Source organism: Pelophylax lessonae (assembly GCF_965119305.1).
Source record: "Pelophylax lessonae genome assembly, chromosome: 3".
Taxonomy (NCBI): domain Eukaryota; kingdom Metazoa; phylum Chordata; class Amphibia; order Anura; family Ranidae; genus Pelophylax; species Pelophylax lessonae.
In genome coordinates, this window is record NC_138770.1 from 329,635,408 (window position 1) to 329,775,447 (window position 140,040).

Below are 140,040 nucleotides of genomic sequence, written 5' to 3' on the forward strand. Positions count from 1 at the left end.
TGGCACATGAACATTGCTGACTGGTCTTCAGCTTCCTGTTTCCTGTTTCCTGCTTCCTGTGTTTGTTGCTGCTTCTGATCACCTGTTGACAACCCGGCTTGTTCTTGGATTCCTCTTGTCTCGCTCCCAGCTCTGACCTCGGATTGTTCACGGATCTTCTCTTGTCATCTGCCCTGTGTATGACCCCGGCTTGCCTAACCACGACTCTGCTATCTGATCTGCTGACCTCTGGCTTACTGACCTCTGCTTCTGTCCCCGACTACGCCTTTGGCTGTGCCTTGTCTGCTGTGATCTGCCTTGGTGCCCACCTGCTGTACCCAGCCTGCAGAACCTGCTTCCAGTACTTACCTGTTGATCCTGCCAGCTGCACTCTCCATTACAAACTACTTCCAGCCGTGTGCAGTCTGCAACTACCACAGCACTCCTGGGTCCTAGTGCTCACCTCCTCTGGTGTTCACCTGCAGAGATATATTCCTACCATCAACCCTCATCTGGGGCACAGCTGGCAATCCCTGCTACTTTGGGCTTCGTGCTTCCTGTTACCACCTTCAGGGACACCAAGCACTCAGCCGCAAGGAGAGCCCTCTCGGCATTTCGGCTTCAGGACCAGGTACGTGACAGTGGAGGAGGTAACTAGATTTACCAGTTAACCCTTGAAGTTCCTACCTATGCGGATTTAATATCCATTGAGGAGATGTATCCATGCTTAACACCTTATTACATCTGGTAAGAGGCTTGTTTGTATACATGTTTCACCCGTGTGCAGTGGAACACCCATATCACTGTCACAACATAGGAGGTCACTGGAGAGGAGCTACTTGCACTTAACCATATCCGTCTGGTAAGAACATAACTTGGAAGCTGGTGGGAGTTATGCACCAGCCACGTGGTTTATGGACTTTATTTTTTGAATAACATTACGTTCAGCCACATATATTTTGAAGATTCGTATGCACCAGTCACGTGGACATATGGACTTATTTTGAATTTATATCACGTTTATCCCTTTTATTTCTGAAAGATGCATTGAATCATATGAACTTTGGGATCTGTCCCGTTGTATATTCACTTTGTACACACAATATCACTTTGTTTGAATTACCATTTGTTTTTGTACCTCAGGATAATTTATTTATTTGAATCATCATTTGTGTTTGCACACCAGCATAATTCACTTGTATTTAGCGCACCAGATCATTTTTCACATATTTATTGTCCAATCAGTTTATTGGATCTTTGGTAGCAGCTTTATGTATTGAATCGGCACACCTTTTTTCTATTTTTATATATTATTGGATAGGCAGAGGGAAGATGAGCCTAAAGGGAGCCTATCCCTCCTTAAAGGCAGAAGGGCGCACTGGACACCCAGCACATAGCGCTATGCAGGGCTGGTCCAAGAGACTGTGCTGCCTGGGTCCAAGAGTTAAATGCTGCCCTCCCACCCAAAAAAAAATCACACCCACCAAAAATTTGACCAGGTTCACATCAGTGCGGGTGTGAGAGTCAGTGCTTATGAATTGCACACATTCCCACAACCGCATAACAAACACGCTGCCTTAAGAAAACACGTGAGGGAACCAACTCCTAATGGCACCCCCATGCACTGAAAAAATACAGTGTGATTTCCTGCACACATAAATGCAAAAGGACCATGCAGTTTCTGTGCAGCCACATTTAAAGAAAAGGTTTGGGAAACATACAGTAGGTACAGCAGCCTATTTTAATGAATGGGCTGCTTTGTCCATGCAAATGCCACACACAGAACTGCTTAGATGTAAATCTAGCTTTAAGACCTTGTGTGTTTCCATGAGCAACAGCTGTCCCCTCACCAGTATTTCAACAGTACGAACAAATGGCCACTGCCTTCACCTATAACCCGCCCCGCAACACAGCCAACACAGGCAGCAGTTTAGTGATCCTTTACACTGCACTCTCCGGGACAGTCCACCCCTGTTGCTGCGGCCACCCCTCTCAAAGTGCCATCTGGGACCCAGCGAGACCCATGGTAGGATCTGCCCTGGCACTGTGGCAACAAAGGTGTCCAGTGTGTCCCCTCACCAGTATTTCAACAGTACAAACAAATGCCACTGGCCTTTGCAGCAAGGAGTATATGGAAGGGTAGCACGTGCAAAACAAAACCAAAGAAATTCCCAGCTTGCAACCAACCAAATTATCCTGTCTAACAGTATGCATTAAATGCAGGGGTTTAGTTTGCACACATTAGCAAATACTGTACATGCGTAAGCTACAGAGCACAGTCAAGGCACCCCAGTATTTTCTAGCATTCGGTTGGATGAAGGGCTGGTCAGTAGGGATGATCAAACTTTTCAAAAGTTCGGTTCGGCCAGAACATCCGAACTTCCCGAAAGTTCGGCCTGGATTTCAGAACCCCATTGAAATCAATGGGACCCGAACTTTGGTAATCAAAAAACACCATTTTGAAGCCCTAAAACCCAATAAATGCCCCTAAAAAGTGCCTAGGGTTCTGGGTCATGCCCCAGGGACTATTAATCACACAAAAAAAGTTCTTAAAAATTGTCATTTTTGATAGAGAGCCAATTATTGAAAAAATTAAAAAAAAAAAAAAAAATGATTTGGATTTAGTATCTGGGGGGTCTAAAAAGTGTACCTGTGAAGTTTCAGCTCTGTAGCATGTCCAGAACCAGAAAAAAAAAAGATTGTATTAGGTCACTTATAGAACAGGGATATGGCTCCGCTATTTTCACACCTTGCCGGTTTAGTAGCAAGCGGTTTTTTTGGGCATTTTTTGGGGTCTTTTGAGGCAGGCAAAACATCTGAACTTCTGTGTATAGGGGTATATATACACACATACTTATATGTATATATACACCTAGACATATATAGGTGTGATAGTAGCAGAAATATATGCTTGCGCTAATTAAATAATTAACACTAATATGGCTCTGCTCCCATCACACCTATATATGTGTAAGTGTAAAAATACATATAAGTATGTGTGTATATATTCCCCTATACACAAGTTCAGATGTTTTGTCTGCCTCCAAAGACCCCAAAAAAATGCCTGCAACAACACACCTGGGCGTTTTTTTTGGCGCTAGTGTTTTTTTGGGCATTTTTTGGGGTCTTTTGAGGCAGGCAAAACATCTGAACTTGTGTATAGGGGAATATATACACACATTCTTATATGTATATATATACCCATACACATATATAGGTGTGATAGGAGCGGAACCATATTAGTGTTAATTATTTAATTAGCGCAAGTATAGATTTCTGCTCCTTTCACACCTATATATGTGCATGTGTATATATACAGACATGTGTGTGTATATATACCCCTATACACATGTTCAGATGTCATGCCTGACTCCAAACATGTCCTCAAAAAATCTATATAAACGCCTGCAGCCAAAAAGCAGTGAGAAGCCATATTAGTGCTCTGAAAGTGACCTAAGAGAAACGATCTTTTCTCTATAGCGGTCACCCTGATATGGAAGGGTTTTGTCACCCTGCCATAGCAGTCAGAGTCAGTTAACCCTACACTACACTTTACTAATGGTTCTGGTCCAATCACGGGCTTTTAAAGCCCATTTCCTGAACCATTGCATTTTGGTCGGTTCTGGTTGCCGAAATCCGAACTTTTTCAGCAAAAAGTTGGGAATTCGGCCGAACCTCGAACAGCCAATGTTCGGGTCGAACCGATGGTCGACCCGAACCGTTCGATCATCCCTACTGGTCAGTAAGTTGAGCTGGGAATTTCTTCGGTTTTGTTTTGCAGGCATCGCCCTTCCATGTTCTCCTTGCTGCAAAGGCCAGTTATAGGAGGGGACAGCGGCCATTTGTTTGCACTGTTGCCGCATTAGACATGGGGTGAATCCTTTGAAAATGATAACCAAATGCTGTAAAATACAGGTGAATAAATGACCATTGACACAAAGAAATTCTTTTGGACACCTGCCTTTACACGCACATGAACTTTAATGCATCCCAGTCTTAGTCTGTAGGGTTCAAAACGGAGTTGGGCCACCGTTTACAACTATAACAGCTTCAACTCTTCTAGGATGTCCACAAGGTTTAGGAGTGTGTCTATGGGAATGTTTGACCATTCTTCCAGAAGTCAGGCACTGATGTGGATTAGAAGGCCTGGCTCGTAGTCTCCGCTCTAATTCATCCCAAAGGTGTTCTATCCTGTTGAGGTCAGGACTCTGTGCAGGCCAAGTTCCTCCACCCCAAACTCCCTCATACATGTCTTTATGGACCTTGCTTTATGCACTGGTCCAAATCATTTGGTGGAGGGGGGATTATGGTGTGGAGTTGTTTTTCAGGGATTGGGCTTGGCCCCTTAGTTCCAGTGAAGGGAACTCCTAAGGCATCAGCATACCAAGAAATTTTGGACAATTTCATGCTCCCAACTTTGTGCGAACATTTTGGGGATGACCCCTTCCTGTTCTAACATGACTTCACACCAGTTCATAAAGCAAGGTCCAAAAAGACATGGATGAGAAAGCTTGGGGTGGAGGAACTTGACTGGTCTGCAATATATGACACGGTTATTTTATGACCCTGGGTTGTACCATATGTGCTTGGATGGTCTAGTGGCTTTATTGTGAAGTTGGTTAGCACAGATATGTTCTCATTTGAGACAAATACTTACATTATGTTACCATTTTGGATGTATAATATGTATTTTCTTTTCCTCTAAGCTTTGTGACAACTTAGTTAACATTAAAGTTACCTGAAGAAGCAGAGAAAATAAGTGTTCTGTGAAACACATTGGACTTTTATCTTATATGTACTGTATATGCAATGAGCCGCTATGCTGTTGCTCTGAATACATGAGTTTATATTTAATCCTAGATTTTAAACCATGTTTGTACAATAAATTTCTCTTTTTTACATATGTTCAAACGCAGGAAACTAAGGTGGAATCCAGTCCGGGTTTTGCAGGCCACCTTGGCAGGGTTGGTTCCAGACCAGATTTTGAAGTTCACTTGTGACTACCAGCAGGTGGTATAAATAAGGAATGACTGGAGCAAGAGATTGCTCTTAGTCTGGGACTCAGGAAGCCAAACCTGAGAGAGCTATTGATGGGAAGTTTGCTTTGTAAAATAAAAAGGTTTGCATTATCTTTGCTTCGTGGGTGACTGGGAGAAGCCCTTTACCTGTGAGTTAGGAACCTGAAATGTTTAGTTGGTGCCTGGATAGCAAGGATTTATTTTCCTTCTTGTTTGTTTGTTTGATTTTCATGCAAACTTTTTAAATAAAACTTGCTACAAGTCAGATTTTAAGAAAGACCTACCCTCTGGACTATTAATAATATTATTATTATTATAAAGAATTCATATAGCACCAACAGTTTGTGCAGCTCTTTACAATATTAAGGAAGACAATACAGTTACAATACAATTCAATCCAGGAGGAATTAGAGGGCCCTGCTCTTTAGAGCTTACAATCTAGAAGGGAGGTCAAGTGAAACAGAAGACAATCACTGTGAGGGATGAGCTGGTGGAGAAAATGGAAGCACGGTTGTTAGGTGTGGGTTGGATAGGCTTCTCTGAAGAGGAGGGTTTTCAGGGATCATCTAAAAGCTAATAGAGTAGGAGATAATCACTCAGATTGGGGTAAGGAGTTCCATAGGATTGGAGAAAAGTCCTAAAGGAAAAGTCCTAAAGGCGAGCATGGGAGCTAGAGAGCAGGAGGTTTTGAGAGGAACAAAGAGAGCCATTAGGTTGGTATTTTGAGACTAGGCTAGTAATGTAGCTGGGGGATAAATTCTGTATTGCTTTGTAAGATGTTGTTAGTGTTTTAGATTTAATTAGTTGGGTGAGCGGACGTCAGTGGAGTGATTGACAGAGAGGAGTAGCAGACACTGATTGGTAAGGTGGATGTAACTGGCAACAGCATTCACGATGGATTGAAGGGGGGTCAGCCTATGTAGAGGTAAGCCAATGAGGAGGGAATTGCAGTAGTCGAGGCGTGAGATGACCAGGGAGTGAACTAGAAGCTTTGTTGCATCATTGGTTAGAAAGGGGCATATTTTGGAGTTGTTGCGGAGGTTGAGGCGGCAATATTTGGACAGTGATTGGATGTGGGGCTTGAAGGAGTGTTCGATTTTGGATAGATTGAGTTTGAAGAAGTGGTGTGACATCCAGACTGATATATCTGCTAGTAAATTAGTGATACGTGAGGAGACGGAGGGAGTGAGCTGAGGGGTGAATAAAGAGATTTGTGCATCGTCAGCGTAGAGATGGTATTGGAAGCCATGGGAGGCTATCAGCTGACCCAGAGAGGAGGTGTAGATTGAAAATAGGAGAAGTTCAAGAACAGAACCTTGGGGGACGCCAACAGAGAAAGGAAGAGGAGAGGAGGAATTAGAATTATAGGTAATGCTAAAGGTGCGGTTGGATAAGTAGGAAGAGAACCAGTGTAGAGTACAGTCACGAAGACCAAAGGCGTGACGTTTTTTATGGAGGAGGGGGTGGAGTAGGAGTATAGAATAGTGTCCATTGGTTTTGGCCATTAGTAGATTGTTTGTTTTAGGAGAGCAGTTTCTGTAGAGTGTTAAGGCCGAAATCCAGACTGAAGGGGATCCAGAAGGCTATTCTCTGCAAGGTGGCTCAGTCGGTTGTAGACCAGACGTTCAAGTAGAGACATACCCCAAGGCTGTAAGTCGCTTGGGGTATGTCTCTATCAGTTTTGCACATCGAGAGACTGACATTTTTGCCCATTCCTCCTTGCTAAACAGCTCGAGCTCAGTGAGGTTGGATGGAGAGCGTTTGTGAACAGCAGTTTTCAGTTCTTTCCACAGATTCTCGGTTGGATTCAGGTCTGGACTTTGACTTGGCCATTCTAACACCTGGATATGTTTATTTGTGAACCATTCCATTGTAGATTTTGCTTTATGTTTTGGATCATTGTCTTGTTGGAAGACAAATCTCAGTCCCAGTCTCAGGTCTTTTGAGGACTCCATCAGGTTTTCTTCCAGAATGGTCCTGTATTTGGCTCCATCCATCTTCCCATCAATTTAACCATCTTCCCTGTCCCTGCTGAAGAAAAGCAGGCCCAAACCATGATGCTGCCACCAGCATGTTTGACAGTGGGGATGGTGTGTTCAGGGTGATGAGCTGTGTTGCTTTTACGCCAAACATAACGTTTTGCATTGGTGCCAAAAAGTTTGATTTTGGTTTCATCTGACCAGAGCACCTTCTTCCACATGTTTGGTGTGTCTCCCAGGTGGCTTGTGGCAAACTTTAAACTACACTTTTTATGGATATCTTTAAGAAATGGCTTTCTTCTTGCCACTCTTCCATAAAGGCCAAATTTGTGCAGTATACGACTGATTGTTGTCCTATGGACAGAGTCTCCCACCTCAGCTGTAGATCTCTGCAGTTCATCCAGAGTGATCATGGGCCTCTTGGCTGCATCTCTGATCAGTCTTCTCCTTGTATGAGTTGAAAGTTTAGAGGGACGGCCAGGTCTTCGTAGATTTGTAGTGGTCTGATACTCCTTCCATTTCAATGTTCTCGCTTGCACAGTGCCCCTTGGGATGTTTAAAGCTTGGGAAATCTTTTTGTATCCAAATCCGGCTTTAAACTTCTCCACAACAATATCTCGGACCTGCCCGGTGTGTTCCTTGTTCTTCATGATGCTCTCTGCGCTTTAAACGGACCTCTGAGACTATCACAGTGCAGGTGCATTTATACGGAGACTTGATTACACACAGGTGGATTCTATTTATCATCATTAGTCATTTAGGTCAACATTGGATCATTCAGAGATCCTCACTGAACTTCTGGAGAGAGTTTTCTGCACTGAAAGTAATTAAAGTGAATAATTTTGCACGCCCAATTTTTCAGTTTTTTATTTGTTAACAAAGTTTGAAATATTCAATAAATTTCGTTCCACTTCATGATTGTGTCCCACTTGTTGTTGATTCTTCACAAAAAATTATAGTTTTATATCTTTATGTTTGAAGCCTGAAATGTGGCAAAAGGTCGCAAAGTTCAAGGGGGCCGAATACTTTCGCAAGGCACTGTAGATGTGTATTCCATGTATTTCAATGTAGGAGATGGACAGACTGTCATTGGCAGTCTTGTCCTATTGTCTGTTTTGAGGTGGGATGTGTATTGTGTTAAGGCTGCCTGTCCCATTGTTAAACATTAATAACCTCACATTGTTCTGTCCAGATGGCTAGATAATTAGTTCAGGTTAATTCTGTTTCTGTAAGAGCTTGTTCCTGTTCCACTCTCTGGGGAAAGAGAGGTTCACCCGCTGGAACCTGGAGCCTTGTCCTAGGTCCAGGGTGGGTAGGAGACGGCGAGACCCCAACCAAGCTGCGGCGGATCGTGGGGTCTGTGGTGATTATGGTGTCTGGTGGACTACTTACAGCCCTCGGGAAGCACTAGGAGCATCCGTCAACAGAGGTACCCAGTCGAGGTGCCAGTTGATCCGTTAAAATATTTACATACAGTATCTCACAAAAGTGAGTACACCCCTCACATTTTTTTAAATATTTTATTACATCTTTTCATGTGACAACAATGAAGAAGTAACACTTTGCTACAATGTAAAGTAGTGAGTGTACAGCTTGTATAACAGTGTACATTTACTGTCCCCTCAAAATAACTCAGCACACAGTCATTAATGTCTAAATTGCTGGCAACAAAAGTGAGTACAACCCTAAGTTAAAATGTACAAATTGGGCTCAAAGTGTCAATATTTTGTGTGGCCACCATTATTTTCCAGCACTGCCTTAACCCTCTTTGGCATAGAGTTCATCAGAGCTTCACAGGTTGCCACTGGAGTCACTCCTCCATGTCAACATCACAGAGCTGGTGGATGTTAGAGACCTTGCGCTACTCCACTTTCCATTTGAGGATGTCCCACAAATACTGTCACGCCGAGCACTCCGGGTCCTGCGGCTTCCCCGGAGCGCTCGTGGCATTCTGCGGGCAGCGGCGCTCCGGTCATCTTCCCCGACCGTGAGCGCCGCCCCCCCGCATGTGGCAGGGATGCGGTCCGCGCGGCGGGACGTTCCCGTCCACGGACTCAAGTCACTGACCTGCCGGGTCCCATCCTGTCCTCCTCCCGGCACGCGCAGCCCCGCTCCCTAGGGCGCGCGCGCCGCTGCACTAAGGTTTAAAGGGCCAGTGCACCACTAATTGGTGCCTGGTCCAATCAGTCCAAATTATATAAAAACCCACTTCCCCTTCCTGTCCTTGCCGGATCTTGTTGCCTTAGTGCCCTGAGAAAGCGTTTTGTGTATTCCCTGCCTGTGTATCTGACCTTCTGCCGTTGCCCCTGACTTGGAACCTTTGCCGCCTGCCCTGACCTTCTGCTACGTCTGACCTTGCCTTTGCCTTGTCCTACTGTACCACACCTGTATCAGCTGTCCGTGAGGTTGAGCCGCGACCTGGTTGCTACCGCCGCAGCAAGTCCATCCCGCCTTGCGGCGGGCTCTGGTGACAACCAGTAGCAACTTAGAAACGGTCCCCTGGTACGGTCCACGCCATTCCCTCATTGACACAGAGGATCCACCCTTAGTGTCTTCATCTGCCGCCAGTCCGGACCCTGACAGTAGATCTGGCCATGGATCCCGATGATGTGCCGCTGCCTAGTCTCGCGGACCTCACTACCGTGGTTGCCCAGCAGTCCCAGCAGATTGCCCAGCAAGGACAACAGCTGTCGCAGTTGACCGCCATGATTCAACAGCTTCTACCTCCACAGCCAGCTTCAGCATCTCCTCCTACCCAAGCTGCCGCTGCTACCGATAGGGTCCGCTTGTCTCTCCCGGACAAGTTTGATGGGGACTCTAAGATGTGCCGGGGATTCTTGTCCCAATGTTCCCTGCACCTGGAGATGTTGTCAGACCAGTTTCCCACAGAACGGTCTAAGGTGGCCTTCGTGGTCAGTTTACTATCGGGGAAGGCCTTGGCCTGGGCCACGCCGCTCTGGGACCGCAACGATCCTGCCACTGCCTCCGTCCAGTCCTTTGTTTCTGAAGTCCGCAGTGTCTTCGAGGAACCTGCCCGTGCCTCGTCCGCGGAAACAGCCTTGCTAAACCTCGTCCAAGGAGACTCTACAGTAGGCGAATATGCTATACAGTTTCGCACTCTGGCCTCCGAATTTACCTGGAACAACGAGGCCCTCTGCGCGACCTTTAAAAAAGGTTTATCCAGCCATATCAAGGTTTGTATGGCCTCACGAGAGATACCTGCCTCCCTGACTGAACTCATCCAGTTGGCTACTCGCATTGATATGCGCTACATTGAAAGACGTCAGGAACTCCGCCAGGAGAAAGATCTTGTTCGCATCAGGCGATACCCATGCCTGGCTCCTCTCTTCCAGCATCCTTTGCAACCTGTTACTGTGCCTTCCGCCGAGGAGGCCATGCAAGTGGATCGGTCTCGCCTGACCCAGCAAGAAAGGTCTCGCCGGAGGAACGAGAACTTATGCTTATACTGTGCGAGCTCTGAACACTTCTTAAAGGACTGTCCTCTTCGTCCTCAGCGTCAGGGAAACGCTCGCACCTAGTGAACGTGGGAGAGGCGTCACTGGGTGTAAATTCTTCCTCTCCACGCCTGATTGTTCCAGTACGGATTTCTCCAGCTGCTAAAGTCTCCTTCCCTGCGGAGGCCTTCTTGGACTCAGGTTCTGCAGGAAACTTCATTAAAGCCTCCTTCATCAACCGGTTTAGTATCCCTGTTATCCGTCTCGTCAAGCCCTTCTTTATTTCTACAGTTAACGGAGAGAATCTGAACTGCACCGTGCGTTATCGCACAGAACCCGTGCTCATGACCATAGGGGTTCTCCACCAAGAGACGATTAAATTTTTTGTTCTGCCTAACTGCACTTCTGACGTCCTTCTTGGCTTGCCCTGGCTCCAGCGCCACTCTCCTACCCTCGACTGGACCTCTGGGGACATTAAATCATGGGGCCCTACCTGCCACACTCGCTGCCTTAAATCGGTACCTACTAGACAAGTCTCCATCTCCTCTCCATTGCTCGGCCTTCCTAAGGCCTATCAAGAATTTACTGACGTCTTTTGCAAAAAACAGGCAGAGGTCTTACCACCACATAGACCCTACGACTGCCCCATTGACTTGCTTCCTGGTACCACACCACCCCGTGGCAGGATTTACCTTCTCTCCGCTCTTGAAACCAAGGCCATGTCGGAGTACGTTCAGGAGAATCTCAAGAAAGGATTCATCAGGAAGTCTTCTTCTCCTGCCGGAGCAGGATTCTTCTTTGTTGCCAAGAAGGACGGGTCACTACGTCCTTGTATTGATTACCGCGGTCTTAACAAAATCAGGGTAAAGCATCGCTACCCTCTGCCTCTCATCTCGGAGCTCTTTGACCGTCTGCGCTAAGCACTAAGCTTGACCTCAGGGGCGCTTATAACCTCATCAGAATCCGTGAAGGATATGAGTGGAAAACAGCTTTCAACACCAGAGATGGCCACTTTCGAATATCTTGTCATGCCTTTTGGTCTGTGCAATGCCCCTGCAGTCTTTCAAGACTTTGTCAATGAGATCTTCTGGGACTTGTTGTATACCTGCGTAGTGGTCTATCTTGACGACATACTAATCTTCTCCTCCACTCTGGAGGAACACCGTCTCCATGTTTGTCAAGTGCTCCAGCGTCTCCGTGTTAACCATCTTTACGCCAAGATTGAAAAGTGTCTCTTTGAACGTAGCTGTCTTCCGTTTCTGGGGTACCTAGTTTCTGGACAAGGTCTTCAAATGGACCCCGACAAGCTCTCCGCAGTCTTGGATTGGCCACGCCCCTCGGGACTTCGCTCTATCCAGCGCTTCCTTGGATTCGCCAATTACTACCGCCAGTTCATCCCCCACTTCTCCACTATCGTGGCGCCTATTGTGGCACTAACCAAGAAAGAAGCGAATCCGAGATCCTGGCCTCCCCAAGCTGAAGAAGCCTTTCCCCCCCTTTAAGACCGCCTTCGCCTCCGATCCAGTCTTGACTAGGCCCGATCCTCTGAAACCGTTCTTCCTGGAGGTAGATGCCTCCTCTGTTGGAGCCGGAGCGGTCCTTCTTCAAAAGTCCGCTAAAGGAAAAAAAGTCACCTGCGGCTTCTTCTCTAAAACTTTTTCTCCTCCAGAAAGGAACTATGCTATTGGAGACCGTGAACTACTACAGTTTGAACGACTTCAGTTTGAAACACTACAACAATTTAACACAAGACTTTCGTATGTTTATTCTGCAAGTTCTACATTTTCTTTTAACGCACAACTATTTTTCTTTTGATGGCAGCTTCTACCTCCAAACATGTGGGGCAGCGATGGGGGCCAAGTTTTCCCCCTCTCTCGCCAACCTCTACATGGGCTGGTGGGAGAGACCCCACATCTTTGGAGGTAGGAACCCATACAGAGACCAGATCTCTCTATATTACAGATATATTGATGATCTGATCTTTGTTTGCTATCGAGATATTAATTTAGAGGATTTTCTGCATTATCTTAATGACAATTCACTCAATTTAAAATTCAAGGGTCATAAGAACATTGATAGTATAGAATTTTTGGATGTTACACTGGGTCATTCCGGCCACAGGGTCACATCCAATCTATACAGGAAACCCCTATCGGGAAACAATCTTTTACATGCAAAGTCTTGTCATCCTCTACATACCATTAAAGGCATACCTGTGGGTCAATTTTTGAGGTTGCGCAGAATTTGCAGTAATTTCACTGACTTCAATATACAGGCATCCGCACTTTTTTCCCGGTTCCTCGAAAGAGGTTACCCACGCTGGATGCTTGACAGAGCATACCGGATAGCTGTGGAAAAGAATCGCGATGACCTCCTTCATTCAGGTCAATCGGAACAGCAACCCATGGCCGATCATGACACGGCTGCCGATGCGATACCACGCACTGACAGCCGTGCCTCAGCTGTAGACATATGTGGACATACAGACAGTCGTATTCACAGACAGAAAGACAAACATAAAAATAAGAATAGGAATCATCATAAGAACAGGAATAACAATAAGGACAATGTCAAAACCTTTCCTTCCGTGACTTTATCCCTGCCCTATAGCCTTGAGTTTAATGAGATTAAAAAGATTATCCATAGTCACCTTCCAATTTTAAAAACGGATGAAATCTGCGCCAACATTTTGAAAGATGGGGTCAACATAGTTGCTAAAAGGGCAGTTACACTAGGAAATTCCCTGTCACCTAGTCTTTACACCTCTAAAAAATATAACACATCTGCCACTTGATTACACTGTAAAGGCAATTTTAAATGTGGCATGTCAGATTGTGTCACCTGCCCTCATATATTGCGGAGCAATAACTTTGTATCTAGCCAGAGCAATAAAATCTATGATATTTGCAAGTTCTTTAACTGCAATACACAGTATGTAATTTATCTCATTACGTGCATGGCTTGCTCCGCACAATATGTCGGCAGAACCACACGTAGGTTGAAAGATCGTTTTAGGGAGCATCTCAGCGATATACGCACATTAAAATCCACGAATGTTGCGCGACATTTCAACCACAAACATGAAGGTGACACCACATTGGTGCAGGTACAGGTTATCGACCACATCACTAAACCCACCAGAGGTGGGGATGTGTTTCGACTCCTCTGCAAAAAAGAAGTTCTGTGGATCTTTAGGCTCCATACTCGGATACCACATGGATTGAATTGGGAATGGGACGTCACTCATTTTTATGAGTGACATTTTCTCTCATTCCATTTCTTCCTTCCTTTGTCCTCCCCCTCCCCTCCCCCTCCTTTTTGGCTACTCCTTTTTATTTACAGTTACAATTGTCCCGTATGCTGATACACACGTGTATTCATTTACACCTGTACATTACATACGGACCATTTTGGTCCCTTATATCTCCCTTTACCCCTTTCCTTATAGTTACATTGTCGATATGTATCGGTCCTTGTGGATACTTGAGATAATATTGTTTACTTACTTGGTGAGCTTTGTTAATGTGTCACAATGTCCCTCCTTTGAGAGATTTGTAATTAGAGTCTTGTCCCCCTCCAGTTTTGTATGGATATATTGCATAGGTCTTTTATATACATGTGTCCTCCATACAATTCTATTTGTATGCATTTTTTCGTGGATTTGTATTTACTACCAGCTGCGATATTTCTCTGGTGTGAGTAGTTTTTCCATCCATTTTTGTGGTTATTGCTTTTTCATTGACATTAAAAAATGGGCCTAATTTGATTTCTCTATATGTGTGTTAGACTCTGGATCTGGACCGATTTAGATGCATGTATTTCTCATACACGTGTGTTTTGTACAGACGCACGTGTTTTTGAATTTTGCCATATATGTTTACATGATTACTCGTGGACAAATTACCTTAATATCAATTTTTGATACAATTCGGACAAATTAATATATATAATTTTTTGATGTCTATATATATATCTTTTGATGTCTATTTTTTGGACATATTTATATATTAGTCTTGACAGCTTTCATTAATTTCATTAATTTCTTTTTTATACATGCACTTACGTGTGGCTTTACGTGCATCTGTTGGCCCAATCCAGATCTATTCCAAATTTGGTATTGCAACATATCATATTATTATATTTTTGTAATATACTATATATTTATCATTAATGAAATCGCTCTTTCCACATTTTGTGTACATTTCTGCACATGGCTCCTCTCTCACCCAGGCTTTATGATTTTTATGTTTGGCGCAAAGAAAAAGAGAAAAAAAGAAAAAACTTTTCAAAATAAACTTTCAAAAAAACTTTCTTTAAAATGCTTTGCTCCATATGTAATTATGTTTTGAGGATATTACTTCCAACATGTGATTCAGAGGATAATTTTGGATAACAACATTTTACTAAGATATACCATTCCTCACATTCCCATGACATACACACATATAATCTTTATTGCACCTATATTGATTATATATGGTTGTATTTTGCCACTTTGGCAATATGTGTACGTATATATCTTCACTATTATTGCATATTTACTTATATATATATATCAACATATTACTTTTTTCAAAAGTTTTTTATTTTATTCTTTAACATTTTTTATCATCATTGTTCACATTTTACATATTCACATATGTTCACACATATACACATATAATTCTCGTTCAATTTTTCACACATTTTTTATTCATTTTTTCACATTTTGTGTCCGATCACTTTCCCTCACATACATGTAACGATTCTTCACGAATTTTGGTTTATATTTTTCGTTTATATTTTATTTTTTGCTAAAGTCTGGGATTATGTTTATGTTCATGTTTATATGCATTTCAATACGCATATATCCATATAGCCTGTGTTTTGAGAGTAACCATGGATGCACTTATGTTTTTAAATAGGTTTTTGTCTATAACTATTAGATTGGTATCACTTTTTCCCATTTGGGATTTTATGTGCAATCAGAATGTCTTCACTGGTCATTGCAAACAGCTTGTTTGAACCATCTACTCATGTGTTTCACATGTGTTTTCTATATCCTTAATTGATGGCTCTCTTACAAATACTTTGCGGCTCTTTGCAATTTGTCAGTATGGTTATGAGTAAGCGACTGGTAATGTCGTGAAACGCGTCAACCTTGTCTGCTTGTACACTGTCTGTCATCTGATTTTATTGGAACAATAAAGGAAACATCTTTGATTTCAAGAAATATCTTCACCTGAGTACGGTCAATCTTTCTACATTTTGCAAGCTTCTGGATTACGGCTCCGACCTGCACCAGGTTATCAGACATACACCTGAGCGGCTACGCTTTCCTGCTTCCTGACCGTGAACTACTAGCCATTAAGTTGGCACTAGAGGAATGGAGACATCTCCTGGAAGGATCCCTTCATCCTATCACCATCTACACTGACCACAAAAATCTGTCATACCTTCAGTCTGCCCAGCGCCTTAATCCTGGCCAGGCCAGGTGGTCATTGTTCTTTGCCCGATTTAATTTCCAGATCCATTTTCGTCCTGCTGACAAGAACATTAGGGCGGATGCCCTATCACGCTCCACTGATGCCTCCGAAGCTGAAACCGTTCCTTAACACATCATACCTCCTGAGTGCCTGATTTCAGCTGCCCCTGCTTCACTGGTACCAGTTCCTCCAGGAAGAACCTATGTTCCTCCACGTCTTAGCCTTCGGACTCTCAAATGGGGTCACTCCTCCCACCTGGCGGGTCACGCTGGAATTAAAAAGACTATTCAGTTAATTGCCAGACACTATTGGTGGCCTTCCTTTGAGGAAGATGCGACTGAGTTCGTTCGGGCCTGTGCTGTCTGCGCACGTGACAAAACTCCTCGCCAGAGGACAGCAGGTCTTCTCCTCCCTCTGCCAGTGCCCCAACAGCCTTGGTCCCACATAGCGATGGACTTCATCACTGACCTTCCCGTATCCCATAGCAACACAGTCATATGGGTGGTCGTTGACAGATTTTCCAAGATGGCACATTTTGTCCCGCTTCCTGGTCTCCCCTCTGCGCCACAGTTGGCTAAGCAATTCTTTTTACACATATTCCGTCTCCATGGTCTTCCTACACATATCGTCTCTGATAGAGGCGTTCAGTTCATCTCAAAATTTTGGAGAGCACTCTGCACCCAATTAAAGATCAAATTGAATACCACCCTCAGTCCAATGGGCAAGTGGAGAGGGTTAACCAGATCCTTGGTGACTATCTGCGACACTTCGTCTCCTCCCGCCAGGGCGATTGGGTCGACCTGTTGCCCTGGGACGAATTCTCATACAACTTCAGAGACTCTGAGTCATCCACCAAATCTCCATTTTTTGTGGTGTACGGCCGTCACCCACTGCCCCCCTCCCCATTCCCACTTCTTCTGGACTTCCTGCCGTTGATAAGTTGACCCTGGACTTCTCCTCCATCTGGAAAGAAACTCAAAAGTCGCTCATCCTGGCCTCTTCTCGCATGAAGAGACATGCAGATAAAAAAAGAAGAACTCCTCCTGTCTTTGCTTCTGGTGACAGAGTGTGGCTCTCTGCCAAATACATCCGGTTTCGGGTCCCTAGCTACAAGCTGGGTCCGCGTTACCTCGGGCCTTTTAGAATCAAAAGCAAAATTAACGCTGTTTCTTACAAACTCCATCTTCCTCCCTCTCTCCGTATTCCTAACTCCTTTCATGTATCCCTTCTCAGACCCCTCATTCTTAACCGATTTTCCTCCAAGGTCATTGTTCCTGCTCCTGTCTCTGGGTCCTCTGACGTCTTCCCGGTGAAAGACATCCTCGCCTCCAAGGTCGTCAGAGGTAAACAAATTTTTCTTGTTGACTGGGAGAATTGTGGTCCCGAAGAGAGGTCATGGGAGCCCGAGTCCAATATCCTCGACAAGGAGCTCATCCACAGGTTCCTGGGCTCCAAAAAGAGGGGGAGACCAAAGGGGGGGGTACTATCACGCCGAGCGTTCCGGGTCCTGTGGCATCCCCGGAGCGCTCGTGGCGTTCTGCGGGCAGCGGCGCTCCGGTCATCTTCCCCGATCGTGAGCGCCGTCCCCCCGCATGTGGCAGGGATGCAGTCCATGCGGCGGGACGTTCCCGTCCATGGACTCAAGTCACTGACCTGCCGGGTCCCGTCCTGTCCTCCTCCCGGCGCACGCAGCCCCGCTCCCTAGGGCGCGCGCGCGCCGCTGCACTGTGGTTTAAAGGGCCAGTGCACCACTAATTGGTGCCTGGTCCAATCAGTCCAAATTATATAAAAATCCACTTCCCCTTCCTGTCCTTGCCGGATCTTGTTGCCTTAGTGCCCTGAGAAAGCGTTTTGTGTATTCCCTGCCTGTGTATCTGACCTTCTGCCGTTGCCCCTGACTTCGAACCTTTGCCGCCTGCCCTGACCTTGCCTTTGCCTTGTCCTACTGTACCACGCCTGTATCAGCTGTCAGTGAGGTTGAGCCGCTACCGGAGGACACGACCTGGTTGCTAACGTCACAGCAAGTCCATCCCGCCTTGCGGCGGGCTCTGGTGAAAACCAGTAGCAACTTAGAACCGGTCCCCTGGTACGGTCCACGCCATTCCCTCACTGACACAGAGGATCCACCCCTAGTGTCTTCATCTGCCGCCAGTCCGGACCCTGACAGATACTCAATAGGGTTTAGGTCTAGAGACATGCTTGGCCAGTCCATCACCTTTACCCTCAGCTTCTTTAGCAAGGCAGTGGTTGTCTTGGAGATGTGTTTGGGGTCGTTATCATGTTGGAATACTGCCCTGCGGCCCAGTCTTCAAAGGGAGGGGATCATGCTCTGCTTCAGTATGTCACAGTACATGTTGGCATTCATGGTTCCCTCAATGAACTGTAGCTCCTCAGTGCTGGCCGCACTCCTGCAGCCCCAGACCATGACACTCCCACTACCATGCTTGACTTTAGGCAAGACACACTTGTCTTTGTACTCTTCACCTGGTTGCCGCCATGTGTGCTTGACACCATCTGAACCAAATAAGTTTATCTTGGTCTCATCAGACCACAGGACATGTTTCCAGTAATCGATGTCCTTCGTCTGCTTGTCTTCAGCAAACTGTTTTTTTTTGTGCATCATTTTTAGAAGAGACTTCATTTTGGGACGACAGCCAATACAGACCAATTTGATTCAGTGTGCGGTCTATGGTCTGAGCACTGACAGGCTGACCCCCCACTCCTTCAACCTCTGCAGCAATGCTGGCAGCACTAATACGTCAATTTCCCAAAGACAACCTCTGCACATAATGCTGAGCATGTGCACTCAACTTGGTCAACCATGGCATGTCGTTATGTAGAGCAACCATTCTTTTTTTCAGATCCTCAGAGAGTTCTTTGCCATGAGGTGCCATTTTGAACTTCCAGTGGCCAGTATGAGAGAGTGAGAGCGATAACACCAAATTTAACACACCTGCTCCTCATTCACACCTGAGACCTTGTAACACTAACAAGTCACATGACACTGGGGAGAGAAAATGGCTAATTGGGCCACTGTTCAGATCGCCACGGAGAACCCCCCCCCCCAAAAAAAAAAAAACCTAAAGTGCCAACTGTCAAATGGTAAAGAGGAGGGGGGAGAAGGCAAATGAGTGGAACTTCCCCTTTTGGGTGAAGTTCTGCTTTAACTTTCTAGATTAACAAGCAGGTGGTTGGTTGTTAGGATGCGCCCGAGTAAGGTAGGAAGGGCCAGAGCTGTGATGGATGGGGAATAGCTGCAGTGGCCTGTGATAAGGGTGGAAAGGAGGGGTCAGAGCTGCAGGGGGCTGTAATTAAAAAAAGGGGGAGGGGGAGGTGCATGAGGCTGTACTGTGAATGGGGCCAGAGCTGCAGGGAGCTGTGATGTAATGGAGGGGGGCAGAGAACACCACTGGGGGTAGGGTGAAGGGAAGCAGAGGACATTGCTGTGAAGGGCAAACTGTGATATGAAAAGGTTACTTTGATTTAAAGGGGGACTTCGTACACTGATGTAAGAATGTAATTGTAAAATTAAGGAGGGGGGCTGTGATGTAAAGGACCTGAGTCATCGCATAAACATGCAATTTGGACCTCTGCTGGAAGAAAATGTTACTGATTGGACCTCTATGAATTTGACATTGACATTGAGGCCAGTGGCATGATGTTGTACACCTGTTGTTGATCCCTGGTGTGCTGTTTTGTCTGTGTTACCCTGTAACCTTTGTGAGCATAATTGCTTTTAATAAATCATGTGGTTTTACTTACTCTATGGCCCTTTGTCCTTTCCCCTACCCACTATTATCCTGAGGTGCTGTCTTTGGATAACCAGTGAAGGACAGTGGAGGTGGTGGACTCACCAGTAACCTGAGTGGAGGCCCCCACTTAGATGATTTCTGCATTGTTTATTAGGATTTAATATGAATTCTTTTTTGACACATATAACTTTGTATTGATCACTACAGAGATATTGGTTCTGCGCACCTTTTAGAATAATCACTTACTTCCGACCCCTGCACTCTGTGTGGTACTTATTTCTGATCCATAGGCTCTTTGCTTTACTTACTTCTGACCATTGAACTCTGTTTATTATTTACTCCCGGTCCATGCATTTTGTGTGTTACTTGTGTGTTACTTCTTCCTGACCCCTGCTGCACTTTATGTGTTACTTCCTCCTGACCCCTGCACTCTATGTGTTACTTCCTCCTGATCCCTAAGTGTTACTTAATTATGACCCCTGCACTCTGCGTATTGCTATTTTTAACCTTTGCACTGTGTGTTACTTATCCCTGACCCCTGCACTGTGTATTACTTACCCCTGACCCCTTCAATCTGTGTGTTACTTGCTCCTGACCCCTTCACAATGTGCAGTTTTTACTCCTGACCCCTGAAGTCTGTGTGCCACTTGCTCTTGACCCCTTCACAATGTTCATTACTTACTCCTGACCCCTGCAGTCTGTGTGGTACTTTCTCCTGACCCCTTCACAATGTGAATTACTTTATCCTGACCCCTGAAGTCCATGTGCTACTTACGTCTGATGCCTGCATCCTTTGAGTTACTTCATATGACTACTGCACTCTGTATAATTGATTACACCTGACCCCTACATTGTGTTTGTTACTTACTCTTCACCCCTGCATTTTGTTCATTACTTACTCCTGACCCTTGCAATCTGTGCATACTCAGTCTTGACCTCTGCAATCTGTGTGCTACTTCCTCCTGACCCTTGCGCTCTGTGCATTATTTACTCTTGATCCCATCACTTTGTGCATGATCTTTGCACGCTTTAAGTAACTTAAATGACAGCTGCGTTACTTACTCCTGACACCTGCAATCTGTGCATTACCTACTTCTGACCCCTGTAAATTATGCGTTACTGACTTATGGTCCCTACACTCTGTGTGCTACTTACTTGTGACCCCTGCAATCTGTTGTTACTTGTACCTAATCCCTGCACTCTGTGCATTACCTACTTTTTACCTCTGCAGTCTTTGAATTACTTACTCCTCACTCCTGCACTCTGTGCATAGCTTATTCTTCAACTATTCAAACTGTGCATTACTTACTCGTAACCCCTGCAATTATTTGCTCCAACACCCCTGCAATCTGCTAAATTCATTGAGTGGGTGAGTATGTTTTTTAAGGACAAGCAACGGTTGAGGTAAGAGGGGAAGAAAAAACCCTAAAGGGCATAATATTCCTCTTTTAGGACAACTAACATTTAAGGGATTCTTAAAAAGTATCTAACATTTCACCAACCTTTATCTCATAATGTGACATTCTGCCAGGAATGCAATATGAGCATTTTGTAAATACTAATCATCGGATTGTTCTGTAATCTGTCCAGTCAAAATGAAAGGTTATTAAAAAGCATTGTTTCATAAGAAACCAGAGAAGGGTAAAATAAATGTTAGATATGTGTCTTAATGCCAAGCCCACCCAAAACTGAAGACATTATCATAAGAGAAGAAGTATGTAGCATACAGGGTTCAAATGATTGCAAAACATACCAGCAGAGCACAAAAAAGTAGATTGTGAACATTGTTTGCTGTTTTGAGAGTTGAATGGTTGGTGCTATTTTTTCTAGCAAATTTCCAACATTAAAGAAATGCCTTTTGTAATGAGACACAGTATTTTTTTTTTACACCCTAAACAGGATATTATTGGATATGTCTATAAGATATCAGACAACTCTTTAGATGGATTTACAGAAACAGGAACTATCTTCCATATAATATAACCATAGAACACCTGCTGCTGTGTTCATGCATTTAAATTGTATAAGATGTTGTGAAAATCAACTTTTTTGAAGTGTAGGTTAAACCATTTCCAGTTTTGAATAGAGTGAGGAAAAAGTAGAACTCCTGTTTTTACTACTTTCCGAAGCTCTGGTAGGGAGATGTAATTTCCTGTCCTGCCAACAATGGTTTTACTAGACAGGAAGTTCGGGAAAATCTGCAACAGGGACACAAACAAAACAAAAAATTTTGATTGTGGTTCTACCCTATCCTTACGCTACTAAAAAAAAAAGCATTTTCTTGACATCACAAATGGGTTGACTCCTCCCCTTGCTTAACTGCCTAGGGTGTTTATCTAAAGATTTGATTCCGACCCTAGCAGGGGCATTACTTTTATGTTCTGCTCCAGTACAAAGTCCCCTGCCTATCTTAGTAAATATGGGGTGAATACAGACACTTTGATGAACATAGCAGATCTCTAAATGAGCTTCCAGGAGTGTCTTAGCTGGTCCCAGGGGTATGTGCACTAGCCAAATGCTGGTAAGACTGCACATGTGCTATGTACTGTCTCATTGCTGGTTTCCTTGTGTGGGTGCCTTCATTTTTCTCCAGGGCTTTGTGTTGTGCTTGGTCCCTTGCCTGGACTTGGTCATAACAGCCCTTTTAATTCCCCCTTCCTTTGTTCTGGGTCACCTGGGCACTCTAGTGCATGTTGTATTTTCCAGGCAGAAACTCTCCACTCTTTGGGTGTTTCAGGTATGGGTGAGTTGAACTACTCAGATATGTGATTCTCATACATGTGCGGTAGGCACCAGGTGCTTGAATGCATTCTTAATGACGTCTCCATCAGGCGTCACCAGATGCAGTCCTGTGACGCTCCAGTGGCATCTTTTTTAAAATAGATATAATAAAGGTCATGTGTAGAACTGCACAATGACCAGCATCATTCAACTCCCTTCCTTTGAACCCAGGTCATCCTCGACATGTCCCAGCCCCCAACAAATCGACAGTGAAAGGAGAAGGAGCACAAAGATGAGCTCATCTCTTTGTCACCCTAATTTCCTATTTAGTCAGCAAGCTCCTTGTCAGTACATGTACTGTCTGGCTCCTTGTTTTTCTCCTTCCTCTCACACTTGAGTCCTTCTGTGCAGGGAATTCAGTGGGTTGATACCAAGTCAAATTCGGGTATTTAACATGCTTGCATTTAAAATAATACATTTTTTAATGTATCAACAATTACACATTTCAGTCTTTAATATCTTCTTAGTGTAGTACCCTCCTAGGTAGGTGATAGGATAGTTAGTTAGGAATTAGTGTGTGTTTTGATAGGTAAATTTAGTTGCCACTCTGTAGTCAGAGTGACTGCAATTGTTTGCTAGGTAAAAGCATAGTTTGTACTCGATGTAGCATTGATCAGTTAGTTCGGTCTGCTCAGTGTGTTCACTGTCTTTCTGATAACTTGCTCTGTATCCAGGGAACTTTAGAAGTTTCTGTATGATAGGTGTGGAGTTATGCAGATGGCAGCATGAATATTGACATAGGCCTGGCCTATCCCAGAGAAGCAGGCACTACTGGCATGCTGGGATACTGTATATATTCTGTGAGCACACTAAGCTCTGTTTTTTCCTGGAGAAGATTAGTCCAGCTTGGAGGACATGCTGCCCTTCCAGGCACTGCTGCTATGTATGTTGTCATGAGGCCTCAGGTGGGCAACCTGAAGGCCTGAATGCTGAGACCCTGGAGCTAAAAAGAGTTGACTGAGGGGGGCTGTCTGCTGAAGATCTGGTCTGGTATCATTGGAGTAAGGTGTTGCTTGGAAACAGAAAGGAGGCAACCCGCTGTCATTGGGCCTTTTGTGAGTATGGACACTTCAGAAAGATCTTGAGGACCTTTGTTCTTTTTCTACTCCTCGGGTGCTAGAGAGGCAGCTGTGGGTCTAGTTAAAGGGGACACCAGTTGGTGTCCTGAAGCCCTTTGTCCATCTAATCTTTCACTTAAAGGGACTCTGCTCTTGTGGCACTAAGGAAGAGGTTTACAGTAACCAATACTACCACTATCTTAAAGCTGAAGTCTACAGTTTGCACAGGCATTTTAATATAGCTTGTTCTTAAGAATACTTAAGACCTCAAGTGTACATAGCTCTTGTTTTTGGAGTATCCCACCTTATTCCTTCAACCCTTTCCAAGTTCTCTGAAAAAAAAAAAAAGCAACAAAAACAGCACCCCTAGACTGGTCAATAAAGAAATGTGTATATGAGCCTGTGTGCCTGGCTGCAGGGCGAAGCCTGTGGGAAGACCTGAACAATATTCCTGGGGCTCCTGCATGAGTAGCGCTTCACTAGAATTCAGTTTTATTTCATTCATGTGTATGTGCTGATATAAGCCTGCTGCAGTTTGCTGAAGAATCTTATTGGGAACAATGGCTTACAATGGCTAGAAGAAGTACTGTTAAAGATGCCAAGTGTGTGTATGTGTGCGCCTAAAGTCAGGCATTATTAAGGAAGGTTTGTTATTATTTTGCTGGTGAACAGTGAGATGGATTGCTCTGAGATTCAGTGAAAAAGGGGAATCGGGGCCTGAGATGCTTTTAGTGGTACACTGTGCAGGGTGGGAGAAGCCATAGTTATGGAAACAAGGTCGGTGCTACATCTGCTCCTCTCAATGTTTTACTAATGCACAGGTGTATATAAAAATTATTAAAATTTTGCAAAGGTTTCATAAACATCTACCCTGCTGGTATTTTCATTAGGCATGAAAAAACAGAAAGGGTTTTGGCCTACCACACCCTGGGCTTGTTTCTCAATATTTAAAACACTTTACCTTAGCCAATGTTAGCAATCCACAGTTGAGAAACATACACCATTTTTAGAACCAACCAGATAACTGTGTATATTTTTATCTTTTTATCAGACAATGTGTTGTCTAATGGAATATATTCATTAATTGTGTTTATCTGTAGAAGAGTAGAGTTTCTGACTGCACATTATAGGTATTTTACTTTAAAACTATTACTAGTATAGTAGTTTCTGATAAGTTATTAGAAAATGTTATCCAAAAAAACAAAAACAAATTGCTAATAGATAAGCTACACAGCTGATATAGCAAAAGATTATTGGAATCAGATTGGATACAGTTTACAGTAGCATACTTTAAGTCAGTAATTAAGCAAATAAATCATTTTCCATAATTATTCTTTTCATTCAGTAAAGGGAACTTAAATAAACTTTAATGATAAACTTAAATGATACTGGACAGACCCATTATGTTTCCTCACTAGAGATTGGGATCATGCAAGAGCACACAACCCCTTTCTAGAATCTGTAATTGGCCCTCTGTTTAAAACCTGGTAAGCTATAGCTATAGTCTTAAAACTGTCTGAATAAAAATATGATGTGGGCTAGTGATGAGCAAATCAGATATGGTTGTAATGTGTATTGCACTTGCTGTATATAATTATGCAGATGTCCCAGGTTCAGGTTATTTGGCTCTTGCTAATGCAGCCAATTGGATCATGGCACTATGAGATAAATCAAGGCAAGCAGAAGGGCCAGATCAAAACTCCTGACCATAGTAGCTTGGTCATCAGATCTGTATCGGTGTTATAACTTCCTGAACACTGCTTCCCAATTACTTGTGCCTGTGTATATTTTCCTGAACACCGTGTGCCCTGACTATAGCATAAACTGCTGAACTTCACAAAGCAAATTTTTATTTTACTCTTCTGATTGATCCCTGTGTCCCTGTAGAGCCCTATTAATTGAATGTCAGGGCATAAGTCTCAGCGCATGGAGGGTTGAAGTTTAATCTCAGTTTCAATACAATTGAGCACTGTCGGTAAGACTTTTTTTTAATTGCACTAACATCCAATTTTTCAGGACAAGCTTAGAAGAATGTTAAGTAAGACAATATCTGAGAATAAAAAAACAAACATACACGGCAATGGTAAGTAAACTTGGAAAGCTGTGAGATAAGGAAAGGAAAGGGCTATAGAATGGGGTGGTGAGAATCAACTCAACTTGGGCAAATGTTGAGGCTCCATGTAAACACTGGGCTTGCCAACCAAGTGGACCTACAGTGACACAGGGACTGCAATGAAGACTTGTGGAGGTACTTACAATTGCCACAAACATATATGGGCCATTTCACACTGCCGCGCTGCATACCATAAAGATGTAGCATGCAGGACAATTCGTGCACTTTCAGAAAACATGTCAAAAACATGGGACATAATAGAAACAAGGAGAAGTGTGGGAAATAAAAAAAAAAAAAAACAAGCACACATTCTTACCTATATGGCTGCAGCATCAGCCCAGTGCCGCAGCCACCCCTTGTTAGCTCGAAAACTGAGCAATCACATGACCGCTGATTACTCAGTTCTCGGGTCTGTTCTAAACAGAGAGCAGTGACTGTCAGTCATGGCTCTCTGCTCTGCCTCTCCAGTGCTCACTGAAATGCCGGACAGGGGGCAGGAGCAGCTGGCTCAGGCTCTTAGCAGGGTGCATTTGGGCAGATCTCAACATTATTGTTGGGAAACATCCAGGAATTAGAGCGGTTCTGTGAAGTCAGCTGTCAGGTGATTCTGGGTCACAGGAGAGCAGAACTAAGTGCACTCCTGTGGCCCACAAAGGAAGTATAGCTAAACAAGCTTTGGCCATACGTCTCTTCTAAAGGCACTTACAGTATGTTGTTATATTAAATTACCATTAATATTTTAAAGGGTATCTCTAGGCAAAGTGTCCCCATTTGGGAGATTTGCCCCTCTGTTTGTGCTGGTGACCATAGTTACTAAGAAAGAAAATGAGGGGACAGCTAAAATTTTACAGTTACCCTTCCCTACTAAAAATGACTATACATTCACTTTAAATAGCAAAGTTCCGCCAGACTAAATGTCAACTCACATCAAGTGGAGGCTCATGTAAAATGATAGACTAATATAGACATACACATGAGACTGAAAACATATAGCCAGCGGTTGCAAAGCCAGGAAAGATGTGAGCGGGATGATTTTTGACTGGAAGTAATACTTTTCAAGTTGTTTACTTGTTCAGTAATCTATTTGCTTGATATTTTCTTTCCATGCTGTGGTATATACAGCGTACATTAACACATTTTGGTCTTTTTTTGGCAAACAGTGACATCTAGTGGTTATAAGTAAGTACGCATGGGAAGACTTTTTATCAAGGCGTATCTGTAAATGCTTAAGGAAAAAAATATATATATCATATACTTTTTAAAGTATTTTTACTGTATATGGTACAATAATGTGAAGTATGTTGGATGAAGAATACATAAAATATTAATACTAAAATAATAGCAAAAATGTTTAAAAAAAAAAATAGGACATGGCACTCAGAACCAGCATGCAAGAAGGGGGATCAGATTTTTCAGACAGAATTGCTCTGCTTTTTTTTTTTTTTTTTGACCAGCTACTTTTTTTTACCCCCTTCCCTGAGCTCTGCTGTACAAGGACTGCAAGGGGCTGATAACTAATCTAGTTAAGGTACTTAAAATGCTTTAATTTCTAAAAAAACAAATTTAAAAAAGTAATAATTATTACAGAGTTGCATTAATATGTATCATCTTTGTCTGGCTAGAGTTAATCTTTATAGGAAATCTGACATCAAAGAATTGTGTGTAGGTTGAATTCTTCTTTAAGAATGTTATTTCCTTGGTTGCAATTCTGATGCTCCGGCTGCAATACTGCCTGAGTTACTGACTTTATTTTATTATCTTACTCACAGTCCTGTGAGCTGTTGCTATCATTTTGTAATGCAACTGATGCACTCAGTTAAATGCTGAGGTGACAACTTTGGAAGAACATCCTGGGAAATACATGCTTTTGGCAACCTATTTTATAAGTACAATGTGCATGCACGGGCTTGAGCAAACAGCATTGCTGCAGTACGTGGGGAAACAAAGAGCCAGTAGGTGAGGACCTAAGAAATTACATTTAATTGTTGCTTTTGCCAATAATTAATGCCTTTATTAAAAATTACAAATCACCGGTTAAAGGTTTTGCTTCAGGTCAGACACAGCCAGGCAAATAATGTTTTCAGAGTAAGCGAGCAACAGCAGCTCCCATTACCTTCCATTTCTGGAATGGGAACAAGGGACACCTATGTGTCATGCTTTTTGCAACACAGTAAAAAAATGAATTGCAATAATCCTTAAAGTGGTTATAAAGAATTTTTTTACCTTCATGGAAAACCTTCTGTGTGCAGCAGCCTCCCACCCCAGCCCCCCAAATACTTACCTGAGCCCCATTGATCCAGTTATGTGCAGGAAAGTCTTGGAACTCTTCCTCCTCATTGGCTGAGACAGCAGGGGGAGCCATTGGCTCCTTCTGCTGTCAATCACAGCCAGCAAGCCAATGACAAGATAGAGGGGGTGGGGCAGAGCTGCGGCTCCATGTCTGAATGGACAGACAGAGCAGCAGCTCGGGACGAGCCTGCTCGGGAGCCCCCACAGCAAGCTGTGTGCTGTGGGGGCCCTTGGCAGGAGCGAGGAGCAAGGAGTGCTGGCTGGGGACCCAAGAAGAGGAGGATCAGGGCTGCTCTGTGCAAAACCATTGCACAGAGCAGGTAAGTATAACCCAGCTAGCAAGCAATTGTGCTGCAAGTTTAAAAATGGCTTTCAAAGCTATTGCTAGACTTGCCAGGCTTCACAAGTTTGTTGCACAATTACAGCAAGTCTGCATTGCATGACTCCAGATCAACTTTATTTGCAAACATTCTGCAAGTCTGCTGCAAGTTCTGGTTCAGTTATGTTGTGCAATAGTCATCCCACTACAGGGGTCAGTGTGGCTGAAATTTTCATGCTGTAGACTTGAAGAGCTCTTGCATTTAGACTCACCACTGCAACTTTGCTCTTGCTAGAGACTTGCCATGCAAATTTTCTACAAATTGAAAAAGTGTCAACTAGAACTTGTGCTTCAACTGCAGCAAGGTAACAGACTTACAATTCAACACTGCCAAAAAATTGTGGCAAGTTATCCTTGCTATCTGGGAACATGTTTGTTATTTAAAAAAAAAAAAAATTTGCCTTTAGGGTCCTTTCACACGAGCGCTCCAATCAGATCCGCCTGTCAGTTTTTTAGGCGGATCTGATCGGATGCTCCATGCATCCCTATGGGGAAGCGGATGTCAGCGGAGACATGTGCGCTGACACCCGCTGCCATCCGCATCCGATCCTGTCCGTGAAATCCGGACGGATGGAAACCCTATTTTCCATCCGTCCAGGGGATCAGATCGGATGGGATCGGATGGGAGCGGACAGGCGGAAAAACGCATTTCAAAAAAAGTTATAGATTGATTTGCATTTTTAAAAGTTTTTGAGCTCTTCAAAAAACATGACTTAGTACTTGGTGGCAAAACTCTTGTTGGCAATCAGCCAATCACAGGGGTCAGACATTTCTTGTAGTTGGCCACCAGGTTTGCACACATCTCAGGAGGGATTTTTTCCCACTCCTCTTTGCAGATCTCCAAGTCATTAAGGTTTCGAGGCTGATGTTTGGTAACTCGAACCTTCAGCTCCCTCCACATATTTTCTATAGCATTAAGGTCTGGTAAGGCCACTCTAGGACCTTAACGTGCTTCTTCTTGAGCCACTCCTTTGGTGCCTTGGCCATGTGTTTGAGGCATTGTCATGCTGGAATAACCATCCATGACCCATTTTCAATGACATGGCTGAGGGAAGGAGGTTCCTACCCAAGATTTGATGGTACATGACCCCGTACATCGTCCCTTCGATGCAATAAGGTTTTCTTGTCCCCCTAGTGGAAAAACACCCCTAAAGCATAACGTTTCCACCTCTATGTTTGACATTGGGGATGGTGTTCTTGGGGTCATAGGCAGCATTCTTCCTCCAAACACGGTGAGTTGAGTTGATGCCAAAGAGTTTGATTTTTGGTCTCATCTGACCACAACACTTTCACCCAGTTCTCCTCTAACTCATTCAGATGTTCATTAGCAAACTTTAGAAGTGCTTGTACATGTGCTTTCTTAAACTGAGGGACCTTGCGGGCGCTTCAGAATTTCAGTCCTTCAAGGCATAGTGTTTTACCAATCGTTTCCTTGGTGACTATGGTCCCAGCTGCCTTGAGATTATTGACAGGATTCTCCTGTGTAGTTCTGGGCTGATTCCTCACAGTTCTAATGATCATTGAAACTCAGAGAGGTGAGATCTTGCATGGAGCCCCAGACCGAGGGAGGTTAACAGTTATTTTGTGTTTCTTCCATTTGCAAATAATCGCACCACCTGTTGTCACCCTCTCTCCAAGCTGCTTGGCGATGGTCTTGAAACCCGTTCCAGCCTTGTGTAGGTCTACAATCTTGTCCCTGACATCCTTGGACAGGGACAAGATTGTTTGGTCTTGGCATGCTGGAGAGATTGGAATCTTGATTGATTGATTGATTGATTGCTTTTGTGGACAGGGTCTTTTATACAGATAAGCTGAGATGCAGCTTGTTACCTTTATAGAAGACACCTGGGAGACAGAAATCTTGCTGATTGATAGGGGATCAAATACTTATTTCATTCATTAAAATGCAAATCAATGTATAACTTTTTTGAAATGTGTTTTTCTGGATATTTTTGTTGTTATTCTGTCTCTCACTGTTAAAATAAATCTACTATTACAATTATAGACTGATCATTTCTTTGTCAGTGGGCAAAGATACAAAATCAGCAGGGGATCAAATATTTTTTTCCCTCACTGTAAGTGAACTGAAAGATTATTGGCAAAAATGACATCCAATCAGAAGCCAGTATTGGCAGTAGACTTCCTGCTGGCAGATGTTTGTTTGAGCTGAACTGCTTCAGGAAAAAAAATATGCAATTGCACAGACGTGCCTAAAGGTTTGTCCCAAGTGCAGCACTTTGTAGTGAAGGAAAGAGTAATTTAGCCAGCGCTACCTATAGGCAAGTTAGGCGCCAGCCTAGAGCGCACATCAGTCAGGGGAGCACAACACAGTCCGCCCACCTCCACCGCCCACTCACCCCCCCCCCCGCCGGCTCACCTGCTGCACATCCCCCTCCCCCGCGGCCACTGTATTCTGTATATCCCAATTCTCATAAGAGGAGGGAGAAGGAGGTAGGTTAGGTCTGTCCCACCTCCTCCCCATGGCCCCCCTGTGCCTGCCCACAACCTCCACGTGCAGCCAAGCTGTGCCTGGGAAGGGGTTGTAGGGGACTTTTTCCGAAGCATCCAGTCCTCTCCCCTTTTCACAAAGCTGCATGTTGGCTTCACAGCCATAGTGATCCTTCCTGTCTTCCAGGTGCCATAGTGATCCTTCCTTGCTTTCTACCATAATGATCCTTCCCTCTCTCTCTCCCTAATGGTTGGTTCATACTGCAGTACTTATTCTTTGGCTCCATCCCGGGTTCCCCAGGTCTTTCATAATGCTCTTTTTTAAGCTCTTTTAGTGTATACAAAACCAGATGTATTGGAAGTATTTTTCTGATTATGTTGAGGTTTATATGTATCCCTGAGACTCCAGCTTGTGGCACAGCAATCAAAAAATATTTTAAAGGTACAAGGAAGCCCAGGTATTGTTTAACCATGGCCCTTAAGCCCCTCCCACAACCACGTTTGTTGACTTTTTGTGGCAGGTCCCGGTCTCCCTGAAGTGTCCCTCATTCTCAAGTTCAAAACTTGGGAGGTATGAGTATACATGGGCACAGCAAAGGGGGTGGAGTCAGGGGCAGAGCCGGGGGGGGGGGAGCAGCAAAAGGGCGGCAAAATGCAGTTTCACCTAGGTAGTGTGCAGTGTCAAAAATCCCTGCACCAGCTCTGCAGTGGTCTCCAAACAAAGGGCCAGTTTACTGTACTGGGGGGACGACTAAGGGCAGTAGGAGAAATAGTGCCCCATAGTTGGTGTCAATGGGAGGAATAGTACCCCATCATTGGAAGAAATAGTGCCCCATCGTTGTGTCAGTGGGAGGAATAATGCCCCATTGCTGATTTCAGGGGAAGGAAAAGTGCCCCAAGGGTCAGATAAAGGTAAACAAAGCATCTGGCCCCGGGGCTGCAGTCTAGAGACCTCTGTTTTATAGGATACATGTACATGTTGTAAATCATGGCATGCCATTGATCAGTCTTGAAGGAGTAGGCATCCCAAAAGCAGATGGCCCGTTTCTGATTGGCTACTTGGTCATAGGACAAATGGGGGCCATATCCAGGTCTTGAGAACATAGTAAAAAAACAGGACAATTTCCTGAGATTTGTGAAAGTGGGGGCTGTGCTTACTTTATCTCAGCTCTCTCTAATCCACTACAGTCACAGCAGATACAAATATCTTCTCTTTTCTAATTTAAGGATACTGCCCCTTTAAAAATATGAAGGCAAATGCTGTGGGAGATTTTCAACCAATAGGAATTCAGAAAAAGTTCTGGAAAATATGAAGAGTATAAACGAATCTGTGGGAGAGCGCCTTTTTCACATTCCTGTCAGCTGTCCAAAGTGAACTCCCTGTTGCTGTCATAAATATGCTCCTGAGGCAGATTCTTGAGAGGGCTGTGGGGGGTGGTGGAAAGGCTTGGCTTAGGAGATGTCTAGCTCTATCTGAGGTACAAGAAGACGCACCTTTCAGCAGTGGGATCAGAGTTCTGGAAGCTTCCTTGAAGGTAAGAAAGATCTGCTGCTCCAGGTGAGATGAATGAGTCTGATGGAACCTCCACATGAGTGCCAGCCCCGGCTCACCTCCCTAAATGATATCAAGATAAGGCAAAACAGCCCCACATCACTGGAGTGTCTGTGTAATTATTAAGCACAGTTGCACTGTGTAAAAACGCATCTACCTGGACTGGTTGGTGTTTTGTTGTTCCACCTTGAATATCTTAATAAAGGCATTTGGAACTCCAATGATGTGCAGCCGTTTCTTCTTATCTGGATGCCTCCTTACCGACAAGTCAGCAGGTGCGCTCCTGTGAAGAGCCTGGGAACTGTCACTGATACCAGGAAAGCCATGCTCCAGAGAGGAGGAGGATTTAAGAGGCAGGCCGGGAATAGGGGCTGCACATTCCAGTTGTGGAGCCAACGAGGCAGAAGAAAGAGGCGGGCATTCTTGCCTTCACCAGCTAGAAAAGTCACAGGAGTCAGAAGAGGCCGGTCTGGTGGAGTTGACAGGGAGCAGTAAGTGATGCCTCTGACCACACCTCCTGCAGATGCCAGACTAGAGGATTGCAATGAGCCTTCAATTCCAGCTGCACATGAGAGTTTTGAGTGGGAGCTTCATAATAATAGGTTGAGACAGACTCAACCAGGACAGGGGCTTTTGGAGAGGACTAGGGGCAAGCCTCCCATCAACTGATTATGGAGAGAGCAGAGCATTCTCTAATGATGGACAACCACACGATGAACGCCGAGAGCGAGGCTTGGAAAAATTCTCTGAATAAGGACAATAAAGCTTCCCTTCTGGAGTGAATGGAAAGCGGTAATATTAATCTTATACAGGCTAATGGGCAGAGGGAATATGGCGGCCCTCCTGCAGACTAGGTTAGTGAGGCTCCTTAACTTGGGACAGAAATATTTATCAACAATATCCCTCAAGAGATCTATGAAGATAAATTAATTTCACCTTTTCAGACTACTGGAACATTGTATGAGTTTGTCCTATAGACTGTTGTAGACTTTTGCCTGACAGTCTGAGGTGGGGTGGGATCACTGTTTGTTATGTGTGTCTTTGTCCCATTGTGTGCCTCCTAGGTGTGCATTCCCATTGTTAATTGCATCACCTATTGTTTCTGCCTGTCTGATCATCTGTTGCAGAGGGGATTATTATTGGGACCGCTGTACCTTGTTATCGAGCCATTGTAGGATGTTATATGTTTATGTTGATTAGCTTACTTAGATTATGTTTATGTAGGCTGTTCCTTAGCTATGTTAATCATATTCCTGTTTACAGTTTGTATAGTGTAAGATTCTGGTACCTTCGGTACCCTTCCAGCCCATTTCTTCTGCATTGCGTCCCACCTTTTCAGCTAGGTGGAACGCATATACCTGCCTATTTCTTTAAGCCGGAATGACGTCATCACTAGGCGCCGCTCTGAGCGGCTATTTCAATCGCCGGCTTTCACTCACAAGGTGTTCGTGCAAACCGTTTGTTATACAGCCTTGTCTGACGCTGCCGAAGCCTCCAGCTATTTCCTGTATCTCGCTACTGATCCTGTATCTCGCTACCTGATCCTTATCTCATTACCGGACCCCTCATCTCTCTAAACCAACTAGTGATAAGTACCCCACAGGGGATTGCTTCCTATCAACTTACACTATCTACTCTTGCATACTAAAGACTGTTGCTATCTGTGCATTACTATTTCTATCATCTGCACTGTTACATAGATTGCTAGCTCTTGAGTCTACTACCATCTATATCCTTGCACTGAGTTAGCAATTCCTGTACACTTCATCTGCTGTCCCCTACCACCTGGTATTTGTACATGATTGCTAACCTATCTGCATACTATCTATCACCATCTGCTAACACTCCTGAACATTACTATTGAGTGCCTATCATTGTTATCACTACTCACGCCTGTCCTTTCAGCACATCACCTCTATACTATCGTATACAACCTATCACTACAGGAACATCTTATCTGAGTGTCTGTATATTTGCATGCTGAGGCAGGCTGGGCCACAATGATGAGTCTGGAGAGTTGGATATGGTGATTCAACACATCTCTACACGACTACTGAGTGGAAATTCTGCAGCTGCAAATCCAGTTCACTAAAGAAACGCCGGAGCGTTACATATAGTTAGTGTAATGTGATCAGGCCATACCTGGTCCTGTGTGCTATATAAATTCTGTGTAAGTTTTCAATAAAGTTTCAATCCAGTTTGCCTCTAAGCTATTGTCAACCTGTCTTGGATGCTCAGCTATAATACCAGGTTTCTGGGTCTAGACAGGAGAAAGCTATATCTTGACGGAAGCACCCAAGCTGGGTGCTGGATGGTTCCATTACACAGGTCTGCTGGGGAGTGCAGTAATATACATGTAGCGCATCCCCTAAGTAACGACTTTGTTTTTTTTTTGTTTAGTTTTATTGTGGGTAATAAACTTGGATAGGGATAGGACAATGATGGGATGCCCACTTGACTTCAGAACAATTCCAGCGACAACTTTTCCTATATACAGTCTATATACGGACCTCTGCTTCCTCCAGCTCTTGCTTGCTTGCAGTACACTGCTGGTACACTGATAGTGGATCTGACCCAGCACTCAGTCAGATTTTAGGCAAAAGCCTGTTATAGGCAGGAACCCGAGTCCCCTTTGGTGTGTAGAGAAAAGTCAATGTCCAGCATACATCCCTGTGGCTTATGATTCCAACACCACCTCTTCAGGCACCGCCAGCCAGCCTAGCTGCAGCTGCCTCTTTCACTAACCTTCCTGGCTAACTTCACAGCCCTCTAAGACTGATACTTTCTCCACAGCAGTGCCATCTTATAAGCAATAAAGGGCCCCAGGCAATGCAGTGCATACACAATCACCCATGAGAATAAAAATGAAAATTATCAATAAGGCGATATTTATTGGTACAGCAGTGCAGGCTAATGACAGCTTCCAAGTTTGGCAGTTGAGTCCGGTGAACACACACATGGACGGGAGTCAGACTCGACTGTCCTGTGTGTGCCTGTTCCCGTAGAGGTGGACAGGCATTCCTGCAGTTGTGGGCTCCCCCTCCACTGCCCAAGTGGCCTGACAGCAGCGCAGGGCTGACAGGCGCTTGCTACCTGCTAAGTTCGGCAGCAGGATGCACACGGGAATCGGGACTAATGCTTGGCTGGGGCTGGGTTGCTGGGCAGTCGGGGCCCCCCGGGCAAGTGGGGCCCCCGGGCAATTGCCTAGTGTTCCCATTTGGTAAGATGGCCCTGCTCCACAGTCTTCCCAGACTGAACACTCACCAGCCCACCCAGACTGACTTCTCAGGAAATCTCGCAGACTTGCTGACCTGCTCCCACTGTCCTTTCCTAGCTCCCATGCCTCCAGGAAGGATTCCTCTATGTGTTGTAGAGGGTCCCTCCAGCACCTGAGCCCCAGGCCTGAAGTTACCCCCTGCAGACTAGGGGGCGCTCTAAAATTCCACTTACAGCCTCCTCAGCACTCCATCTCCATCTTCCACCCGACTCCCCTTGCTGGCATGACTCATGGCTATTTATGAAGTAGCCTGTCAGCCCATTTGCTGGAGATTGACTGGGACCCCCAAAAATATTCCAAAAAGCCCCTCCTAGCCTCCACCCACTACATCTAGAAGCTTCTCCAAGGTTTCAGAAAACAGGGGGAGGCACCAGAAGAGCTGTCTGAATAAGTCATCCAGTCACTCAACCCTGACCCAGATTCAACCTAGGCCTGGCTTCCAGCCAAACCAATTTACCTACACTAACAGTTAACTATATACACTGGCACACTAGAGGGTGCTACATATAGGCTCCCGGATCACAGCATACTCAGGGTCTATTCAGCTGTCAGTTCTTTCTGACTTAGTAGGTTCCTTAATATTGCAGCAGTCTATTAATAACAGTATTAGCAGTACATTACCTAATGTCCAAAACAGTGTCTCTCATCATAACATAGACACACAAACTGACTTGCCACAAAGTAATTTAGTTACTTATAAAGTACCTGAGGTCCTTCCATGCAAGGTTTCCCCTCTTGGTTTTCATTCATCTGTTGCAGTTAGGGATGGGTGAACTGTTTCGTTAGCCTACGTCTGACATCATCAGGGGGTTACGTAGGCTGACGAAACAGCATTGGGTGGTGTTTGAGATATGTCATTTCCGGTCAGCTGGAACGTAGGTGGAGCACAAACTGGTGATACCTATACAATACATGCTGATCTCTGCCTTCTTTGATATAAGTGCAGTACAACCTTCTTTTATTAATAAATTATTTAAAAATACTGCACCATGAGAGTGTTATTTTCTCTCCCTCTCTATATGGCAACACTGGAGCTTTGAATACGCTATCTATATATATATTAAATGGATGACAGCAGCAGTTTGAATTTATTCCTGTAACCTCATGTATGACATCTTGGATTTTCCCATATGCAAAATTTGATCTGTAATGGGGGTCAATTAAGTCTGGTGAGTGCATAGTGTGTCTGCATGCTGTGGAGAGGAACCTTCTCTATACTCACTGAGAACGTCATTCACGTATGAGATTTACACATGGTCTTCGCAATTTTATGTATTTTTCATAATACAAATGAAGATGTAGTTATTTATTTGTTTACTCACTATGGTGATATGTTATTTATGATAGAAGAGCTCAGTTCCTTTGTTGCTTTTCACGTTTTATAGGTGTTTTTTACACTTTACAACATGCAGCTCTTTATCGTAGTTTATTAAATTATTAATTTGCGTGGGTTTGGAACCTATTGGTTCCTATATTTTTTCTTTTTTTTTTTCTTAAGGGAATATTATATTACTAATATTTGTTCAGAATTACTTCAGCTATTTTATGATATTTTAAAGTTTTGTTGGTGTCCCTTTAAAAGGTGGAAAAAGGTATTGTTAAAAGAAATACAATCCCTTTTGGACCTTTGAGCCTTTACTTACAGAGTCATGCCGATTTGCAGAATATTCTCCAGACATATGTACATTGCTACTTCCGGTCTAAAATCGCTGAACTCACATATTCGCCTTTCAGGTTCACTTAAGGAAGACTTGATGGTGTGGGCAAAATTCTTGGAAGTTTTTAAGGGTTGATCATTTTTTCAGGAACCATTTATTGATTCTGATGCATTTATCGACAGATGCGGCTGGCTTCAAAGGTTTTGCGGTCATATGGGATACCTATTGGTGCTGCAGGAGCTGGCCGTATTCTTAAGTACTTAGGAAAGCCAAAAAAAAAAAGAATCATTCTGCTTGAATTTTTCCTGGTTATAGTGGCTTTAGAACTATGGGGTCCACATTTTGCTAATAGACGTATTATTAAACACACAGATAACAAAGCTGTATTATTTGCAGTGATTTATTTATTTTTTTAAAGTCTTTATTTGTAATTCCCTTTTTAAGGCACTTGGTTTTCCTTTGTTTACAGTATAATGTCTGGCTGAAAGCGAAAGTTACTCCTGGTAAATCTACCTGGCCTTGCTGCAGCCATGGGTTGCAGGAAAGAAATTTTGTTTGATTTTCCCCACACAGACAATATTGATGCTGGAATCCCTCCTGCCTAGTGATTATTGCTAGTTGTTATAGCAGCTACCAGCCATAATCGTGATACTCGCAGGTAAAACCCAGTATGCTGGTTGTACCAAAGTTGATTGATCGATTAACTTGTTACATTCAGCCTGCCCATACACAGTTTGAATCTTGACCGTTACCTGCTAAACAGGCCGAGATTCGAATCACGTATGGCCTGCCTAAGCATATTTGAATTAATCCCACCTAATAAAATGTTTACCTGATTTAATGTTTGACAACATTTTATTCGACAATACAATGGTAAAACTGTTTATTGTTAAGTCTTCAACTGATCGAGTAGGGAAACGTAGGATTTTTATCCTGACAACTGAAGACAGCAATATTTGCCAGGTCCGGGACAATTTTTTAAACATATGGACAAATCTTCTGTTACTAAATACCAATTTGATTTGGTTTTAAAGCAATGTTTATCATATCTGGGTTTGCAGCAATATACATTTACATCTCATTCATTTCGGATTGGAGCCACCTCTGAAGCTGCCAGGTTGGGTATGTCGAAGAGTGAATAAAAAGTTTGGATAGGCGGGAGTCCAATAGTTTCAATGTGTATATCCGGCCTGCCTTGTTTTTTTTTTTATTTTTCTTTAGGTAATGCATGCAGCGTGTGACTCATTGTACATTTCTAAATATTTGGGGCATAAAAAAAGAGCGGCTTAAAGGAATTATTCAGAGAACCTATCTTTGCCTTCGGAATCTTTCACCGTTCTATGGAAGGGTATAAGAGGCTTTTAGTGGTGCTTTATGTTACTTTAGCTAGACTGTATCAAGATTGGCCTCCTCAATTGGTGCTGATCATTCACCTAGGGGGCCAAGATATAGGTAGAAGTAAAACATTAGACTTATATAAAACGTGATTTGACTTAAATTGACATCTCCCAATGCTACAGTTGTTTTTTCTGAGATTGTATCTTTATTATGCTGGTTGTGTTCCCCACAATGCAGGTCCATGGAAAAAAACTTAGAAAATCTATAAATAGAGCAGTAGAAAAATACTTACCCTCCTTAGATGATTTCTCCTACAGACATATCAATTTAGAAGACAGCCTTCCATGTTTATATCACCGGGATAGGGGTTCACCTTTCTGGCGTGGGCCTAGACATTTTTAATCTGGGCCTACAAAATTGCATCAAAATGGCCGCTGGTATGCGCTAGACCGGACATTTTCTTCAAAAAAGCCCAGCTTGTGGGGGACATTTTGTTGCAAGTCAGTGGAATATGCTTGAGTTCTAATAACTGAGCAATTGGGTTAATGTTATTTGATGTTTTGCTTTATCAATAAAATGAGAATTTCTTGATATTTTATATGTGATATTATTTATCGTAAACCAATAAAGTGACGCTGCCATTTTCATGCCATCTTTGTGGCGCTTTGGTCTTTATTGATTGCTGTAATTATTGGTAAAGTATTTGGGGGGGGTGTGGCCTGCATTCCCATTGAAAAGGGTGGCACAAAACTTGGGTCTGTGGCCATTCCCCTTCTGACACTTTTTAGCTTGCCTGAGGGAAGTTTGGTAATTTAAGGATACTGCCCCTTTAAAAATATTAAGGCCTACTTGTTAAAAAAAATATGAATGCAGTTGTTGTGGGAGATTTCCAACCAATAGGAATTCAGGAAAAGTTCTGGAAGCTATGGAGGGTATTAAAGGATCTGTGGGAGAGCGCATTTTTCACATTCCTGTCAGCTATCCCAAGATAAGATTTTCTGTTACTCCGGATTCCAGGGGGGATGTTTTGTTGCACATAAGTAGAAGTATGCTCAAGTTCTAATAAATAAGCAGTAAGGTTAATGTTATTTGATATTTTGCTTGTTCATTAAAATTAGAATTTCTTGATATTTATGAGGTGATATTATTTATGTTAAACCATTAAAGTGCCGTGGACATTTTCATGCATACTCTAAAAATGCAGCAGAAAGATTTACTATAGAAAGTGAAACATTTTGCAAGGTACACGCTTCTTTTCCAGTTTTTGGATAAGATGATTATTCATCAAATAGTTTTATAAAAATAGAGTGTCCTGTCTGTGAAATGTGTGTAGATCTGAGAATTGAATACCATAATAACATTATTATAAAAAAAACACACAGATTTTTTATCTGAAAGTTTTTATTTGCATAATATGTATCGTTTATGGTTGCTTAATATATACTGTACCTGTTGAGTAATAATTTTATAGCAATACAGATTTAAATGGACTTTTCATCTTTAAACTTACCAGTGTTATAATTAATACAATTACATAAAATTATTAATTAGCAATAATCTTCACTAGTGACATTTATTTATTAGGCACTCTATTAGGTACTCTAACCACTTATAATTCAGCTTTCCTTACTGAGAGGACTGAGGAATTAAAACATGATATTTGGTTCCTGTAGATTACAGTTGACCTTTTTTCTTTGCAGCACCGGTCCATCTTGGCAACAGAATATTGTCACCACAAAACTTTCTTCATTGGTACAAATGCTTTACAGTAATATCTGACTACCAAACTCTTACAAGGGTTTTCAAAGCTGTAGTTGTACCCCCACAGAAAAAAATATTAATGCTTATAAATTAAAACTTTTGTGTTGCAGCAATCTACTTAATAATATTTTTTAAATACTCTTGTTCGATTATGTTCATAATTGTGATGCTTGACTCTTTACATATTATAATTATTTGGATAATGTATCGTGCCAAGTTACAAATAATACCTTCTGTTAAAAAAAAAAAAAAAAAAAAAGTTAAATTATTCAAGAATATAAAGGCTTATGTTCCCTTGTGGTCAAAACTATTAAATAAGTTCTAATTATGTATTATTTCCAAAAATTTTCTGGAGAAACATTCAAATGTATTTCCAATACAGTAAAATTTACAATGATTAGCCCCAAATCCTGTTTGGCTTCAGCATCAATCTACGGTGTCTAAAATTCTAATACAGTAATTTTCACAGTTTGTTTGCATTTTGAAATGTATTTTATTAGCCATAAGTTCAGAATCATAAGATTAAGTTCACACTTTGAGGTTGATTTACTAAAGTTTAGCATAGAGGATAATGTGATACTGTTCTTACCCCGAAATAGATATCCAGTAGAAAAGTATTAGTTTGGCTCACAATTCAAATATATGTGTTCTGTCTTCTTGCCTGAGCATCACAAGTATGGGAACATTTTTTGTGTGAAAACTTGCTTACTCTAGTGATAATTAGCAGCCACTTGAGGCAGTATAGCATTTTAAAATGTAGTCCAGGTGTGTTTCCTACTGGAGGAAACAGTGACTACTTTGAGAGTAGCTTCCTAATTTTAGACCATATTTGTGGATGGTAAGTGTGTATGGTAATTAGAGAACCAGAAGGACAGAACAGAAGACTGTGCAGAGATTCAAGGAGCTGGGTTAGTAGATATAGTTGGAACATAAAGTTATTACAGTGTGTAGTGTGGGTAGGTTCTGAATTAAACATGAAAAAATTAAAAGTGAAATGGTAAAGCAAATGGTTGTGGGATATGGCCAACTAATGGTCGGGAAAACACTGCTATAAATTATACTAGCCAATGTCTGTGCCATAGGCCTACTGTAAACAGGAGATAGCAGTGTGAAAGTGGCCTTAGGATCTGAACTTTATGAATAATAAAAGCTTCTTTAAATCCCAGTTTGATTCAAATAACTTTATTAATTATATAATTCACTTGACAATCACCAACAACTGAATAATGAAATAGCCCATCTTGCTGCCCATCTGTGTGGTTGTGGTTTATGAAACTATAATTTTTCATTTCAAACTTCCAGGCTCCACTACAGGAAATTAATTTGACTGCAGCATTTTTTTTTTACATAGATGGTCATTAGAAATACTTGCAGTGGCTTGGGTACTCAGGCAGCCCTAGCTGTGGACAGAGTCCAAATTCACTTTTTTCATTGCAGGTACCACACCACAAGCCGTACCTGTATGTTTTTTTTTTAACAACATGTCTAATGCCAAACTCCTAAAATCCTTACAATTCAACTTTGCTAAAATGTCCTAGTGAAATAAATTCACTTTTGTAACAGTCAGTCCATTCCAACCTTCTTACCCCACATCACCTGTAAGAACAGGGAATTAAAGAAAACTCTAACAGGTAATAACATCATAACCAGTTCTACTGAATAAATATGTGTGGATTTAGGGCTTTTCATGGTTGACACTATCGTTGTAGCATCACAATATTATTCACATTGTTGTGGGATAATTTATTATGTGCCATGTCGAGAAAAAAAAAAAAAAAAACTACTCAACACAAAAAGCCACTTCAGTCAAGGCCAAATCATACAATTTAGAAATATAATATTTCAGATTTACCTACTTGTCTCTTGGATAAGTAAAGCATAACTCATTGGTTCACAGCCTAGTGTTCTTTAGTGATTATGTATTTTCTAGCAATATAATATTTACATTATACCTTTCCTTCAGCTTTATTTAAAAAAGTAATACCAGCTAGATGTCTCTCTATTTTACTACATTTGGTTTGAGGTGATTGCAGCCGTATCAGTGTACTTGCGACAGAAACAATTGACTGCTGTCCATGATACTTTTTTGATAAGTACTAACATACTAATTTTTCAGGACAAGCATTTGGGGTATGTCCCCTTTTTAAAGGTCTAAGCAGTACTAATTCCCCCAAAATAAAAATTCCCCAAAACAACAAACAAAAAACAAAAAATATATATATACACACCAAATAAACTAGGATGGTTAGTGAAATAAGATAGAGAGAAAGTTATAGACTGGGGGGTTGGAGTGACAGTTACAGAGGGGGTCATAAAACTGTTGGATAATGACTGAGAAAACACATATCTAAATTTAGGCCATTATCTTTTGTGTCAAGTAGATAATTCTTAGTTCAAAAGTATTCCTTTCAAAACCGTGGAAAGGAAAACTAGGAATGATAGTTCTATTTGACACAAAAGATAACAGCTTAAATTTAGATTTGGATTTTCTCACTCATCATCCAACAATTTTACTACAACTTCTGTGACTGTCACTCCCCCCAGTCAATAGATTTCTTTCTGTTTTATCTCATTAAACATCCTAGTTTAATTACTATTGCTGTGTACATTTTTTTTCTCCCTCAGAGATAAGGGGCTAAATTTAGACTGGGATTTTCTCACTCATTATCCAACAATTTTACGACCCCCTCTGTAATGCCCAGTACACATGATCCGAAAATCGGACGACATTCCGTCCGTTTTTGTTTGGTTGCTAGGAACTCTCAATTATATTCGCAAATGGGAGACGTTACTTACGATTCAAATTTTCTCGGACGATGATTCAAAAGCTTCTGGTATGCGTAACCACGCTGTAGCGTGTGAGGGGAAATGATGTCTACTGCTCATGCGCTGTCTACTGCTCTACCATTTTTTTCGGACGAACAACACACTGATAATACGATTATCGTACGATGTGTTATAATACGATCAAAATTTTTATGCTTGCACGACCGGATAATATTGGGCGAACTGTCGTCATCGCCTCTCGTAAGCTGTGTACTAACGATCAGATTATCGTCCGATCTTTTCACAAGCGTTATTTTTCGTCCGATTTTCGGATCGTGTGTACGGGCCATAACTGTCACTCTCCCCCAGTCTATAGCTTTCTTTCTGTCTTATCTCACTAACCATCCTAGTCTATTTGCCATTGCCATGTAAATTTTTTTTTTCCTGGGGCATTAGTTTTTTGTTTAAAATTCTGCTAAAACTTTGGGAATTAGTAGTGCATGGACCTTGAAGAAGGGGACATACCCCGAAAGCTTGTCCTGAAAAATTGTGTGTTAGTGCACAAGTATCACAGATAGTACTCAATTGTTTCTGACTACATTTGGTTTAATACTGAAAATAACACATTTGTGGCTGTGAGAACACTGGTACAATTTTTTCAAGACCGGACCTCGCACCAAATTTAAAAAGGTCCAGGTATTACATAGTGCCCCCCACCGCACCATGTAGATCTTCCAAATTACATTTTTAGATCAAAAATACTTGTGGAGAAATGTTACAAAATATACTTAACCACAGAGCCGTCCAGCTTTTGAAGGGCAGTTATGATCCTTTCAGCTTTTGAAGGGCCTTCTCATGAGATTTGTGATGCTCAGTGTTGCCAGGAAGAATTGTAAGGTCATCTTCACCTAGGCACAATGAGTTAAAGCCGGGTATATAGTAAGCATATTTTTTACCTCCTCTCCACAGATATTTCTTTTCTGGTGTGTTACATGGCTATTCTATATAGGTGTGCGGGAAAGGATGGGTGGGTAACTATTTATTATGTTGACCTTTCATTTGATAAATGGTCCACCTAAATATTACATTTAAATGTTTTTATTTAGAATATTACTAGATTGTTTCAATCACCTTTGTGTAATAACACATTTCCTAATGATGCTTGTTCTGGAGATGTTAATAATCACAAAATATGACATTTAGCCTGACTGACACACCTAGATTCAATATCTTTTTTTTTCTTTAACCTGACTAGCTTCCTAAACACAAGCACGCTGGCCTAGATGAAGTCATCCCTTAAAGGAAACCTGTACTTGGAGAAATGGCTTTAATTCCTTATTTAGTCACTGACCCAGAGCAAGTACGCAGATTAGAAAGTCTGGACTCCTGAATTGCACAATTGTTCCAGATCTGAAAGTATTAAAGCCATTGAATTAGCATTACAGTCAACTATCATTCAGAAAGGTCAATAGCGACAGAATCCATAATCTCTCAGTCCAGGCTTCCTTTAAATTTTAATACAATAAAGTATTTACTATAAAATACTATTATTTATGATTAGTTGTGTATCAGTATTTATTTTAAGTTGCTTTTCCTGGAAAACACCACGGTTATATTGCTTTGCAAATTATTGGTTACTTCATTGACATGGAAAGGGATGAGCCATAAAACCTATAATAAATGTATTTATATTTAGATCGTTATAATCATTATCACCAATTATGAAAATCATAACCAACCTTTTTTCAGTAATTACTATTTGGCTGGGGGGGGGGTTCTCTTTATTGCCTGTTGTTGAGTTGGTACGTTCAGCTGCATAAGTGGATGTTTCAGATTGATGATCAAATTTGAACATCCTCAGAAGTTACCAAATCAGTACATTGGCTGCCTAATGCTTTGCGTATTAAAAACCACTGGGTTGCCGAGATGGAAAAAATGGATTTTCTGACTGCAATGAAAGAAAATATATATATTTTTTCTCTAACACTTTTAATAGTTGTGTTATAATAGTTGTATTTACTTTCAACCAGTACATATTACTATGCTGGAACATTTTATCTAAAAGTAATGCTGGATAGGGGTTATATGTTTACACTCTGCAAAAATTATTAGGCTGGAACATTTATATTTAAAATAATCCTTCAAAGCATATTATACATATAGCAAATAATGTGCTCATAAGGTGTCCACTTATTTAGTTTACTGGGCAGTCACAAACCAATTACAACAAATCTTTTCTAAAATGAAATATTAACAAGATAAATCATTCACTCACTGCATACATGTCTAAACTCTACCTAATGCTGCTAATGTACAAGTAAACAGTCATATTTTCACACCAGAGAGGTCCTCCATAATCTCTTTTAAATATTTATTTTCCTGGTAGTTTTCATTATCAAGAATTATAGGTTTGGCGTCAGTGATTCCATGATACATGCCTTATGGGAAAGCTACTGCTTTATACTAGCCTACAATTTCCAAAGCAATATTTTAAGTTGTAGTAGCTAAATTTAGTGATGTGTCATCGAACAGCTTCTTCAACCATTACTATATTAAACAAATTGTTAAAGTATGTTCTCTTTGATTATGTCCTCCTCCGAAAGTAACAAAAATTATTTAGCTAAGACAATGTGTAAAATAATGTAATTACAGCAGTTTTTTTTAATATTTTTTTTGTCATTTTGGCCTTGTGTCTGAGAAGTAAATGTGCTTAAGTAGTAGTGGTTTCTTCCCAACAGTATATTTTTATATGCTAACTGGTACCGATGACACTGAACTTGCCCTAGATTCCCGTGTTTTAAAATTGGGCATGGTAATGGTACAACATGACACCCCTACAGTTGCTTCCGGCAATTCATCTTCCTCAGTCCATTCATTAAGATCAGGGTTGTAGCACTGGATGCACTTCTTGTATTTCTTTTCTATTTCATTCCAGCCACCAGCCAGGTAGATTTTTCCATTTAGTGTTGAAGCACCAGCTGTGCTCACTCCATTCTGAAGAGGAGCAACATAGCTCCACTGACCAGTGTGAGGGTTAAAGCATTCAACAGGGAGGACATCAATCCTCTCACCACGGCCACCAAGTTGACTGCCACCCATCACGTACGCTCTGTCACCAAGTGTAACAGAACAATGCCACCCCCGGGGTGTACTGAGGCTTGCCTTATCTTGCCAGCTGTCAGTAGATGGGTCATAGATGCAAACAGAGCGGGAGTATGCATTATTTATGTATCCACCAACAACCAAGATTTTACCATCAATGACTGAACTGGAATGGCAGCATCTGGCAACCTCCAGTGGGGATTTCATTTGCCACTGGTTAGTTGAAGGCACATAACACTCAACTGATGCCAGGCATCCTTCAGAATTACGACCACCTATTGCATAAAGAAGGCCATTGAAAACATTAAAGCTAAAGTGGGTGCGTTTCTGATTCATGTTGGCAAGATGAATCCAGGTGTTAAAACGTGGGTCATACCTGTAATGGCAAAAAAGAAAATAATTTAGGGTTTAGAACATTTAAAAAGTAGCCTAATATTAAGATTTATACTAATAGGGAAAAAAGGTAAAGAATATTTTAGCAATGATGTTCATTAAAGGTTTTGCCAAAGGAATGTAAGATGCTACTTGGTTTTATGGTTACAGAAAGCATATCTGTTATTCACACAACAGATATCTAGATGTATCTTAAGAGCCACTGGTCTGTAAGAAATAATTCACCCAAAAAATAGTTGGTTTTGAGAACCCCACAAAATTTTATTGTCAAGGAAGTTCTACCCTGACGCATTAGGTGAGTGTAATTACAGGAGCCAGCATAATAAAAACTAAAAATAACAAAAAGGCGTGTACACACCCAGAAGCTACTTCCTCGTAAGTTTATTAAACATATCTAAAGTAACAGCCTCACATGTCTCAAGGTACCTCAGCTCCTTTTGATTGCTTGATAGGGTGTATAGGGAGGGATTGAGGTACAGTGCATGGGTGGGATACAGGTGGGGGGGTTTGATGGATGTGTGAGGGGAGGGAAGGAGGGATTGAGACATGTGATACTTTTACATTTGATATGTTTCCTTTTTCAATTGGAGTAAGTTAAGTGGAGTTTATTAAAAACAATAGGAAAATAACCAAGTAAATGGAGCATAACATAAGTAGCATTATTCTAAAGCTCACAGCGATTTCAAAATACCAGCATTGCACCAGCTGTGAGGGGACAGACAGGTTAAGTGTTACTGATCAACAGAGATGCGCCAAACAACCCCCTGTTCGGTTTGCACCAGAACTTTCAAACATGACAAAAGTTCAAAACCGAACAACGAACCCCATTTAAATCTATGGGACCCAAACTGGAAAATCAAAAGTGCCCAGTTTGAAGACTTATAGGCAATTCATTTGACATACAGTGGTTATGGGGGTCCGGGTACTGCCCTGGGATTTTCTCACTCATTATCCAACAATTTTACGACCCCCTCTGTAACTGTCACTCTTCCCCAGTCTATAGCTTTCTTTCTGTCTTATCTCACTAACCATTCTAGTCTATTTACCATTGCCGTGTACATTTTTTTTTTTTCCTGGGGCATTGGTTTTTTGTTTAAAATTCTGCTAAAACTTTGGGAATTAGTACTGTATGGACCTTGGAGAAGGGGACATACTCCGAAAGCTTGTCCTGAAAAATTGTGTGTTAGTGCAAATAAAAAAAGTAAAAAAGTATCACAGACAGTACTCAATTGTTTCTGACTACATTTGGTTTAATACTGAAAATAACACATTTGTGGCTGTGAGAACACTGGTACAATTTTTTCAAGACCGAACCTCGCAGCAAATTGAAAGGTCCAGGTATTACATAGTGCCCCCCACCGCACCATGTAGATCTTCCATAAGTAGCATTATTCTAAAGCTCACAGCGATTTCTAAATATCAGCATTGCACCAGCTGTGAGGGGACAGACAGGTTAAGTGTTACTGATCAACAGAGATGCGGCGAACAACCCCCTGTTCGGTTTGCACCAGAACTTTCAAACATCACAAAAGTTCAAAACCGAACAACGAACCCCATTTAAATCTATGGGACCCAAACTGGAAAATCAAAAGTGCCCAGTTTGAAGACTTATAGGCAATTAATTTGACATACAGTGGTTATGGGGGTCCAGGTACTGCCCTGGGGGACATGTATCAATAAAAAAAAAAAAAAGTTTGTAAAAAACATAATTTTTAAATGAGCAGTTATTTACTAATGCTTAAGGAAAAACCATAAAAATTAGAAATAAAAATGAAAAATTTCTCTAAATATAATGCTTGGGGGTTCCCGTTAGTCTTCCTGTAAAGTGGCACATCTGTACTGTGTATAGAACATGCTTTAGCAAAAATTACATTTATAAAGCCAAAACAATGAAAGCAAGCTTTCTTTATTTTGTTAACAACGGCTTGGGGACCATGCCTGTATGATGATGCCACAATGTAGTGCCCTCAAAACAAAATTAGAGATTTTTTTGGATAAATTCTGGTGTCTCTTTCGCAGACTTTGGATAGAAGTAACAGGAGCAGAAAAATTGGGTGTTGGTGGTGCCTTCACACCATAACCCTATAGAGGTACTGTTGATAATTTAAATAATGCCTGTGCATGATCAAGGAGCAAGTGGCTGATGCTGTGTTCACAAGCCACTCTGGCAGCTGCAGTGGACTGCACACTAGTCTCTGCTTGGGTGATAGAGAATGAGGAGGATGAGGATGGTTTAGTAAGCAAGTCCACCACCTCCTCTGCATGCTGTGGCTGGATAGCACGGACAACATCACTAAACAGAGGAAATAATGCCCTGCCTGAAGACTGACTATGTCAGGTGCACGCACGGAGCTTATCAGAGAGGACATGTCTGACTGAAGCTCCACTCTCTGAGATCAGACAAACCCGTAGCACGGAGGCAGCCTGAGGCAGGAGGCAGCCTGAGTGACACCCACTCTCACTATTCCCACAGCAGAGCCTGGAGCAGTCCTGGGCACAGCGGCATGGTGCTAGGAGGACCTCAGCTGAAGATGAGGTCAAAATCGATCAAAGACGCACAGGCTGTACTACAGTATACGCAGGACTATACAGCAGAGATTGAAAACCTTAAGGAAGAAAACCTTGTATTGCAATCCCGACTGGAAGATTACGAAAATCGAGCGAGATGTTCTAACTTGTGCATAAGAGGTATTCCTGAATGTGATAGACCTGAAAGCTAAAATGCTGGCCTTATTTCAGGAGCTACAACTGGTCATCCTAGTAGAATGGCTGGAGATGGACAGAGTTCATCGAGCTTTATATCCTAAAAAGTCAGAAGGACCACCCTGTGACATCATTACAAAGTTTCATTACTACCTTTTAAAGGAGCAGCTCTTGGCCACAGCTAGAGGTAAAGAGTCCCTAAACTTTCAGGGGCAAAATTACCAAATATTCGCCGACCTGTCTCCACTAACCATCAATAAACGGCGGGCATTGAAACCTCTGCTTCAAATCCGGCAGCAACAACAAATTTCTTATCAGTGAGGCTTCCCCTTTTCTGTGCGTTTTACGTACCAAGGTGCAAAACACGTTTGTCGATCTGCTGAACATCTACAGATCACCCTTCAGGACCTACATCTGGTGGAAACCCCACAGGGCACAGAGAACTCACGCTGCAGATCACCGTCGTGTTTCCCACGCAACCCATCTAAACCCTTCTGAGAAGAATGGTTGTCACAAATCATACAAACAAGGACGTTTCATCTCCCCGGCTTCGGATCCTGAATATTCAGTGGACTGACAGATTTAACATGCCATGTGTTACACTTTAAATACGTGGTTGTGACTGCCAATCTTCACAGGTCGACCAACCATCCCTTCTCAGGAATGATTCTAAGGACCTAACCTTAACCGCAAGTATTGTAAACTGCCTAAGTTTCTGGTTTATACCCCCTGTTTCTTGTTGTTTTGGCAGGATGAATTAATCCCCCCCCTCCATTTACCAATGGACAATACCATGGGGAACTGTTACCCCCCAGTCTGAGGAAGGCAAAATACTGCCACACAGTTCCTTACAATATTGCCATATCTGTTGAACAACCTCAGATGTTCCTACATATTTTCATAATCGTCACTGAGTTATTTTCTTCAAAGCCTGTCCCGTTAAGGTTTCAACCATATCTTTCAATCCACATACCCTCTGATCTGCACTACCTCGTTTGGGTTCCCTAATTAGGTCCCCACACTGGAGTACTGCGATCATCTGCGAGCACCTGAAGAAAGAGCGCGCAGGGCAGTATGTGACCCAGCGCATGCTCAGAAACGCGTCGTGCATACCTTGCATATTCCACACACCATACATTCCCTGGTGACGAGGCCGCGTTCCAGCTTCCACCGCACATCGCAGCCGCTGCCTTAGACGCTGACCGCCGACTGCTGGAGGAGGTAGCCGGCTTCCTTTTCTCCTCTGATCAGCGATCAAGCTTCTGAATTGCTGCACACGAGTGGATGGCACCTCCCAGAGGAATTCCTGATGTCCATGACTTGACACAGCTCGATGACTTTGGTTTCTAGTGAGTTTATATCACCTATGCCTTGGTATTAATAAAGACTGTCTGCACTTAGAGCGCTCTCTCTCTTTTTCTTTTGTTTAGTTCAGAACTCCTCTTGTCTGTGGAGAGCAGCTCGGTGCCTTGGACATTTTCCATCAGGACTCTGTCATTCATCAATTTATGGTATTTTTTTCATCTGCGTTTTTTCATCTGCGTTTTTTTTTTTTTTTTTTGCAGTTTCTATTCCTCATGTTCTCTTCCCTTCCCCTCCCCCACCCGTTCTAACCCATTTACTCTTCATGTGCTGGAGGTTTTGTTAGCGCTCCTACATTGTTGTTGTTTTTTTCTGCCTCGACTAAACAGTGTGGGTTGCTTGTAGCCTTCCACAGCACCACTCCATCACAATCTTAAATGAGATCAAAGACCCTGAGTTGCAATAGTGTCATACTTTGTCCCTAATAAACGACCTACTGTATGTTCTTTCTCTCACATCGTCAGGTGGTAGATTCCCATAAAATGGCACAGTAATGATTTGCGTTGACTCAAACCAAGTCCTATTTCCTGTCCTGGACAAGTCCCTCCCTATCTGGGAGCCCCAATAAACTCTTGTTTTTCACAACTACTTGCGAAACACAACCTAGTGGACTCTTGGTGGAAAATGAATCTGACCAAACAACGCCATACGTATTACTCACACCCCCACAATACCTTTTCACGTATTGGCCATGTGTTCCTAACCATCGGTATGTTGCCTGAAGTCTTGGCATCTACGATCATACCAGTCACATGGTCAGACCGTAGCGCAGTATGTACCACTATAGTATCTCCTATCCCTAAAGCACATGACCCCACCTGGTGTCCTAATGATTCTTTACTCAAAAACCCATCCAATCAGATAGATATCGAACGCGCCCTTTCAGAATATGTAGCACATAACTCCACCCCTGACGTGTCACCGCTCACTCTGTGGGAAGTACATGAATCAGTCCTCCGAGGCACCTGTCTATGACAAGCGGCACTCTTTAATCGAGAACGCAAAGCATTTGGTCGTAAGCTAGAATCGAACTTCAACGCATGCTACGCAGTGTTCCAAAACAATCCCTCCACAACTCAGAAAGCCAACCTAGATAAAGCTAGACTAGTATTCAACCCCATCAAAGCGCTGAAACTAAATAGGAGACCCGGCCTGGACTGATTCTCAGGCGCTTTACTTTCAAAACATTTTCCGATTCCTTGTCCCCTGTCTTAGCCAAACACCTTCAACTCCCTCCTTAAAGGACAATCCTTTAGACAGAAAACCCTAACAGTGATCATATGTATTCCAAGCCCCATGCCGATGACACCATTTGGACAAAATATCACCCCATTTCACTCCTGAATTTGGATGTTAAGCTCTTAGCTAAGATTATCGCCTTCAGGTTAACCACTTATGCCCCGGAAGATTTGGCTGCTCAAAGACCAGGCCCTATTTTGCGATTCGGCAGTGCGTGATTTTTAACTGACAATTGCGCGGTCGTGCGACACTGTACCCAAACAAAATCGACGTCCCTTTTTTCCCACAAATAGAGCTTTCTTTTGCTGGTATTTGATCACCTGTGCGATTTTTTGCGCTATAAACAAAAAAAGAGCGACAATTTTGAAAAAATAACAATATTTTTCAAATTTTTTTATCTGAAATTCTCAAAAAAAATGTAAAAATCAAAATTTTTTAACATTTTAGGCCAATTTGTTTTCTGCTACATATTTTTGGTAAAAAAAATTGCAATTAGCGTATTTTGATTGGTTTGCGCAAAAGCTATTGCATTTACTAACTACGGGAAAGATTTATGTCATTTTTATTGTTTTTTTTTTTACTAGTAATGGCGGCGATCTGCGATTTTTTTTGCAGGACTGCGACATTGCAGCGGACAGATCGAACCCCTGACTGACATTTTTGACACTTTTGGGAGTACCAGTGATATTACTACAGTAATCAGTGCTATAAATATGCACTGTTACTGTCAAAATGACACTGGCAGGGAAGGGGTTAACTTTATTGGTGATCAAGGGGTTAAGTGTGTCCCTAGGGGCGTGATTCTAACTGTGGGGGGGGCGTGGCTTGTGATGTAACCACAGAGACATACGATCCTACATAGAAGGATCGTATAGTCTCTGCACTTACATCAGGGAGAATGACAGACGGCTGTGTTTACATCAGCCGTCTGCCTTTCTCCCTCTCCTGCGGGAGATCGCGAGCGACCGGCGGACATCGGAGCCACCGGTCACTCACGCAGGGTTGCCTGTGAACGAGCGGGGGCAGGAGCGCACCTCCAGCGGCGTGCGCTCGCCCCCTACAGGTGGCTGAACGAGTGACGTACCCCTACGTCACTTTGCCCAGCAGCTGCTGCCTGCTGCAGTATATCTGCGGTGGGCGGTCGTTATGTGGTTAAACAACTTTATTGGAAACCTTATCCACCGTGATCAAGTAGGCTTCATTCCCATACGTCAAGCTAACAACAATATTCGCTGTGTTGTCCTCTTAACACACACTGCCAAGAAAAGTCATATCCCTTCCTGCTCCCATTCCCTAAACATTAAAAAAGCATCCAACACAATATCCTGGTCCTATATGCACTTCACCCTCCAAAAATAATGCTTCGGCCCTCATTTCTTACAATGGGTCTCTGCATTATACAATGAGCCTAGGGCATATATAAAATATGAGAAAAAACAAAAGTGAAAGAAAAGCAGTTGCAAAGTATGGCTACAACGAAGGTGAGGTAAATTGAATCACATAGAGCTTTATTGAATGAAAATTTATAAAATAAAAGTTAAAACAACAGCATCAACATTGCACAGAATGTTATAAGAGAATTACCTATCGACATGAAGATGAAACACTGCAAAAGGTCCTGTCTGGTGAAAAATGGCACCACTACGCTACAGACTCCACCCACCACCCCTATTGCACATTGAAAAATCCAACAATCACTTGAAAAATCAAAAAATATTCAAAAAATGTTCATGACAAAAATAGAATTAATTGTAGTGCTCTTGGAGTATGAACATAATATGTATGGATAGAGCCACCTCCAGTAGAAGCATCCAGTTGGGGATATTTGTGCAAATTTTGATATAAAAGTTTTGGTTGGTGGTTATCAGAAGTCTCCGTATATGACCGTTAGGTGCAGGGTCCTCACACCCATATGGTATACAAGGGCAATTGATGGCTCTACCACAACTTCCTCTGGTAAATGGACATGTATTGAATGGCTGCACTTTCCAGATGAATCTTTAAACACAGAACACAGCAGTAGACACCATGTAAAGCGGCACGGACATATGACTGAAACGGACAGACAGGCAAGCGAAGCAGGCAAACAAACAGATGGCTTTAAACATTGATTTGCATACCCGGTCTGATATTCAACCGGTATATGTGTCTGAGCAGTCAGGACGCTCTGCAGCTAAATGTCCTCTGGTCTGTGGATATTGCAGTCCGGTGTATAAGATTATGCTCACTGATAGACACACTTTGTATGTCTCCGACCGTTCAGTTAGCCTTCCATCTCTATAGATTTCACCAGGACAGGCATGTTAGCAAATATTTAGTCACAGGAACAGAGCCGTTTACTGACCGTATGGATGGTATGAGTCCGTGTGATGTCCGCTTAGTGCCGTCCGTCAGTATGTAGAAGTCAGTCCGGTTGTGTGTCCGGCCATGGTGAGTCTGTTGAGGGGGCAAGCCTTAGTGTCCGCCAGAGAGCGTGGGAGCTTTTCCGTCTACCAAACAGGGCTTGGGCATCGAGCATACGAACTGTGTACGCGGTCAGTGTTTCCGATAGGGTGGAGGGTGGAGTCCGCAGGCGTAGTGGTGTGTGACGTCGACGCGTTTCGCGTGACGCAGCACGCTTCTTCAGGATCGTATGCTCGATGCCCAAGCCCTGTTTGGTAGACGGAAAAGCTCCCAAAATCCTATACCTGTTCAGGGTCCTCTCAATATCTGTACCTGCACATTGTTTATGAATCATACAAGAGCAACAATGTTCACATGGGGCTCAGTCAAACCTAGATTGCCGAAACCCACCTTATATATTCCCAAACTGCGCAGCAGTTTGGGCTTCCCTAATTTTGCCACATATTACAAGGCTGCACAGATAGAACAACTTGCTAAATACCATGCCACCAAAGAGATCTCCCTGTGGGTTGCCATAGAATCTGTGAACTGTGACCCTCTATCAGTATCCGATCTTTTATGGCAACACCCAACAGCTCGCACATCCATAACCAACCCGATTACAAAACACTCTCTCTCCTTGTGGGATAGACTGAAAGTCACGTATGGCCTACAGTCTGCACACAACCCACTACTTTCATTCCTCAAGAATCCGGCCTTCTACCCAGCTTTTGATTCCCCCAGTGGCATTCTGGGCCTGGTCCATAACAGGCCTCATTCGCCTATACAATATGGTCTCAGCGACGTCTCTTCTAACTTTCCCAACCCTATGTGAATATTTTGACCTATCTCAATCTGAAATATTTTGTTACCTACAAATTAATATTTTTTTTTACCCCACACATAATAAGGGGTGCTATTCTGAACCAACTCTCCCAGTTTGAGCATATATGTATAAAGGATCCACACCATAGAGGTATGATCTGGAATCTCCCAATTACTCCCAATTACTTACCAAACCAGATGCAGGTCCACCCCCATATGTTGCTAAACAGGAAAATGACCTCAGCATGGCAGAACTTTTGACATGGCTGAAATATGGTCTGCAACTAAATCCTCCTCTTCAAATGTCCTTGTGGTGGAAGCCTCCTACAAAGTGCTTACACAATGGTACTTAATCCCCGCCAGAATCGCTAAGTTTGCGCCAAACCAATCGGCTCTCTGTTTTTGTGGTTGCTCTGAGCTGGGTACACATATACACATCTGGTTGAATTGCCCATTAGCACAAGCATTCTGGATAGCTGTTTTTATGCTTGCCTCTAAGATGTTTAATGTATCTCTCACACCGGACCCGGGGATGGCCCTTCTAAACCTTAAACCGGAATCCTTAACACGTGAACAATTCAATCTACTTACCCAAATCTTAACAGCCATGAAGCAGACCATAGCCAAAGCATGGAAAACATCCACATTGAACATAATGGAGACTAAACACAGAATGAACCGTACTTTGCTACATGCTAAGATGGAAGCTTTAGACAATGATAACCTTGGCAAATTTGATAATCTATGGAGACCATGGATTACACATGGTCTTCCGCCAGGCTTTAAAGAACAGGTACTTCTTCCATGGTAGAAGATTCACAACATGATGTCCTCTTTAATGCTTATTCTTAGGGGGTTGCTCTATTCGCGGGGATCTCTCTACCTTACCTTCTCCCTTTTCCGGTCTTTCCTGTCCTTCTCCTTCTCTTGACTCTCTCACCCCCCCATACCCCTGTTACCTCATCTCTCAGGTAACCTTCACTATGTCAGCATAACATATAATGTCTTTATAGTGGTTACTAAATGGCCACTCAGCGGCTAGATAGCCATGTTAATATACCATTAAAGGACCGATACAAGTTTATATTGTTCAGAATAAGTCTATGCCCATAAGTTTGTTTTTTGAATATCTCAATCAGTAAAATCTATTGGTATACTTCTCAGCTATACAGATTGTTGTTGACGAGACCATGTACAGCCAATTTTTTTACCCCATTCCCAAACCAACACAATGGTATTCTTAACCACTTTCAGACTGGAGGATTTGGCTGCTCGATGACCAGGCCCTATTTTGCAATTCGGCACTACGTGACTTTAATGGTCGTGCGACACTGTACCCAAACAAAATTGACGTCCTTTTTTTCCCACAAATAGAGCTTTCTTTTGGTGGTATTTGATCACCTGTGCGATTTTTATTTTTTGCGCTAAAAACAAAAAAAAAAAAGCTACAATTTTGAAAAAACACAATATTTTTCACATTCTGCTATATGAAATTCTCAAAAAAAAAAAAAAAAAATGTAAAAATCTAAATTTTTTAACATTTTAGGCCAAATTGTTTTCTGCTACATATTTTTGGTAAAAAAAAATCACAATAAGCGTATTTTGATTGGTTTGCACAAAAGTTATTTAGTTTACTAACTACTGTAAAGATTTATGTCATTTTTATTGTTATTTTTTTTTTTTTTACTAGTAATGGCGATGATCTGCAATTTTTTGCAGGACTGCGACATCGCGGGGGACAGATCAGACCCCCAACTGACATTTTGGACACTTTTGGGGGTACCAGTGACATTACTACAGTAATCAGTGCTAAAAATATGCACTGTTACTGTAAAAATGCAACTGGCAGGGAAGGGGTTAAATGTGACCCTAGGGGCATGATTTTAACTGTGGGGGGGGGGGCTTGTGAAGTCATCACAGAGACATGTGATCCTATATAGCAGGATTACATGAAAGCTGTGATAACTTCAGTGAGAGGTACAGACAGCTGTGTTTACATCAGCCATCCGTCCTTCTCTGTCAGCGGCGAGAGATCGTGAGTGGCCAGCGGCCATCGGAGCCGCCTGCCACACGCACTAGCTTCCCTGCTGACGAGCGTGGGCGGGAGCGCGCCTCCGGCACCGCGAGATCGCCTCTAGCTCCTCCTAGGCGAGCGCCGTACATGTACAGGTTTTTGCCTGGGAGCGCCAGCCTGCCGCAGTACATCTGCGGCGGCTGGTGCTAAAGTGGTTAATGTGTACTATTTGTTATGCTATCTGTTGATCTTTCTTTTCAATAAAAACTCTTGAACAAGAATTTTACTGCATTAAATGTGCACTAACGCACTGCAATATACTGTGGTAAACTTGCAATAAGGCACTGAAATATACTGCGTTAAACGTGTTCAAACGCACTGCATTTACTGCGGTAAACGCACAAATGAACTAATATATACTGCGTTAAATGTGCACCAATGCACTGCAATACAACTGCGTTAAACTTGCAATAACGGACTGCAATATACTGCATTAAACATGCAGTAATATACTGAAATATACTGAAGGAGACTTGCCCTGACAAAATAAAAAGACACTAAAGTTGTATTGTGCGGAGGCGAGGGCGAAACAATTAATGTTCAGGCCAAACTCATACTCGGGCCGAACCGTTCGCCCAACACTACTGAACAACTGATCATTGTCAGTAAGATGGCACACTGGTTGGCAAGTCTTTGGCAAGACTTTCTAGATGAAGAAGGTTTTATTTTACACAGTTTATGGACCACAAACCAAAGTACCAATCAGTAACTAGAGGATCAAGGAAGAGTTTGCAAAAGTGACCAACTCCCCAGATAAGATGGACAAAACATTTCAGTGACTAGAGGGTCAAGGAAGAGTTTGCAAAAGTGACCCACTCCCCAGATAAAATAGACAAAACCTCCAAGATATAACTTTCATCATATGGAGGAATACCAAAGTTGTCTGGTCTGTTTTTAATATACAGGGTTACTTTACATTTAATAATCATCAAATCATGTGATAAATTATTTATAGACTTGCTCTGCCACACGTACACAAACTTTTACTAATACATAAGTATTGCCAAGCATGTAAACATACCTGCAGAAATTGCTGACTGCATGCTTTGCCTGATTCCTGGCATCATTTTGGTCTTCACCTCCCGCAATGTAAAGGAAGCCATCCATCACAGTCACACACTGATTAAAGCTCTTAGCAGGAAGTTCAGCCAGTCTTTTCCATCCATTTTCAGGATCCCTGTACAGAATCTCTCTGCTGAGAGATTTTTCTGTTAAAGCAGGTCGGCCCCCAACTGTTACAAGGACCCTTGAACCACCGCGTATTTTTGTTCTTCTAGATTGTAAGGTGTTCTGATGATATGGTAGCAGATGATAATTCATAGCTTCAACAAGAAGTCTGTGACAGTCAGAATCCTGCATCATTCTGGGCACTGACTGGACATAGTTGACAAGATCTTGAGCTGAAATAGTGCCAAATCGAATATTGCTCAAAAGGCCAGAGGCATACTTAATTCGCTTTTCATCATAATCCAACCATTTCATTGCAATCTGGAAGGCAACAATCTCAGAGGTTAACTGCAAATCATCATCAATAAGAAGTTCATTTATCTGATCAAACGTTAACTTCAGGAACTGATCTGTTTCTGAAAACTCAATGAAGTTGTCTCGAATGAACTTTTGTGCTGCTTCCTTTGTGCTTCTAAGTCCATAGGTTTCAGCCATGTTAGCAACATACATGCAGTTTTCAACATTGATTTCTTGCATTAGAAAGTCACAGCACATGTTCACAAGAGTGCTGATTTGAAGGTAGATAGCTGAAGATATGGTGCTACCGATTGTGTACAATGAAAGAGTAATTTTACCAGTGTAGGCATAGGTTATGACTGTTGCTAAACCTAAAGGTGATACATCATTTAAGTCAACCCGCTGAGTGGAGGCATCCTTCTTTAGGATATTGTAGAAGTATTCACTGCAAGAAGCCATGACAGCTTTATGGACTGTAAAAGATTTTGTTTTGGTACCAATGGTGAGGTCACACAAGAAGTTATCCTGTCTCATTCTGCTAAGGCCTTCCATGAGGTTGGTGCCATATGAGGAGTCGGAAACCTCTGTGGAGATATAGCTGAAACCATTTCCCCCATCAATAAGACCACTGATACCATTTAGCTTGCTAAGAGGGCTGTCCTCTACAATAATGGTCATCTCATTGATGTCTGACTTGTTTTTCTTGACATTCTTCTTTTTTGGTGCCATGACTGCAATAATGAAATCACAGCCAAGACCTTTCTGTAAAACAGAAAAATAAATAATAATAATAAACACATGAGCCATATATATTTCTAATTCCAGGCTTGCACATTTTTCCTTTAATTAGAAGACATGTTCTAGAAATAATATTTTTACCAGTATTGGCCACAATCCCTGTGTTTTAAAAACATTTTTGTCCAACTTTAGTATTTTCTGTATTGGCTGTAAAGTAGCAGTTTTCTTTTGAAAATGTAACTAATCTGTAAAGCCTCATTACGCAAATGTGTCATTGTAGATTTCACTTAATAATCTCCATCCTATGCCATTTTCAGTGTTTTTGCTTGTCGTGTCAGAGGACCCCTAACTGAAGGCTGTGGGATGACGCCTAATCTTGACAGACAGCAGAAATAGAGAGGGTAAGAGATGGCTGGCAAAATATTTTTCTCCCTGTAAGTAATTCCACACATAGCCGGACCTAAAATCTTTACAATGAAAAACAAAAACCAAACATTTTGAGTTTGAAAGTTACTTTTGGGCTATGAATTTTAAAATTGTGTTGTCTAATTGGTTGTGTAATGATTTCATGCTAACAAAATGATGATCTGACCTCTAAATTCTTCCAACACGGGGAGTCTCTGGCACTCACATTACACACGCTATTCTTAACTTGACATGCAAGGCCAAGTGTACAGTAATGGAGATCCATTAACAGCATCATCTGCTATTCATAAACAGTTACTGTCGCCATTTACAGAATATAACATATGCCATCTGAAGCACAGAAACACCAGCAGGAGAGTCAGAGCATTACAGACAAATTATTGATAATTGTTCAGCCACCAAAATCTGAAAAACCATGATAATAGTTTTCAAAGTGTAATGACAAGAGTCTCTCTTCCTAAGTACTTCAATAAATTCTGCTCACTTACCTAAGGCCATAAGATATGTTAATGCTAAAGTTTTTTATATGTGATCACATTCCCTCTGTTGTCAGCTGCATAGGAGCTGGGGAAGGAGAAGCAGTTGCACACTGACCTTCCCAGTGAAAGGCTGTGTGTGTGTGTATGTGTATGTGTGTGTGTGTGTTGGGGGGGATGTGAGTGTGTGTGTGTGTGTGGGGGGGGGGGGCGTTAGGACAAGTCTGATTAATGGAGGAGAGTAGGCTGAGTTTCCAGCATAGCTAGAGAACTGACTAGTGTGGTCAGTTTTTAATAGGAAACTGAGGGACTAGCAGGGCTTTCACACAAAGGAAGCAATATGAAGAGGACAGGATACTTTTTCATACAAGTACATGGTACAGCAGGCACATATCAGGAATAAGAAATATTGGGGTAACATATTCTTTAAGGGGAACTGTTTCACTTGCCAAATGATTTGTAATTCTGGCCAGTTACTCTTGTGATCCAGTAACCCTGCCAGGCAGCATGAACAGATCCTTGACCCTCATTGCAACAGCAGCACAGCTCAGTCAAGAGCATTGGATTTAAATACTCACCCAGCCTGCTGATTAAACATTGGAGCAAAATCAGGACAGTGATGGGGTCATCCCTCATTCTGCTTTTTTATCCTGTCTGCATGTTCCCTGTTAGCAGCATAGCTTATTAGTTAGTTTACTATCAGCTCCCTATGCTACCCCCCCCCCACCCCCCCCGCCTCCTCCTTCACAGTGATGCTTGTGGAGAAGAACACAGAGGTGGATATCAAGAGTTACATATATATATTTCACAATATAGAATATATTTAATGAAAATACATCATTGTTTTATTTCAGTGCTTTTATGTCTGAGGTTTAGTTTAATATTAAAATAAACTATTTACCAATACTACTACTAACATTTTTAAGCTGAAAAAAATATTATACTACGACAAATTAAAATTTTAATTACGGTACCTATACCTTTTGACTGTGAATTCTAGCTGAGCCTTGGAAGGGCCTACCACCTTCATGAAAGTCTAAGCATAAGTATGAACCCCCCCACCTTTGCCTTCCCAGTGACAGTTCATGTGACTCTTAATGGGTTTCACAGATGCTGATCACTATTTTAAGGAATATGCTTATGCTTCCAGTACTAGGAAGTTAGATGTAGGAGCATTCTGTAAGGACACAGTTGATCTAAGAGAATATTATGGTGCCCTATAATGCCTGTTTGCCTTTTTAATGTTTTAAGAAAAGTTACATTTTCACATCAGGCTTGTAAATCTAAGTTTTAGGCAGAGCTCCACCCAAAAGGAGAAGCTCCACTTGTTCACAGCCTCCCGCCCTCCACTACCACATTTGGCACCTTTTGGTGGGGAAGGGGTTAGCGGGTACCTGGTCTTGACAGGTACCCACTCCCACTTCCGGGTAAGAATGCCAATCGGTGAGCTATGACATTTCCAGGCTCTTCTACTCCCCTCCCCTCCATTGGCTTTTATGACACACACAGGCCCCAGAAGCCGTGGGACCATTCAGAAAGAAAGAGAGAGAACACTGATTGTAATGATATTTTAATTAGTAGTTAATGACAATATGTAACTTGTGATACCTAAAATGTATTTTTTTATTAGTACTACATGACATGTTTTACTTGTAGGCTATATAAAGTCATATCTCAATAACAGATTTAAAGAAGACTTCTTGGTTTAAAAGCCCCATATCTATCCAATGTATTTAACCACTTAAACCCCGGAAAATTTTACCCCCTTCCTGACCAGGGGGTTTTTTGTGATTTTTTACTGCGTGACTTTAACGGACAATTGCGCGGTCGTGCGACGCTGTACCTAAACAAATTTCACATCCTTTTTTTTCCCACAAACAGAGCTTTTTTTTGGTGGTATTTGATCACCCGTGCGATTTTTTGATCATGCGCTATAAACAAAAAAAGAGCGTAAATTTTGCCACAATAACAATATTTTTCACATTTTTTTATATGAAATTCCCCCCCAAAAAAATATAAAAATCAAAATTTTTTAACATCTTCGCCCAATTTGTTTTATGCTACATATGTTTGGTAATAAAAATTGCAAAAAGCCTATTTTGATTGGTTTGCGCAAAAGTTATCGCGTTTAATAACAAAGGAAAAGATTTTTGTCATTTTTGGTGGTTTTTTTTTAACGAGTAATGGCGGCGATCTGCGATTTTTTTTGCGGGACTGCGACATTGCGGCGGACAGATCGGACCCTTGACTGACATTTTTGACACTTTTGGGGTTACCAGTGACATTACTGCAGTAATCAGTGCTATACATATGCACTGTTACTGTAAAAATTACACGGGCAGGGAAGGGGTTAACTGTATTGGAGAGGGATGGGTTAAGTGTGTCCTAGGGGCGTGTTTCTAACTGTGCTGGGACATGGCTACTACTGTAAAAACAGAGATCAACGGTCCTACATAGTAGAACCGTCTAATCTCCATTTTTAAACAGGGGAGAATGACAGGCGGCTTGTTTACATAAGCTGCCTGCCTTTCTCCCTCTCTACCGACGGTCACACGCACGGACTCCTCAGTGAACGAGCCGGGGCGGGCACACGCTCGCCCGCTGTTGGCTCACAAGCCGGTCACAGGCTAGTGACGTATATATACGTCACTTTGCCTGGCCGGGGCTGACCGCCGCAGTATATCTACTTGCGGCGGTCGGCAAGTGGTTAAAAGGTTTTAGGGTGAATGTTTATCTTATAGGAAAAAAAGGGTGTCTTTTAGTGCGGAATACACAAAATGTGCAGCTGTGTATAGCAACCAGTCAGCTTCTATCTTTCATTTTCAATGTTTTAAAATGGCCTTAGATGCTTGTTTTTTTTTTTGTTTTTTTTTATGCACCTAGCAGGCTAAATTAAGAAAAAAAAAGAACAAATTCCTCCATCCACACAAACAAGGTAGATGGAGGAATCCCCCTCGACAGGACATTATATTCTAAAAGAAGAACTCTCCACTGTCAGAATACAATGATCAGCTGCTAATCGGCAAAGGTTTTCCAAATTGTTCTCTTGACATCTATCAATCGCCATCTGTCAAACAGGAATGGTTACACACACAGATCAAATTGTATCCAATCCCTGCTGAACCAACCAAATTTCAACCCATCCATGGGTAGCTTAACTGCACAAGTTAAAGATAGAAGCTGAATGGCTGCTATGCATAGCTGCTCCAGGTTCTGCCTACTCCAGTTTTGATAACTACCCCTCGTATTATAACTAAGGATAGCAGGTTTTTTCATAGGACTACATTTTAGATCTGAATTCCATGTAGCATCCGCAATATGTACTGTATGCTATGGTATATTATTAAAGGATATGCTTTTTATAACGTATTCCACATTGGCTTTTGTGCTATGTTGTTTGCAATTTTGTGTTCCAGTTTGGCACTCAATAATCTTAATAATCTTACACTCAATATTCTTACATTGTGGCTGGAAAGCGGAGGGTGGTTTCTTATCTATTAAAATTTTAGCTGCAGCCAAAATGTTTTTGTTTTGTTTTACATAGTATGGTGTCTTTGGTTTGTTTCACACTGCTGCGACCTTGCATGGCTTACAATAAGACTTTGCCAGGAGACTTCCATGGGGACTTGAGTATTACTTTGAGGCACAAGTCTGATAGAAGTCTACTTGAAGTAGTATGGGTTTCACATGTCATGTGATTTGGGGTCTCACAAGTCAGATCCCAAGTCGCAACAGTGTAATTTACGTTTTTTTTTCTGCCTTTGTTCTAGTTAGGGAGATTGTTTTTTACTTTCTGTCCCTGCTACACCCATACAAGAAATGGGGGGAGGATGGGATGGTACAAGAAAAGCACATACGACAATAAAAATATTGGTAGAAGTTTCACCACTCTCCACTCTCCTAAAATTTGTTTTCCTGGCAGTCTCCATGGCAGCCTACGTGTGGGTTAACCCCGCCACCTCTCCAATGGTATAGGACCCCCCTCTATAAATTTCAGCTTGCAGGCACAGCCAGTGTTCCTTTTTTGTCCTCCTCCAAGGATCAACTATTTGGATTATTTCCTGTTGGAATTTGGTCGGCTTACCTCAGAATGAAAAGTCGGTGTCTATGTCCAGGGCCCAGCCACGGGCGGGTGAGTGACATTTCAAAATCCCCTTTGGCTGATAACTGTGCGGTGCTTCGGATGGCCGACGGATATCCTGACAGGGTCTGAAGATTTGTCTCCTCCATGGCAGTGTTTTTGTTATGTTTGTTTGTCTCCAAACTATCTTTCTTTGCTATCCCTGGTGGCCCAATGGCGGCTGGAACGCTCCGTGCGTTCCAGCCATCTCCTTCCTGCTTCCCCTCCGCTCAGTCCGGCGGACGCATGCGCTGTGTGGTAATGGAGCTCCGCTCGCTGCCTGCGCATGCGCACTTCGCCGCGATCGAAAGCGAGGCCTGGTCCGCGCATGCGCACTTGCGATCACGGCCGGCCATCGCTGACGTCATCCTGGCGCGAAAATTTAAACGCCTGTCAGCTCCAGAGCATTTGGGAATGCACTGTGGGCATAGCGACGTCTTCCCGGTACCTTGTCCGTTTGTTTACCAGGTATGTGGGGACCGGATGCTGCATACCTTTTTGTGGTATGCAGGGGGGGGGGGAGAGCGGTTGGATGCATATTAGGACAACACCTGAATGTTCCTTATTGCTTTGTAGTGATCCCTGTATGCTCTACTTCCTAGTGAGTTTGTGGTTTTGCCTGAAACATGGATCCTGCTTCACCGCCCTCTTGTGGCCAGCCCTCTCACAACAGGTGAGTGCTGGTACATTTAGAGGGATATGAAGGGAGGGATGCTGGCTCATGATTCATGGCTAAATCCTGTGTCTCCCTGGATTTCTCTTTCTCCCAGCTCCTCCAGGTCTGGTCAAGAAAGAGACCCTGTCAGGCCACGAAGAGAATCATCTTCAAGGTCAAGACGCCGTGAGTCTCCATCAGGGAGCAGACATGAGAGGAGACGCTCACATTCCTCCTCCAGACACCGCACACACCGCCACAGTAGCCATACGGCCCAGAGAGCCTGTTGGGGTTGTGGGGCGCATGTCCCGGAGGACAAGTCCCTTTGCGAGCCCTGTTTCGCTCGTGCAGCTGGTGAAAGAGAGTCTGAAGATCAGAGATTGGAATCCCTGGTGAAACGGATTGTCCAACAATCCATGAAGGAGTGGAATGCTAGTCCCACACCTGGATCTGCTACTCCCAGCTCTCCTGCTGATGCTCCTGAAGAGCAAGGTCCCTCTCAGCCAAGCTTCACTTCCGGGAAATCCTCAGAGAGCGATTCGGAAGAAGAGGAAGGTGCAGTTGGGGGTTTTGATTTTGCCCTTGTTGCACCTCTCATAAGAGCAGTCAAAGAGGCTCTGAAATGGGAAGATCCCAGTACCCCACAAGTAAAACAGAGAAGGTTTTTCAAACATTTGGGGAAAGAGCGGCTAAACTTTCCGCTCCTGTCAGAATTGAAGGATGTCATCCTAGAAGAGTGGAGTAAAGGGGACAGCAAGACCTCCTTATCCTCCAAACTGTCCAAGTTGTATCCTTTTAAATCGGAAGAAGTCAGTCACCTGGAATCAGCTCCTCTGGTTGATGCTGCAGTTTCCAGACTGGCTAAACACGTTACACTCCCGCTGGATAATGCGGTGTCCTTTAAAGACCCTCTGGATAGGAAGATGGACTTGGATTTAAAAAGAATTTATGTCACAGCCGGTGCGGCTTGTAAACCTGTGCTAGCACTAGCAGCCATGTCTAAGGCCATGGAAACCTGGGTTTCTGATGTTGAACTAAAATTAAGAAGTGTGTCTGAAGATGCAGTAGAGAACTCTCCTGTTCAGGAACTGAAGTTAGCTTCTGTGTTTCTTGGAGAAGCATCCATTGATGTGTTACGTCTCTTATCCAGATCCATGTTGGCTTCTGTCACAGCCAAACGGGCCCTGTGGTTGCGTCCCTGGCTGGCAGACCCAGCCTCTAAACAGGCTTGGTGCAAAATCCCTTTTGAAGGTTCCTCTTTATTTGGAAACAAATTGGATAATGCAATTACTAAAGTGACGGGTGGAAAGTCAGGTCTCCTTCCCCAAGATAGGCGCCTCTTTGGCCCTAAGAAGCAGCAACCAAGAAAGCAGTTTGCAGAGCGATCAAAGGATGCCCGCTCATATAGGCCTGGGCGAGATTACAGGAGAAATTGGAAGAGCAGCCAAGCATCCTCTCGTAAGCCGGTCAGAGGCTCAGCACCTTCCGGTCAAGAAACCTCGAAGTCCTTTTGAGATTGGGCCCGTTCAGACATGCCAGGTGGGGGCACGCCTGCTCCACTTTCAGCGTGTCTGGGCGGCCTCAATCTCAGACTTCTGGACCATCAGGACAGTGTCCACAGGACACACATGGACTTTCTCAACAGATCCCGTGTCCAGATTTATTCCCACTCGCTTGCCTTCTCAGGACGAGAAAAGAAACGTTTTGCTCGACTATGTAAGCACTTTGGTAGCTCAGGGCGCAATAATTCCGGTGCCCGTGCAGGAAAGATTCCAAGGCGTGTACTCGCCCCTCTTTCTAGTACAGAAGAAGAATGGATCCTGGCGCCCTGTGATAGATCTCACCTATCTCAACAGGTTCATCAAGAACGAAAAGTTCAGAATGGAAACCTTATCTACTATCCAGAAAGCAGTACTTCCAGGAGACTGGCTAGTGTCAATAGATCTCAAAGACGCGTATTTCCATGTGCCTATAGCAGTAAACTTCCACAAGTACCTTCGTTTCGCGGTAGAACATCAACACTTCCAGTTCATCTGCCTTCCTTTTGGCCTGTCCACATCCCCAAGGGTGTTTTCCAAGGTCCTTCTAGCTGTGGTGGCTCTAATCAGAAAAAAGGGTGTACGTCTACATCACTACTTGGACGATCTTCTACTGTTGTCACAAGACCGGGATCAACTTTTGTTCCACAGGGACCTGGTCACTACAACTCTCATGGAGTTCGGGTGGTTGTTGAATCTTCAAAAAAGTCATCTGGAGCCCTCTCAACATCTGGTCTATCTAGGGGCTCAATTCAACACCGTTCAGAATACACTTTCTCTGCCTCTAGAGAAAATCCCGGTGGTTCGGGAGAGGATCCTTCCAGCCCTCTCATCCTCTTTTCTGACGGCATCCCAGTGTCTCAAGATCATCGGCACAATGGTCTCGACGGCCCCTATGGTCAAGTGGGCACTGTGGCGAATGCGGCCCTTTCAGAGGGGCTTCCTTCGGCAGTGGAATCCGGAAGATCACGATCAGCATATCTTTATTTCCCACAGCATGAGGAGCAGCTTATTTTGGTGGCTCCAACGCAAGAACCTGCTCAATTGCCATTCTCTAGTCCCCATCACATGGGTCATCATTACAACCGACGCCAGCAACTCTGGCTGGGGAGCCCATTGCATGACAGAGGTGGCTCAAGGGAAATGGCCCCTGCAAGCCCACTCCCCAGTTTCCAACGTCCTGGAGCTTCGTGCGGCTTTTCTAGCTCTTCAAGCTTTCCATCATCTAATAGAAGGCAAATCCGTACTTCTTCGAATGGACAACACCACGGCAGTGGCTTATGTGAAAAGACAGGGCGGTACCAGGAGTCTCTCCCTTCTTCAAGAAGTAGACCCAATCATGACATGGGCCCAAGCCCATCTGTCCAACATCTCGGCGGCCTACATTCCGGGGCCACAGAATGTTCAGGCAGATTTCCTTTCCAGAGTTCAGTTGAATCACAACGAGTGGTCTCTCCACATAGACTCATTCAAGTGGATTCTGTCCCTAGGGGTCTCACCAGAAGTAGACCTGTTTGCATCTCCATGCAACCACAAGCTAGTCCGGTACTTCACACGCAGCAAGTGTCACCAAGCATGCGGAACGGATGCTCTGACCGACAGATGGGAATTCAGCAGGGCATATGCTTTTCCCCCATTTCCCATCATCCTCAGATTTCTTCAGAGACTCCAAGCGGAAGATGTGGAGATCGTCATGGTAGCCCCTCACTGGCCGAACAGGCCCTGGTTCCCACTTCTCCTGCAACTCAGCTATCGGAGCCCGATTCCCCTGCCCATCAAACCAGACCTTCTCTCGCAGGGAACAACATTACACCCCTGCCCCGCCTTGCTCAGGTTAACGGTCTGGTTCTTGAGAGGGAGAGGTTGGAGTCACTCGGATGCCCTCCTGGGGCAATCCCTACTTTAATGAACTCTAGGAGACCTAGCACGAACAGAGTTTACTGTAGAGTCTGGTCTAGATTCTTGGAATTCACGTACCCGGAGGGAAATCATTCCCTGAATTTCGGAGTTCAAGAAGTCCTGAAGTTCCTTCAAGCAGGTCTGGATAAGTCCCTATCAGTTGGGACTCTCAGGGTGCAAATATCAGCCTTATCGGTGTTCTCAGGGTTCTCCTGGGCCAAGCATATACTCATACAACAATTCTTCAAAGGTGCGGTCAGACTCAGACCTCAGAGGAAGCCAAGGTTCCCAAAATGGGACCTTCCCCTTGTCCTTAACGTCCTTTCAAGATCTAGTTTGTCGGACTCCATTAAAGATCTTACCATTAAAACAGCCTTTTTAGTAGCAATCACTTCAGCTAAAAGAGTTTCTGAGATCAGTTCTCTTGGTTATAAAGAACCTTTTCTCACGTTTTTCCCGGACCGAGTAGTCCTAATTCCGATGCTCAATTCCAATCCGAAGGTATCATCGGTTTTTCATGAGAACCAGGAGATTGTACTTCCTACCTTTCGTTCTTCAGAGGATAATGAACCTCATCCCTTGGATGTAGGGAAAACTCTTATGGAATATCTCCAGTCAACGTCTTCTTTCAGACAATCGGATAATCTCTTCGTCCTTTTCTCAGGCAAGAATAGAGGGAAACGGGCCTCGTCAAGGTCCATTGCGGCCTGGATTGTGTCTGCAATTCAGCGAGCTTACTGTGTAGAGGGTTTGGCTCCTCCGGAGGCGGTGACAGCCCACTCGACGAGAAGCATCTCAACGTCCTGGGCGGCTTCACATCATGTTGCACCAGAAGTAGTCTGCAGAGCAGCTTCATGGTCTTCTGTAAATACGTTCATGACACATTATTGTGTGGAGCCAGCCTCCTTATCTTCAGTTAATTTTGGCTTGACTGTTTTGTCTGCTAATAATTTGAAGTAAAATTTGATTTGAAACATTCCCACCCGTGTGGTTTGGGCTAGTTATTTCCCACACGTAGGCTGCCATGGAGACTGCCAGGAAAACGGAAAATTCCTATCATACTTACCGTAATTTTCCTTTCCTGGTGGTCTCCATGGCAGCCGGAGTTCCCACCCTCTGGTCTTGGATTCGGCTAAGATATGGAACACTGGCTGTGCCTGCAAGCTGAAATTTATAGAGGGGGGTCCTATACCATTGGAGAGGAGGCGGGGTTAACCCACACGTAGGCTGCCATGGAGACCACCAGGAAAGGAAAATTACGGTAAGTATGATAGGAATTTTCCGTTTTTGTGTCTTTACTTGAGAAAATTCCCATTGCATGCTGTTTTGAAAGGAAGTAATGGGTAACCTGAAAAAAAGCCTTTAGCCATCCCTGCTAAAATAAAGTAAAACATTTGAGCTGTACTGTAAACTGCTTAATGGTCTTTCTGAAAATGCTAGTTACCAGGCTGTCATAATTATTTAATGACTTTAATAATCTGAGTTATGTAGCTGGAACCAGCATGTAGAGGAGTTCAGACTTCACTTGCATACTTGTTCCAAGTACTAAAGCCAGAAATAGCCAGGCAACTCACATTCCTCTCAGAAGGTCAGCAATTAAAGCCTGCACATTTCCCGTAGTTCAGGTTCCCTTTAAAGCAGAACTCCAGTTATTTTTGTCCCCCAGAGCTCTTGTCATAACGTGCAAGTATGCACAGCACATTTGCATTTTATGGCACACTAATGTCCCAAGTAAGCTCCTCCAGCAATGATATCTCTGTTCTTTACTTTGACTCTTTATCCGTGTTGCTGCCATATTCTCCCAGTCTTCTGTCTTTCACATTGGTTGGCAATGATTGACGTAAATCCCACACAAGCATACAAAAGTCTAGTCACTCAATACGTATTCCTGGCATCTGTTAGGCTAAATTTAGATGTGTGGCAGACTTTGCTGGCCCTCTGAAACATAGTCCACAGTGTATTGCTTTTCAGAGACATTTGACAGGCTGTGAGAAGGTGATATGTTGCCTCCTCACGCCCTGTTAAAACCTTCTAAATGCCGCACCACCATGCTGCAACTGTGTGCAGTACGTTTGGGGTCAGAAAGGTTGTGCTAGAGCCCTTTTTACTTGAATGGGTCAGGTTCGACGCAGGTACTCCCTGCCAAATGCAGCAGGAAGGGTAATTTTTGCCTTGTATGCATGTGTAGCCCCCCACCTGGCTGACTTTGAGCTCCCCAACTGTAAGTGTAAATGGGTAATGGGTATATGGTAAAAAGGCGCTGGTAATCTTTAAAGTGCTGTGTGTAAATATTTGTAAAAATATTTATAAAAATAAATATTTATAAAAATAACTTAAAATATTTTCCACAAAGTATAAAAGCTTCAATAGTGTAATAAATCTTAACTAATTAATAAAGTGCAAGTGTTATCAAACTTCCGTGCAAAAAAAATATAAAAAACTTTTTTTGAACCAGTGCTTATTTGTGCATCCACAAAGGATCAATAACACCGCAAAACTGGTGCATATATTAGATCAATAACTATTGTGCTCACAGAATTAAAGTGTTAAAGTGATAAAAGTGCTATATAAATAATTGTATTTTAGTCCAAGTCAATACATGAAGAAAGGTTATCAATTCAATCGCTTGGATCTTTAGTGCTTCAGGTGAAGGGGAGTGTCACTCGTTGCCTCTTACCAGATAAGGGTAGGTCGCAAGGACCCCCAACACCTGTGATCCCTTTATTTGGGTGGATCAAACCTTTAAACGGCTCCTTTCTCCAGAGTATCCTGCTCCTTACTCCTATTCGTGCGTTACTCGTACATAGGGGATACGGTCCGCATGTATAAAGATATATAAGATAGCCGAACAATAGTGTAATACTGTTGGTTTTTAATGAAATATACTGGCACTGGGCAATTTGTATAGATTGCTTGCGGGTATCAGGAAAAGAGTCCTCCAAGGATCTGCAGTATCCCCTTTGTGTCTCCTATTTCCCTGCTCGCATGCGGCGGTCGGCTTGCGTTCCAGCCTGTGTGTCAAAAAGCCCTTACTTCCAGTGGTCACTGCTGATACCCGGAAACAGGAAGTAAGGGCCCAGTGCCAGGAGGGCACAACAAAATGTAAGAAGCCAACTATTTGTTATTTGTATATTTCATTAAAAACCAACAGTATTACACTATTGTTCGGCTATCTTATATATCTTTATACATGCGGACCGTATCCCCTATGTACGAGTAACGCAGGAATAGGAGTAAGGAGCAGGATACTCTGGAGAAAGGAGCCGATTAAAGGTTTGATCACAGGTGTTGGGGGTCCTTGCGACCTACCCTTATCTGGTAAGAGGCAACGAGTGACACTCCCCTTCACCTAAAGCACTAAAGATCCAAGCGATTGAATTGATAACCTTTCTGCATGAATTGACTTGGACTAAAATACAATTATTTATATAGCACTTTTATCACTTTAACACTTTAATTCTGTGAGCACAATAGTTATTGATCTAATATATGCACCAGTTTTGCGGTGTTATTGATCCTTTGTGGATGCACAAATAAGCACTGGTTCAAAAAAAGTTTTTTATATCTTTTTTGCACAGAAGTTTGATAACACTTGCACTTTATTAATTATTTAAGATTTATTACACTATTGAAGCTTTTATACTTTGTGTAAAATATTTTAAGTTATTTTTATAAATATTTATTTTTATAAATATTTTTACAAATATTTACACACAGCACTTTAAAGATTACCAGCGCCTTTTTACCATATACCCATTACCTATTTATTGTTAGTTAACAATTAAAAGGGCAGCAGGTTTTAACATCTTTTAATTAGGGCTGGGCGCCTTCACAACCTTTTTAACAAGTGTAAATGGGCCCTTAGAATGTATGGGGATCGGTAACTGAGCTACACAGGCATTGATGTCAGTGTACAATTAGAAACAATGCTAGAAAAGAGGTTTTATGGCAAAAGAGACATACAGAGTCTCTTCTGTCGTAAAAAAAACCTACCTGCTAGTAATTTTTGCGACTGTAACTTAAGTTCCTCTGTAAGCTCTTCACACCTGTCATACTCATATACTGTATGCAGCCACTCAGCAGGTGGGCCTTAGCGCCTGGAGGCCACATATATCTGTACCAAAGTGTAAACAATGCTGTGCCAAGAGTGCACACCCTGAGCGCTCCTGGCGCAGCTACCCGCAGGAAACGGAAAGTAGTGTTCGGTAACTTTCTGATCATGTAAACCACTGATACAACCAATCACGGCGGTCACCAAAATGTTCGCCTCCTCCTCCTGGTGTATGAAACCTCTTAAAGGGCTGGTACACACTGGCACTAAGGGATTAAGAATGTTAACTTCTTATAAAATCTTTCCAGTTATAAATAAGAATAAGCATCAACAAGAACCATGATTTTATCTGTATTTTGTTCAAAATAATGAAGATGATGTTTTCATTGCAGAGGATGGCCTGAAATGATGATCATTTTCTACACTTAAAGCAGAGTTCCGGCGACACAAAAACATCTTTTTACTAAAAATACCCCCCTAATCCTAAGCTATCCCCTATTACCCTAACACTAACCCCACATTACAGGTCATTACAGTTATTAAATAAAGATAAATACTTACCTTGAAAATTGATTGCAGAGCGCAGCCATCTCTGGTGTGGGCATCTGAAGCCGTGGTGTCCCCTGCTGTGTCCTTCTTCAGGGTTCCTGGCTACCCAGAATGCCGATCACAATCTCGTGCATGCGCTGTAGATTGCGATCAGCAATCAGAGTGGCGGCCGGGGCTGTTCCCATTGCATCCTGGGATTGATGACGCTCATCTCCCAGGACGCAATGCAAAGGAGGAAGTGACGTTGGGGGCCGCGGCCGCACAAGGAGGAAGAGGAAGGAAGGTAAGTTTATTTTCATTAAAAACAAGGTAATTAGAAAAAAAAAAATATTAACTATCCAATTCTTTTTCAGGTTTTTTTTTTGCTAACTGATGCTGCAAAAAATTTTTGTGGGGTGGAACTCCGCTTTAACCTTTTCTTTCTCCACTGCTTAGTGTGCAAACAAGTGAAGTGGCCTGCTACTTTTTTATGACCCTCAATATTGGCAACCTATGCAGTATCAATGTGAAACAGAAAAAAAAGTAATACTAGAGCTTGATCCAGCTGTCTATAAATTTGATCCACATGACTGCTGTTTTGCTGATATGTAGAATTACCTGCCAACCACAAGTGTTTGTTTTTACAGGAAACAAATGAAGATGCGAGATACTTGAGCTGAGATGAGAAAAGCTCAATCAAAACATTCTCTTCTGTCAAAATATGCCAGCATAAGCTCTCATGAAAATTAGTCAAAAGTAACATCTATATCTATCTAGTAACAAAAATAGATAGTTATAAAAAATGGAATCCATCAACATAATATTATGATGTATTGTGAGGATCCAAGGGGTTGTTACATTTGGCTCTTTGTTTATAATGAAAAGGAATTATCAAATGCCTGGCGGTATAATGGCGGTAAATGTATAACAAGTAAAAATAAGGCTAACTATGGACAATTTTGTTTTGAGGAAAAACAAACAATGAGATATCTGCCCAATTGTATTGTTTTCTTTATTTTATTGGCAACATTACTGACGCCACTGCAGCATTCCTGACTTAGGTAACTCACTTGCATAAATGGATAAGGAATTAATCCCTTCCTTTCCAGTCTCAAAGGCTTCCAACACATTAAAAAAGTTCTCCAAAACAAAAGAGCATGGAACCGAACCACCAAGCATGCTTGTCAGGGTTAGTAAACTCAACACACAATAAACCAAGAAAAAGTCCATAAATACAATGTCCCTTACTGCTAAATATATAATAACTTTATTTAATATATGCTAATACAAAAAACACTATGCAACCCTAACCCATAATTGTTGTTATGGGTTTAGGTGGCATGGTCTTTTTTGTATAGTCAGGATTTGAATAAAGTTATTATATATTTAAATGTTTGACTAATTGTGTTTATGGGATTTTCTTGGTTTATTTTGCATTTGAAAAATGTTGTGAAAAATGAAAAGCAATTATGAAACTCAGCTCTTGTTCTTAGATGTGATGCTTCAAACATTGCATTAGGTAAAATTATTGCACTGCTTAAAAACACACTAAGGTGGGAAACTAAGAATGATAACCTTATTGACTCATTGGGGTTGATTTGATAAAGGAGTATAGCCTGTTAACCTTCAAGGTGTATTTTCACTTTGAGTGAAACAAAGTAAAAATTAATTTTGCAAAGGATATTTATTCATGCGTAAGGCAAATAAAAAATAGATTTCTTCTTGCACATGAATGTCAGCATACCTCCCCCCTTTTTACTGAGCTAAGTGAATTTTCTTTTTTCACTTAGTGATGATGTGAATTGTGCTGACATCAATCAACTTATTATATGTGTGGAAAAATCTTGTTTTTCTTACAATTTCCTGAAAAGATGCTATTTTGCAGGAAGAAATAAAGTGTTAATATGGATTTTTTTGCAATAATTGAAACTTTAATGTTTAATATCAATAGGTATATCTGCACAGTGGAATTAAACTGGACAATTTAAATATATAGTATATATCTTTCTTCCTTATGTAGCGCTACCCTTATAGAAGTCACTGAATAGAATGCTCTTTTGCCTCAATTTTCCCAAAAACCTAGACTCCTCTGGCTCACTGGGGGAGATTTACTAAAACTGGTACGCACAGAATCTGGTGCAGCTCCAGTCCCCATAGTCATTTTGTTGCCCTTCTCTGGACTCTCTCCAGCTCCAGCACATCCCTTCTGAGATTTGGTGACCAGAACTGGACTGTATAGTCCAAATGAGGCCAAACCAGAGTTTTATAAAGTGGCAGGATTATCGTTTTATCTCTAGAGCAGGGATATGCAAACTGTGGCCCTCCAGCTGTTGCAAAACTACAAGTCCCATCATGCCTCTGCCTCTGGGTATCATGCTTGTGGCTGTCAGAGTCTTGCTATGCTTCATGGGACTTGTAGTTCTGCAACATCTGGAGGGCCACAGTTTGCATATGCCTGCTCTAGAGTAAATCCCCTTCTTAATGCATGCTAATATTCTGTTGGCTTTGCTTGGTGCAGCTTGGCACTGCATGCTATTGCTCAGTCTGTCTTCTAATAGGACTCCCAGATCCTTTTCTATTCTGAAATCCCTGAGGGGTTCTCCCCCTAGTGAGTAACTTGGAATTATATTTTTAACCTCCAAGTGCATTTACCCACATTTTTTTGTTAAACCTCATTTGCCATTTAGTCACCCACTCCATTAATTTATTTAGGTCCTCTTGTAAGGTTTCTATATCCTGCTGTAATGCTATTGCCCTACTTATTTTTGTGTTGTCAGCAAACACTGGGATTGAACTATTTATCCCATCCTCTATATCATTTATAAATAAAATAAACAGAATTGGTTCCAGGACAGAGCCTTGGAGTACCCCACTAGCCTGTAGACCTATCCGAGTACACTTTATTTATCACCACCCTTTGGACACGCCCCTTTAGCCAGTTTTCAATCCAAGAACAAACCCATTGGTCCATGCCTACAGACCTCAGTTTGTTCATTAATCATTTGTGGGGACTGTATCAAATGCTTTTGCAAAATCCAGATACACTACATCTACCGGCCTACCTTTGTCTAGATGGTAGCTCACTTCCTTGTAGAATGTTAACAGGTTGGTTTGGCAAGAGTGACCTTTCGTAAACCAATGCTGATTATTACTAAAGATACTGCTTTCATCAGCAAATTCTTGGATATGGTCCCTTAGCCTCCACCCCCCCCCCCCCCCCATTATGCACAGCTGCACCAGATTCACCAGTTTTAGTAAATCTTCCCAACTAGGCTGGGTGTAAGGACATGCAAAGACAAAAACCTACGAAAAGTAGTACTTGGCAATCAGTAGTAACACTTTCAAAGAAACAGGCATTAAGCAAGTCAGTAAAACGATTTAATAAATTGTCACTAGGTAAAATTGATAACAAAGCAAACATAGAATAAAAGCATTACTGACGGTAACACTGTTAGCATATGAAATGTTGGGTAGTAAAGACTAAGCAGTATAGCAACACTTGGTTTCCACATCAGCATAAACAGTATCAATGCCTCCGAAAGTGACCATGTATAAACTAGCAAAGGCGAGACTATACAGCCAGAGTGCATTAAAGGCAATTATTCTAGGCCTACACTGACTGGCATTAAAAGTATACAGTAAATTAGTAGCAATGGAAGGGGAAATGAAAGGGGATGTGTAGAGTGATTAATTGGGAGGGGCAGTTCTGTAAGGCGTCCTTCTGCTGGCTATCATGAGACCCTTTGAGAAGTGCTGGTGCACTTAGTAGTAGTCCTGAATATACCAGCATGCAGTATAGTATGGTAAAGATGCTACAGGCAAAATTAAAGGTAAATGTAGAGCAAGTAGGGCTCTGTTACTCTCTGGGACTATATATATCAATGTTTTCATCCAACATTTACACCACATTTAACCTAAATTCACACATATTAATATAGGATTTATTAGAAACTAGTGAATTTTGTGTGAAAGTTGTGAAAAACACTAGGTAAAAGCACTAATAAACAGACCCCAAATGTCTTTTGTATAAATCTGTGTGCCACCCTGAAACTCCACCTATTGCTTCATTACTTATAGTTTGTGAGGATGTATCTTTTAAACTGGTACAATATGTTCATAGTTTATTATGATATTATCATATATTTGTAATGGCTTCTAAAAATTGCTATCTGCTGTGGACTTTTTCTATAGAGCAGCACTCATCTTAATAATTAACATGATAAAGAATTTTGGAACTGCAGTATCCTGAGCGAGAGCATTCTGTTTTTGTACATGACTACTTCGCCCACTGGCAGAGCTTCAGGGGTAACAGGGTCGCAATGACAACCCCACCCATGCTCCAGGTAGGTCATGCAGTCTCCATGTCACATTAGGTTTTGCATTGGGGGGGGGGGGCACAATCTGATCTCCTGTACGTCTCGACCTGCAGCAGCTTCTTCTCTTTTTTCTCCTACTGCTTTCAGCTGCTGCAGAAAGAGCCATACAAATGATCGGTTTCAGTAATTGCACCCAATCCCCCCCCCCCCTCCTCTGCACTGATCACCCTTTCTGTGGTCCATCCTCTTCCTCCTGTTGTCTGTGCCTATTGGACATTGGATTAGTAGGTGCTACAAATTTACTGCTTAAAAAAATGCACTGTAGAGGGGGGTAGCTTGGTTTTGCTTTGTTACATTTTGCAAGATTATTTATTTTCATATAAAGCTTTTAAACAAGATTTTTAATAAGCCAAAATAAATATTGATTACATTTTAATTCACTGGTTACTTGTTTTTTTCATGCTGTTGGTAAGCAATTCCAAAACAAAAAGAAAAAATAGCCCATTATCATTAGTTTTTTCTTTTGTTTATTTATATCAAGGTAAGGATCCAAACTTTGATATCTATAAAGGTTCACGGGTTATATTTAAACAATTTACATATATTGGCCTTTAGCCCCGGTTCACACTTATGCGATGCGGGAAGGCTGCGAATTCGCAGCCTGTTCCCGTATCGCAAACGCACCCCCGGCAGTTCACACTGCTATATGCAATACGCTGGGGGTGTCAATGTAATCTTAACGACGCCCCCAGTTTGATTGCATATCGCAGTGCGATCTTGCAGTTCGCACAGGATCGGATCGCACAAGTGTGAACAGCTGTGCGATCCGATCCTGATGTGGCTGCAAAAAAGGGTCCTGTGCGTCTTTGCTGTGGGTGCAGTGCGAATTTAGCCATACAAAGTGTATGGCTAAACTCGCACCGCACAGCCGTTCGCATGTAATGAAGGAGCAGTGCGCTCCGACATTACATGCGATCGCCGCAGCCGCATCAGTGTGAACCGGCACTTAATGTAGTCTTAAGTGGAACTACTTCATTTTTTTTTCTTGGTTTTTAGTTAAAGCAGTCCCTCTAACTGGTTTTGTTATTGCTGTCCATACCACTCTTGATGGGTTTATTTCCCTTTATTTATTATTTATTTCTTCCCCTTGTCTGGAGGTAATTCTTTATTTATTATAAAAATGGCTGGTGGTCCTGTATATGTCTGGCTTCTATTGAACTGTCCATAGGAATATATAGAGAATTCACTGCAGAATAGGAAAATATTGAGTTTACCCCAGATTAATGCCCTAGGTGTGAGTGGGGCAGAAATTTGAATAAATCTAGCTATTAAGAGCTCAAAGAAGCTATCCCTTCCCAGTGCTATGTAAAAGTAAAGAAAAAAGTTTTGACAAGAGTTTCACCTGATGACTTTACAGCCTATAATCAAATCATACACCGATCAGCCATACCATTATGACCACCCACCTAATATTGAGTATGGCCCCTTTTGTTAAAACGACCCTCACCCATTGAGCCAAAGTCACATTCACATGAATGGCAGGACTCAAGGTTTCCCTGCAGAACATTGCCCAAAGCATTACACTGCTTCTGCCGACTTGCCTTCTTATACCGCATCCTGGTGGCATCTCTTGCCCAGGTAAGTGACGCACACGCACCCGGCCATCCACATGATGTAAAAGAAAACGTGATTCATCAGTCCAGGCCACCTTCTTTTATTGCTCCATAGTCCAGTTCTGATGTTCATGTGAACATTATAGAAGCTTTCGGCTGTGGACACGGGTCACCATTAGGGATGATCGAACTTTTGAAAAGTTCGGTTCGACCAGAACACCCGAACTTCACGAAAGTTCGGTTCGGATTTCAGAACCCCATTGAAATCAATGGGACCCGAACTTCTGTAATCAAAAAACACAATTTTTAAGCCCTAAAACCCAATAAATGCCCCTAAAAAGTGCCTAGGGTTCTGGGTCATGCCCCAGGGACTATTAATCACACAAAAAAAAGTTCTTAAAAATTGTCGTTTTTGATAGATAGCCAATTATTGAAAAAATTAAAAAAAAAAAAAAAAAAAAAAAAAAAGAGATTTCTTTGGATTTAGTGTCTGGGGGTTCTAAAAGGTGTACCTGTGAAGTTTCAGCTCTGTAGCATGTCCAGAACCAGAATTACAGCATACCAAACCTTCAAAAATGACTTTTTTGCTTAACCGCACCTTTCTTTTGCTCCTAATCAACGGCTCAGCCAATGTGTATGATGGGGACATAATGCAGTGCACTGGGAACAGGATTAGAGGTTTTTTTGGGAAAAGGTGCTGTCTCTTTAAATGTGCATATAATTAACGGGTGTATTTCCACAATGGGGCTTTTATTACCAAATGTTTCAAGAAGTCCAAAGATGTATGTAATTGCACTTTATTTCATGTAAAATGGTGTTTGGTGCACTTTAACTTGAAATCTCACAAGAAACAGACATATATGCACGGATACATTGAGGGTTAGGGGTAGGGGCCACAATGTAGTGCAGAGTGAACAAGATTAGAGATGTTTTGGATGAATACTGTTGTCTCTTGACTTTAAATAGAAGTAAAGGATGCTTAAAAATTGGGCATTTGGTGGTGCGGACGATGCCTTGACACCATATCCCTATGAAAGTGCTGGTAATGAAAGCAATAATTGCCTTTGTAAGGAAAAAAATTACAATGATATGCATCTGTGTGACAGGTGCGCAAAATTGTTGTTTGGGTGTTGGCGGAGCCATACCACTGTAAGCCCAAAGAGCTGGTGTTGAAGAAGGCGTAAAAATTATGAAGGTGTGCACCTGTGGAACAGGTGCGCAAACATGGTAGTTTTGGTGTTGGCGGAGCCTCCCCACCATAACCCCAAAGAGCTGGCTTTGAAGGAGGCCCAAAAATTGTAAAGGTGTGCACCTGTGGAACAGGTTCGCAAACATGGTAGTTTTTGTTTAGCATAGCCTCCCCACCTTAACCCCAAAGAGCTGGTGTTGAAGGAGGCCCAAAAATTGTAAAGGTGTGCACCTGTGGAACAGGTGCGCAAACATTGTAGTTTTTGTTTTAGCATAGCCTCCCCACCTTAACCCCAAAGAGCTGGCGTTGAAGGAGGCCCAAAAATTGTAAAGGTGTGCACCTGTGGAACAGGTGCGCAAACATTGTAGTTTTTGTTTTAGCATAGCCTCCCCACCTTAACCCCAAAGAGCTGGTGTTGAAGGAGGCCCAAAAATTGTAAAGGTGTGCACCTGTGGAACAGGTGCGCAAACATTGTCGTTTTTGTTTTAGCATAGCCTCCCCACCTTAACCCCAAAGAGCTGGTGTTGAAGGAGGCCCAAAAATTGTAAAGGTGTGCACCTGTGGAACAGGTGCGCAAACATTGTCGTTTTTGTTTTAGCATAGCCTCCCCACCTTAACCCCAAAGAGCTGGTGTTGAAGGAGGCCCAAAAATTGTAAATGTGTGCACCTGTGGAACAGGTGCGCAAACATTGTCGTTTTTGTTTTAGCATAGCCTCCCCACCTTAACCCCAAAGAGCTGGTGTTGAAGGAGGCCCAAAAATTGTAAAGGTGTGCACCTGTGGAACAGGTGCGCAAACATTGTCGTTTTTGTTTTAGCATAGCCTCCCCACCTTAACCCCAAAGAGCTGGTGTTGAAGGAGGCCCAAAAATTGTAAAGGTGTGCACCTGTGGAACAGGTGCGCAAACATTGTCGTTTTTGTTTTAGCATAGCCTCCCCACCTTAACCCCAAAGAGCTGGTGTTGAAGGAGGCCCAAAAATTGTAAAGGTGTGCACCTGTGGAACAGGTGCGCAAACATAGTCGTTTTTGTTTTAGCATAGCCTCCCCACCTTAACCCCAAAGAGCTGGTGTTGAAGGAGGCCCAAAAATTGTAAAGGTGTGCACCTGTGGAACAGGTGCGCAAACATTGTCGTTTTTGTTTTAGCATAGCCTCCCCACCTTAACCCCAAAGAGCTGGTGTTGAAGGAGGCCCAAAAATTGTAAAGGTGTGCACCTGTGGAACAGGTGCGCAAACATTGTCGTTTTTGTCATAACCAAAATGAGGTTCTGTGAACGTAAAGAGAATGAGAGGAGGGTTTGAGGGTGGCACCATGGTCCAGGCTTAAACTGAGGCTCAACTGCCACATCACAACGATAGCCTAGTCTACAAGGTCTGCATCAGGTGCATCAAAGCTTGATATCCACGACTGATTCATCTTAATGAATGTCAAACGGTCGACTGAGTCGGTGGAGAGTCTAGTTCGATGGTCTGTGACGAATCCTCCTGCTGCGCTGAATGCCCGTTCCGATAGGACACTGGAAGCAGGGCAGGCCAACAACTCCATGGCATACTGGGCCAGTTCTGGCCAGTGGTCTAATCTTAAGACCCAGTATGCCAGTGGATCGGATTCGTCACATGAAAAGCCCTCTGTGTCACTTTGTGCCCTCACGTAATCGTCCACCATGTGATGCAGACGGTGTCGATGCGATGTGGCAGCTGAGAGGCCTGGGCGGTGAGGACTAAAAAAAGACCGAAAGGCATCCGTCAACCGCACGCCTTCTCCAACGCTCCTCTCGTGACCACCAGTAGAATCCATGGTAGGTTGTCCCCGCCCCTGCACCCTACGGGAGTCGGGGAACATGTTCACCAGATTCCTCTTGAGACTGTCCTCAAGGGATTTGATCCTGTGGACTCTATGGGTGGATGGGAAAAGCTCCGAGACTTTACACTTGTACCGGGGGTCAAGTAGGGTGGCCAACCAATAGTGGTTAGTCTCTTTAATGGCCTTGATTCTGGGGTCCTTTCGCAGGCTCTGGAGCAAGATGTTTCCCATGCGTCGCAAATTAGCGAAGGCCTGAGAAGCTGACTCCTCGGGGTCACTCATAACGACATTATCTTCAACGGGCTCCTCCTCCTCCCAGCCACGTACTACTCCAAAGTGTCCCGAGGGAGTCAAACTAGGCCTTGCAGATTGCCGCATGTCTTCCTCCTCCTCCTCCTCAAACCCTGCAAAAGTTCCCGCAGAATCGTCCTCCTCCTCCTCTTCCACCCCTGGATCCTGCTCGGGCCTCTGGGAGCTAGGCATAATGGGGTCAGGATTCTCAGGATAAAGGGGGCCTTGAGAGGCAAGGAAGTCCTCCTCTTCCTCCTGCTGCTCTGCCTCCAGTGCCCTGTCCATAATGCCACGCAGAGTGTGCTCCAACAAAAACAGTACCGGTAGGGTGTCACTGATGCATGCGCTGTCCCGGCTGACCATCCTTGTGGCCTCCTCAAATGGCGAGAGGACAGCGCATGCATCCTTAATCAAAAGCCACTGCCGTGGTGAAAAGAAGCCCAGGCGCGCAGAGCCAGTGCTGGTGCCGTACTCGCATAGGTATTCATTGAGGGCCCTCTGCTGCGTGTACAGGCGCTGCAGCATAGCCAAGGTGGAGTTCCAGCGGGTGGGCATGTCACAGATGAGGCGGTGTACCGGCAGGTGAAACTCGCGCTGCACTTCGGCCAAACGTGCAGTGGCACTGTACGACCGCCTGAAGTGACTGCACACCCTTCTTGCCATCCTTAGCACATCCTGCATTCCCGGGTACGAGTTCAAAAACCGCTGTACCACGAGATTCAGGACATGCGCCAGGCATGGCACATGGGTTAACTTTCCCTGACGAAGGGCGGCCAGGAGGTTTGACCCATTATCAGTAACCACCATCCCTGGCTGCAGCTGGCGTGGTGTCAACCACCTCTGGGCCTGTGCCTGCAGAGCCCCAAGAATCTGAGGGGCAGTGTGCTGCCTGTCCCCTAGACACACAAGCTGCAGCACTGCGTGACACCTTTTGGCCTGAGACATAGAATAGCCCTTTGAACGTTTACGTGGTACCTCATCATATTCAAAGGACCATTCTGCAGAGGAGGGCATGGAGGAGGTAGAGGAGGAGGAGCAGGAGGGGGTAGAAGTGATCGATCTACCCGGATCAGCGACACCACCAGCTGTTTGCAGACGTGGGGGCAACACTGGCTGCAGCACCGAGCCCTGGCTACAATCCCTTCCACTGGCAAGCAGTGTCACCCAGTGAGCAGTGACAGAAATGTACCGTCCCTGCCCATGTTTGCTTGACCAAGTGTCAGCCGTCAAGTGTATCTTACGGCTGACTGACTTGGCCAGGGACGACACTACATTGCCTTCCACATGTTGGTATAGGGATGGCAGGGCCTTACGGGAAAAGTAATGCCGCATTGGCACCTGCCACTGTGGAACTGCACATTTTGCGAAGTCACGGAAGGGAGCAGACTCTACCAGGTTAAATGGTAATAGTTGCAGAGCCAGTAGTTTAGCCAAACTACTGTTTAGACGCTGGGCATGTGGGTGGCGGGGAGTATACATTTTTTTTCGTTCCAGCATGTGTGGAATCGAAATTTGGCGTCTAGATGATACAGCTGGTGGTGTGCTGGAGGTAGATGCGACACTGCCTGCTATATCATCATCCCTGCCAGTGGAGGCTGCCAACAGGTGACGAGTGACTATAGCAGGGCCAGGAACAGACTGATGTGCAGGTGGAGCAGGTGGAGCAGATGGAGCATGAGGAGGAGCGCGAGGAGAACTAGGAGGCCGACTGACCAATCTTTGGCCCTTTTGTGGGTTCTTTAAATGCTCCTGCCAACGGGCCGAGTGGTGGGTTGTCAAATGCCTGTTTAGGCAGCTTGTACCCAGGTGGTTGACATTTTTGCCACGTTTTATACCCTTCTTACAAATCTTGCAGATCGCAACTGTTTTATCTGCATGGGATGTCTCAAAAAAGGCCCAGCAAGATGAGGTGTGTATAGTGGCCCGGGAGACAACAGGTGCGGCCTTAGATGGAGTAGGCCGTCTGCTCTCCCCTCTTGCTTGCTCTGCCTCCTCCTCAACCTCAGACCCAACATCTGACTCCATCAAAGACTGAGCATCAGGCCTGGCCTGGGAGACAACAGGTGCGGCCTTAGATGGAGCGGGCCGTCTGCTCTCCCCTCTTGTTTGCTCTGCCTCCTCCTCAACCTCAGACCCAACATCTGATTCTATCAAAGACTGAGCATCAGGCCTGGCCTGGGAGACAACAGGTGCGGCCTTAGATGGAGCGGGCCGTCTGCTCTCCCCTCTTGTTTGCTCTGCCTCCTCCTCAAACTCAGACCCAACATCAGACTCCATAAAGGACTGAGCATCAGGCTGGAGTAGATGGCCGACACTGTGGTCAAACAGCTCAGCTGACTCCTCTGCCATGTCTGAAATTGGGTCTAAGGGAGGACATGAGGTGGACATGGACTCATCTGTATTTGTTCTGACAACTGCAGAAGACTGACCACTTTTCTCTGCCTGGGTCACTGTAGTTGCAGATGATGCCGATGATGAGGGTTTGTTCATATAGTCCACCACCTCCTGTACATACTGTGGACGTATAGCTTGGCCACTGCCGGAGAACAATCCAAATGGTGGCCTGGCTGAGGACTGACCACCACGTCCACCCCTGCCTCTAGACACCCTAGAAGCTGTGCCCCTTTCCGCAGCAGGGCCACGTATGCCTTTTCTTGGTCTACCAGGCATATTTCTCACTGATGCGTTGGCAACTGTGTGCGGTGAAAAACGCACACTGCTATGCGACCCACAGTTGTCGCTGGATACAGCACAGCAGATGTGTCACGCACAGTAGCAAAGCCTTTTGCACAGTGGACCTAACGCTTTGAACAACAGACGTTAGGTTGTCACTGATGCGTTGGCAACTGTGTGCGGTGAAAAACGCACACTGCTATGCGACCCACAGTTGTCGCTGGATACAGCACAGCAGTTGCGTGTCACGCACAGTTGCAAAGGCTTTTGTACAGTGCACCTAACGCTTTGAACAACAGGCGTTAAGTTGTCACTGATGCGTTGGCAACTGTGTGCGGTGAAAAACGCACACTGCTATGCGACCCACAGTTGTCGCTGGATACAGCACAGCAGATGTGTCACGCACAGTAGCAAAGCCTTTTGCACAGTGGACCTAACGCTTTGAACAACAGGCGTTAGGTTGTCACTGATGCGTTGGCAACTGTGTGCGGTGAAAAACGCACACTGCTATGCGACCCACAGTTGTCGCTGGATACAGCACAGCAGTTGCGTGTCACACACAGTTGCAAAGGCTTTTGTACAGTGCACCTAACGCTTTGAACAACAGGCGTTAAGTTGTCACTGTATTTTGCTGCCTAGCAAGCACGTATACCTGCTGTGATAGAGCAGCACTGTGCCACGTGCTCACTAAACAGAACCCTCACACTTTCCCTACAGAAACTAAATTTTCAAATCTAACTAATGTAGTACAAAGTTCCCTAACTACACTAGATATCCCTTTCCACTAAATAGAAAGCTCCATACAGCAGAAGACTGACACTGTCCCTTAAGTTTTTTTTTTTTTTTTTTGTAACTCTAAGAACCAGCACAATCGCTGTATCTAACTACACTGGCTGTAAGCTAAATACAATTCTGCTATATGGAGCTTTAGAACCACTCGATATATAGGAAATGTAGTGTAGCAAGCAGGAGTCAGACAGAACTGCTTCAACTCTCTTCAACAGGATCTGGATAACTGTGCTAGGGGTTAGGCGGGGCCATCTTATATAGTGTGGGGCGTATTCACTCCTGATTGGCCTCTGGTCCCCGTAGTCACTCCAATCACGTTCCTAGGAGACTCCTGCCCCCTCATTGGCTTTTGCAGACGTTTCTGGGCCAATCACGGGCTTTTAAAGCCCAGTTCCTGTCCCAGTGCATTTTGGGCGGTTCTGGTGGCCGAATACCGAACTTTTGCCGCAAAAAGTTCGGTATTCGGCCGAATATCGAACATCCAATGTTCGGGTCGAACCGATGGTCGACCCGAACCGTTCGATCATCCCTAGTCACCATGGCCTTCACAGCCCTTATACACAACAAAATGCGATGCCCATTTTATTTGGCTTTCACCACATCAACCTCATGGACAACATGTTTACTTGCTGCCTAATATATCCCACCAATTTTAGGATGCCATTGTAACGAGATGTTCTCTTTACCTGTCAGTGGTGATATTGTTATGGCTGATCGGTGTATAGTGGCTATGCATTTTAAATCCTGTATCTTTATTGGCAACTAATCATAGATATATACACATGAGACAGCAGACTGCAAATCTCCAACAGATAAAGATGTCTTTGGATTCTTAACTACGTTTTACTCTTGGGCATGTGTTGGTCTTTTCAGCATGTGCCAGGAAACCGTGACAAGTATTGCATTGTTTTTGACAGCAATTGTTCATTAAAATTAAGGGTGCTGCATAGTGATTAAAGTGTAAGGATGCTTTAATGCAGGCATTCAGTCTAGATTAGACCTGGGCAAATTGCAGCCTCAGGGCCACATCCGGCCCTTTATATATCCTTATCTGGCTCTCCATGTCTCCACTGTCAGCATGCTTCCCTAAGCCTGTCAGCTAAGAAGTTTGACAGGCTCAGAGAGCAGTGCTGTTCTATTGAACTCAGGGGGGTTTGACAAGCAGTGGTGCTTGTCAAACCCCGCAGACAAAGGTAAAATTGCCGCAGCATGTGAACAACCCCATTCGGCTGTTATTCTACAGTTTGGGTGGACAGCCGGGGAGCAGTAAAACCATGGCTTAGCCACCTTTTTTTAAAACTCATCTGAAAGAGATCTATTTCATGGGTGGTTGTACCTAATATTCTTAGTGGCAGGTGTTTGTTTTCTCTGTGTTTTGCTTTACAGGCCTTCCCAGGTCCCAAATGAATGTTGAGCAGAACTAAGCTAAGGCCCTCCACAACAGTCCCAGTTTCTCATGTCCACCCCTAGTTTAGATCCATCTGTCAATTTTTCAGATTGACCACAATGCATGTCTGTGGGTGGGCAGATATAAGCAGATGATCATCTGTTTACATCCATCTACATATCCATTTGGGTCCGTTTTTGTAAACAGAACCAGGCTGCATCCTTTTCCATTTTAGACGGACCTGAATGGATGTAAATGGATGTAAACAGATGCCATCTATTTACATCCCTTGCACTTATGTCTGTTTTTAGGTAAGAAATATTTTTGTATATACTTATGTCACCAACAAAGGCTGCAAACAGAACTGAACTAAAGTGCAAACTGAACTGAAGATGGATGTAAAACCTGATGTAAACTGAATCTGTTTTTTCTTAGCAAGAGCGTAACTGAACAGATGATGGCTGTGTGAAAGGAATCTTAGGCTCGGTTCACATATATGCGAATTGGATATGTTTTCAAATGCATCCAATTCATATAACATGTGAGCCGGGTCTGGTTCAGGTCCTATTTCAGGTAAAACTTTGCACTTAAATTGCACCTGAACTGATGAACAGAACCACACTGGACTCCCACACTGAAACCACGGCCGGACATGTGTGAACCTAGCCTAATTCTAGCCAGATTATCAGGTACTTATTGCTGTCTGTGCCCTCACTAGGGAGATTTCCCTACAGTATTTGTCCTCATGCCGTTTGTCAGCTAAAAATAAAGTATGGGTATATCTTGCAATGGTAACACCTGTTTGATGACAGCTGTCAAAAGTGAAATTTCCCTTTGCTTTAAGGTGATTCACAAAAACTTCCTTTTGTGTCTTTGAAACAGGAAGTGAAGAACATTTCTGGAATGGGACAGAGACAGCTATAAAAATCTGCAGTCACTTGGAGACTCATTGGCGCCATACTTAGAACAACTAAATGTTGGGAAAGTAAAAGTTTTGAGATAGCCAAAGTACTTCTTGCCATAGGATGAGTATGCTGGCTTGTGTGGCACCATGTAGAAGTGAACAGATGGTCCCACTTTAACTCCTGTCATTGGTATCACTCTACACTAATATAGTAGAGTAGAGGTGTGAATGCCCATTATCACTTGTTTTACCTTATCGTCCTGTGTGTGAAAAGAAGCTGTGGAAAAGTTACTATGTAAATGGAAATACCTTCTAAATAAAGCTGGGTACAAGCTATAAGTTTTTTTTTTCCCGCTCAACCTAGAGGGCTGATTAAAAGAAAAATAGATCGCTGTACTAACCCAAGCGATGTAAGTACAGCGATCTCCGCCCACTGTGCCATTGTGTTTTGACAGGGGGACCCCCCCTCCAACAGAACACACCGATCAGCCATTGGCTGCCAGCGCTTATCAGATGCCAATTGGATGCTGGCATTCCAGCATGCCCGTTCGACAGAAATCTGTACACAGGCCCAAAGTCAGCCAGTTCCTGCTGAACCGACCATTTTTGGCTTATTTTTGGCCCGTGTGTCCCCACCATAAGAATGAAGGGTAATGTTTTTGAAGTAGATTGAGCCAAACAGTAAGTACTTTTGCTGACTTTCCTTGCTATAAGGCTTGGAAGTCACCAATATCTGGTGAGTGCGGTGTGAATAAATTATAACACGTAGTGGAACACACAGGGGAAATCCTGGGAACGAGACATGAAGCACTCAAGATTGCACTAAAGACTTTTTGCACTGTCACTTTATTTTCATTTGTCACTTATCTTTACATTTGCACTAGTGTCTGTAACTTATCATCAGATTAGTGACATTCATAGCATGTCAAAATGTTTTAATTATCATTAGTTTATGTTATAGCAAGCGCTGCCTAAGATTAAGGCCTCGTGCACACTGGATGTTTTTACAGCTGCTGTTTTTTGGCATCAGACGTTTTTTTCTGCAGCCAGTAAACTCCCCAGCATGTTATCGTATGTGTCCATGCACACATAGGCTATCAGCAGTTTTTGGCAGGGGCGTTTTCTGGCTGTAAAAAGAAACACAGAACTAGTGGGTTTTAACCACTTTAAGACCGGAATATTTTGCTGCTTAAAGACCAGGCCCTATTTTGCGATTCGGCACTGCGTGACTTAAACGGACAATTGCGCGGTCGTACGACACTGTACCCAAGCGAAATTGACGTCCTTTTTTTCCCATAAATAGAGCTTTATTTGGTGGTATTTGATCACCTCTGCGATTTTTATTTTTTGCGCTATAAACAAAAAAATAGCCACAATTTTGAAAAAAACCCCAATATTTTTTACATTCTGCTATATAACATTCCCAAAATAAAAAAATGTAAAAATCTAAATTTTTTAACATTTTAGGCCAATTTGCTTTCTGCTACATATTTTTGGTAAAAAAAACATCACAACAAGCGTATTTTAAATTGGTTTGCGCAAAAGTTATTGCATTTACTAACTACGGCAAAGATTTGTGTCATTTTTATAAATTTTTTTTTTTTTTTACTAGTAATGGCGGCAATCTGCGATTTTTAGTGGAACTGCGACATTGTGGCGGACAGATCGGACCCCTAACTGACATTTTTTACACTTTTGGGGGTACCAGTGATATTACTACTGTAATCAGTGCTAAAAATATGCACTGTTACTGTAATAATGACACTGGCAGGGAAGCCTAGGGGAGTGATTCTAACTGTGGGATCACATGGTCTATGTGATCATCTCAGGGAGAATGATGGACGGCTGTGTTTACATCAGCCATCCGTCCTTCTCTGTCAGTGGGGAGAGATCGCGAGTGGCCGTCGGCCATCGAAGCCGCCAGAAATTTGCGCCAGCTTCCCCGCTGGCGGCGGTGGGTGCTCGCCCCCTAGCCTCTCTCAGGCGAGCACCTTACATGTACGGGACTTTGCCTGGGAGAGTCAGCCTGCCTCAGTACATCTGCGGCGGCTGGGGGTAAAGTGGTTAAGAGGCGTTTTCATCTGCCAAAACGCTTTAGCTATGATAAAAGCCTAAAACGCTGAAAAAACGCCAAAAAACTTCGCTATTCGACATTTTGTCAACATTTGTGAGTCATAAGCTTTTGTGGGAATATAGTTTTGCTAAAAAAAAGCTAAAAAACGATACAGCTGAAAAAAGCTAAAAAACGCTACCACAAAAAAGCTGAAAAACTCCTTCTACAGCTACAGCTTTATACAGCTATATACCTCAGATGTAATATTATTTGCAATGATAATATGGTTTGGGCCTATAAAATTGACCTAATACTCCACTAGGTGGCGCATGTACGTAAGGCATGATGCTTATATATGTCCTTCCTGTGCATAATATTCCAATGTCCACTAGAGGGCCATCCAATATTCATGCACTCCCCGCACATGTCTCATTGGCCGAGATTTCGCTCTGGAGGTATATAAATAAGCCGAGACTGAGCGTAGCACGTGATCCCTGATGACGTCATACGCTCAATGACGAAACGCGTCGGATCCCGTGCTACGCCCCACGTCACTTCTGGTTTCTGGAACACACCCGGAACCAGGGGCAGACTGGCCTGGGGGGAAAGGTGGCAATTTCCCCCTGGGCCGCCTGGATTCCCTGTAAATGGGCCGCTGTGCTGGCAGCTCAGAGCTGCACATGTTCGGTACTGGAGATGATCGTGTGCTAGTGCTACTGCTCGGGCGGCTCCAGCGCGGGGTTAACAGAGTGGAGGAGCAGTGACAGAATGCCTCTCTCACTCACTGCAGCTACGAGCCTGCGATGTGTCCTGTGACAGGGATGTGAGTGTTCTATCCCTGCAGAGCACAGCCCTTCCCCCTCCTCTACACAAATGGGAGAACAGATCTGCTCTGTCTCCTCACTGATCTGTGACCACACTATCCCCTCTTTACTCTTTCTTTCCACTCCGTCTCTCCAGAATGCCTCTCCCTCTCCCCCAGCCTTGTTTAACCACTTGCCTACTGGACACTGTCACCCCCTTCCTGCCCAGGCCATTTTCAGCGCTGTCCCTCTTGGAATGAAAATTGCGCAGTCATGCTACACTGTACCTATATGACTTTTTTATCATTTTTTCCCCACACACAATTCAAGCTTTCTGTTGGTGGTGTTTGCTTAAAAAAAAAAAAAACACCCAAAAAATGTTTTTAACCACTTGCCAACCAGCCGCCACATTTATACGGTGGCAGGTCAGCAGGTTACCACGTACGGCGTCCACAGGAGCGATCCTGGGGACGTGCGCCCAATCACCAGCAGAGTAGCCAATCCACGGGGGCCAGCAGCCACAATTGCCACCAGGCGCCCGCAATCACTCCCCTTGGAGAGAGAACGGCGGTCTGCTGTTGTAACACGGCAGAACGTTGTTCTCTCAGAAATCAATACAGAGCTCCTGTGTTCCCCCTATTTAGGAACACAGGTCTCTGTGTTCATTTCACAATACCATCCCCTCTAACAGTTAGAAAACACCCCTTAGGCTCACACTAAACCCTTTGATCGCCCCTGGGTTAACCCCTTCCCTGCCAGTGTCATTATTACAGTAACAGTGCATATTTTTAGCACTGATTACTGTAGTAATGTCACTGGTCCCCCCAAAAGTGTCAAAAATGTCAGTTAGGGGTCCGATCTGTCCGCCGCAATGTCACAGTCCCGCTAAAAATTGCTGATCGCCGCCATGAATAGTAAAAAAATTAAAACAAATAAAAATTACATAAATATTTCCCCTAGTTTGTAGACATGATAACTTTTGCGTAAATCAATCAAAATACGCTAATTGGGATTTTTTTTTACCAAAATTATGTAGCACGATAGAAATTGGCCTAAAATGATGAAAAATTTTGATTTAAATTTTTTTTTTATTGGGAATTTTATATAGCAGAAAGTGAAAAATATACATTTTTATTTTTTTTTTTGCAGAATTGTTGCTCTTTTTTTGTTTATAGCACAAAAAAATGTATTTGGGTACAGCATTGCACGACCGCGCAATCGTCAGTTAAAGTAACACAGTACCGAATTGCAAAAAATGGCCTGGTCATTGAGGGGGCAAAACCTTCCGGTCCAGAAGTGGATAAAATGTTTTTCTAGGTAGCACTGATGTGGAGGCACTAATATGCCGCACTGATGGGCACTGATAAGTAGCACTGATGTGGAGGCATTAATATACCGCACTGATAGGTGGCACTTATGTGGAGGCACTAATATGCTGCACTGATGGGCGGCACTGATAAGGAGTACTAGCAAGACACTGTGTTGCTCCAGGACAAAAAGCCTCCGTTCAAAGTTCAGCCTCAGAAAGGAAATTCAGGCGCACGCCCTGGTTGCAACAGAAGCATGTGGAAGAAATGGACTGGATGATGGCACTCCAAAAAATGAGTCCTTTATTGAAGAAAAAAAAGATACAAAAATACATGAAGGATGATCATACCATAGCGGAGATGACACTGGCAGCTAATGCATTTCACACCCAAGCTGGTGCTTAGTCATAGCATGATTGGAGTGCCGCCATCCAGTCCATTTCTTCCACATGATAAGCAGTACTGTTTTGCACTGATGCAATGATGGGCAGCACTGATGGGCACTGAAAGGCAGCACTGATTGGTGTCACAGATAGGCACAGACTGGTGTCACCTGCTGGGCAATGCTGAGGCTGCACTGTAATGCTGTGCTCTGATTATCTGTACAGGTCTCCCCTGCGAGGAGATGCCGCTGATCTGGCTCTCCACATTTACATGTGATCGGCTGTGATTGGACACAGCCAATCACATGTGTAATGAGCTGCTGCATCGGCTTTTTAACAAGATCGGGGTCATGCCATGTCATATTTGTCTTGCTTCATAACATCAATACCCAATATAAAACCAGGTGGGCATGGATGGAGAGCTGATTCAGTGGTTCAACGGGCCACTTGACTAGACTTGCCCTCCAGGCCTAAGGCTGCCAGCCCTCCCCTGCCCGGAACGCAAACTGGCTACGGCGCTGCTCCATAGAATCAGCTGTTCCTCCGATACTGAATTGTAAGTGACTACTATTTTATTAAATTTCGAGTCTATACATACGACACCACGAGCCTCATTGCTTTTTTCATGACCTACTGAGACCACCGTGCTCCCGAGCGGGGTACAGATTGGAATCCCTATCCAGCCCTCTTCCAAACTAGTAGAAGGAAATCCCGGATATATTTCAGCGGGGAGATGCAAGTCTGCTAGAGATACCGGGAATAACAAAAGACACTATTTACCCACGCTAGACCCCGAGGGGTCGTTTGGTAAGTGGGCTGAGCGCTCGGTGAAGGATTCCTTTTCTCTTTTGCATGAAGAAATGCATTTTTGCTGAACACAAAGCACTTTAAGAACAATCACTTGGATTTGTTTGCTGCACGTTTTTGCACTTGCACTTAGAAGTACAAGGACTGTATGTTTAATATGATATAAACAATATTATAAGCACAATCACTTAAAGGTTTAAGCACTTTAAGGGAACCTATTGTGATTTGTGGTTTACATATATTTATTTATTTATTTAATTTAAGTGATTGATTAGAATTAATTCACACACAGAACACCATTGAGCGCTGTCCTCCATTTTTTCACACGTAGTGATTGTCGGCCGTAAATATTCGGCCGCTGAACGATCGGCCGATTGTCGGCTTGTTAGTATGATGCTTCCGACAACCGACAGCGACTTTTCGGCCGAACAGAATCTGTTGTGCAGGCATTAAAATTTTTGTTGGCCAACACCAGAACGGCCGATTGTTCGCCAGTCAGTACAGAATTTGGCCGACAAACAGCCGATTAGCAAGACTGGGCATGCTCAGAAAAGAAATAACACAGGAAAGTTAACCATCACATGACATCACTTCTGCAGTCGGCTGTTGTTGGCCGACAAAATTCATGTGCAGTCTTTTGCAGTTTTCAGCCGACAGGACAGCACCGGACAAAAGACGGCCGATCGTTCGGCCGACATTCCCGACGTGTGTACGGGGCTTTACCAAACTCACACTTTGCTCCAGCTTTATACTTGCACTTTGATAACTTCCAGAGTGCATGAGGCCTAATTTATCATTGGTAAACAGTAAGTACTAGCTTAATTTTAAGCCATGATTACATTGGGAGACAAACACCTGCTAAATTTTAATTGGAACACATACTTTTTAAATTAGTACAGGTTTTAAATAAAGATTTTAGTTCTCATGTATGCAGAATAAAAAAATTAAATTTATGCAAGGAATGGTGTAGATCAGGGCACATGATTTCTTAGTTATACGGTCTCTTTAAATGTTAAAAAAAAAAATGTCAGGTCACTTAGCTGATGTAAGTGGACATGTAGGCAAAAGATCAAGTCATTTTTTCCAGCTGTAATGTTTTTTTTAGCTTAATAGGCTGCTTTTTATCGAGGTGTGTCTTAAACAGATTAAAGTGCCTTTCCTGACTGCTGTTTCAGCAAGGAGTGTAACTGTAAACTCCAGCTGTCTTCTTCCATGTAATATTACCTTTGATATGCCACAGCGGGCAATGCGCAAGAAATCCATAACCCATAGCTGTGTAGTGAGGTCAGAATATATATGAGCATCCAGAGATTACATCTAACCCTTCCTCCCAATATATAAAATAATAATCCTGTGTACAATGAAAAAATAAAAATGTGTGTAAATGCATTTTATAGCGATACAATAAGACCGCAGGTTCCCTTAAATCAGAAAAAATATTTCTAAACATTTTTATTTTTTGCTGTAGCACAGCTTTAAATCACATATAATTGCCAAAGAACAGTCTGTATCTCTGTAGGTGGCACTATGTACAAACTAGTTGTCACCGCTGAAGTAGAAAGAACGCATTACACTGATATTTTTAAACTGATGTTTTTAACTCCTATCTCCTTTCAGGTACAAACTTTTACTGCAGAGCTTTGTGTATATTTTTTAATTAATGTTGTTCCTTGTGTTGATCCCTCAGTAGCTCTTGGTTAATGGGCAAGGTAAACACTGAAAGTCATTTGGCAGCTTAATTATGAAAGAGAAGAGAATAGACCTGAAAATGAATGTGCAGACACATAGCTTCAATCACTTGTGTCTGATTAAACAGTTGAATTATAAAATTTAATAATTTACAGTATATAAGATGCCAGCTTTTAAATAACCAAAAATTAAGGTGCTTAAAGTGACACTAAACTCTGCTTTAAAAAATATATATATTTTCAAGTATATTTTCCTAGCTCAAAAAAGCACCTTCTGTTGCTCTCAGTCTCCTCCAAATCTTCAATTTGTTAGCCATGTCAATCCAAATCTGCTAATCTAACACAACCACCCCCCCCCCTCCCAGACAATTCTGATGTCCAAACGTCTGCTTTACTACTTTACTACTTCATCCAGAATGCAGACACCTTAAGACAGAAAATGTATCACTGGCAGGATCATCAGGTAAAAATAAAAGAAAAGAAGCCTAAAAAAAAAAAAAAAAATGAATACAGCCATTAAATCTAATGATTGGTAAACTGCAATATATAAACATTTTGGATGTGTATGGATTATTTTTGGAGAATAAGAATATAGTTTAGAGTCACAAAGTGATTCAATTTGCCTTCATTCTCTAGATCACTTAACCACTTTACGACCGCCCCCCGACTATATACGGCGGCGGTCAGCCCCTCCCAGGCAAAGTGACGTACCGGTACGTCACTAGCCTGGGAGCCAATAGCCCCCGCTCATACCCTAAGAAGCCCGCGCGTGTGACCGGCAGACCCGATGTCCGCCGGTCACTCGCGATCGTCGGGTGGAGAGGGAGAAAGGCAGGCGGCTAATGTAAACAAAGCCACCTGTCATTCTTCCCTGTGTAAAAGCACAGATCATACGGTCCTGCTATGTAGGACCGTTGATCTGTGCTGTTACACACACAGCCACATCCAATCACAGTTAGAAGCACACCCCTAGGGACACACTTAACCCCTCCCTCTCCCACAAAGTTAACCCCTTCCCTCCCAGTGTCATTTTTACAGTAACAGTGCATATGTATAGCACTGATTACTGTAGTAATGTCACTGGTACCCCCTAAAGTGTAAAAAATGTCAGTCAAGGGTCCGATCTGTCCCCCGCAATGTCGCAGTCCCGCAAAAAAATTGCAGATCCCCGCCATTACTCATTAAAAAACAAAACAAAAAAAAATAAAAGCTTTCCCTTAGTTAGTAAACGCAATAACTTTTGCGTAAACCAATCAAAATACGCTTTTTGCATTTTTTTTCACCAAACATATGTAGCAGAAAACAAATTGGCCTAAAATGTTAAAAAATTTTGATTTTTACATTTTTTGGGGGGAATTATATATCATATAAAAAAATCTGAAAAATATTGTTTTTTTTGCAAAATTGTCGCTCTTTTTTTTGTTTATAGCGCATGATCAAAAAATCGCACAGGTGATCAAATAGCACCAAAAGAAAACTCTGTTTGTGGGAAAAAAAGGACGTCAATTTCATTTGGGTACAGCGTCGCACGACCGGGCAATTGTCCGTTAAAGTCACGCAGTGCCGAATGGCAAAATAGGCCCTGGTCAGGAAGGGGGTAAAATCTTCCGGGGCTTAAGTGGTTAAAGGATAAGTCCACCCTAACACTAAAGTCCCTGCATCCATAGACCTCCACAATCTAACACTAACTGATCTAGCCTTGTAAAGAAAAAATCAGTATACATACCTTTTTTTTAAGCTAATCTGACCCGATCCCACGCTGAGCTGTCAGCCGCGACTTCACTGTGGAGACGGGTGCAGAGGGCACAGCCAACAACAGATGCCCTATAGTAAGTCTACGGGTGACGTCACTTCCCATTCATTGGAAAAACAGAGAGGTCAATTCGCTGCTCCAGGTGAGAGGTGTAATCCCGAGGACAGGTGAGACTAGGTGCTACCCCCGACTCGCATCCGTGTATACAACTTGGGAAAGAAATTGGCTGCACACCTCCGCTGGTGCAGTCTGGTCCAGTAGATTTATTGAAACACGTATAAAACTGCCACCAGGACAGGGACACAGATCATAGAAAGGTTGACACATTTCACACTGATAACGTGCTTCTTCAAAACCGTTTTTTAGGAAGCACGTTGTCAGTGTGAAACGTGTCAACCTTTCTATGGTGTGAGTCCTTGTCCTGGTGGCAGTTTTATACATTTCATTAAATCTATTGGACTGGCGGAGGTGTGCAGCCAATTTATTTCCCAAACTTCCCGTTCATTTCACAGCCATTGTTGGCCGTGTCCTCTGTCAAGCTTCCGCCGCTAGAGATTGGGTCGGATTGGCTTCAAAAAAGGTATGTATACTAACTTCTTCTTTACAGGGCTAGATAGGTTAGTGTTAGATCATGGAGATCTATAGATGCAGGGATTTTAGTTTTAGGGTGGACTTAGTCTTTAAGAAGCTACAAAACCAGTAAAAGTCTAACCTGTTGCCCCCTGCAAAGTCATTAGAGTCAAGCATTTAACATTTTGTAAGGATTTTTTTGTGAGTAACCATTCTTGTATACTGGGAAGTACGTATTATTTTCCTTTTAGAGGAGCCCCTTTAACCTTTTTTTTTTTTTTTTTTAGGTCACTATGAAGACCATAACCACCGAACAGAAACCTTTCACTGATTTGACTATAATAATCTGAAATTGTGTTGTTAAAGGTTAATGCACATTGCACAGTATCATTGCTCTTGCTTTGCCTGAAAGGGAACCTGTCCCAAGGAAAAATGTAGGCTACTATTTTTGAGCTGTCCTTTTGAAAACACTTTGCTGCTTAACTGCCATGCTGACCCCCATTTATGATGATTTACACAAGCACCTGACATATATCTTTTAGGAAACATACCAATAACAGGATTCATCATTTGAAACTTTGAAGGTGCACATACACAAATATTGTATTCTGTCAAAATTCTAGATGATTTTTTTAAAAATATCTATTAAAACCTATAAAAGGCTAACCGTATAATGGCTTATTCCCAGTGCCTATACAGAAAGAAAGAAAGCCTCCCTCTCTGTCCATCACAGAACACATAAATCAGTGTTTGTCTTTGTATAACATAATTGGCATTGATACTAGATGTCACGGATTGACAGATGATAATATCTCAATGTGTTTCATAGCTATGTATCCACTTCTTCAGGAGGATAAATGAGGTATGTACGAAAATACAACTTTGGGAATTCGTTGCCTGTTCACCCATAAAATTAACTTGAATATTTACAGAATACAATATTTGTCTATGTGTACCTTTAAGTTCCCATCTGGTACTTCATGTTGATGGTATGTTTAATAGGAATGTTCGCGCATGCTTTAGTAGGTGAAACAGTGAAGAACATATTACTTTAATGTTGCTTTTAGGAAATACTTTGCAATAGACATAAACTCATACAGCTAAAATTCCAGTATACAATCATGTGTGCTCTCAACTCATGGTAACCTGTGGATGAAAGCTACCATCCCTATTATATTTTGCAACTGTCTAAGGCCCCTTTCACACATGCTGTCCGTTTGTCCGTTTTTCATCCATCCGTTGACGGAAGAAAAACGGACATCAATGTATCTCTATGTAAAAACGGATGACAACGGATGATCATCCGTTAACATCCGTTTTCATCCGCTTCCGTCAATGTCCGTTTTTTGAAAGGATGAATGCCCTATTTTTCATCCGACAAAAAAACGGATCGGACGAAAAACGGATGACAAAGGATGAAAAACGGATGACAACGGATGAAAATGGATGGAAAACTGATACATTTGACGTGACTGATCTGATAAACTGAACGGACCGTATGTGTGAAAGGGGCCTTAAGGTATTTATGCAAGGGTTAATTACCTGCCGAAAAGGTCCCCCCCGATGTAATTTGCTAACAATCAGCCAGAGTGAGAGCAACACATGATTCTCCAGGTTGGATTGTTATCCAATCAGATTTTAAATGGATCCTATCAATGAAATCAAATTACTCAATAACCCCACTTGGCTATGCGTGCAATTATTATGGTGTGTTTGTGTGATCCAAACCTCTGAAAAGAATGTGAAGTTATCTCATCTATATTATTGTCCAAATCTGCTAAAAAAAAACAGACCATTTATTTTCCTTGCTAAATACAATCGCAAACCAGGCATTACAATGATGGGCTGTCAGAACTGACTTTATCCACTTCAATACTTGGCACTTTCCTGCCCAGGCCAATTTTCAGCTTTCAACTCTGTTGCAATTTTTAATGACAACCATCACCACTAGGTTTTTTATTTTTTTTCTAAACAAACGAAAAAATACTTTTCAAAAATTAAGAAAATTTTTTCTTTGTTTCTGTTATACAATTTTGAAAATAAGTAATTTTACTTCACTGAAGAGGCTGCATTGATGGGCACAGATGGACTGCACTGATGGGCACTTATAGGCTGCATTGATGGGCACTGATGAAGTTGTATTGATGGGCATTGATGAGGCTGCACTTAAGGGTACTGATGAGGCTACACTGATGAGGCTGCACTGATGGGCACTGATGAGGCGGCACTGATAAGCTGCACTGATGGACACTGAGGAGGCTGCACAGATAAGGAGGCACTGATGGGCACTGATAGGTGGCGCTGACAGGCACTGCTAGGCGGCACAGATATGCTGCACTGATGGCAATGGATATGCTGCATTGATATGCTGCACTGCTGGACACTGATATGTTGCACTGATAGACGCTGATATGCTGCACTGATGGGGCTGCACTGATAATCAAGGCACTGAGGATCAATGCCCTGATTATTAGTGTTAATGTCCCCTGTAACTGGAAAGCCAGTTATTGTCTATCCTTTCCTCAGACACAGACAGCGCTGAAGAAAGTAAATTCTGATAACCGGCATTTGTTTACATGTGATCGACTGTGATTGGACACAGCTGATCACATGGTAAAGAGCCTGTGACATCAGCTCTTTACCCTGGTCGGTGAAGCGCTGTGTCTGGGGGACACAGCTCACCAGCGATCACAGCACTGTGCAATGTGAAGGACATCGTATGACATCCAGTCAGAACGGGAAAGCACCACCTGGCCATCAATTTGGTATAGGCTGGGCGGCATTTCCCAAATACAAACTGGGAGAGCCATATGACTTAAAACTGCAGCATACTTCTTGTAAAGTAATAAAACATAGAAAAACAGACAAATAACTATCGCATTTCTTCTTCTATGAGAAGTAAAAATGAGGATGGAAATTGCCTATGAGAAAATACAGTGAATACTAATATTTTGTTGTTTCATGAAACAATCATTTCCCTTATATGGAAACACTTTTTGTAATTTTTTTAAAATAATAAAACAATGTATTTTACCCCAGAAAATAACTGTGGGAAGAATAAGAATGCTGCTCTTGAAAACTGTGTCTTGTGCTACTATTTTGTATCGTTGCTTCATAATAGTGATACAGTGATGATATAAACCCAGACATCATCAGAATATGTTGTTATAGAGCTACATGGGGGAAGTGTGTGTGTGTGTGTGTGTGTGTGCTAGGGGTGGGGTTAGGATCTGGCCTCCTCTCATCTGCTCCAGACCCCAATGAAGAAATACATTGTGCATGTATCAAATACTTGTGAAAAACATGCCCAGTGTCAAAATCTTTGCAAATGCAAATCTGTGCAAATGGCACATTCATACGAATTAGTTTTCTGCACAAAATCAATGTATACCTTTAATAAAAAAGAAAACATTATGGCAATATGGTTGAGGCAGAGGGCTCTGGGAACAAGGTAGTCAGGCAATATAATCTGCATCCTAAGGGGTCATTATTTTATGGGACAGTCAGACTGTCAGGGGTTAATGCTTTTCCTATAATTTGTATTTAGAACAGATTTTTAAAAAAAAAAAACACCTAACCCCTATCTATTTCCTCCAATTTCCCCATTACCATCTAAAATGTCTAAAATACCTAAGAAAAGAAACAATGATGGCAGTCTGCTCACTTAGGCCCCTACTGCTTTTCCGTTGGATCCTCACAAAGCTGAGTATCCCTTTCCCAGGATCCTAAAGAACACTTTCCCTGGGCAAAAAGACCATGAACCATGGTTTACCATAAAAAATCTATTACTTTTTTCTCAGATCCAGATTAGTGATTATAGATGGGGGAGATTCTACTGGAGTGTGTGTCTGTGTGTGTATCTTTTTTTGTTTTAAATGAAAAAGTCTACTTTAGGCCTGGTTCGCACTAGTGCAATTTCAGATGTGAATTGAGTCTATGGAACCAACTGAAGAGAAATCACATTGTATTCAATGGCACCAATTCACATCAATATGACTAAGTACAGTGCAAAAAGGCAATGGAAAAGGTTCCTGTACTACTTCGGTGTGATTTACAGTGGAATTTACCCCCTAGAATATGCAAACCACATCCAAAATTCAACTAAAGTTGCATCAAAGTTGCACTATACAATCGCACTGCAAACAGAGTCAAATATCGCCTTAACAGTACTGTGAACCAAGCCTTGAGTTTGTATCTATTTATATTTTAAGAAATGTATGGCCTTACTATATTTTGGTTACTAGGAGGCAGGTCTATGGTTAGGTCTAGAAAAGCCTTTCTCAACCTATTCAAACACAGAGGATCCCTTGAAATAACATTCTGGTCTCAGGGAACCTCTGCTCAAAAGTTGTATATCTACAGCTCAGGATACATTAGTGGGGAAGAATGCTCCTTAAGCCTGGTACACATGGGCAAAATATCAGCCAGTATCTGCTGGTTCAACAGAAACCGCCCAACGCTCAGCCTGTGCGTACACCAGCCTGCCCAACAGAAGCGGGCAAAACGGCAGTCTTCTGTTGAACGGCATGCTGGAAAACCAGCATCCAGTTGGCATTAGATCAGCACTGGCAGGCAATGGCTGCGAGTGTTTACCAGTGTGTTCTGGTGGGGACAGTCCCCCTGTCAGAACACAATAGCTCAATGGGGAGCTTGCTGTGTTAACATCAGATAGTTAGTACAGTGAGCTCCTCCTGAGCTCTTCAGTTTATTTTCATTTAGCCCACTGGTAAATAAATTAATAGTAGACCTTACTAACTAAAACGTGACATCACTTCCGCTTTTTGGAATGCAGGTGGAACGTGGAACGGCATCCCCTGTTTTTTACATGCTTGAGAACATCCGTCTGCTGTAAGTTTAACTTTTAATGCTTTATAAATAAACTATTTGGATATACTATTCCATGAGAAGCCTATCTTTCTTTCTACCCACACTGTACCCTGAGATTCTGTACAGGTACTAAGAACATTTTCCAGAGGTCCATGGAGTATTGTCTATGCTGATTTTAACTACCTGTAACGGGGGTCAAATATTTCTGGTGAGTGTCCTGTGCATGTGATTGTTGGTGGAGAAGGGATTCACATTCACTGGTGATTTTATATCAATGGATGGTCTTGGAGGAGTTTGAACACTTGTCTGGATTGTATTCACAACAAATATTGGGACTTTTTGAGCAATGTGTTTCACTATAACTTACATATAATTTTATCTGATTTCAAGTTCACTTGGAGCGTGGTCTACTAATAATTAATTTATCTGTTAAGCTTCTGCCTTATGACATGCTGCTTTTCTTATGTCTATTTAAATCAATCACTTGCGCTTATCCGAGCGCAAGTGTAGGTGTTATTTTATATCTCATTTAATATATTACTAGTTCTAGTTTGTGCGCAAGTGCAGGTGTATTTATTCACCTTATTTATCATATTTAGCCCTCTAGGTTGAAAAAAAAAACTGATAGTGTGTACCTAGAATTACACTTGTGATTTGCCTCCTGAGGCCTCTTTCACACGGGCGTTCCATATGTCCGTATATCACCCCATCTGTTTGCGGGTAATATACGGACATAATGCATGTCAATGGGATTGCGGATGTCAGGGGATGACCATCTGCTGACATCCGATTTGCATCCTTTCAGTTCTGTTCCGTTTTTTGGAACAGAACCCTATTTGGCCTCTTTCACACGGGCGTTCCGTATGTCCGTATATCACCCCATCCGTTTGCGGGTGATACACGGACATAATGCATGTCAATGGGATTGCGGATGTCAGCAGATGACCATCCGCTGACATCCGATTTGCGTCCTTTCAGTTCTGTTTCGTTTTTTGGAACGGAACAGAACCTTATTTTTCTCCCGTTTAAAAAATGGAAAGGACGCAAAATCGGATGTGATGATCACAAGTGCCATCCGTGTCCGTAAAAAAAAAAAAAAAGTGCCGGAGCGGATCGAAATACGGTCTGCTCCGTGTGAAAGAGGCCTTACAAAGAGCTAAAAAGATCAACAGTGTCAGTGGGAGCTTATCTGCAGAAAATGCTAATTGTTCAAGGAACCCTTAGCAACCTCTGGATGAATCCTAGTTGAGAAACCCTGCTCTAGAAAGATACAAAACTAAAAAAATTACCATAAATATAATGCATCATAACATACAAAATCCTATAATAATACACAACCTCATTATTGTAAGATTATTTCCTTTGTGACTAAAGGCCATAATTTGTTCATCTGTGCATTTACCATAGCGGGCTCTAAAATAATTCAGAAATGTTTTACTGGTCCCTTAAACTTCTATTTATTTTATTGTATTATATTATGTTATGGTATGCATGGCCACTGCAATAAACAATTGGAACTTTTCCCAGCATGCATATATTTTATTAATAAATTACATGAATAAAAAAGTAAAGAAAAAAAAGGAAAGAATCGAATTAGTAAATACAATGCTCTGTGCTATCATTTAGTTGAAACAAGAATGATCCATCTTATCATAAACATCTAAATATATATTCCTAAAGAAAAGCTGTAAACAGAAGTCATTGTTCACTTGTCACTTATTGCTTACAAGACATCGTTAAACCTTTCCTCTTTTGCCTTTGCATACTACATAACGTGTGTGTGTATATATATATACATATATATCTATATGTATATATATATATATATATATATATATATATACATATGTATATATATATATATTATATTTGTTAACACTTTAATAGTGTATATATATATATATATATGTATATATATATATATATATATATATATATATATATATATATATATATATATATATATATATATATTATATTTGTTAACACTTTAATAGTGAATCTTTTATGCTTTACAAGACAAAACATATATCATTTCTGTAACTCAGGTGAACGATCTAATCTTATTTATAGGTTTATAGGCCACTCTATAAAAACAACCCATTTGTGCTTGGACTATCAGTGTCATGTCAAAAGTGGGGATCAGCTGCTCAGTGCTATACTGCCCAACCTCCCAAAGGCTGCTTCTGTCCTCCCTAGTTCACATTCCACTAGCTACATCTGTTACCAGGGATCAGCGTCAGTTCCAGAAATAGCAGTTTAGAGTGCTCAGATAGAGTACATCCAAAGATAGGATCCATGTCAATGCCAATCCATTGGGACAAATTCCTTTGAATTCCCTAGTGCTCTATGGTACAGCAGGAGTCTGCCATGAAGCCCCCGGTAATTTATTTATTACATTTAATTGCTATAGCCATTTATTACAATAGAGATAATTTAGTATCATGTTTGGTTGAAAAATAGTCAAACACCTTATTGTTAGTAAACACATTAAACACCTTTCATTTTGAGAGAGATCACTAACACTTTTTCTTTTGATTCTTAAAAATATAATTTCCTGCAGGAGGCTGGTTTGTCTCAAATTCAAATGACCGTCAGTTGCTATATGACTTTCTAAGTTTTGAATAACTGCTCCGTTGCCTAATAACTCAGACAGCAAAGAAATCAGGAGTATTGTGTCATTTAGATGCTCATAAAATGAATAACCCCATGAAACATTATTCTCGGCCCTAGGCATTGATATGAGTTGTGATTCAAGGACAGCTAATACCAATAAACACTAATAAAATTGTAAGTCAGTTTTGACAGATACAATGAATATCTTTCCTTTTATTCCCCCTAAGATTTCTTGTACTATAGTGGAACTAATATGCATATTCTTTAGAAATGCCAAGAGAGCCTAAATAATAGACATAGCATCATGAAATTGGAGAACACAATTATGTTTTCAACCTAACTTTTCTTAGAAATTCTTTTCAAGGATGTTACAGTCTGCTGCTAATTTGAAACTTATTTTCGCAAGTTATTAATACAAGCACAAACTTATATCCCAAAGAAAAAAAAATGGAAAAACTTCTAGAATTCTATGATTAAAGTAGTAGAAGATTTGATCAGCTTACCCTTTTTGGTCAAATGCGGTCTGAAGATGTGATCTTGTTACAAAGAGAAGGAGAGCGAGAAAGAGAGAGAGAGAGAGAAAGAGCGAAAGAGAGAGAGAGAGAGAGACAGCTCTTAGGTTGAGGCAAAGTGTAGAATGATAGTAGCCTCTCACACTACCCCACACACACACAGCCACCTGACTGCACCTGTCACCACAGAGCTATCCCTAAAGCCTTTCCTTTCACATTGACAAGAGACCAAACTGTCTGCATAGTGATCCTTAAAACTAACTCCACCTCAGACCCCCACTGACACCTCCTTTAGGGAGGGACCCAACACCCAGAGAAGCTCGTGTTATTGTAACACTTTTTGAACAATGAGGGAATTTTTGCTGTAGCACTGTAATTGTAGTAGAGGTTGAGCAAGATCCAACTCTAAAAATTAATGTTTTGTCAATTGGTAATTGCCTGTTTTGGACCTAATCTGGTAATAACAGGAACACTTGTTTAGGCTACGTTTCCACTATTGCGGCTGCAAAGTCGCGCGACTTTGAAGTGCGACTTGTTTGCGGCTAGCTCAGTGCAACTTCCTTCTATGAGGGACAAGTCGCACTGAAGTCACCCAAAAGTAGTGCAAAAACCTTATTTCAAGTCGCAGCAGTTAGAACGGTTCTAATTGTAAATAATGGGTTTTGACTTGTAATGCGACTTGACACATGTCGCAATAGTGGAAACGGAGCCTTACTGCTTCAGTGAGATGTGGTGCTCACACACATTGGATGCAGTGTAGAATACCTTTCCGGTCATACTCCATGGCCAGCCAGCACAGAACTTCAATGATCTTTCCTTGTAAAAAAGGATAAGCATGCTAATGTGGATGGATGTTCTGTACCACCGACTCAAGAATACTGCACATAGCAATCTTTAAAAAAGCATGCTGTCTGCACTAGGGATAAGGTATACAAAGTTGCTGCCCAGATCTTAGGCCCCTTTCACACATACGGTCTGATCAGATCTGCCTGTCAGTTTTTCCCGCTGACACCCGCTGCCATCCGATCCAATCCTGCCGTCAAATCCGGACGGATAGAAACCCTATTTTCCATCCGTCTGGCGGATCGGATCGGATGGAATCAGATGAGAACGGACGGGCGGTGCATTTTCATCCGATTCCCCCTTAGGGAACAGCGGGGATCTGACAGCTCCGTCTCCGCACACAGAGCGGAGACGGAGCTGTCATCCGCCTGCTCAGCGGGGAACGGCGGATCGATCCCCCGCTGAGCAGAACGGAGTCCGTCGGCAGAACAGACAGGTGTGAAAGGACCCTTACTTGGAAACACTGCATTCTATCACTGCTCTGGGAGTTCTAAAAGATGTCCACAGACACGGGATAGCACAAAGTAGCACATAACATTACAAATAGAGATGGGCTCAGGCATGTTTGGGATCCTAGTCCCAACCCACCTGCCCTATCCCGCCAGGAAGTTGACACTGCACACCACTAATCACAGGCAGTGAAACATTTCCTGGTTCGCAGCTGCACAGACCAGGAAATGTCTCACTGCCTGTGATTAGCAGTGTGCAGTGTGGCGGGACCCGCCAGGTGGGTTGGGACTAGGATGCCAAACACACCTGAGCCCTTCTCTACATACAAATAAAGAATGACAACACCAATACGTTTAAATGGTCATTTACTGGCCAAAGTGTTTATTTAAGGGTAACCCAGGTTTAATAATTGCAATAACTAAACTTACATTTTTTGGCATATTTAAATTTTCATACGCCTCCAATTAGCAAATACATCAAATCAAATCAAATACCGCTGTCCACCCAGACAAGACTGGATAACAAACCCCACTAAACAACATTGTGACATAATAGTGTTCACAAAAGAAAAGCAGGGGGGAGGATGGGAGGGAGCACAGTTTGTTCCTCTTCAGGTGGCTGGCAGGATGAGGGAGGAATCTGGCTTATAAAGGCTCCAAAACAGCGTGAATGCAGAACCGCCAAAAGGCACCAAAAAGCTGCTTGTTGCTGGGGGAGAAAACTGAGGGGGAAACCAATAGCAACCTGAAAGAGAGAAGGGAAAGGAGAACAGGGCAAAGCTGAAAAGGAAACGGGAAAGAAGTTCTATAATCGGAGGAAGGGGAACGGGCTTGTTGCGGTATATCCAAAAACGTTATTATAACAAAAGAGTAAAAGAACCACACATCAAAATATCAACTGACTACGTATATGGGGTAAAATGACAAGCATACATGCACCAATACAATTCAATTAAATTGGTAGGACAGAAAATGTGCACATAAATGGGTCTGGCTCTGGCAGATAGCAGGTAACCTAAGTGGTGTCAGCTGTGCATCAGCTGTACAGACACTTCATGGACCTCTGCTCCTGTCATATTGCCCATAGACAAACACAATTAAATGCCATGATGTAGCAGATGCTAAGTCCCTGTGTCAAAATCACTCAAAGTGTCAATCAATGTGGCAGTCGTTTGCAATAATATGTATAAAGGAATAAATTCCTCAGCTGGAAAAAGATGGATGGATTGGGGAGCTGGCACCTACACAGAACAGAAATTGTGAGTATATTAGGGACTGCAATAAGCCAGTTGGGTACTCATGTGTCCGCTATAGTCTCATATGATTCCTGGAAGTGGTGCAGGCAGCCAAAAATTGCCCGTGGAACAAGGTAACCGAGGGGCCAGATGAAAGACGATGGCCTGAATCGATACCGCTGGATCCCTTCAGTCAGCTAGGTTCTCGCGGCACTGACCATCACGCCTTCCGGCATCTCTCATGTGATGATCACACACTTACTGAGAGTGCTGGGAGCCTCGGACATATCAGAGGGTAGCCTTGGTGCAGACTTTGGCTGCAAGGGGATTTCTTTCCATAAAATTCCTTCCATTTTTGGGTTCCACTGTAATGTATCCACAGCATCCAAAGTACAACAGTCTTGTGAGTCAAGCAAGGTGTTTAGATATAGGCAGATTCCTTAAAGGTACAGTTGCATCAATTTGCTGAAGAATGGCTCCAAAATCAACAGCTTCACACACTGATGGAACACAATGGTGGCAGGCGGTGCAGGGATGAGTCTTGGAGGTGCAGGGCACACACACTGACGTGTTTCGTCCACTGGGTGGTGTGGACTTCTTCAGGTAACCTTAGCACTCTCCCATGAGGATCCCTGCATATTTCAGGGGACCCGGACATTGGATAAAAGTCACTCAATCCAATGTTTCTGGCCAGATCAGACAATCCTCTCATGCCAGTAGTGGCAGGTAGAAACTTGCTGGCCAGGAAAAACACTAATGAGGCTGGGGTAAGAACCTTCACACCTGGTCCCCTTCACTAGTCCATGGATATACATCTTCCAAGAAGTCAGAGCAACCAAGTTCGTGGATCCCTACTCAGCACTCTGATACGAAATGTCTTCTGACAGCCTAACTTTTCAGATTGCTCCAGATAATGCTGGCAGCCAAGCCAATGCTTGTGCACATTGTTCTAAAGACATTTAAACACAAAACAATGCTCACTATAAACAAGCCTAGTGTGGATGTATACATGTGAAAACCTCAGTCAATTCTTCTCCTCGGACCAGGCCCCCTGACATGTTTTGCCTTGGTCACCACGCTTAATCATAGGGGTCTAAAGATTTTTCCCTACTGCTATTCAGTAACAGCAAGCTTTCGTCACATGGTATTCAGGGTCGGTGCTAGACTATTTTACGCCCTAGGCAAGACCAGCTACTTGCGCCCCCCCCCCAAAAAAAGGGAAGGGGTTAAAAACTCCTCTATGTCATACCCAGTGACCCTGATCCGATGGTTCCATGTTATGCTTTCATACCCAGTGACCCCCCCATATTCCTCCATGTCACACTCGGGGACCCTAATGTTTCTCTGTGTCACACCCAGGGACTTTGATGTTTTATCCATGTCACACCCTTGGACCCCAATATTCCTCCATGTCATGCTGTCATACCCACTGACCCTGATGTTCCTCCATGTCACACCCAGGGACCCCCGTGTTCCTCCATGTCATGCTGTCATACTCAGTGACCCCAATGTTCCTCTATGTCAGACCCTGATGTTTTTCCATGTCACAGTTGGGGACCCTGATGTTCCTCCATGCAGGCCCGGACTGGGACAAAAAATAGGCCCGGGCATTTTAGGCTGAGCAGCCCATTTTTTTTTTCTTTAACAAAATGACCACTGATGAACAACTACCGGTTACTCTATGTTAGTTATATATAGCCTGCACACCCATGCGATCTGATTCTGCAAATCGCGCTGCGTTTTGGAAACTGATTGCGGGGTGTCGTTAACCTAACATACACTCCGCAATCTGTTTGCATGGACGGGTTGCTATTTAGATGAAGTCTGCATTTAGTGTGAACCCAGGCTAAGAGATAACAGGTAATTTTAGGGTACATTAAAAATATATTACCCAATTTTTGGGTAAAATATAAAAGATGAGTTTGTGTCAAACCTTAAGACTATGCATGCCCGAAAATAGCAACACATTTCAGTACCCTATATAGCAAAGCTATTAAAGATCATAGAGGTCATCAGTTCAGAGTTACCATGAATAAGGATCCTATAATTATTGCTCTCATTCCAGTGTGCAGGGTGATATATTACACGTGTAGTAAAATCAAGGTTTTTGTTCACAGGCGCCCCCAAAATTTGTATGTAGTTTCGTATGGTGGTGGTGGGGATAGGGGTGACATCAGTGGCAGTGGGGATAGGGGTGACATCAGTGGTGGTGGGGATAGGGGTGAAATCAGTGGCAGTGGTGGTGGGGATAGGGGTTACATCAGTGGCAGTGGTGGTGGGGATAGGGGTTACATTGGTGTTGGGGATAGGGGTAACATCAGTGGCAGTGGTGGTGGGGATAGGGGTTACATCAGTGGCAGTGGGAATAGGAATGACATCAGTGGCAGTGGTGGTGGGGATAGGGGTTACATCAGTGGCAGTGGGAATAGGAATGACATCAGTGGCAGTGGGGATTGCGATGACATCAGTGGCAGTGGTGGGGATAGGGATGACATCAGTGGTGGTTGGGATAGAGATAACATCAGTGTTGAGGATAGGGTTGACATCAGTGGGAGTAGTGGTAAGGATAGGGATAACATCAGTGGCAGTGGTGGTGGGGATAGGAATGACAATGTTCACTGCCACTGATGTCATCCCTATCCTCACCACCATTGCCACTGATGTCATCCCTATCCCCACCTCCCCACCACCACCACCGCTACTGATGCTATCCCTATCCCCCCCATCACCACTGCCTCATGGGAGGGGTGGAGATCAGACAGAGGGATGGCCGTGGGAGGGATGTGATCAGGCAGAGGGATGGCGGTGGGAGAGATGGGATCAGGCAGAGGGATGGCGGTGGGAGGGATGGAATGAGGCAGAAGGATGGCGGTGGGATGGATGGGATGAGGCAGAGCAGAGGGATGGCGGTGGGATGGGATGAGGCAGAGCAGAGGGATGGCGGTGGGATGGATGGGATGAGGCACAGCAGAGGGATGGCAGTGGGATGGATGTGATGAGGCACAGCAGAGGGATGGCGGTTGGATGGATGGGATGAGACACAGCAGAGGGATGGCGGTGGGATGGATGTGATGAGGCAGAGCTGAGGGTTGGAGGTGGGATGGATGGGATGAGGCAGAGCAGAGGGTTGGAGGTGGGATGGATGGGATGAGGCAGAGCAGAGGGGTGGAGGTGGGATGGATGTGATGAGGCAGAGTAGAGGGGTGGAGGTGGGATAGATCGGATGAGGCAGAGCAGGGAGGTGGAGGTGGGATGGATGGGATGAGGCAGAGCAGAGGGTTGGAGGTGGGATGGATGGGATGAGGCAGAGCAGAGGGGTGGAGGTGGGATGGATGGAATGAGGCAGAGCAGAGGGTTGGAGGTGGGATGGATGTGATGAGGCAGAGCAGAGGGTTGGAGGTGGGATGGATGGGATGAGGCAGAACAGAGGGGTGGAGGTAGGATGGATGGGATGAGGCAGAGCAGAGGGTTGGAGGTGGGATGGATGAGATGAGGCAGAGCAGAGGGTTGGAGGTGGGATGGATGTGATGAGGCAGAGCTGAGGGTTGGAGGTGGGATGGATGGGATGAGGCAGAGCAGAGGGGTGGAGGTGGGATGGATGTGATGAGGCAGAGTAGAGGGGTGGAGGTGGGATGGATCGGATGAGGCAGAGCAGGGAGGTGGAGGTGGGATGGATGGGATGAGGCAGAGCAGAGGGTTGGAGGTGGGATGGATGGGATGAGGCAGAGCAGAGGGGTGGAGGTGGGATGGATGGAATGAGGCAGAGCAGAGGGTTGGAGGTGGGATGGATGTGATGAGGCAGAGCAGAGGGTTGGAGGTGGGATGGATGGGATGAGGCAGAACAGAGGGGTGGAGGTAGGATGGATGGGATGAGGCAGAGCAGAGGGTTGGAGGTGGGATGGATGGGATGAGGCAGAGCAGAGGGTTGGATGTGGGATGGATGGGATGAGGCAGAGCAGAGGGTTGGAGGTGGGATGGATGGGATGAGGCAGAGCAGAGGGGTGGAGGTGGGATGGATGGGATGAGGCAGAGCAGAAGGTTGGAGGTGGGATGGATGTGATGAGGCAGAGCAGAGGGTTGGAGGTGGGATGGATCGGATGAGGCAGAGCAGGGAGGTGGAGGTGGGATGGATGGGATGAGGCAGAGCAGAGGGTTGGAGGTGGGATGGATGGGATGAGGCACAGCAGAGGGTTGGAGGTGGGATGGATGAGATGAGGCACAGAGGTGGGATGGAGGTGGGATGGATGAGATGAGGCACAGAGGTGGGATGGATGAGATGAGGCACAGAGGTGGGATGGAGGTGGGATGGATGAGATGAGGCACAGAGGTGGGATGGATGAGATGAGGCACAGAGGTGGGATGGATGAGATGAGGCACAGAGGTGGGATGGAGGTGGGATGGATGATATGAGGCACTGAGGTGGGATGGATGAGATGAGGCACAGAGGTGGGATGGATGAGATGAGGCACAGAGGTGGGATGGATGAGATGAGGCACAGAGGTGGGATGGATGAGATGAGGCACAGAGGTGGGATGGAGGTGGGATGGATGAGATGAGGCACTGAGGTGGGATGGATGAGATGAGGCACTGAGGTGGGATGGATGTGATGAGGCAGAGCAGAGTGTCTTGTAAAGAGTAGAGTGTTTGTGTTGTACCCTTTCTTCCTTACCTTGCAGAGTTGCAGCAGGCCTTGGATGCCGGTGTCTTCGGTGCGGCTGCACACTGTTCCCGCCAGGTCCGGATCAAGCAGAAGGGGTCCCCTCGCCTCTAGCTCCACCCCCTTCACAGCCAGTCCTCCCCCTCCAGTCCTGAGCTTAACTACGCTGGATGGCGATGGCTGCGCCTGCGGAGCCGGCCCCAGTGAGCGCAGCCCGGTGGCTGCCAGCCTAGGACTATGCCTAGGACTAGGGACAGTACACAGTGACGGTGCAGTGACATACCCGGCCGGCCGGCCGGCCAGAAGACTATGCGGTAATGCGGCCGGCCGGCCGGCCGTGGAGAGGCCAGCTCGGGACGGGACTCGGAGGGAGGGACACTGTCTGGGACTGGCACACAAAATTACATGCGCCCGGAGGTCGGCCCACCGGGCATGTGCCCGCTCTGCCCGATGGTCAGTCCGGCCCTGCCTCCATGTCACACCTGGGGACCCTGATGTTCCTCCATGTCACACTTGGGGACCCCAATCCCCCATGGCACACCCAGGGACCTCAATTCCTCATGGCACACCTGGTGACCCCGAACTCCTGTTACACCCGGTGACCCCTATCCCCCATGTCACACCTGGTGACTCTGATTCCCCATGGCACACCTGGTGACCCCGATTCCCTTTCATACTAGTAATGCTCCATGTCACACCCAGGGACCCTGATCCCCTGTTCTGGGGACACTCACTGGGCAGTATGAAGAGAGTGGCCTGCACTCTGCCCTCCTTCACCATGATCCTGCTTATTCCTTCTCCCAGGACGCTCCTCTCCTGGACCACAGAGCTCACCACAGCTCCAACCGGCTCCTGGTGGAGGGAGAAGCAGCAGTCAGAGAGCTCCGCACATCCTTCATCACCAACCTCCTCAGACCATTCCGGTGCCTCGTCGCTTCTGCTCCAGTAAAGGTTCCGCCCTCCAGTGCCGAGCTCCGGTTCAGGTTCAGCTCTCCTCCGCTCCCTGCTTAATACCAATCCAGGGAAATGAACGGCTGCCTACCAACTCAGTGCAGAGAGTCACTTCCTGCCTGGGGTTAAGGCCGTTCAGCTCCAGCTGAAGAGGATCATCATGCAGGCAGCACTCTGGTGGGCTCCATTCCTGCCTCTTGGGGCCCCTCCAACAGTGGTGGAAAGCCAGGGCCTGATAGTTCCACCATTGCCTAAGACACCTGGCATCTGTCCCTTCTTCCTCCCCTACCGCCACCTCTCCCCTCAGCTCACAATAATCATTCATGATGGAGAGAGAGTGCCGACTCCTGGCTGCGCCCCTAGGTGGCAAAGCGCCCTAGGCGGCTGCCTATTTTGCCTAGTGGAAGCACCGGCCCTGATGGTATTATATAGTGTTTTACAACAGTTATTTTCAGGTATTTTCTAACTTGACAGGAAAGCAGCTGCCTTACTCCACTTATGCTAACTTGACAACTATTTGGATGCCATTGCACAGCACTATGACTTCCCGCAGCCCTCTCTCACTCAGACTCACTGTACTTTTCAGCAGTGACAGAAGGCATACTACCCTTTTCTCGAGGTACCTGTGTGGGCCAGGTCACCAAGTGAGTGCTCAAGAAAATCTGCTTGACAGACAACTACCTTATGGTGAATGGCATCTCTGCTAAACAGCTGCCTTTCAGTTAATGGCACTGACTTTTCTCAGAGAGACAACACTTCAGCAACTATGGGTGACTTCCTTCTATCCTACTTTCCTAAATGCATAGACCTAAAAATAATGTAATGGAAAAACAGTTTTTTCTTAATTTTGCATGTGACTTGGAGGAGTTAGACCCTCTGTCATGTTTGTCTGTGTATCTGCTAGGAAGATTCACCCTCTCCATTTGCCTTATTTTATACAGTTGTTAGCAGAAAAGGAATAAAGTGGAATGGGGGGGCCACTGTTCGGGTGAAAACTGTCTCACAGGGGAATTCTCTTTGCATTGGGGGATTTATTTCACATCCTGTTTGGTCACCAAGACAGAAAGCAAAAGGAAATCTCACTGAAGGGGTCCAGACAGTGACAAAACAAACAAACCAGGGATTTGACCATTTCTTAATTTATTTAAAATGTATAAATGTTTTGGCTTTACATATACTTTGAGCATGCCCTCATTCTGACTCCATGTGACAGTACCTATGCCTGGTGATAAACTACCTAGGCACAAAGCACTTTCGTTGGAGTGGTCAGTGTATTCTAAACAAACAGAGTTTTCCTTCTACCCCTCTCCTTATCACACTTGTTCATGCAGCCTTACAACCCATGTACTTTGCACTCCCATCGCTCCAAAAACAGCTCACACTTCTTCCTCAAAAAAGTCTCATCCCTAACTCCACTAGCAGGTTCTATCTCCTGTTTATCTTCACCACCATCTTATGTTTCCTGCCCCACTATAAGCTCTCATTCCACTCTCACCATCAACTTCTACCCCCATCCCACCTACCATCCTCTCCCTTCTCCATACTTATTCCACCATTAACAGCTGTCACCCTTCCTTTAACCCTTCATTCCTTCCTTCCCCCTCAACCATCAGCTTCCACACACTTTCCCCAAGCATGAGCCCCTGTCCCTCTCCTTACCAACTCTCATTCCCTTCCCCATCATCAGCTCCTGCTTTGCCTCTTCACAATTAGATTGCATCCTCTCATCCTTTCACAGTTGTTTCTCTTATTTACCCTAAGATCAGCTCTTGCTTCTTTCAGTGAAAGGGACTCCACACCTTACCCACTATTAGCTCTCCCCTCCTCTACCACCTGCTACCTTCCTCTACTACTATCAACTCCCATTTCTTCCAAAATCAGCTCTTGCTTTTTCCCCCTCAATAGACTAAATGTAAACTGCTCTGCTCTCCCCATTGGCTCCCTAAACCTCCACTATTACCCTTTCATGATTAACTCTTATTCACCAAATGCTTCCACCACCAGCTTTTTCTTTTACCCCAGAAGGAGAATAGATGTTTGTTATATGTTAGCCACAGCAAGAACATGCATTCAGGCAGGTACAGTCTACTGGATTTGCAGGTATGATAAGGGAAGACAAAAGTTCCCTGGCTCTGTACATGACTCTTTCAATGCCATTAGCAACTTCTCCTAATATCTTGGAGTTTGAGAGGGAGGCAGGGGTCAAGTCCTGGGAAAAAAAGCGTGGAAACTCACCCAAGATTCCCCCCCCCCCACCTCAAAAATAGAAAAGTGTGTGAGAGTGTATATACTGTATATATATATATATATATATATATATAACAGTACGTACTCCTTTTTTAACAAATCGTTTTTATTTACTGTTGCGTCATAACACACTTTCTCTTTCCTTACCTCAATCAGTTTGCAGAGCAGTTCCGTGCCACAACACCACAGGAAGCCCATGGAAAGTAATGGACAGTGCACTGTGCACTCATTGGCTGTGAGGCAATAGAAGGTGGTGCAGTCGCCTCCTGCCACCTCCTCAGCCAATAGCTAGCTGACTCCCAGCCAGCTTACTATGTGGGCAGGCTGGGATGAAACCTTTGCGGGCTCAGAGTTTAGGAGCAACTAGAATGCAAAGCCTGACTGTGGTACGGACCTCATGGTAGCTGGCTTATGCAGAAATATGCTGTCCCTCAGCCCAGTTCGCCTCTGCCAGTCCTGCAGGATGTGGCTGCTAAAGGGAATGGTGTTCCTGCTGTGGAAAAAGTACAATAACGCCATTCCCATGCATTCCGCCAGGACTTGAGCCCTGGAGGGAGGTTGTGCTTCTCAATGTTATGTTACTAGTGGCCTCAGTCCTGTGCGGTAATATATGAAGGCAAATGCAATAAACACATGTCTTATTGGTGACTGTACAGTTCACTTACCACAAATAATGTGTACAGCTCCTTTGCCCTGGGGAAAAAACACAATGTTTTGTTTTTAACTCTGCTTACTTGAGGCTGGATGTTAATCAGGATTATCACCCCCAATGGGACACCAGTAGCATTGGATCATTAAATCCCCCTCATTATGTATATCCTTTTAAAATAGCAGCACACAAGAGCTCAAAAAACATATCCAGATTTGCGACTCTACAAATAATTCCTCAGAGGCTCCCTGGAATGATACATTTGGCATTGATAGTCATTGGTTTAGCTGTACATAATACTGCAGGGAACCATTGTGAGAAACCTGCTTAATCTTACTAAAAATAACTGTATAAACATCAGCTTAAAATGATACCAAATATACACTGTTTAATTTACACTTCCTCTTCTATTTATGTATGTGGATGATGGCACTGTAATTATTTTAATTAAAAAAAACTCTACCTTTTTCCTAGTTGATATACAGCTGTCACATGACCCAGATCTTTCCCATCCTGTCTGCAGGGAAACATAAGCAGGAGGAGCTTCTAGTACTCTGCTGCTGGTCACATGTTCAAAAAAAAAACCCATTTGGAATACAGAGTAAAAATTAATAAATAATATCAATACACTATTTTAAAGCGGCCTACAAATTTATATTTGAAATTAAATATTTATTATTTTGTGGAAATTCTGACAGTCACAAGCTGTGTCACGTCCCTCCAGCCTGTGTCTTAGAATAAGAGGGAGGAGAAGCCTCCAATAATCTATTTGTAATATCCCGCCGCTGGTTAGCAGGCATGGAGGAGAAGGGAGGGAGTGGGCTTTTATTTACTACTGTGTATATGCCCACATGTGTGACTCTATAGTCACATGGGCTGCTCAGGTGTGGTAGGGAGGAAATGCTCAGCATAGAAACTCAATGAAAACTGAGCATGTGCAGAGCTGCCACCACAGCTGCATAATCCCTAGCTGAATTGGTGAAATGAATAGAAGATGGAGATACAGAACAGCAGGGTCAACCAGGTTTTTTTGAAGAATACAGAAAGTTAATCTCATAGTGACTGAGTGAGTATGAACAGCATGTAATACACCAGTTATTGATAGTTTTTTTTTATTAGTGATATTTTAAAGAGGAAGTAAACCCTCCTCAGGAAGTTGTACCTATAGGTAAGCCTATATTAAGGCTTACCTATAGGTACTGTAAATATCTCCTAAACATGCACCATTTAGGAGATATTTACCTTTAATGCAGCCAGTGACGTCACTGGCGCATGCGCTCTGAAGGAACGGCAGATCGTGCCGTTCCTTCAGAGCCCCGTGCCGTGACCGTCGGCTCCCGCGCGCGTGCGCGGGAGTGACGTCACCGCGGCTCCGGCCAATTAGATGGCCGGAGCCGCGATCCCGGAAGACGGGCGACTATACATGTCGCCCGTCATACAGGTAAGCGGACGGCACGGCGGGGGCTCGTTCTAAGGTAAGTATTTCATAATGAGCTACTATGCGATGCATACTAGCTCATTATGGGTTTCTCTTTCAGGATGTAAAGAAGAGAAAAAATTTTTTTCTCGGTTTACAACCTCTTTAAGGCCTCATGCACACAGGGTGTTTGAAAAAACAAGCTGCAAAGCCAGTTCTGACGTCAGGGAAAAGCAGCTGTAAAGATGTGCTTTTAGAAGCGTTTTGTTTTGGCGTTAATGCATGTTTTAGCCACATTTAGCAGCATTAGTATTTAGCAGCCTTTCTCTGCCCCCTTCTCTCTTCCAACCTCAAATCCAACTACTACTGCTTAAAAACGTCTGACGAGGCCTGATGCTGTATGGCGCATTAAGGCCTCATGCACACGGGGCGTTTTTACAGCTGCTTTTAGAGGCGTCAGGCGTTTTTTTGATGTGTCATAAAAGAATGCATATTAACCCTTTCTCACTTTTCTTAGGTAAAATTTTTCAAAAACGCTGGAAGTCCCTCCGCGACCGCGTGAGGAGGGATTTAACAGAAGAGGAGAAGTCGCAGACAAGTGGAGCACCTGCTCCTCAAAAAAAGCCGCATGTCTTTCGGAACCATTTGGCTTTCCTCCGACAAGCCATGACAGATAGCAATAGAGAGTAAGTTATTTATTCATTTTTTTAAGCACATACTGTATTTTTCAATTAATCACACTTGCTTTCTTACCAGTAGACTCCATTTTGCTCAGCGGGGATTGATCCGCAGATCCCCCTGAGCAGGCGGATGAAAAGTCCATCTATGCTCTTTGTGCACGTAGACGGACCTGTCAGAGCACCGCTCTCCTGTATGGGTAGATCTTAAAAAAATGGACTGTCTGTCCGTTTTCTGCTGATCCATTACTCCAGGCGGATGTAAAATAGGGTTTCCATCTGTCTGGAGTTCCCGGACAGGATCAGTTTGGATAGTAGCGGGTGTCAGCGGACATGTCATCGATGACATCCGCCGCTCCATAGGGGTGCATGGAGCATCGTTTCCTGCTAATATAATTTTACTATTCTGCAGCCATTTTTTGACATATTGTTTTCTTTTCAGGACAACATCTAACATTGATGATGCAAGAGGGAATACAGAGGAGGCGGTAGAAGCGCCATTTGAAGATAGACCCCCCAGTGCTGCCACAGAAAGCAGTGAATTCACACCTTCCTATCCATCTAGTTTGTCCAAGGTGATGGATGAATCCACAATGCAGGTTAGTGTCTGTCGGTTATGTCTGTCTGTCATTCTGTTTGTCAGTCTATGTGCCAATCTGAACATTTTCTTTTTTTTTCTTTTTTATTAGGAATCCAGGGACCTGGATGTTTCTTCAATCAGCCAAAATCATGGAGAGGTGGGTGGCCATGGCGAGGTGTGTGGCCGTGGTGAGGTGTGTGTGCGTGGCGAGGTGCGTGGCCGTGGCGGTGTGCGTGGCCGTGGCCGCAATCAGCGTCAGGGGGGTGCCGGTATCGTTATTCAAAACGAGGACGGGGTGTTAGCGTTGCTGCAGGAAGTGCGGCAGGAGAGGCGCAGTGTGGATGCCTTCCTGGATCCTGGCAACCCCTGTGCCTGCTTCTGCCACACTTTATATCACATACTGGAGGACATTGGGGGAGACCAGGAAAAGCTTTGCATGGATCGCATGTTCGGTATTGCAAATTAAGTGGTGGGCCGCCCCCACCACCACCACCACCACGACCACCACCAAGGGATCCATACAATGCTTTTCTGGATCCCCCAATGGCCTCTGGGACCTTAGCAGTGCTAACACCCCTCTTTCAATACCAGCCCCCTCCTCAACGCCAGCTAACACCTACCTTGTCCCCGTCCTCCTATTTCCCACCCCACTCCTCCGTTGACTTTTATCAGACGCCTTCTCAACAAACACTTGCCTCATGTAAAATTGCACTGGAACAATGGACGAATGAGAGACATCAAAAGAACTGACAGAAATGTTTAAAAGCTTTATTAGAAGATAACAAAAATTTAACAAGATGGATGTTTTTAGACACAATTATTCTGCCATGCCGCTTCCCCATCAGGCGAGACAAAGAAATCAGCAAACTGATCCCTGATGGTCATGACCCGTGCTGTTGTCCGTAAGTCCATAAAATGCACGCGGTGACTGGGGTTACGTGGCTCTGGTTCAACGGTGCTCCTGTCGCTGTCCCTTAGAAAATTGTGCAAAACGCAACATGCCAGGACAACCTTGATGGCATTGTCGACATCCAGCTGCATACAGGACAGCAAAACCCTCCATTTTGCTGAGCACACACCGAACGCACACTCCACAATCGACGTGCACGGCTCAGGCGAAAATTGAAGATTCTTTTGGAATGACTCAGACCATAGCCACTGTATGGCCTCAACAAATTTTCTGCCAGTCCAAAGGCCTCGTCTGCCACCATGACCAATGGCAAGTTCGGTTCCTCTGTACATGGTAGAGGCCTGCTTGCTGGTATATTGAGTCGTCCTTCATGTAGCCGACGTCCGAAGGCCGATTCGCGAAAGATGCGGGCATCACCCTGGCTGCCGTATGCTCCAACATCAACTGCAATAAATTGCAGATGGGCATCAGCCAATGCCAGGAGTACCACCAAAAAATATTTTTTGTAATTAAAACATGCCGATCCGGAATGGGGAGGCTTCTTCACCCTGATGTGCTTTCCATCAAGGGCACCAATACAGTTGGGGAACTAAGTTTTCTCCCAAAACTCATCTACAACAGCTTCCCAGATCTCTTCGTTTGGCTCCGGCATGACCACCTGCTTCAACTCCTCCCATATTGCCATGCATGTTTCCTTGGTAATTTTTGCCACCGTGGAGACACCAAGTAAAAAATAGTGGTGTAGGGAGGCAAAACTTTGTCCAGTAGCAAGAAACCTAAAATAATAATTGAAAAAAAATTATTACATATTTTTATACAAATATATATATATTGTGACAGGAAGTCAGGTAAATCTGTGGATGTAGTCACAGACAGGAGATACATTTCCACCTGGTTTAGAAAATTCACCAATTACTATAGGGTGTCGGCTGCAAAGGTAGCCAGAACTGTCTAAGGACGTTGAACAGACTTCAGCTGTTCAGAATGAGGAAATTAAGGCCTCTATAATTTGTCCAGAGGAAGTCTAAGGATTGCTGCCTCCTGACGCTGTGTGAGCTGGGGAGAGGAGGACAGTCAGATGTGTGCCTCCCAACGCTGTGTGAAGCCTGGGAGAAGGATTGCTGCCTCCTGATGCTGTGTGAAGCTGGGGAGAGGAGGACAGTCAAATGTGTGCCTCCCGACGCTGTGTGAGCATGGGAGAAGACCTCCTGGAGCGATGTGCGCTGAGGAGGGTAAAAAGTGTGAAGACTACTCAAGGTGAGGTCTTGGACTATTTCTGTGTAGAAAGAAATAAATTAACTGTTAGCTATGTGAAGAGACAAGCAAAGGAATGGTTGCTATGTGAAGAGACAAACAAAGGGGCATGTTCAATGTGAAGAAACAAAGGGACATGTTCAATGTGAAGAGGAAAAGGGACATGTTCAATGGACATTTGTTGTGTGAAGAAAAAACATGGACTATGGAGTGTCTGCTGTAGGATCAGCAAAGTTTGCCCAACAGTAGGTTGGAGACAGACTCCGTAGGTAGGTTCCTGTATGTGAGAAGGTAGCCGCCCACAGTGGCAAGGATTTATTTTGTGTTTTATTTTATTTTGATGTTTTGACGCTTGCACTTGTGTGAAGAAAATTGCATGAATAAACCAAACTGTTGTTTGCAACCACTTCTCGGCTATCTCCCTGTGTAAACGCACCCCCCCAAGGGGTCATCCATACCCGCCACCGAGCTAATCTCCCACAATATATATATATATATATATATATATTTATATATATTGTATATATATATATATATATATATATAGCTTTCTAACCTTTGAACTTTCAAGCAACATCTACAAACTCTTTTAACTATACCTCAAACTAGGACCTCACCCTCTAAACCCTAACCCTCTTAACACGTATCCAAGTCCTAACCCTAGACAAAACCCCCTAAAATGATTTCACTTACCGAAGTGTCATAAGCAGCTGTTCCTCCGGTGACACACTGCTTCTCATCATAGTGTCCATCCTGGATAGCCTTGACATGGGCACAGACATGCGTGTAAAGTTCTGCCACTTGTCCGGATACATGCGCAGTTGGGTATACATATTAGTAAAGTACCCCACGGACAGACGCTGCGACATAACAGGATGCACCCAGAACCGACGCCATCTGCTGCTCCTCTCCTCCTCCTCCTCCAACTTTCTCCTTCTCCGCATCCTTCTCAAGATGATGAGCAGGATTGCCTCATCAATCTTTTGAACAACAGGATCCATGATACAAAAATCACCAACAATCACCAAAACACTCAAAAACCACAAAGACCACTCTCAACTGCTCCGAAATGCTCTCTCCTCTCTCTCCAACCAAAATGGCATTGACACATGGCATTGTGGTTCATTTGGGTGTGGAAAAAGGAGGAGGGCATATTCTTTAAAAAAAACGCTGTTAATCGCTAACGCTGCTTAACGCTCATTGACGCAAATGCAAAACGCTGCTTAAAGTGCGTTTTTAATGTCGCTTTTTCCCGGCGTCAGAACTAGCTTTGCAGCACGTTTTTTCTAACGCCCCGTGTGCATGAGACCTAAGCAGCAGAGTCAGGCGTTTTTACAGCTTAATGTTGCTGCTCCAGAACACGCTCGCTATGGGTTTTTTTTACAGCTTAAAAACACCTATGCCCCTTACAGCTCCTAAAAGCCTGTGTGTGCATGAGGCCATAGAATAACATGGAGGGGCGTTTTTAAGCTGCAAAAAAAAAAAAACAACGCCTGACGCTCCTAAAAGCAGCTGTAAAAAGCCCTGTGTGCATGAGGCCTAAAGATAAGTTCATTTGGTACAATATTGCAGCTTTGACATTATACAATATTACAACATTGACAGTTTACGAGATAATTTTAAGGGGTATTTATAAAGCTGTTTTTCACGCAATAAACGTTACCTGTTGATAATTTATTAATTGTATATTAAATTACATTTATCCGGAAGATTTACTTGCAATGAATGTTTGGTGAATGCCCCTTAGTGTTTCCTGGAGTCAACCTTTTCAAAGATGTTTAACAAAAAAATATACACCCTTTGCTGCTGCAACCTGCAATGATTACACAATGACCATAAGGTATCCTGGCTGTCCATGAGAAGTGCTGTATTGATTCCACTGGTTGGACTCTAGATCAGCCTATTTCAACCAGGGTGCCCAGACACCCTGGGACGCCTTGAGGGTTTCTTCAGGCATGCCTTTGCAAAATGTCTTCAAATTGCTCAAAAATCGTATACAAGCCAGCAGGTCAATCAAGCCTGACTTTTAGTTACAAAAAAAAAAAACAAGTTTTCATTGTGCACCATTACAACCTTCTAGCTGCCAGCATCCTAACAATCAATGACATCAGCAGTCGATAAGATGGATGTCGGTTGTCTGCAGAGCATCCTTGTTTGATTCTCCCCTGTCCCTCTCCATCAGGGCTGGGGTCACATTAGCTGAGTGATGGAGAAAAACCGAGGAAGAAGAGAAGAGCTGGAATACTAGTCAGTACCAGTGTGCAGAAGTGTATTTGATTTGGAAGAATAAATCACCTCTAATGTTGGGCGTCCTACGTGTGTGAATGTTGATGCATCATATTACATTTTTTTTTAGATTTTTACATTTTAGAATCGGGTGCCTTGAGGCTGCCCATAATTTCAAAGGGTGCCTTGACTTAAAAAAGGTTGAGAAATACTGCTCTAGACCCTCTATGTTATCTCTTGTAAGGGCCAAACTGAGGGACGGGATTTCAAATTTTCCTCTAATTCTGCACTAATTTCAACGTTCAGGTGTGTATAGAACAATCAGATGTTCCAAGTGCTTCCTTCTGTCATTCAAAAAAGAAAAAAAAACATTATTCTGTTTTGTGGGTGGAGGATCTACAAGAGTATACACACACAATTTGAAAAAGCAAATAAATTGATTCAAAGCATACACAATCAATCAGATTTAATTTTTTTGGCAGAAAAGTACTACAAAACTAGTTCCTCTTTCAAAAGAAATCATGTAGCTCACAATACTGTTAATGTGGTTCTAAAGGCAGAAGGTTTTTTACCTTAATGCATTCTATGCATTAAAGTAAAAAACCCTCATTGTGCAGCTCCCCTTCCAGCCCCCTCCTTTATACTTACCTGAGTCCGATGTAGATCCGGAGATGTGCACGAGAGCAGCATCACTGCTCTCTCTTCTCACTGGCTCAGACACAGCAGTCAGTCAATCACAGCTAGTGAGGAGAGAGCAGGAGCAGAGTTGTATAAAGTACTCAAAACCCATACTTTAGTAAAAGTACAAGTGCTCAATCAAAAAGTGACTTGAGTAGAAGTGGAAGTGCTCAATCAAAAAGTGACTTGAGTAGAAGTACTAAAGTATTCAACATTTTTTGTACTTAAGTATTGCAAGTAGTTTTTTTTTAATTTTTCTACTCAAGTACTGAAAGTAAAAGTACCAGTAGTTTTGAAAAAAATTGCTACTCAAGTACTGAAAGTAAAAGTACAAGTACTGTGTTATGTAGTTATTAAAGAAAGAAGTCAAAAGTTTGAATATCATATTGTTTTTTATTATTTCAAATGCAGCTTTTATTTATACATACAGTAGCTTTTATTTTTGTATGCGCTGATAATTCACATGTTTTGAACTTCATGAAACCTGCCATCTACTGTTCTGGCAGTGGTAATTTTTATAATTGTAACGAGTAACTATGCAGCACAAAAAAAAATATCGGAGTAGAAGTATTGAAATCATCGAAAAAATGTAGTGAAGTAAAAGTGGAAGTAGGAAAAAAAAATCCTACTCTAGGAAAGTACAGATACCGCCTTTTGGTACTTAAGTACAGTACTTAAGTAGTTCTACTTAGTTACTATACATCTCTGAGCAGGAGGCAGGTCAAAGCCTCACTGTGTGTGTCAATGGACACACACACAGTGCGACTGGGGGGCGAGTCTGCATGAGTGCCCCTTATAACAAGCTGCTTGCTATGGGGGCATTCAGCAGGGGGCAGGAGCCAGGAGAGTCAGTGGAGGAACCAAAAAGAGGAGGATCGGGACTACTTTGTGCAAAAACATTGTACAGAGCAGGTAAGTATGACATGTTTTTTATTAAAAAAAAAAAAATGACATGACATTCTTTATCAAGCCCTAACATAAGTTTTCTATTACATCATGACTCTAACAACATCTACTACTCAAGCCCTGAGGAGGGGAGGCCTTTTGCCCAAAGTGCATTGTGTTTGGTGCTCTTAACTAATAAATGTTTCAAAAGACCTTAAGGTGATATGCACTTTCATACTTGGCACTCCTCAACAACCACCCTAGAATTTTTCTTTCAAAACATTCTGTCATTCTAATAATTCTTAGGTATACATTTAAGCTGGCCATACATGGATTGAAATTCAGCTGGTACCGTCCGAATTTTTATCTATGTATGGGCACCCTAGTTGTACACAAGTCAATCTAACGATCAATTTGTGTACAACCAGCCTGTCAGATTTTTCCTAAACTATTATGGCGCTTTTCCACTGCATGGAACCGAACGGTTCGGCTCGCTTTTGTGCTTTTCCACTGCTGGTACCGCATGGTATAGTGTAGGAACGGTTTGGTACGATACGGTACAGCGGCGCTTTTCCACTGCATGGAACCGAACGGTACGGCTCTCAAAAACAGTACCTACTCGATTGTGGTTCCAAGAGGTACCATACCCGGTACCATATCCCACAATCCTTTGCATGCAGTCACTACTAGCCACTGATTGGTCAGAGAATCGTTGTTATCCCACCCATTTAATTTTAGTACTACTTTAGTGGAAAAGCAAACCATACCGTACCGTACCGAACCGTTCCAACACCGTACCATGTGGTACCAGCAGTGGAAAAGCAAACCGGGCCAAGCAGGGCCAAGCAGGGCCGAGTAGAGCCGAGCCGGTACTTGCAGTGGAAAAGTGCCATTAGTGCTGCCAGCTATAGCTGGCAACACTAATCAATGAGGTTGATAAACTAAAAGGGGAGAGTGAAAAATCTGGTGCAGCTTCCATTCAATTCTATTGGTTCCATAGAAACCAATCAGCTAATCAAGGCTTAATTGAACAAGCTGAAGTTAGAAGCTGATTGGTTATCATGCACAGATGCCCACCACATTTTGCACTCTGTAGTTTTAGTAAATCAACCCCATTGTGTTCTGCTGGCAGGGAAGGCTCCCTACAGACAGAATATAATAGTACTGCTGGAGGGATTACCACATCAACACTGAAGCCTCGTACACCCGGGCTGATAATTGGGAGGTATCCGCCAGTTCAATAGAAACTGACCAACATTCGGCCCATGTGTTCATCAGCCTCAGCCCTCCTAATACTTACCCAAGTCCCATCTCAATCCAACAATGTTTTTATTGGTTGAGTCTTGTGTCTTTTTTCAACCACACTAACTTTGATGTTCCACGAGAGCCTCAGCTGTCTGGGACTCTTCCTCCTGATTGGCTCCCGCTGCTGTCAATCAAAGTCAGTGAGCCAATGAGGAGAGGGGAGCAGGGTCAAGCCGCGGCTCCATATCTGAATGGACACGCAGAGCAGTGGCTGGGCTCAGGTGCCCCCATAGCATGCTGCTTGCTGTGGGGGCACTTGTCAGGAGGGAAGGGCCAGGAGCGTCGGCAAGGGAACCCAGAAGAGAATGATCTTGGCTGCTCTGCGCAAAACCATTACACAGAGCAGGTAAGTATAACATATTTGTAATTTTTAAACAAAAATAAAAAAAAAATTGGTTGTAAACCTGTGCATGTACTCAGTGAAGTGACTAGCATTGGGTGATACACAAAGATTAAAAAAATCCTCCTACATATGTTGTAGCTGTGTATCTGCAGCCATTTCTTATGTGAATCATTCTGAAAATATTAACAAGAAAGACATTCTCTTTAATTCTAGGAGAAGGAGGCAGGGATCTGAAGTCTTCACACAGCCTACAGCTCTGAGCCCTGATTGGTGGGAATGGACCCTCTTCACACAGTATGAGAGCAAGAACAGCTATGGATAACAGTCACAGGCTGAGTACTGCAGCTCCCTCCCCCTGGTGCCTGGAAAAACTGGCAGCGTAATGCTTATAACAGAGGAACCAGGCAGCAGAGAGAAATTACACTCGGTGCTTTGGAGCAAGACAAGTACACGACATAGAACAATGTGTTTTAGTATCAACCAAAGTAATCATGCAGCCCATAAAAAACAGTTATATATTTGTTTTAATTTCCTAACTTACTTTGGTGGGATTTGGTTACTACAGCCAGCACAGCTAGTTTTAAAGTAAACCAATCAGGTTCTCAATATCTTGTACAGTATTCATCTTTTTGATCCTTTTTCCCTGTGTAGCCGGGTCCAGACTACCATGTTTAAGTATGCAGACTTATCTTTGTTTGTTGGGGGTCGTTCCTGTGCTCCTTTAATGCTGGCCTTGGATGGGATCGTCATCTTGCAGGAATTGGGAGATTGGCATTGTGGGAACTGTACTATTTTGCAGAGTGCTGCTCATGTGTCTGGATTGCTCAGGAAACTACCTTCCCAGGAGGACAAGAGGGAGGAACGCACTACAGTTCATTTAACATGGTTTCCTATAGGACATGTTCACATCTATGCTTTTTTCAGCTGCTGCTTTTCTAGAAAAGGTCAGGAACGTTTTTAAACGCAGAGGCTCGATTCACACCAATGCAGTTTGCTTTTTGTTTCTGCAGTGCTTTTTGCTGTGTGTTTTTGCACATGCATAAGTGTGAATCAGGCCAGTTCGAGAAGGAATAAAAACAATGACTTCACTAATTGGAACCTACAGTAGTTGTTAGCTACTGTAGGTTCCAATTAGTGAAGTCATTGTTTTTATTCCTTCTCGAACTGTTATGCAGTAGGTTTGCTTTAGTAAAAGTTCTCTCTGTCTTCGGGAACCAAAGACATTGAAGTGGGGGGAGGATGTAGCCGGGTCCGAACTACCATGTTTAAGTATGCAGACTTATCTTTGTTTGTTGGGGGTTGTTCCTCTGCTCCTTTAATGCTGGCCTCGGATGGGATCATCATCTTGCAGGAATTGGAAGATTGGCATTGTGAGAACTGTAGTCTTTTGCAGAGTGCTACTCATGTGTCTGAATTGCTCAGGAAACTACCTTCCCAGGAGGCCAAGAGGGAGTGAAGCATTTTGGGAGTGGCTATAAAACTATCTGGAAGACAGACTTGAGCTCTCTTTATCCTGGGACCCATAGCGTGCACATCAGGCTGCTGAGTGGTGTGTGAGACAGCAGGTCGAGGCCTACAGCATGAGGCCGACCCGCTTGTAGAACTCAGCCTCGGTGGAGCGGATGCCTGTCGCTGCACCGCGGATGTCTTTACAGTACCACTGAGAGAGAGAGTGGAGGTCACCTGAACATCTTGAGGCACCAGAGCGCAGCTAGTTTTCCGGACGACAGAGCGTGGAAGACCACATCGCCTGTTCCATAGGGCCCTCACAGACGGACATCAGGAGTTGGTGAGAGGGTGCCTGTTCTTGGTCCAGACTGCAAGTATTACACTTCATCCTTACACTGAACACAGATACTGAAGCAGATAGCAGATCCTTTAGAATTACAATTGATCATCTTGACCCTCTTGTTATGTTAAGCCACAGAGGAAATTGTTTAATATGAGCTCCAGCTGCCGGTTAAGATTATAGCAAGGCCTTGCAAATGGGAGGGACATTGTGGCACAGTTGCTCTTAAAGAGGACATGTTCTAGTTTTTATTGCCATACCTTTGTAAGATTCTGGTACCTCTGGTACCCTTATTTTCTATTTTCTTTTGATATGCGTCCCACCTTTCTAATTAGGTGGTACGCATACACCTTTAAGACGGATGACGTCATCGCCGAGCGCCGCAGAGCGGCTATTTCAACCGCCGGCGTTCTCTCTCACATTGTTCGTTCAACCTGCCTGTGTGTCCACATGCTTACAAGCTTGTCTTGCTACCGGAACCTCCAGCTATTTTCTTTTACTTGGAAACAGACCGGAACCTCGCTACTGATCCCTGTATCTCGCTACTGGATCACTCCCTCACTACTGGACCCTTCTACTACTAACCTTACTAGTGATAAGTACCCCACAGGGGAATCCTCCATGACCTTACTTACACTATCTACCTCTGCACATTAAGGACTGTTACTATCTATGCATACTAATTCTATCATCTGCACTGTTACATAGATTGCTAGCTCTTGAGTCTACTACCATCTATCCTTGCACTGGGTTAGTCTATCCTGTATTTGTCATCTGCTGTCCTTACCACCTGTTACCATACTCGATTACTAACCTATCTGCATTCTACCTAATACCATCTAATACTCTCCTGAACATTTCTATCAAGTGCTTACCATCTCTGTCACTGTTCACACCTGTCCCTTCAGCACATCATCTTCATACTAACATATACATCCTATCACTCCAGGAACATCTTATTGAGTGTGTATATCTGTATGCTGAAGCTGACAGGCCCACAGTGATGAGTCTGGAGAGTTGGATCTGGTTATTCAACACATCTCTACATGACTACTGAGTGGAGATTCTGCAGCTGCAAATCCAGCCTACTACAAAAACGCAGGAGCGTTACAACCTTCAATTAGGATATTTATGGTAAAGATTAGCTTACAGTTCCTCTTTAATTTCGATTACTGCTGCTTTACATTAGAAATATATATATATATATATATATATATATATATATATATATATATATACATATATATATATATATATATATATATATATACAGTGCCTTGCGAAAGTACAGATGACGCTGTGTTCACAGCGAAACGCGTCTAGCCATTGGCCGAGAGGCAGCTACGTGACTTCAGGTCGGTGAGGAGAACGCTGAGGAGCGGTACACCACCTCCAGCTATTTTCTTTTACTTGGAAACAGACCGGAACCTCGCTACTGATCCCTGTATCTCGCTACTGGATCACTCCCTCACTACTGGACCCTTCTACTACTAACCTTACTAGTGATAAGTACCCCACAGGGGAATCCTCCATGACCTTACTTACACTATCTACCTCTGCACATTAAGGACTGTTACTATCTATGCATACTAAGATTAGCTTACAGTTCCTCTTTAATTTCGATTACTGCTGCTTTACATTAGAAATATATATATATATATATATATATATATATATATATATATATATACATATATATATATATATATATATATATATATACAGTGCCTTGCGAAAGTACAGATGACGCTGTGTTCACAGCGAAACGCGTCTAGCCATTGGCCGAGAGGCAGCTACGTGACTTCAGGTCGGTGAGGAGAACGCTGAGGAGCGGTACACCACCGTACCAAGCTTAGGCACATACAGGCTCTTTCATGTTTTATGTTTGTGAGTATCCCATTGTATTTTAACTCAATAAATGTATTTTAAACGGTCCTCACTATGTCCAGCAATTTTATTTTTATGAGGACACCTGGGAATACCGCCTTGTGAATAAGGATCGCTTCCAATACACAGTCCAAACAGCCGTGCAGGAGACATATGAGAAACAACAGCTCACTCTACATTAACCTGCTTCAATTTCACCACATAGTGGTAAGTAGATACCCTAAGGGGGACACCCCGAAGCTACAAGAATAAGCATCCAGTTTCAGCTACCTCAAAGGACTGTTTTATGGACTGTTTGCACACAGATTGCACTTTATGAGTTTTACATTGTAATATCTGCACTTTATATAAGTTGGCATTTTGCACAGAAATATGCACTTAACGGCACTTTATTGATGGTTGATCAATTACCATTTACAGTTCAGGATAATTGTTTTTCATGAACACTTATTAATTCAATTATTTTAGTATTCAATCATTTAATTATTTTATATAGCAGCGCTGCAATCACTGACCCTCACTCACTAAAGCACTAGCACTTTCCTTGCAGCAGGCAGCTAATTTACAAGCACTTAATTGATTATCACCCCACACCCCATAAGCGCGAGGTCCACAGTCCTGATACCTCCATAACCTTACTTACACTATCTACCTCTGCACATTAAGGACTGTTACTATCTATGCATACTAATTCTATCATCTGCACTGTTACATAGATTGCTAGCTCTTGAGTCTACTACCATCTATCCTTGCACTGGGTTAGTCTATCCTGTATTTGTCATCTGCTGTCCTTACCACCTGTTACCATACTCGATTACTAACCTATCTGCATTCTACCTAATACCATCTAATACTCTCCTGAACATTTCTATCAAGTGCTTACCATCTCTGTCACTGTTCACACCTGTCCCTTCAGCACATCATCTTCATACTAACATATACATCCTATCACTCCAGGAACATCTTATTGAGTGTGTATATCTGTATGTTGAAGCTGACAGGCCCACAGTGATGAGTCTGGAGAGTTGGATCTGGTTATTCAACACATCTCTACATGACTACTGAGTGGAGATTCTGCAGCTGCAAATCCAGCCTACTACAAAAACGCAGGAGCGTTACAACCTTCAATTAGGATATTTATGGTAAAGATTAGCTTACAGTTCCTCTTTAATTTCGATTACTGCTTTACATTAGAATATATATATATATATATATATATATATATATATATATATATATATATATATATATACATATATATATATATATATATATATATATATATATATATACAGTGCCTTGCGAAAGTATTCGGCCCCCTTGAACTTTTGCCACATTTCAGGCTTCAACAAACAAAAAGATATAAAACTGTAATTTTTTTGTGAAGAATCAACAACATGTGGGACACAATCATGAAGTGGAACGAAATTTATTGGATATTTCAAACTTTGTTAACAAATAAAAAATTGAAAAATTGGGCGTGCAAAATTATTCAGCCCACTTAAGTTAATACTTTGTAGCGCCACCTTTTGCTGCGATTACAGCTGTAAGTAGGTTGGGGTATGTCTCTATCAGTTCTGCACATCGATAGACTGAAATTTTTGCCCATTCCTCCTTGCAAAACACCTCAAGCTCAGTGAGGTTGGACGGAGAGCGTTTGTTAACAGCAGTTTTCAGTTCTTGATTGGATTCAGGTCTGGACTTTGACTTGGCCATTCTAACACCTGGATATGTTTATTTGTGAACCATTCCATTGTAGATTTTGCTTTATGTTTTGGATCATTGTCTTGTTGGAAGACAAATCTTCGTCCCAGTCTCAGGTCTTTTGCAGACTCCATCAGGTTTTCTTCCAGAATGGTCCTGTATTTGGCTCCATCCATCTTCCTAACAATTTTAACCATCTTCCCTGTCCCTGCTGAAGAAAAGCAGACCCAAACCATGATGCTGCCATCACCATGTTTGACAGTGGGGATGGTGTGTTCAGGGTGATGAGCTGTGTTGCTTTTACGCCAAACATAACGTTTTGCATTGTTGCCAAAAAGTTCGATTTTGGTTTCATCTTACCAGAGCACCTTCTTCCACATGTTTGGTGTGTCTCCCAGGTGGATTGTGGCAAACTTTAAACTACACTTTTTATGGATATCTTTAAGAAATGGCTTTCTTCTTGCCATTCTTCCATAAAGGCCAGATTTGTGCAGTATACGACTGATTGTTGTCCTATGGACAGAGTCTCCCACCTCAGCTGTAGATCTCTGCAGTTCATCCAGAGTGATCATGGGCCTCTTGGCTGCATCTCTGATCAGTCTTCTCCTTGTATGAGCTGAAAGTTTAGAGGGATGGCCAGGTCTTCGTAGATTTGCAGTGGTCTGATACTCCTTCCATTTCAATATTATCGCTTGCACAGTGCTCCTTGGGATGTTTAAAGCTTGGGAAATCTTTTTGTATCCAAATCCGGCTTTAAACTTCTCCACAACAGTATCTCGGACCTGCCTGGTGTGTTCCTTGTTCTTCATGATGCTCTCTGCGCTTTAAACGGACCTCTGAGACTATCACAATCCAGGTGCATTTATACGGGGACTTGATTACACACAGGTGGATTCTATTTATTATCATTAGTCATTTAGGTCAACATTGGATCATTCAGAGATCCTCACTGAACTTCTGGAGAGAGTTTGCTGCATTGAAAGTAAAGGGGCTGAATAATTTTGCACGCCCAATTTTTCAGTTTTTTATTTGTTAACAAAGTTTGAAATATCCAATAAATTTCGTTCCACTTCATGATTGTGTCTCACTTGTTGTTGATTCTTCACAAAAAATTACAGTTTTATATCTTTATGTTTGAAGCCTGAAATGTGGCAAAAGTTCGCAAAGTTCAAGGGGGCCGAATACTTTCGCAAGGCACTGTATATATATATATATATATATATATATATATATACGGTTGGCATTATATTGTGCTAACCCATCAGAGACCACCATACAGAATGCCATTAGAGACATCCAGCTGCAGGATGAGCGACAAGAGAAAGAACTAGAACGGCAAGAGAAGGAACGAGAACGGCAAGAGAGGGAACGAGAGCGGCAACATGAGCAGAGAATGGCAGAAATACGGCAATCTGAGAAAACGCCTAAAGATGCAGCGACTTTCCGTAAGTTGCCCTTTCGGGCGTTCAAACTATTTAAGGAAGGAGAGGAGGAAATTGACGCATTCCTGCAGGACTTTGAGAGACTATGCCAGATACATGAAGTACTGTCCCAAGATTGGGTCGCCTTACTGGCGAGTAATTTAACTGGTAGAGCGGCGGATGCATATCGGGCCCTGGAGGACAAAGACGCTAAAGACTACGACTGGGTAAAAGAAGCTTTGCTAGCCCGATTTTCCATTACACCCAAAGCCAGCCGGATTAAGTTTTGAGAATCCCGGAAACAAACCAACACAACATACGTGGAGTGGACACATCGTCTGCAGCGGAACCTTAAGAGCTGGTTCCAGGGAAGCCACGCTCATACCATAGAGGACATCACCCAGCTAGTACTATTAGAACAGTTCTTTAACCACACCCCTCCGGTAGTACAGGATTGGGTGCGAGATAAACAACCACAGACGGTACAGCAAGCGGCTACTCTGGCCGATGAATATCTGGACTCTCGAAGGTCAGGCGAAAACGAGCGCTATTTACTATCTCAGCCCAATTTACCAGCCTCTAAGCTGACTTCAGTACCTCAGTGGTCCGCCTCTAGACCCCCAGCCCGACCCAACCCTCCTACCGGACCTAAGTGCTATACCTGTAACCGAACTGGTCATCTGCAACGATATTGCCCTAGCCAATCTACGAGGTATCGAGAGACTAATCATCCATCCAGACCAGCGGCTCATTGCTACCAGAATGAGCCCAACCATCGAGATGTTCAGGAAGAGTGGGGCAAACTTTTCGAAGCGGATCCTATCCAAGCTGCTGCCGGAAATAATCGGCAGCACCATCGCCAGGCAGTATGGGTTAATGGGCAGCCGGACCAGGGACTCCGCGATTCCGGGGCTACGATTACCCTCATCCAGCCTCACATGATTCCCCAGTCAGCCCGGACCGGCCAGACTGTTGCAGTCAGGGTAGCAGGGGGCAAGGTGCTACGTTTATCCACCGCCCAAGTCCTCTTGGATTGGGGCTCAGGGGAGCGATATGTGCGAGTGGGATTACTATGCGAGTTACCCGCAGAAGTACTTTTGGGGAACGATTTGGGCCATTTAACTTCCTCTTATGCCCCAGAGGCCGCCATGGCCGGGACCACCAGACGTCACAGCCACAGTCGCTCTCCCATGTCAAATCGAAGGCGGCACATAGGAAGTAGAGTAAGTCTGGCAAATCCTGATCCTAACTGCTGTTTGGGGGCGTGTTTGGCCTAAGTCTTTACACAACGGAGCGAGATCTAAGAGAAGTATTTTCAAAATATGGTCCAATGGCTGGTGTATCCATTGTGCATGATTGGCAGTCTCGACGTTCCAGGGGTTTTGCGTTTGTCTGCTTTGAAAATGTTGAAGACGCAAAGGAGGCAAAAGAACGTGCAAATGGAATGGAACTTGATGGAAGACACATACGTGTAGATTTCTCAATTACACAAAGGCCCCACACCCCTACACCAGGAATATACATGGGAATGCGGAGGGGTTATCCTGACAGACAGACCTAGAACCTTAAGACTACTTTTCCAACATCCTTGAGTTGACCCGTTCGGGGTCCCACTGTGGCTGTTGGACTGTTTCCCCGGGGGAAGATATGTGACAGTGTTCACCGTCACTGTGTAAGATCCTGGTACCTGCGGTACCCTTCCAGCCTATTATTTGTACATTACGTTCCACCATATAGATAGATACCCGTCCCTTTAAATTCCATGACCTCATCAGTGAGTGCCGCTCTGAGCGGCTATTTCAACCGCCGGCATTCACTCACATGTGTTCGTGCAAACCGCTTGCTACAGCATTACCTAACGCTGCCGAATCCTCCAGCTATTCCCTAATACCTGGATTGCCCGAAGACTTGCTACAACATCTTGTATCTCGCTACAAGATCATTACCTCACCGCCGGAACCCTCTCCTTACAAACCTACCAGTGATAAGTACCCCACAGGGGAATACCTTCCTAATCTACTTTCACTACTACTCTGCTTACTAAAGACTATTGCTACTCTAAGAACTATACTGTTACATCTAACATCTGCACCGCTACTTAGATTGCAAGCTCTTGAGCCTATTACCATCTTGTCACTGCACTAGCCTAGCATCTCCTGTACACTTCATCTGCTCTTCACTACCACCTGTTACCTGTACATGATTGCTATCCTAAGTGCTTACTATCACCATCTGTTACCTCTTACCATTGCTATCACTATCCACGCCTGTCCCCTCAGTATCACCTCTATACTTTCACATATAAACATATCACTCCAGGAACATCTTTAATGAGTGTCTGTGTTTGTGTATGTGCTTGCTGAGACAGGCTGATGCACAATGATGAGTCTTGAGAGTTGGATATGGTAGTTCAACACATCTCTACATGACTACTGAGTGTAACTTCCGCAGCTTCAAATCCACACCACACAAATAAACGCCGGAGCGTTACACACTGGAATTAAGGACAGATGGGTGATGGTTTGAATTGCTTCATATTTGTCAGCAAGGTCATTTGTTCCCATTTGCCATGAGGTCTCTGGCCAGGAAGTACAACTCCTAATATGGTCATTCCAGGAAGTTCAATGAGGAGACGGACTGTCTGGCAATGTTGCTTTTGTCTGAGGTGGCTTTCCATTCACCTATTGTCGGGTGTGCTAATGAACTCACCTGTTGTCTGTTAAGGGATGTATTGACACTCAGAGTAATGTGTATTGGGGGCTCGTTAGGAAACCATTGTTCTGTGTCTGGCTATTGTGTACATTGATTGCCCCCTGGGGCTTCTGTCTCATTGCACATAACAGTCCTTCTGGTCAAGCTGGACCAATCCCCGCTGACTCATTTTCAAGTCCTCATTTGCATGGCTGGAGAGGACCTGAATGGGAACTGCAGGTACTTTGCAATTGACCAATGGGAGGGCGGTTGTTGTTGGGGGCAGGATGTTCCAAATTCTGTATAAAAGTGTGCTGTGTTCTTCCAATAAATTGTCTTCCTGTTTGTAATGTTCTGGTACCTCTGGTACCCTTATTTCCACATTTCTCTCTTAATATTGCGTCCCATCTTGCTATCCAAATGGGACGCATACACCTTTAAGGGCAATGACATCATCGCCGAGCGCCGCTATGAGCGGCTATTTCAATCGCCGGCTTTCTCTCACTCATTGCTCGTTCAAACCGCATGTTCACCGCACCTTCTCTTGCGAAGCTGGAGCTGCTGGCTATTCCCTTTGCCTGGACTGAACCGGAACCTCGCTGCCGATCCGTATCTCGCTACTGGATCACCTCTCACTACTGAACTTTGTTACTACTACCTATCTAGTGATAAGTACCCCACAGGGGATTCCTTACTAACCTGCACTTCTACTGTCATCTACTGCATATACCAGGACTATCTCTATCTAAGCTATTTCCTATCATCTGCATAGACTGTTAGCTCTTGGGACTACCATCAACTATCCTTGCACTAGGTTACTCTGTCTTGTATACTCCATCTGCTGTCCCCTACCATCTGCACTATACTTGACATTAGAACCTATCTGCTTACTACCATCACCTAAACACTCTCCTAATACTACTCCTAGGTGCTCACCATACTATAGCCTGTCTCTCACCTATATACTCTCACATATACTATCCCTACATTAACATCAGATTGAGTGTATGTATATTGCATAAACAGGCTGTGCGCAGTGATGAAGTCCTGAGAGTTGGATATGTTTGTTCAACAGAATCTCTACACGACTACTGAGTGTGACAATTCTGCAGCTGCAAATCCATCCACTAACAAAAACGCATGAGCGTTACACTGTTTGAACTTACATACAGCCTGCCTGGTGTGTGTTCTAATGGATTCCGGACGGCACATAGCTGTAGTTCGGATCCCGGATCCTTGGTTGACCGAACCATCAGACGTTGCGATCTGCAAGCTGACTCATTAGAAACAGAGGAGTGTCGGGAGAGCGGAAGCGAGCGAGCAAGGGTCTCGTCACAATAAATATTCAGAATATAGAAGATTATGTCTAGTACTGTTTCTTGATATTATACCATTCTGTTTACCTGTTGTCCTTGATGTCAGTCTTGCTGGACTCTGATAGTTTATGCGGGGTTTAGCTGACTGACATAATTTCACACACTTTTTCATTGAGTAAAAGTTAAGACTCATTTATACTGTGTTAGTGTGTTCCTTAAAGGTGTATACACTATTTAGCAAAAATTATACCTCCTAACGCTTTCGATGGGTGCTACTGCCCATCAATCATGACCCATTTAAGTAAATGGGGCCATTCTGCTAGCACACCACAACTACTGTTTGTGCAGGGTTCAAGGGGTATTAGTAGGTGCTGAGGAGGCGATACAAGGCCTCCTCACCCCCTGCTTTAACCCCCTGGTCGCTGTACTGCACAAGGCTGCAGGGTGCTTGCAACGCAGCCTCATTCACTTGCATGGGTCATGCTTGGTGTGCGTACACCTTCTGCAGCCAAGACATGTATACACCCCTAGCCACGGGAGTTAAAGAGGGTGCAGTGGGGGGGTGGTGGTGAAAATAAACATGGCCCAACTATGGGGTTTTACCACCCCTGAAACCACAAACCAAATAAGAAAGAGCAAACCCCTTTTTTCCTGATCCCCAAAATAGATGTTTGCCCTGTTTTAGAAACTATTATGCCCAGTTCAGTATTGCTTGTGTAAGGCACACTGACCGGAAGAACTTATTCTAGGAGAGAGAAGAGTCCTCTTTCAGTGCAATACAAAGATTTTCTTCTTTCTATCTTGCAGCTGCGGGCACCACTCCGGATCCTACCAGTAGGCATGGGCTCGGATCCTAGTTCCAACCCACCTAAGCAATCCCGCCAGGAAGCCGCCACTGCACACCGCTAATCATAGTCAGTGTATGTATGTGTAACTGCGGGCTGGGAAATGCCTCACTGCCTATGATTAACAGTGTGCAATGAGGGCTTCCTGGCGGGATTGCTCAGGTGGGTTGGGAACATGTCCAAACATATCCCTTCCTACTAGCAGAGATAAGAGGTGGAGTGCAGGTAATATGATTCCATCTGGGACTGCGGCCAGGACTACAGAGAAGGTATTGGCTTATTCGGCTGCTCTCTGCTCCTTCCACTGCTTATATAGCATTGACTGCACTGAGTTAAATGTTCTGTGGATGGCGGGTTGTCAAACTGAGGGCACAGACGTAATGTGACAGGGAGGCTGCACAGGCCCCCTGGCGCTTTGGCAGGGTTGTCATTGCAACCAGTGCTGTATTTTGGCCTAGGCCAACAAGGCCCAGGCCTAGGGCAGCACTTTGTAGGGGGGGCAGCAAAACATTTTGACTTGTATTTGCTGCCACTGATTATTTCACTTACAGTATTTGTATAATGAATGACTCTGGACTTCCTATTTATTATACAAATAAGTGACATAATCCTATGATTACAATCAGTGGCAGCAAACACAAGTCCAAATATCTTAAAAGAACTGATGGGGCTGCACTGATATTCTACACTGATGGGCACTGATATGCTCTGATATGCTGCACTGATGTTCGCTAATATGCAGCACTGATGGTCACTAATATGCTGCTCTGATGGCCACTAATGAGTTGCGAATGGTGGGTACTGATAACCTGCACTGATGGGCACTAATGAGGCTGCATTGATAAGGCAGCACTGATAGGCTGCACTGATGGGCACTGATGAGCACGAGGCGGCACTGATAACCTTCACTGATGGGGCTGCACTGATATGGTGCCCTGATGGGCACTGATATATTGCACCGATGGGCACTAATAGGCTGCACTGATGGCCATTGATGAGGCTGCGCTGATGGCCACTGATGAGGTGGCACTGATAAGCTGTACTGATGGGCACTGATATGATCCACTGATAGGCTGCACTGGTGGCCACTGATGGGGCTGTACTGATGGCCACTGATGAGGCTGTACTGATATGCTGCACTGATGAGGCTGCACTGATGGGCAGTAATGAGGCTGCACTGATAAGGTGGCACTGATGGGCTCTGATAGACTGTGGTTGTGGTCTGTGGTTTACAGATGAAAGGGCGGGTCATAAACAGGAAGGAGTGTGGCCTTTACAGGAAGGGATGGGTCATATTTTAATTAGGGGGTGCACAAGTTTAGTCAGGCCTAGAGCAGCACAAACCCCAAATACACCACTGATTGCAACCCTTCAAGCTATGCTTATGCCATTTATATTACAGCAGTATGGCTGAACCGCAGCAATAACATTGCTTTTTGAATAAAAACTGTTGCTATGTGCTTAAGTACAATTTGCTCTTCTAATAAATATAGTAAAGCAAACCAGCAGGAGGAAGAGGAAACTTGTCACATGACATGAAACAGTTCATGTGAGGGTGGTCTTCTCCTATTCACAGCATTATACAGAGAACACACTGCAGGATATCAGAGACTCCCCATTTTATGATAATTATGATAAAAATATATTGCTAATGCATTTTGGAGTAATTCCCAGGGTTTTTTTTTTATTTGTTTCTGAAGTATTTTGTTTTTTTCCAGATGTGATTTGTTTTAGGTATCTAGAAATAATGGAAATG

The 140,040-nt window shown here is 43.4% G+C and overlaps 2 protein-coding genes and 1 pseudogene across 3 annotated transcripts; 1 reads left to right on the forward strand and 2 right to left on the reverse strand.

Moving 5' to 3' along the window:
• Positions 1-45,089: 45,089 nt before the first annotated feature.
• KLHL31 (kelch like family member 31) lies at positions 45,090-105,564 on the reverse strand. The gene is made up of 3 exons (XM_082252163.1): positions 105,317-105,564; positions 58,170-59,374; positions 45,090-46,546 (listed from the first exon to the last, which is right to left on the reverse strand). The coding sequence occupies exons 2-3, from the start codon at positions 59,339-59,341 to the stop codon at positions 45,814-45,816; spliced, it is 1,905 nt and encodes a 634-aa protein (XP_082108289.1). The 5' UTR covers positions 59,342-59,374; positions 105,317-105,564; the 3' UTR covers positions 45,090-45,813.
• A 12,730-nt stretch (positions 105,565-118,294) lies between these two features.
• On the forward strand, positions 118,295-119,496 carry LOC309550519 (uncharacterized protein; the record flags this gene model as incomplete). The annotated part of the gene is made up of 3 exons (XM_082250881.1): positions 118,295-118,459; positions 118,893-119,049; positions 119,140-119,496. The coding sequence occupies exons 1-3, from the start codon at positions 118,440-118,442 to the stop codon at positions 119,494-119,496; spliced, it is 534 nt and encodes a 177-aa protein (XP_082107007.1). The 5' UTR covers positions 118,295-118,439.
• A 341-nt stretch (positions 119,497-119,837) lies between these two features.
• On the reverse strand, positions 119,838-120,733 carry LOC309550520 (annotated as a pseudogene). Its single transcript has one exon. The product of its transcript is annotated as an uncharacterized misc_RNA (transcript).
• Positions 120,734-140,040: the final 19,307 nt, after the last annotated feature.

Excerpts from the sequence above, each read along its gene's own strand:
- KLHL31 (XM_082252163.1), bottom strand. The coding sequence starts at position 59,341 with ATGGCACCAAAAAAGAAGAATGTCAAGAAAAACAAGTCAGACATCAAT. Across the intron at positions 46,547-58,169 it reads GCAGTCAGCAATTTCTGCAG|GTATGACCCACGTTTTAACA; the intron begins GTATGTTTACAT and ends TTGCCATTACAG.